Raw genomic sequence first — 115,329 nt, forward strand, 5'->3', positions numbered from 1 at the left:
AACTGGTATGAGATAAATATAATCCTGGCTGAATTATATGCATTTTTACTTATGATTTTTAAAGAAACTAAAGCATTTTTGTGGACCCTTAAAAGTATGGTGGGCTGTGCCTGCTATGCCCAATGGGAAAGTCACTCTGTGTACAGGAAGGGAAGGAGGGTGGGTCTGGAGGAGCTCTGGACATCAGGAGAGCCAGGCCCTCATCCTGATTTCTGGACAATGAGCTTCAAGAGCCCTGATCAGCCCCTCAACCTCTCAAGGCCTCTGTCTTCCCAACTTTTGGAGGGCTGGAATTTGACTATTTCTAGGCTGTCTACTGGGCTTCCTCAGTGGCTCAGCAGTAAAGAATCCAGCTGTAAGGCAGAAGACCTGTGTTTGATTCCTGAGTCGGGAAGGCACCTTGGAGGAGGGCATGGCAACCCAATTCAGTATTCTTGCCTGATAAATCTCATCAACAGAGGAGCCTGGTGGGCTCCATAGGGTTGCAACAGTCCACGGGGCTGCAAAAAGTTGGACACAACTGGAGTGACTGAGCATGGCACAGCTGCCTACTAAGCAGTAACTTTCCAAGATTCTAACTAACGTGCACAGACCTCAAGCTACAATTTTAACTTTCTGACCCCAAGGGAAGGCTCTTCCCCTCAACTACAATATTAAACTTGTTTTTCTTTTCTGGATCTCCTTCTCTCATCAAATCATGTGCTGGTATGTACAGCCACTGATTTCCAAAAAGCGGTCATAAAACCATAATGAGTATGGAGATACCAATGTGAAAATGACACAGAGAAAGCCATAAACATTCAAATAAATATATAAATATAAACAAGTCTATAAACCAAACCCTGGAGGTATTTTAAACACATAATGTAGCATTTATATCTCTTACTTTGTGCAGCAGAACTTTCAAAGGAAATTCATTTAATTCTATTGCTCACACCCCTAACCCCCATCCAGGAGTAATCGCTAATAACCAGTGCAATTACCGCCTCCCTCCTGATCGAGAGTTCATTTCAAAAGCTCGTTCTTGAATTCATTATCGTGATGGAAATGAGCTGAATCACAGTGGATGTGACCATATGATGATCCCCTTGCTCTCCTTCCAGTTGGATTCAGTGAGATGCCTGCCACAGCCCTGGCCCTGACCTGCCCGGTCTGTTGCAAACGTAGCTAGTTACCTGTCAATACCTAGCCCAATTTAAAGAAGCACATCTGGAATTAGGAAGAGAGCAGACAATTCTCTATTTTGTTGTGAGCTCGATTGGTGGAGGGACACACCTGGGGAACTTGACATTCGGTCAGCACCTCCAGCTGGAAATGGACAAGATCACACTGAGCACGCCCCGCTGGCCCCCACTGGCCCAGCACTTTCAGGTGCTTGCTCATCCAAAACCCTCCCCACAACCCCAAGGCGATGCAGGGTCAGATACAGAGCCTGTGGGGCTTCGTGCAAAATAAAACTATGGCACCCTTGTCCAAAAAGCAGGAGAAATCTAAAATGAAAGTTCAGTTCAGTTCAGTCGCTCAGTCGTGTCCGACTCTTTGCAACCCCATGAATCACAGCACGCCAGGCCTCCCTGTCCATCACCAACTCCCGGAGGTCACTCAAACTCATGTCCATCGAGTCGGTGATGCCATCCAGCCATCTCATTCTCTGTCGTCCCTGATATAAAAGTTTTTCCACTCTTCCTTGGAGTGGTTTTCTCGTTCTCTCACCTTCTTGGCCTGTCATGGTGTTTTTATCTGATACTATAATATTGCACCAGTCAGGTGAGTGCAGACTCTCCCAGACACCAGGGGTCCCACCCTGCCACTCAGCACACAAATAAAGTCCCACTGACTACCAGATTCCCATCCCCCAACCCTCAGATGCACACACCTGCCCCAGAGTTGAGCCAAGCTCTCAACCCCAGCCTTCTGTGAACAGCGACCCCTCAAGGAAACAGGCACCTCTGGGCCAGGATGCACTTGGTACTGGGAATGGCCAAGATGCCTCGGGGGCACCACCCACCTCTGACCTCCCACACCTGGACCTGGGCACCTAGACACACTTATGCAGAGAAGGCAGTAGCCGTCCCCGGATGTGGGGTGAAGAGGGAGAAGCTGGGCAGGGCCATGGGCACCCAGAGACAGGGGAGCAGTGAGGAGAGAACATGGGGGCAGCGGGAGGTAGGACCGAGTGTGAGCTGAGGATCCAAACCTCCCCGTCTCGTGACCCACTCTCCTATCAGACTTCACTCACAAAGCACGAATTTAAGATTTTTAATAACTTAAGGTATGTGAGTTATGAAGAGTTTCAAGATGGCAATTATAGAGCAACAAACCTCAAGCCCAGGCCCTCTTAAGTTCAAAAGCACATACCCTCCCATTGGTCGTGTGCCCATGAAGCTGACTCGGGGCCAATATTAACCACAATCCTCATTTTGCACTTTGCACTCGTGGCCAAAGTCACGGTGCTGGGAAGTGGCGGAACACTGAAACTCAAACGCAGTCATCTGGCTCCAGAGCCTCATTCTTCACCTCATCACTATGCTGTCCTTTATTCCAACAAATTTGGCTGGCCCTGCCCAGGGGATCAGCACCTTGCTACGTCATCTTGTGGAATAGGCAAAAGAGAGAGCGCACCCCAGCACACACCATCTGACAGAACCGGGCACGCACTGGCTGTGTGACAGTGGACAGACCCTTAGCCTCTGTCAGCCTAACCTGCCACATGCGGGTTTGTGGGAAAAAACACGGAGTCATCAAAGTCCATCATATCGAAGCCCTGGGGTCACCTAAAATAGAGAACAGTTTAGAGAAACTGACCAGACCAATCGCCTCCTTTACGGGACTTGCCCCAACCCCTTGCCAGGCAAGTGACCCCAACCTTGAATCTCCAGAGAGGACAGTGTACATGTTTTGTAATGTAACTGCTCAGTGGCCACACAGAAAGGGACAAGGTTGGACCGATTCATCACTCAGATCACTTTAGTAATGTTTCCTGAGTCTGGGTACAAATGCTTTGATTTCATTGGCTAATTCCAGCAGAGTTTTCTCCTCTTTTTAGAGCGATGGGCTAGTGATCTAGAGGACAACCCCAGCCCAGCTGACATCTGTGCCACTGAGCAGATGTTTGCTGAATGAATGCCATTGGAGGAAAAGTCTGCATGATGTTTTTCCTCAAATGCATTGATCAGACTGACCCATTAGTAAGCACTGCTTGAGGAACGAACACCAAATCTGTACTATTGATATCAGCCAGGGTTTTTGGCCTTCCCCAATCAGTAGAATTTGACTAGAGGTCACACAAGAAATCCAGGCAAAGCTTCATTTGGGCCCCTGCTGCAGCAGAGGGGAGCAAGAACAAGTAACAGATTCCCTTGTTTGCCGACTCCCCGAGGGGGTGGGCAAGCTTCTTTATATGGGGTGAGGGTAAGGGTGTATCCACATGTCACTCTACAAGAGTGGCTTGGGTGGTTTGTCCACACCTTTGCAGTGTTGAGTGCAGGGGGCGTGCTGAGTACCTGTTTTTGTTCCTGACACCCAATTTTTGCTCCCAGCTCTTCAGAAGAAGAGGGATTTTTTTGGGGGGGGGGGTCTTTTTGTATCTTTTGGTCCAGAATTTTCCCCAACTGCACAGGCATGCAGTTATTTTTAGTCCCACATAGTTTCTTTGCATTTTGTTGCTCAAGGAGACATTTGTCCAGGTGCAAGAATTACAGCACTGCCACAAAGGGTCCAGGCTGTCTCAATTCAATGAGACACAGCCTTGGTGACACTCAAGCTCTTGAGTCTTTCCTGCTGAACTGAGGCACGTGACATGGGCTTCCTCGGACAAGGTCGGGGCATTTCATTTGGTCTTATTAAAGAAGCTGCTACTTTGGCAGGATTGTCTGAAGGATCTGAATGGTCAGAGCTTTGTCACTGGCCACTGCAGCAACTTCTGTAGGTGAGGGTGTGCATGGCCGTACAAGATGCCCAAGGGTCTCTGTCATTCTGGGATCCGGGGGCCTGTTCCAGGAGTGTCAGTTCACTGCCTAGAGCAAGCCAAACATATCCAGAAAATTGCCAGAATTTCAGCTCTGAACTTCAGCCAAGGACGTTTAATTCAAAAACTCTGCAAAGCTGTGGATGAGGCCTGTGACGGTCAGGGGTTGTTGGGATCGTGAAACAAGGCAGCACGTGTGAAGTGCTTAGCACAGGCCTGGCTCACAGTACCTACTGAAGTGCCAGTCTCTGAAGGGAATGTCATCTGTCTCGGGGAGGGTTAGTGAGCGGAGTGATTTGCCACTCCTTCCTGGGGGGTATTAGAGGCTATTTGCCCTCAAGAGGGAGAAGGCAATGGCACCCCACTCCAGTACTCTTGCCTGGGAAATCCCATGGACGGAGGAGCCTGGTGGGCTGCGGTCCATGCAGTCACTAGGAGTTGGACACAACTGAGCGACTTCACTTTCACTTTTCACTTTCATGCATTGGAGAAGGAAATGGCAACCCACTCCAGTGTTCTTGCCTGGAGAATCCCAGGGACAGGGGAGCCTGGTAGGCTGCTGTCTATGGGGTCGCACAGAGTCGGACACGATTGAAGCGACTTAGCAGCAGCAGCAGCAGCCCTCAAGAGGGACAGTATGAGGGCATTAGACACTCAGATGAAGGAAGTAGGAGGGTGAAAAAACAAGTTTGAGGCAGGCTGAGGAGCGCAGATCATGGAAACTGACACTCATTTTAGCAGTTAGACATGCTTCTCCACGGTCTGGCTCTGGACACCCTAAGGACAGAGTTAGTGTGAGGTCTTTGCTGTAACATAGAAAACATCTACCCTCAGATTCATTTCTGCTGCCACCAGCCTCCCCAGAGACTTAAAACATGGAACTCTAATGGGGCACATAGGTTGCTGTTCCCTGGAGAAACTCAGGTCCTTACAGAGATCAGAAGACATTAAAAAAAAAAAAAAATCACTCAGGGTCTTTCAAAGAGTTCTCCTCTCAATTTTTTGTTTCTTGAGGCTAAACAGCCTGTACTTCCTCCATGTAAAAGGCAGACTCTGAGTGCTTTCTCCAGAGCAAAAATCAGTTGACACTCCCCGCTGATGGATTCAAACATTTTGACTGAACTCATTCAAATTCACGTCAGTTGAGTCAATTGAAGTCATATCAAATAACTGTCAGCACAACCAGCCAAGTCGATTAGACACCTGGTCTTTTTAGTTAGCTGAACTTGTTATGTCTAAAAACAAAAACAAAAAAAAAATCAAGATAAAAATAACTGATCGATTTACTTAGCAAATGACTAATAAATTCTATCAAAAGAGGACATTTTTGTCAACTATTTCGATTTTTTTCACTACTAAAATCCATCAGTTGTGTGTGTTGCGGGGAGGGGGTGCAGTATTGAACAGATATGTCAGCATGCTGAACAAGCAGGCAAGCGAACATCAGAAATGAAATCTTCTGAAAGATGCCATCAGAATGGCCACAATATCATGCTCAATCATCCACAATAACGATGAGAAATGGGATCCTGCAAGAGGTTCGACAGATAACCCCTAATCACACAACAATTTTGTGTTGAAGACCATTTTTCCATTCTCCCTAGAAATTCCCCTTCCTGTCTCTCATTTGTCCATAATTGATAAGAAAATGGGGTGATTGCCTAGAGTCTGAATGTTCCTGGATTGCCCATCAACAAACAAGCCAATGGCAAGTGCACTGAAAACTGGAAGTTAGAATTTACTTAGCCTCCTTGAATGTTCTATTACACTGAATTAATTCTGAAAGATGTGATTCCTACCCAAGTCCAGAGGATTATGATAAACTCAGTGTTGGAAACAGTCAATTTTTGACCTGAAAAGTGAAAAGTAAAACTGTTAATCACTCAGTCGTGTCCAACTCTTGGCGAGTCTATGGACTGTAGCCCACCTGCCTCGCCTATCCATGGAATTCTCCAGGCAAGAATACTAAAAGGTTAAAATCAGGTTCTTTCTTGGTTATAAACAAAACCTTTAAAGCTGGCCTTTGGCACTCTGCTTATCTGCCTTTACTCCCCTCTCTCCCTAGCAGCTCCCCACCTCCTCCTAGATCCCCTTCCAGGATCCTTGGGGCCCTAATACTGTCTGAGAGCTCTCCCCAGAGGGGGAACCGTTTACTAGACCAATTCACACTGAGGGATGTTTGACTCACTGTGCTCTTTCCAGAGATGCCTGTTTTTCAACAGAAGGTACCCAAAGAGGTCTATGTTTAGCTCAGAAGAGTAAATCACTAATGACATACAGTGGTCCCTCCATACTAGCAGGGGATTGGTTTTTGGACCCCAGTGGATACCAAAATCTGCAGATGCTCAAGTCCTTATGTAAAATGGCATAGTACAGCCTGCTCTCTGGATCCGTGGACGCAGATGCCATGGTATGGAGAACCAACTGTAATTGCAGAGTCAAAGTGTCAGCAGACATGGTTTTAACAAAACCAGGTATTGTGGAGAGACATCTTGCTTAGAGAATCAGAGCATATTCACTCTCAAAGATATTCATACAGAATTAAATGACCCACTTTGGTCTGATTCAGATTTTCCACTAGTCAGATTTTTCTCCTGGTCGTAGACATTGCTGCAATGGGAATAAGCTGATTATTTATTGCTGGTCACATACCACCTACAATTCACTTTTCCAATTTTCCTGTGTTGCCTACACAGTGCCACTTTGTCAGTCCCTGCAGTTTATTGACTGTTTTCTGATGGCTGGGGTAAACAAATTACTTCAACAATGGCTGTGGTTCAAAAAGGGCTTTGCTTGCTGGGTTCTAAATGATGGACAGGTGTGAGATCCAATTGGTCCTAATGTCAGGAAGCAATTCACCATCACAGGGGGCAGGGTGTCATAACCCATCCTATCACGTACATAATTTTGAATGGTATATAATATCTACCTTTTTAAAAAATTTGGGTATCAGACAATAACCAGATCAAATGATTTCGCAGATAAAATATTCCAAATTTTCAAGTCTACTCTTTTAGCATACACTGAGAATATACTGCACAGTAACAACTCCACTTTATAAATGCAATAAAATCACCAATAACCAAGAAGTTCACATTATTTCATTAAGCCAGAGTTCATTTATTGGATCTAGGGCAGATTCTTGGAGAATCTAGACCTAAGTCTATGTGTAACTTAGTGGTCTCTGAATTTCTTTACTATGCAATTATACCAGAAAATATTTTTGAGCAGGCACCCCAATATGGTTGTTTAAATATAATTTATATTCATTCATCTATAGCAGCCAATATGTCAAGGCACCATACACACTTAGGTAAGGGTCATTTTTAATGACAGTGAATGTAAATCCTTTATAAAGTCAACTTCATAATTTTGACCCTTGTTTGGCCTAATTCTCATCTTGGCTAATTAGGTTGCCATTGCCTTTACTTCCTAATGTGGCTGATAATGAGTTTATAATCAGAACTGAGGAAGCAACAGTCCCATCTCTTTCTTGGAATTTATGTGGACTTATCTTATTCGATCTTTCTTTATAAACTGAAGTCTCTGTGCAGGTATCATTAATTAACTGTCCATTTTGTGTAAATCCTAAAAAAGACACATGGAAGTTCTAGAATTTTCTAGCCACATCCCAATGGCCTGTCTTATGTACCCCTCAGTATGAATACCCCCCTTTAAGAACCACTGGCTCTAGTTCACCTTAAAATGCAGCCTTTTCTGGAGAGAAGGGCAAGGAGGGTCACTGAGACCAAACCAGACTTAAGGTTCTGCCAGGAGTTTCGGCAACCTGGGGGCACTGGGAAGCACGGAAGAGTCAGAGGAGGATATGACCCTATTTGCATTCTTACAAGATTATCCTGGATGCCTCTAGGAGAATGGGTCATGGAGCATGCGCAGATATCAGGAGGTGTAACAGGAGAAGTGATAAGGTTGCAGCCTTTTAAATGGAGTGAAGTGGGCAGATTCACAAGGTAGTAAAGATCTGGTTATTAATTAAACCCGCCCAAGGTTAAACAGCCAGTAGGCAGCAGAGCTAAATTTAGATCCCAGGTCTCCTCACTCCCAGTACAGTGATTTTTCTTCTGATTTGCCATGTCAGAGAACACCTGGCCCCTCCGTTTTATCCTCCCTGGGGGAAGCTGGTGATCGGGAGCTGAGCCCGGACAGCAGCCTGCAGTTTCCAGGGGGGTGATTAAGGAAGGCAGCAGGGAAGGAAAAGCATTACCTTCTCCAGATGTATTTGTCTTTACAGGATCCATGAGGGGGCTCCATGAGAGTCTGTTTTCTGGGAATTAAATCCCATATTGAAACAACACACTTTCCAGTGACAGCAAACAGAAACTCCAAGAAACTGTTCATTCAAACCTGCTGCTGCAGCTGCTAAGTCGCGTCAGTTGTGTCCGACTCTGTGCGACCCCGTGGACAGCAGCCCTCCAGGCTCCTCCATCCACAGGCTTCTCCAGGCAAGAATACTGGAGTGGGTTGCCATTTCCTTCTCCCATTCAAACCTAGGCCTTACTGAAAAAATAACCCACCCTGCTGAAGGGTGGAAAGTGACAGGTACGAGCTTGGGAGAAGGAGAAATGGGCTCTTTCACTCACTTCCACCCAGGTGCCCTCATCTCTCCTCTGGGCTGTCTGAAATCCTTATTTCTTTATGCTAAAAAAGTTACCTCTTCCAAGAATTCCTTTCTTATTTCCCCTTCCCTTCTATCCCCTGCTCTAACTCTGAACACTGAGTTTTTTCTTACAACATTTATCAGTCAGGGTTCACGACATGAAGCAAAAAACCCTATAGGCATTGTAAGCAAAAAGGGATTTAATACATGTATTTATTTAGGGCTTACAAAATTTGAGGCAGAGTTATATGAGGGAGCTGTCTAGGTTGGGCCAGAAATTACTCCTGGACACTACAAAACTGATTTACCTCTGAGACCACCACTGAAACCTGAATTCAAGAACCCACCACTGTATTCCAAAAATCAGGATGCCAGAATCACAGAGTCACTACACCTACTGCTTCTCAAACCCCACAAAGCTGGCGGCTGAACCCCCTGAGTGGCAGAAAACATCATTTGTTCATGACCTGACTTTCATCAGAAAACAGTTAAAGACTGCTACACTCCTACCTTCTAAATTTTTCCTAAATACCTCTATTTGAAAAAAACCCTGGTTTTCTTCTAAAGCCTAGCTGCAAGGGAAGCTGAAAAATTTGCTTTTAACTTTTCAGGCTATTGGGTAAAGTAAGGTACCCTAGAAGGAAGACTGGGCAAGCCAAGCTACAGGTTCCACCCCACCATGGGAGTTTTCCAAATATTGCAACCTACATCATTTTTGCATGTCTAACCATCCCTTAGTTCCCAGAGAACAGAAATCATATATTTCATGTTCTTCTTGGGTTCAGTTCAGTTCAGTTCAGTTGCTCAGTCGTGTCCAACTCTCTGTGACCCCATGAATCACAGCACGCCAGGCCTCCTGACAAATGAGAGGCTCTTGTTAAGGAAAGCCAAATAAACAAATAATGGAGCACTTAACCTGTGTCAGTACTTTCTCACTTTGCTTTCTGACTCTACTCCTGGACTTAAGTGTTGTCTCTGCCTCCTTGAAGGTAATACTGGTTAGTACTTCTCAGGTATGTCCCTACAGAATGAGCCACAGGGCTGGATATATACATTTCTCAGTTAGTGGGTTGATTGTATTTCACAGCTGATTCCCAGTCAATATTTTTTCCCAGAAGAAATTTCTGCCCCATGAGGCTCAACTGATAGGAAACAAATTTCCTACAAAAGTGTGAGGCAAATGGATCTTTTTTATAGGTCCTGTCATTACATTTTTGCAGCAGACTACCTCCGAGCTGGTAAGCAAGTACCCTCTGCACAATCTACAGGGTTGTTATAAGGGTTAAATAAAATAACATAGGGTAACAATACCTACCACGTTGTAGGTATTCAGTAAATATCGGTTCCTTCCTTCTCCCCAAGCATCTTTTCCTCTATTAAAAAAATATGCCTTTCTATATCTGGTCCCATCACTTCATGGGAAATAGGAAAAACAGTGGAAACAGTGTCAGACTTTATTTTTTGGGGCTCCAAAATCACTGCAGATGCTGATTGCAGCCATGAAATTAAAAGACGCTTGCTCCTTGGAAGGAAAGTTATGACCAACCTTGATAGTATATTAAAAAGCAGAGACATTACTTTGCCAACAAAGGTCCGTCTAGTCAAGGCTATGGTTTTTCCCGTGGTCATGTATGGATGTGAGAGTTGGACTGTGAAGAAAGCTGATCGCCGAAGAATCGATGCTTTTGAACTGTGGTGTTGGAGAAGACTCTTGAGAGTCCCTTATTCTGCAAGGAGATCCAACCAGTCCATTCTAAAGGAGATCAGTCCTGGGTGTTCATTGGAAGGACTGATGCTAAAGCTGAAACTGCAATTCTTTGGCCACCTCATGCGACGAGTTGACTCACTGGAAAAGACTCTGATGCTGGGAAAGGTTGGGGGCGAGAGGAGAAGGGGACGACAGAGAATGAGATGGCTGGATGGCATCACCAACTCTGTGGACATGAGTTTGAGTGTACTCCGGGAGTTGGTGATGGACAGGGAGGCCTGGCATGCTGTGATTCATGGGGTCGCGGAGAGTCGGACACAACTGAGCGACTGAACTGAACTGAACTGACTGATATTCCTGCTAATAGGCTGGCTAATCAGATCCTTGAAGAGGTATAAATGGCTGGTGTATTCATTATCTACTGATGTGGAACAAATTCCCCAAAACTTAGCAGCTTAAAACAACAATCAGTTCAGTTCAGTTCAGTCGCTCAGTCGTGTCCGACTCTCCGCGACCCCATGAATTACAGCACGCCAGGCCTCCCTGTCCATCACCAACTCCCGGAGTACACTCAAACTCATGTCCACAGTGTCGGTGATGCAACAATAAACATTTATTATTCCCTGAATGTCTTATCCAGGAATCCAGGAGCAGCACAACTGGGTCACTCTGACTTAAGGTCTCTCTCTAATGAGACAGCAGTCAGGGTGTCAGCAGGGCTTATCTGAAGGCTTGGCCAGGGCTGGAGGACCCACTCTCAAGGTGACTTAGCTGGTGACCTGATGCTGGTTGTTGGCAAGAGATCTCAGTTCCTCTCCATGAGAAATTCCTAAAGTTGCTTGAGTGTCCTCATGACGTGGCAGCAGTTTCCCCTAGAGCAATGAGACAGAAGTGCGAGGCTGTCTTTCATAACACAGCCTCATAGGTCATAGACCATCATTTCTATCATGTCCCACTGGTTATGGATAAGCTCCGAGATATGAGGAGGTGAAGAGCGTTGAGGCCCACCTTGGAGGCTGAGCCAATTTGATAAGAGCCAATTCTATTAGCTCTTTTTTCTCTGGATAGATAAATAAAGATAGATGATGAGTTTGAGTTACAATTAAAGAATAAAATGAAATGGTATAAACCTTAACAAGGCAGAAAGAATAATGGTAATAAAATTAGTAAACACTGATAAAAGTATAAGAAAACCAATTTCCTCATTTTTCTTAGTAAAGACAAAATCAATATTACCTAAGTATGAAACCTGGAATTTTTTTAACAATACTGAATTCATGATTTTTTTCCACATAATTTTTCTGTTTTTTTAGCTTTAAAGATTATAAAAAACAAAAGTATTTCCCATGATAAATAAATATTTATCTGAAGTTTAACAGTTTCTTTAATCCATTTTTCTTTTGTTGATGCCACAAAAAAATTAAATATAATACTTTTAACTTTAAAAAATAACTTGTAAGGCATGATCCTATTTTTAGAAAATTATTCTTGTCTGTCCATTTCTCTGGCTACTTGTGAATATAAAAGTTGTTTAGAAGGATAGTTCTCCAATGTTTATGGTGACCTTTTCTGCATCTGCACAATGGAATAAGTATTTGCTCTCTTCTTGTACTCATCAATAGTTGACGTTTTCACAATGAGTATATATGATTTCGTGGACGTGATAAAGAGGGGCTGAAATTAAAAGAATGATTATTGGGTGGGCTATATTGTCAACTCATTTGTAATGTGTGTTCCCAAAAATGTGCATGTCTTAAAACTTCAGAATCCCCTGAAGATGTTACAGATGGGTCATCAGTTTTACAGGCACTTTCCTAACTCTCAGCCTGGTGACAGTGTAGACGCAATGCTGCCAAAGGCAGTGGATTCAGATCCGCAGTGAGCCATCTGTCTTCTCCCAAATCAGCGATCCTCACGTGCACCGCTAAGCAGAGCTAGACCCCTTGCAGAGGCAGATCAAGGGGGTCTGTGGAAGCTTAGAATCCTGAGTAAAGCCCACTTCTTAATTCACAGTTGGTTGCATGAGCTTTGTGCATGAAGGCATTAGGAACGTTACCAAAAATGAACACAATCATCGTGTAGAAGGAAAAGCCCGAGGAGAAAAGAGAAGTGCCTAGAAAACCTGAAAAACAAAAGAAAACAGGCTATGAGATCCCTTAACACCCAGTTCAAAGGTCTCTTAAAAGTTGATGTTAGGGAAATGATGATTGTGCTTTTTTAATAAAATTCTTTTTTAGAAATAAAAAAAAAAATAAAAATAAAAATATTTCTATTGACCGGCAAGTTTCCGGCTTCCAGGACTTTTTTCACCCTTGTTTTACGATGGTTTCTCACTGAGCATTTGACTGGGACAACCCCTTGTCATATACGCTTGTCCTGAATATTGAAGGACTTTTAGCCTCCCCAGTTTTTCTCCAAAACATTCTAATGATGCCCCTAATCACTGAGACCACCTCCATAACCTACCCTGCCCTCATGGCAACCAGACAGTCCCATCCCTGGTCCTTTACAGGTTATCTTCTGGTTTCCATTAAGACAAGAAGGGCTCTTTCACACTCACTGTTGAATCTCCAGTTCCATAGTAAGGTGCTCAACAAACACTTTCAAATGAAAGAACGGTATTCAATATAAGACTTGCTACAGAGAAAGTTTGAAGGATCAACATTTCGAAATATTTACATTATCCAATCCACTCTCTTAAAATCCCTGGTGGCTGGAGTCTGTAGAATCTGTGGACAACCCCAGAACATGAGGGTGAAGGGAGGCAGGAGCTGACAATGGTTGACACCTACCAAGTGCCGGGCAGTGCACTAGGCTCTCTGCACGTGGCCTTGCAAGGCAGTCACCACACCCTGCTTCACAGTGACGGCAGACCGGGTCAACGTGGCACCATGGTGAGTGGCAGTTGGAGTCTGGCTGAGTTCCAGATTCCATGCACTTTTTGTTCCATCCCAGTGGAACTTGCTCATCAACCCTCACCCCTCCTCTCAGAAACTCAAGAGAAAACACATCTTCGGAGATTTCACAACACTCTCAGTTTACTTTCCAGTGATGTCCAGACAAATTCCATCTCTTCAGATTTTTTGGCTGTTTAAATATAGCCAACTTAGCTCTCCCATTACCTCAGTCAAGCCTCAGGGGGTCAGAGGACAAGTATCTTGGCAAATGAGTTCAGCCACTTCCAAATGCACACATTCCTTGTCATTCAACTGATGCAACCGCAAGTGACTTCCTTGGGCATCTGAAGAAAGCTCATTTTGTCAGTCTTATTACTCACGAGGGGGGAGCAAGGGCAGAATGAAGCTGGAATTGTTAAGCTCTGGTTCTCCTTCTTAGATAGCTGGCCCAGGGGCCATTTCTGGGTTCAGATGATATGCCGGGAGCCACGCATAGGCCAGTGAAGAGAAGTGCTCAGTTCCTCTCCTCCATCCCTCACTCAATTCATGGAAGTGGGAGGAGGAAGGAAGCCATGCCAGGGGCGTGACAGTGTGAAGGTCGTTGCCCCTTCAGGCAGAGAGAGCTGGCTCCGGGTCGTCTATCGGCCTCGCCCCTACCTGCCTCCTCAGCCTTTCCTTTATGACCAGCGTGTCAGCGTCTATTGAACTGTGACTTCGCTTTCTCTTCTGCCCTCTCGTCAGTCACACTTTTTCTCCCTCTTCATCTTCTTCCCTGTGTCTGGAATTCTCCAGTCCTTCCACTCTTGCTTCCCCTCTGCCCATCCCAAAAGTATTTCTCTCCTCAATCTCTCCATGAAATGTCCCTTCCCACATCAGGTGGGGTCTCTCTGTCCTCTCCTCCCTGAGAGTCCCACTAATCACTTGATCCCCCAAGGGTCTTCCCTGGTGCCTCCTGCTGCCTTCAGCCCCCACTGAAGCTTCTGGAAGGCTGCATGAGGACACCCCCGCCAAAGCCCCCTAACTTCCGCTCACCCCCGTGTGGGACCACGCTTCTGTTCTCTTTAGGGCTGGTCAAATCAACAGCCCCTCTGTGCCTCCCCTCTTTGTGGCCCTCATATAGATTTACAAGGCAAGGTGAGCATTGGATTTCAATATTCCAACAACTGAATGAGCCTCTGTTTCCATAGGCAGTACATGTTTATTTCTGAAATCGTGCCGCCCCATAACTTGCTTCCTCAGGAGTAGGCTGTTGCTATGACCCGTGCAGGTTGAATTTGCGAAGCAGGGACTTAGCTCCTCGGGTCAAGACACACACACTAGAAAAGACTGGTGTGTTTGACATGTCCTTTCATCTGGAGACAGAGGACATAGATTACGTTTAACTCTAAATGACCTCTGTTTCGATTTGATTTTGCTGTTCCTATATCTATCTGGTTTTGCTTGTTTGCTGAATGCTTGGACCACTAAACAGAGGTTCTGAAATGAATGAAGATCTTTTCCAGGCCCTCTGCAACCATGCCCAGGTGACACCCCTTTCACCTGTGCCTTTCAGACCTGAAAGAGCAGACCTGGGGCTCTTGCTCAAATGCAGATTCTGCTTCCGCAGGTGGGGATGATCTCCTGTATTTAGAACTGGAGCTGATGTTCATCACTTACTTTGACCAGACAGCAAGGACAGACACAGAGACCTAGGTCAATGCATCTCCATCTGTGCTACAAGTCAGTAACCCTGGGGAGTTTTGAAGCATCTCACGCTGCACCTCCAGACCACTCAAGTCAGAATCTCTGGAGAAGGAGCCCAGGCAGCAGCATTTTTAAAGCTCCCTAGAGGAAGATGATAACCATGTGCTGTCAAGATTGAGGATCTCGGCTCTCAGGGTTTAAAGAAGGAGAATTCACATCTGGCTGAAGGGAAAGGGGAGGTGCTTTGAAAACAACTCTTCCCTACTTCGGTTCGGTTCAGTTCAGTTCAGTTCAGTCGCTCAGTCATGTCCGACTCTGCGACCCCATGGATCACAGCACACCAGGCCTCCCTGTCCATCACCGACTCCCGGAGTTCATTCAAACTCATGTCCATTGAGTTGGTGATGCCGTCCAGCCATCTCATTCTCTGTCGTCCCCGTCTCCTCCCACCCCCAATCCTTCCCAGCATCAAAGTCTTTTCCTGTGAGTCAACTCGTCACATGAGGTGGCCAAAGTATTGCAGTTTCAGCTTTAGCATCAGTCCTTCCAATGAACACCCAGGATTGAGCTCCTTTAGAATGGACTGGTTGGATCTCCTTGCAGTCCAAGGGACTCTCAAGAGTCTTCTCCAGCACCACAATTCAAAAGCATCAATTCTTCGGCGCTCAGCTTTCTTCACAGTCCAACTCTCACATCCATATATGATCACTGGAAAAACCATAGCCTTGACTAGACGGATCTTTGTTGGCAAAGAAATGCCTCTGCTTTTTAATATACTATGTAGGTTGGTCATAACTTTCCTTCCAAGGAGTAAGCATCTTTTAATTTCATGGCAGCAATCAGCATCCGCAGTGATTTTGGAGGCCCAAAAAATAAAGTCTGACACTGTTTCCACTGTTTTCCCATCTATTTCCCATGAAGTGATGGGACCAGATGCCATGATCTTTGTTTTCTGAATGTTGAGCTTCAAGCCAACCTTTTCACTCTCCTCTTTCACTTTCCTCAAGAAGCTTTTTAGTTCCTCTTCACTTTCTGCCATAAGGGTGGTGTCATCTGCATATATGAGGTTACTTCCCTACTTAGTTCCCACCAAACCAGCTGAAAACAGTGGCTTGGGTTCATCATGTGCAGAAAATGGCTTATGTGAAGCTAACTGTGAAGACTGGGAGCCTGAGGGAAAGCCAACTCCTAAGCACATTCCTGAGAAGCACTGCCTGAAGCCACAGAGGATGGGCAGGCAGGAGGCTGCCCTGGGAGAATCCAGCCCAGTTGGTCCTTCAGCTGATGCTTAAGAATGAACCATTAACTGACTCCCCATCCCCTCTTATCAGCACCCCTCACCCCTTTCTAAACACCTCCACTCTGTCCCCAGAGGCCTTCAATATTCACCTTACTCTGTTTTACCTGAGTTACGAGGCTCCAAGGACAGCACCTGACGGGATCTGTCCTAGTTTCTGCAGCCTCCCAGGAACAGCCTGACTCCCCACTCTAATCGGTGTTGCTTTTAGAAAACAAACATCTGTGCAGGAAAGAAAATTATTAAGGTTTTGTTGAAAAGAAAGGGGGTAGCTCAGAGGCCCTTTGGAGAGCTCAAGTACAGAACTCCCTCCCTGCCACAGGGCTGGACCAGGCTACATGCCACTCTGGTTACACAGAGTGCCAGCTCACACGGTGGTCCAGCCTGAAAGGAAGCGTGTGTTTGTACACACTGCATTCAAAAACCTAAACCATGTACAGCCAGGCCCTTGGTCTCCGCCTGGGGGCACAGGGCCATCCTTAGAGAAGAGTCCAAGAGTTGTCAGTCCAGGGTTGTCAGTGATGCAGAAAGAACCCAGGTCCAGGCATTAGGAGGCAGGGTCAGTCCCAGCTCCTGTGTCCACCCCACGTGACTTCAGCCAGCGACCATCACTGCTCTGGACCTGTAGAGAGAGGAGTACACCACTCTACCACTCTCCCCAGGCTGTGGGACCTTTTGAGGAAACAAATGCAGTGATCAGCAGGAAAGTGCTCTGTCAAGGATGAAATTCTGTGTGCGTGAAGGTTCACAGCAGTGCAGAATTGGTAGGGTTCGTAGTGTGGATGCTAACATGTATGTGTGTGTATGAAAGAGACGTGTGTAATTCTTGTGCTGTGAAACAGATCCCAATCCCCACACAGGTCAGAGTGCCTCCGGATGGTCAGGAAGATACCATGGTGATGACACAGCCAAGCTCAGGACAGAATTGGGGCGGATAATGGAGAATAACACACTTGCCATAGAACCAAGCCTGATGGGGCCGTGGGGCCGGTGGAGACTTCCCCCAGGGCAGGAGAATGTGCTCAGGTCCAGCTCGGAGGCTTAGCCGTGGGGAGTAAGGACAGGTGCCACCTTCAGTGCTCCTTAACATTTCCCCCAAGAAGCCCCAAGTGATGGGGCACACGATACCTCCTCCCAGGTGGACACACCTAAAGCAGCCTTTAGGTTGCTACAGACTTAGAAAAAAAAATTTTTAGGTAAAAATTTTGCACTGTACTCTTTTATAAACCATGGTTGCTTAAATATATAGCTATTTCCTACCCAGACATCCAGAGCAGCGTGCTGTCCTATACTCTGGGCCCCCATCACTCCCAGGCCCAGAGTGTCACATCCAGAAGTAATGAGACACCCAGACCTGGAGCAACTTGGAAGCTTTTTGAGCCGCGGCATGACCTAGGGTTTTAAGATCCTTTGTCCATCACCAGTGGGGATCTGGCCTGGCCCAGAGGGAGAGAACAGACTGACATAGATAGAGGCCTTGAAGGAAACAATGCTGGCCTGGTAATCACTGTTGTTGGCACAGTGAGGTAGGAGTTCCGTACCTGGCACATGGAAGGGTCATCCCACTTGAAAAATGTCAGCTGAGAAGGGTGTGGTGAGCCCCTCTGAATGTCCTTCCAAACACAATCCCTTCCCTTTTCTAAGGAAGGGATCAAAAGTCTGGTCTCTTACGTCTGCCCCACGTAGAGTCTTGAGACTTCCAGCGGAGGGCCCTGGTTAAATTCCCAGCTGCAGGCTCCAGGCTTGGCCCTGCAGAAGAGCCTAGAAAGATGCATCCCCCCAGCATGCTGGCCAACAGCCATCTAATCCCAGACAGTCTGCAGAGGACCCAGAGAAGTTGTGTCTCCTGACTCCCGTCCACCCGGCCTGACCTTCTGACCCCAGTGAGTCAGGCTCCTCTAAGCCCACATCAGACTCACTGGGCTGGAGCTTCCAAGAAAAGCTTTGGGCCATCCCTAACAAGAGGGAGGGTTCAGCCAATGTCTTACACAATCGGCCGTGAGAGCAGACCTCTCACCTTGGCCCCGCAGCTAGCCAGGCCCCTTGCCTCCTTCCCTAGCTTATCTGTCTAGAGACCAGGCCTCTTCTGGCCTTATCCCCTCCCTGGTCTCCCTGGGGGTGATACACCAGCCCATGGGCCTATTCTGTCCCCATTCCCATGTCCACTGAGCCCCTCACAGCTGATTTCTTCCTTTTAGCACCTATCCACCGGTTCAGGGATCACCCTGGAGCCCCTGGCCCAGGAACCAGCCTGACTCAGCAAGGATGAGTGACATCCCTGCCTTTGGTCCCTCTGACACTGAATCAGGACAGCAGAGACTCTGGGGCCTTGACTGGTGAACCAAACCGAAGGAAGCTCCAGAGGTCCATCCCAGAGAAAGGAAGGCTTGGAATCAACATCTGAAGTGCACTCATGTGAGACAGGAAGGGCATGTGTCCATGCCCACAGATGGACAAAACTGGAACCCACGACAGGTAAAACCCAGGGGCTTGATGTCAGCTCCATGGGTCCAAGGGTTCCCAGTAATCAGAGCTGTTCACAGTCAGAACAGCCCACCTCACAGGGCCATGGGACCCCTGCCAAGAGTCAGAGGCACTCAGCTTCTTCATTGTTTGAGAGAATGAAGTTCAGTTCAGTTCATCAGTTCAGTTCAGTCACTCAGTCATGTCCGACTCTTTGTGATCCCATGAACCACAGCACGCCAGGCCTCCCTGTCCATCACCAACTCCCAGAGTCTACCCAAACCCATGTCCATCGAGTTGGTGATGCCATCCAACCATCTTATCCTCTCTTGTCCCCTTCTCCTCCTGCCCTCAATCCCTCCCAGCATCAGGGTCTTTTCAAATGAGTCAGCTCTTCGCATCAGGTGGCCAAAGTATTGGAGTTTCAGCTTCAACATCAGTCCTTCCAATGAACACCCAGGACTGATTTCCTTTAGAATGGACTGGTTGGATCTCCTTGCAGTCCAAGGGACTCTCAAGAGTCTTCTCCAACACCACACTTCAAAAGCATCCATTCTTCAATGCTCAGCTTTCTTTATAGTCCAACTCTCACATCCATACATGACTACTGGAAAAACCATAGCCTTGACTAGACGGACCTTTGTTGGCCAAGTAACGTCTCTGCTTTTTAATATGCTGTCTAGGTTGGTCATAACTTTCCTTCCAAGGAGTAAGCATCTTTTAATTTCATGGCTGCAATCACCATCTGCAGTGATTTTGGAGCCCAGAAAAATAAAGTCAGCCACTGTTTCCACTGTTTCCCTATTTGCCATGAAGTGATGGGACTGAATGCCATGATATTAGTTTTCTGAATGTTGAGCTTTAAGCCAAATTTTTCACTCTCCTCTTTCACTTTCATCAAGAGACTGTTTAGTTCTTCTTCATTTCTGCCATAAGGGTGGTATCATCTGCATATCTGAGGTTATTGCTATTTCTCCAGGCAATCTTGATTCCAGCTTGTGCTTCCTCCAGCCCAGCGTTTCTCATGAGTACTCTGCATATAATTTAAATAAGCATAGGGTATGCCTCTTGCTCCTAAGGTTCTAGAACTTATGGAAACTCTCCTTTTCCATAATTATATCAATTGCAAAGCCTTAGGAAAAATTACGGAGAAGGCAATGGCAAGCCACTCCAGTACTCTTGCCTAGAAAATCCCATGGACGGAGGAGGCTGGTAGGCTGCAGTCCATGGGGTCGCTACGAGTCAGACATGACTGAGCGACTTCACTTTCACATTTCACTTTCACACATTGGAGAAGGAAATGGCAACCCACTCCAGTGTTCTTGCCTGGAGAATCCCAGGGACGGGGGAGCCTGGTGGCCTGCCGTCTATGGGGTCACACAGAGTCGGACACGACTGAAGTGACTTAGCAGCAGCAGCAGGAAAAATTAATCAAGTCAGTAAATAAAACCTACTAATCATTTCTCCTTCTCCAGAACTCTGCAACCTCTGTAACTCAGTTGGGTGAAAGACGATGTACTACCATTTGATGTTCACCACCCCACGACAAAGTCACCGGCAGATTTAAACCCAACAGGTCTCAGGGAGGCAGCTCTTCAACAGTGCACTGATTCACACCAAAAACTCAAGAAGCCCCCCACCCCCTGCTAGCTGCAGGCTCTTCTCCTAACTGCAGGAATGTGCCAGGGAGGGTGCAGCTTCGTCCCTGTGAGCAGGGGTGTGTTCTTGCATTGCTACCAGAAACCGTCTTTTAGAGAAAAGAGCCAGGAGAATTTCAAACTCAGTATAAGAGAGTGGGAGCCATGTTTTCTATGTTGAGAAGGGAACTTGGGTCCAAATATATGGACTGAGGACTCTTCACAGTCGAGCTTCTAACACCCAGCTTCGCCTTTCTTTGCGGGCTGCCCCCTGCTCCAACAGGGCCCACAACTGGGATTTCCTGGCACAAACCAAGTGTGCATTTTTTTCAGGCATTTCCTTGGCTGGAGTGTTCACCTCCCTCTTGTCCGGTTCAACCAATCCCTGACATGAAAGCCTGAGCCAGTCTCCACCAGCTGTAGGAGGTTAGGGGACTGCCCTGCCCACTGACAGCAGCCTCTCTGCCCACACCACCCCCCACCCCGCCACTTTGCCCCCACACGGGCAGTCTGCTCCCTCTCTGCCTGTCTCTGCAGCTCTATGCCCGCTCTGGGAAGCCCAAGGGCACACAGTAGGTATTCAACAGGGAGCATCTTCACAAAGAGGAGTGATGGCCCAGTCTGCCGGGGGAGCCCCCTTGCGGGAACACGTGGAGAGTCCGGCTTTTGGGAGAAATAGGAGGCCAATGCAAACAGCCCTTTGTGTCCACACTTCTGAGGGAGAGGAGGAGGTACAGGCAGCCAAGGAGAGCATTCTCACGCCAAGCAGATAATTATGTGTTCTTGGAAGCAGGTTTAATGGACTGGCTCAGAGCGGAGCTGGGAATGGGCTCTGAGGCCTGCCGCCTTCAGACGGGACGTGGCTCGGGCAGCCATTTCCCCATCCAGTTTTAACAAGTGGCCGACGCCTTATGGAAACTTTTGAAAGGCGCTCTGTTTCAGACCAGCCAGCTTGCACTTCATCGGGTTGCTTTAGCCATCTTTCCCTTCAGCTTGGGAGCACAGGAAGAGAGGAAACTGAAAAATCACTGAGTGCCTACTATGTGCCAAGAACCAAGTCAGCAGTTTCACTGTCCTAAGAACCCTTTAAAGGGGGAGAAGCAGAGGCCCACAGAGCACCTCGTGGCGGAGAAGAGAGTGAAGCTGGGCATCTCAGCTTCTGCAGCCTGTGCTCTTTCCAAACACTAACCTTCTCTTTACAAGACTTTTTTTTTGCTGCATGTCTCGCCCCTACCCCAAAGCCAAAATTCCCCCATTTGAGTAGGATAAACATTCCCATGGCAAAGGAACGCTGTGTTCCCCAGAGGAGATGCAATCACGTTGTTCCTGCTGAGGTTATGTGGGCTTATGAAATAGGACACTGGGCTGAGGGCCTGGCCCTCCTTCTCTGCCTCCCCCAGCTGTGCCCTGCAAGGCAGTTGGAGTAACAGAAGGAGCCCAGGGTGGGAAACTGGGTCTAATCTTGACTCAGTAGCAAGCTGCTGGTTTCCCTGGGTCTCTGCTCTCTGCAGTCATCCCAAGGCAGCAAGCTTGCTTCAGAAAGTGCAGAGAGAGCTACATCCATGTGAGAAACAACTCTTGGTCTGCTATTCCCTTGACTTCTCCGTCTATAAATGGGAATATTAACTGTGCTTGAGATATTCAAGAGAAGATAGAGCCTTTTTGGAAAGACTCTGGAGTCCTTCCATTGTGCAATCATTCATTCTTTCCATAATTGTTAAACATATATTGAGGGTTTATTATGTGCCAGGCTTTCTGCTGAGCAATGCATATACAGAAATCAACAGTAACAGGCCCTTCTTAAAGGTCTCGTGATGTATACACACATTCTTCATCAAAAAATATTTAAATGTTTGACGTCCCATAGTTGGGAAATAATTCCTACTCCAGTCTACTTGAGTTGCATCACTATGACTTCTGTCATATGTCCTTGATTATAAAACATACATCTTTCTCATAATTTAACATTTATTAAATCAGAGTGCATCTTGCAATTTTAATTGGCAGCATTTTCTTCTTTCATGGTAAGATACAAAATAATAACACAATGTTCAGTTGATAACATCTTCAGTTCAGTTCAGTTCAGTCGCTCAGTCGTGTCCGACTCTCCGCGACCCCATGAATCACAGCACACCAGGCCCCCCTGTCCATCACCAACTCCCGGAGTTCACTCAAACTCATGTCCATCGAGTCGGTGATGCCATCCAGCCATCTCATTCTCTGTCGTCCCTGTCTCCTCCCACCCCCAATCCCTCCTAGCATCAGACTCTTTTCCAGTGAGTCAACTGGTCGCATGAGGTGGCCAAAGTATTGGAGTTTCAGCTTTAGCATCAGTCCTTCCAGTGAATACCCAGGAGTGATCTCCTTTAGAATGGACTGGTTGGATTCAGTGAAATATGTTTGGTAAAGAAAATTATTTTCAACTGGATTTTCAATGTAATTCACAGACACTGAATTTAACACAAGGTCTTTCCAGAACATTTCTAGTAAATCCAGATATATAGTGTCATGAAGATCATGTGTCTAAATATCGCCCCTCACTTACCTGATGACTTGGGATTCATACCATGCTGTGTCACCTCTTGGCCACCAGAGGGAGAGAGTGCATTGGGAAGGGACAGATTCCCAGGCTTGCTGGCTTCCAGTCTGCTAAACCTCTCCAGCGTGCCCCCTCCAGGGCCTTCTGAAACTCACTGAAATTTCACCTGCAGTCAGGAAGGAAAGGCCTCTTCCAGAGCCATGGAAGCACCAGAAAGAAGAGTTGATCGTATATGAATGACATTGCAGACCTATGCTAAAAACCAGCCACGGTTTAAATGAGCTATTCCTGGGAATGAGGACAGGCCTTAGACAGGGCAGAGTTTGGCAGTTGAAGTACAGGTGGCCCCTCAAGTTCTCAAGACCTGAGACCCACAGTGATTTATAAAGTTACCCCACCTGTAGCCTTCCACCCTTTCTTCCTCCTTTTCTTCCTTCCCTCTTTCTTCTTCACTGAACTATTTATTGGATACCTACTACTTTATTTTTCTGGGCTCCAAAATCACTGCAGATGGTGGTTGCAGCCATGAAATTAAAAGATGCTTACTCCTTGGAAGGAAAGTTATGACCAACCTAGACAGCATATTAAAAAGCAGAGACATTACTTGGCCAACAAAGGTCCATCTAGTCAAGGCTATGGTTTTTCCAGTGGTCATGTATGGATGTGAGAGTTGGACTATAAAGAAAGCTGAGCATTGAAGAATGGATGTTTTTGAACTGTGGTGTTGGAGAAGACTCTTGAGAGTCCCTTGGACTGCAAGGAGATCCAACCAGTCCATCCTAAAGGAGATCAGTCCTGGGTGTTCACTGGAAGGATTGATGCTAAAGATGAAACTCCATTACTTTGGCCACCTGATGCGAAGAGCTGACTCATTTGAAAAGACCCTGATGCTGGGAGGAATTGAGAGCAGGAGGAGAAGGGGACAAGAGAGGATGAGATGGTTGGATGGCATCACCAACTCGATGGACATGGGTTTGGGTAGACTCTGGGAGTTGGTGATGGACAGGGAGGCTTGGCGTGCTGCAGCTCATGGGGTTGCAAAAAGTCAGACACAACTGAGCAACTGAACTGAACTGAACTACATGCCAGGCTCTGTGCTAGGAGTTAGGAGATACAGCAGTATAAGGAAAAATACTGGGTCCCCTGAGAGCATGTGACAGCAGACCATCAGAGAAGGCTTGTCCAACAGGTGATAATTAAGACAAAGACTGAGGGAAGAGCAGGAGTCATCCAGGTAAAGGGCTAGGGAGAAGCCTTCCAGGCAAATGGACCAGCACTTGCAGAGACTCTGAGGTAAAAACTGCTAAATGGAGGCCAGTGTGGGGCCCAGAAATGAGGAGCAGGAGAAGCACAAGACAGGCTAAAGCACAGTGGAAGTCAGTGATGTAAAGATTGAGCACCATGTTAAAGATGTGGCTTTCCACCTGTAGCCATTGGAGGGATTTAAGCAGGAAACAAGAGTGGACTTAAATGTTAATATGACGAATTTGACTGCTGTGGGTCACAGCTTGGAGGAGAAATCTGAGAAGAAGTGGGAGTAAGCAATTGGCAGTTATTTGGAGAAGTGGCAAGAGGTAATGGTAACTAAGTGGTATACTGGACATCAAGGTGCATTTTAGAGATTGTTTTGGGTTGGAGAGTGGAGGAGAAGGGAGTGTGGAGTTTGACTCCTGAGTTGTCTAAAGAAGAAACTTGGAAGGGGGACAGGAATTTTACTGGGATGGGCCCCTTGGAGAGAGGAAGACAGGACTCAGGAAGGAACATTACGAGTTGTCTCAGTGTATTAAGTCTAAGCTTCTGTGAAGTAAAGAATTAAATCTGCGAATCCATTTCTCAAAGCTAGAATGCAAATGTTAGATTTGGGGGCCATAGGTATGTAGATGGGAGATAAAGCCATGGCAGCAGGGACCAATGAGGAAAACTTCAGATCATACTGAGATACAACTCCATGCAGACCCAAAACCACCTCCCAAAGAAACAATAAATTCAAATAAGACATAACTGAGCTGGAGGAGACCAAAAAAGAATGGCAGAAGCAAGAAGGAAAGAAGTATAACTACCATGACACAGCCAGACTAAAGTGGAAACTGAAAACATTGTGAAGAGGTTGTTCCAAAACCTAGCCCAGGCTTAAGCCCTGGCCCAGTGATGAAAGGAAAAGGTGTCTTACATGGAGGAATAAGTGCACAATGGGTCACACAAGAGCTGCTTACTGCTCCTGGGGAGGGGAAGGAAATAGAAGCTGGAAAGGACATTGAGGGCAGAGGGGAGAGAAGGCCACTGCAGGCAAACAGACAGCAATATAGGCTGCATAGCAACTAAGAAAATGAACTTCTCCTAGAGCCCTCCTCAGTTGGAAACCCAGATCTACATGTACGTTTCAAGGGGAAAATGCATGTGCAACTAATTACTGCAATAAAACAGTACCATCGGCAGTATGAAAGATAGAGAAAAGATATTTTAGTGACCAGAAAAAAAAAGAGATATTCTCACTGAGTGGTCAGGGAACTCTGCACAGCAGAAATGGACTTTCTTCTGGACCTGAAAGAATGGGTGGGTTTTGAACAATGCAGGTCATGTTGGTGGAGGAATGGCTCCAGGCCCCTCTGGTAGCACAAGTGATGGGAACAGTAGCTCCCTCGTGTCAGACCTCAGGCCTCCTGTGGCCCCATCCAGCATCAGCCAAGTCTCTGGGGCTCCATCCTGACTCACCTGTTCTTTCCCTTTCCTTTTACCAGTTGCATCACCAATGAGCAGCCAAAGCCTGAAAGAGATGTCTGATGCTCACACTAACAGCAGCCCTCTCCTGGCAGAGCCTCTTTCCAGAAGATACAAACTCTACGAGTTGGAGTTTCCCAGCCCAAGCTGTCCCCCCAACTCCCAGGATGCACACCCAGCCCTGCCTCTTCTAGAAATGCCTGAAGAAAAGGTGAGGAATGTCCCTCCCAGGATGTTTCCCAGGTAGGGGTGGGAGGAAGGGTGAAGCATGTGTGATCTAATGCCTATAACTGTCACACCGAGGGAGATTCTGCCCACCCCCCAATACAGCTCACATCCACAATCAATCCTTCCTGACCTTAAGTGGAAAATGTGACTCTGTGTGTGACATGATTTTAAGGACAAGCAGAGAATGCATACTCTATACACACTTACAAGTCTTCCAAACAATCCCCCAAATCTGTCTCCTTGTATCTGCTCCATGAATTACCCTATTGTCTCCAAAAGGAAGCCCTCTTTCAAAGCAGGCCTTTAGTATTCCTTGGACCCAGCATCATCAAGGCAGCATGGCTAGCTACCAACTCAGTGGCCAAGGACCCAAGACTGTTAAGGTTATTAATGAGCTGTAATTCAGGTACCATAAAATTCATCTCTTTAAAGTATACAATTTACTGGTTTTTCACATATTTACACACATATGATGTGTGCACATAATAGTGTGCACACATCACTATTATCTAATTCCAGAATATTTTTATCACCCAAAAAGAAAGCCCATACTCCTTAACCGTCAGTCCTCCTTCCATCTTCCCCACCTCCCAGCCCCCGGCAAAACCACCAATCTACTTTCTGGATTTATAGATTTGCCCATTCTATATATTTCCTATAAATGGAATCATGTAATATATGCCTTTCATGATTGGTTCATTTAGCATAATATTTTGGGTTCTTTCAGTAAACATTCCTTTTATGGCCAAATAATATTTCATTGTATTTGCCATTGTCGTTCAGTCATTAAGTCATGTCCAGCTCTTTGCAACCCCATGGACTGTAGCACGCCAGGTTCCTCTGTCCTTCACTGACTCCTGGAGTTTGCTCAAATTCGTAAGCACTGAGTCAATGATGCTATCTAACCATCTCATCTGCTACCACCCCTTTCTCCTTTTGCCTTCAATCTTTCCCAGAATCGGGGTCTTTTCCAAAGGGTCAGTTCTTCACATCAGATGAACTGACTTATCTCAAAGTACTGGAGCTTCAGCATCAGTCTTTCCCACGAATATTCATAGTTGGTTTCCTTTGGGATTGACGGGTTTGATCTCCTTGCAGTCCAAAGGACTCTCAAGAGTCTTCTCAAGCACATTTCAAAAGCATCAGTTCTTCAGCATCAGTCTTCTTTGTGGTCCAGCTGTCACATCCTTATATGACTACAGGAAAAACCACAGCTTTGACTGTACACATCTTGGTCAGCAAAGTGATGTCTCTGCTTTTCAATATGCCTCCTAGGTTTGTCATAGCTTTCCTTCCAAGGAACAAGCATCTTTTAATTTCATGGCTGCAGTGACCACCTGCAGTGATTTTGGAGCCCAAGAAAATGAAATCAGTCACTGTTTCCACTTTTCCACCTTCTATTTGCCATGAAGTGATGGGACCAGATGCCATGATCTTAGCTTTTTTAATGTCATTTAAATCCAGCTTTTTCACTCTCTTTTTTCACTCTCATCAAGAGGTTCTTTAGTTCTTCATTTTCTGCCATTAGAGTAGTATCATCTGCATATCTGAGGTTGTTGATAATTCTCCTGGCAATCTCGATTCCAGTTTGTGATTCATCCAGCCTAGCATTTTACATGATATAATCTGCATATAAGTTAAATAATCAGGGTGACAGCATACAACTGTGTCATACTCCTTTCCCAATTTTGAACCAGTCAGTTTTCCATGTCTGATTCTAACTGTTCCTTCTTGACACACGTACAGGATTCTCAAGAGACAGGTAAGGTGGTCTCGTACTCTCATCACTTTAAGAATCTTCCACAGTTTGTTGTGATCCATACAGTCAAAGGCTTTTGTGTAGTCAACAAAGCACAAGTAGATGTTTTTCTGGAACTCCCTTGCTTTCTCCATGATCCACCGAATGTTGGCAGTTTGATACCTGGTTCCTCTGCCTTTTCTAAAACCAGCTTATACATCTGGAAATTCTCAGTTCACATACTGCTGAAGCCTAGTTTGAAAGATTTTGAGTATAACCATGCTAGCAAATGAAATGAGCACAATTGTACAGTAGTTTGAACATTCTTTGGCATTGCCCTTCTTTGGGATTGGAATGAAAACTGACCTTTTCCAGTCCTATAGCCACCACTGAGTTTTCCAAATTTGCTGACACACAGAGTGCAGCACTTTCACAGCATTATCTTTTAGCATTTAAAAAGCTCAGATGGAATTCTGTCACCTCCACTAGCCTTGTTCTTAGTGATGCTTCCTAAGGCCCACTTGACTTCATACTCCAGGTTGTCTGGCTCTAGGTGAGTGACCACACCATCATGGTTGTCCAGGTCATTAAGACCTTTTTTGTATAGTTTTCTGTGTATTTCACTACCTGTTCTCAGTGTCTTCTGCTTCTGTCCTTACCAAATAGGTCCTTACCATTTTTGTCCTTTATGGTGCCCATCCTTCCATGAACTATTTCCTTGATATCTCCAATTTTCTTGAAGAAATCTCTAGTCGTTCCCATTCTATTGTTTTCCGCTATTTTTTTTGCATTGTTCCTTTAAGAAGGCTTCCTTATCTCTCCTTGCTACTCTCTGGAATTCTGCATTCAACTAGGTGTATCTTTCCCTATCTCCCTTGCCGTTTGCTTCTCTTCTTTCCTCAGCTATTTGTAAAGCCTCCTCGGATAATCACTTTGCCTTCTTGCATTTCTTTTTCTTTGGACGGTTTTGGTCACTGCCTCTTGTACAATGTTATGAATCTCTGTCCATAGTTCTTCAGGCATTCTGTCTACCAAATCTAGTTCTTTGAATCTATTTTTCATCTCCACTGATTTAAGTCATATCTGAATGGCCTAGTGGTTTTCCCTTCTTCCTTCAATTTAAGCCTGAATTTTGCAATAACGAGCTCATGATCTGAGCCACAGTCAGCCACAGATCTTGTTTTTGCTGACTCTATAGAGCTTCTCTGTCTTTGGCTGCAAAGGATGTAATCAACCTGATTTTTATATTGACCATCTGATGATTTCCATGTGTAAAGTCATCTCTTAGACTGTTGGAAAAGTGTATTTGCTATGGCCAGCATGTTCTCTTGACGAGGCTCTGTTAGCCTTTGCCCTGCTTCATTTTGTACTCTAAGGCCAAACTTGCCTGTTTTTCTGGGTATCTCTTGACTTCTACTTTTTCATTCAACCCCTACTGATGAAAAGGACATCTATTTTTGGTTTAGTTCTAGAAGATATTGTAAGTCTTCATAGAACCAGTCAAATTCAGCTTCTTTGGCATCAGTGGTTGGGGCATAGACTTGAATTACTGTGATATTGAATGGTTTGCCTTGGAAATGGACTGAGGTCATTCTTTCATTTTGAGGTTGAACCTATTTTGGGCTCTTTTGTTTATGATGAAGGCTACTCCATTTCTTCTAAGGGATTCTTGCCCACAGTAGTAGATATAGTGGGCATCTGAACTAAATTCACCCATTCCCCTTCTTTAATTCACTGATTCCTAAGATGTCAATATTCACTCTTGCCATCTTTTGCTTGATCACGTCCAGTGTATCTTGATTCATGGACCTAACGTTCTAGGTTTTTACAGCATCAGCCTTCACTTTCACCACCAGACACATCCACAGCTGAGTGTTGTTTCTTCTTTGGCCCAACCACTTCATTCTTCTGGAGTTATTACTAATTGTCCTCTGCTCCTCCCCAGTAGTATATTGGACACCTTCCAACTTGAGGGGTTCATCTTCTGGTGTCATATCTTTTTGCCTTTTCATACTGTTTATGAGGTTCTCGAGGCAAGAGTACCTAGAAGTGGTATTTCTGGGTCACATGGTAAATCTACATTCAACATTTTAAGAAACTAATAAATTGTTTTCCAAAGTGGCTGCATTAGTGTTTATTCTCACCAGCAATGTACACATTGTGCCATTCCACCTCCTCAACAAACTGTGTTGTCTTTTTATTATAGTCTAGGTAAATGTGAAGGGACAGCTCACTGTGATTTTGATTAGCATTTCCCAAATGGCAAATGGGGCTTCCCCGGTGGCTCAGTCGGTAAAGAATCTGCCTGCAATGCAGGAGACTGCTTGCAATGGAGGAAACATGAGTTCAATCACTGGGTTGAGAAGATTGCCTGGAGAAGAAAATGGCAACCCACTCCAGTATTCTTGCCTGGGAAATACCATAGAGAAGCCTGGTGGGCTACTGTCCATAGGGTCACCAAGAGTAGGACTTAGCGACTAAACCACCACCAATGGTAAATGATTTTGGAACATCTTTTCATATGCTTACTGGCCACTTGTATATCTTCTTTGGAAAAATGTTTTTTCAAGTCCTTTGCTCATTTTTAAATTATGTTACTTGTCTTTTTCTGGTGGAGTTGTAGTCATTCTTTTTATATTCTGGATATTAGACCATTTCCAGATATATAATCTATGAATTATTTCTCCCTCTCTGTAGGTCATCTTTTCACTTTCTTGATACTGTCCTTAGAAGCACAGAGCTTTTAATTCTGATTCAGTCCAATTTATCTATTTTTTTCTTTGATTGCTTATACTTTGGTGTCATATCCAAGAAACCATTTTCTTATCCAAGGTCAAAAGATGTACACCAATGTTTTAATCGAACGGTTTTATAGTTTTAGCACTTACATATAAGTCTTTTATTCATTTTAAGTTACTTTCTGTATATGATTTTAAGTAGGGATACAATTTCAGTCTTTTAACTAGTGAGTATCCACTTGTCCCAGCACCATTGTTAAAAAGATTATCCTTCCTCCATTGAATTGTCTTGATATTCCTATCAGCAATCAATTGACCATAAATATATGGGTTTGTTTCTGGGCTCTCGGAGAAGGCAATGGCAAGCCACTCCAGTACTCTTGCCTAGAAAATCCCATGGCTGGAAAAGCCTGGTAGGCTGCAGTCCATGGGGTCGCTAAGGGTCGGACACGACTGAGTGACTTCACTTTCACTCTCACTTTCTGGGCTCTAATTTCTATGGGTCCGATTTATGTTTATTCTTCAGGCAATACCATACCACCTTGCGCGCTAGAGCTTCATAGTAAGCTTTGAAATCAGGAAATATGAGTTCCCCAACTGTGTTCTTTTTCAAGATCGTTTTATCTAATCTGAGATCCTTGAATTTCAGGATCCTAATCACCACAAAAAAATAAATAAATAAAAAGGCAACTGACATTTTGGTAGGGATTGTGTAAAATCTATAGACCAATTTGGAGAATATTGTATCTTAACAAAATTAAGTCATCCAGTCAGTGAGCATAAGCTTTCTTTTTATTTAAGTCTTTAATTTCTTTCAGTGATGTTTTGTAATTTTGAGTGCACAGTCTTACACCTCTTTTGTTACATTCAATCCAAAATATTTTATTCTTTTTCATGCTACATAGATAGAATTGTCTTCTTAATTTTACTTTTGGATTGTTCATTGCCAATGTATAGAAATAAAATCTGTTTTTGTATGTATATTGATTATGTATCCTGCAAACTTGCTGAACTAATTCATTACCTCTAACAGGTTTTGTTTGTTTGTTTGTTTGTTTTTGTAGATTTCTTAAGGTTTTCTGTATAAAAGGATGTCTTCAAATAGAGATAGTTTAAATTCCTTCTTTCCAATTTGGTTCCCTTTGGTCTTTAATAGATTTTCTGTGTTGTTGAAATAACCATGTGAGTATTTTTCTTTATTAAACAATCTATTGATAGTCTTTATAGGATGAAACAGTCTCAAATTCTTAGAATTCTCTTTGGTCATAATCTTTTTTATATCCTACTGGATTTGTTTTGCTAGTATTTGTTAAGGATTTTTGCGTCTATATTCATAAAGCATATTGATCTATATTTTCTTTCTTGTCATGTCTTTATCTGGCTTTGATATCAGGATAATACTAGCCTCATAGATTATCTTAAGAAGTGTTCCCTTCTCTTATGCTTTTTGGAAGGTATTAGAATTAATTCCTTAAACATTTGGTGCAATTCACAGATGAAGCCACCTGGACATGGGTTTTTCTTTGTGGGAAATTTTAGTTTGGTTTGACTTAGTTTTTAACTGATTTAGTTGCTTTACTTTTTTAGGGATCAATACAAGTTTTCTATTTCTTCCTGTCTCCCTTTTGGTAGTTTTTGTCTTTCTAAGAATTTATACAGTTCATCTAGGTTATCTGATTTGTTAGAATACCATTATTCATTTCTTTATAACCCACTCTTTGTAATCCTTTTTATTTCTTTAAGGTTGGTAGTAATGTCTCCTCTTCCATTTCTGATTCTAGTAACTTCAATCTTCTCTTAGTTTTCTTTGTCAAACTAGTTAAAATTTAAAAGGTCAACTCTGACCTTTCCAAGGACCTGACTTTTAGTTTCATTGATTTTTTTTGTTTGTTTTTCTATTCTCTATTTCATTTATTTTCATTATAATCTGTTACTTCCTTCCTGCCACTCACTTTGGGCTTAATTCACTGTTATTTTCTAATTTCTTAAAGTGAGAGGTTAGTTTGTTGAGATATTTCTTCTTTTAACATAGGTATTTACGTTTATAAATTTCACTCTATGCACTGATTTAGCTTCATCCCATAAGTTTTGGTGTGTTGTGGTTTTGTTTTCATTCATCTCAAAATATTTTCTAATTTTTCCTCTGATTTCCTCTTTGATCCATGGATTATTTAGGAGTGTGTTCTTCAATTTTCACATATTTTACAAATATCCTTCTATGTTTGATTTTCTTTTTTCTTTTCTTCATTTTTAGCTTTAATCCTTTCCCAGTGGATCTTTTTTTTACTCTTTTTAATTTAAATTTATTTATTCTTAATTGAAGGATAATTGCTTTATAATATTGCATTGGTTTATGCAACCTATCAATATGAATCAGCCTTAGGTATGTGTATGGCCCCTCCCTCTTGCGCTTCCCTCCCACCTCCTGCCCCATCCTACCTCTCTAGGTTGTCACGGAGCCCCAGATTTGAGCTTTCTGCATCATACAGCAAACTTCCACTGCCTATCTGATTTTACACATGGTGACGTATGTGTTTCAACGTTATTCTCTCAATTTGTCCACCCTCTCCCCCTCTCGCTGTGTCCTCAAGTCTGTTCTCTGTCTGCCTCTCCTTGCTACTCTGCAGATGGCTTCATCAGTACTATCTAATTTCACTCCACTGTGGCCAGAAAACATTGTGTATGATTTCAATCCCTTTACTAATGTTTTTAACCATAAACATGTTTTACTTATTTTATGGCCCAGCATGTTCTGTGGGCTTCCCAAGTGGTGTTGTTCAGTCACTCAGTCATGTCCGATTCTTTGTGAACCCATGGACTGCAGCACACCAGGCTTCTCTGTCCTTCACAAATACCCGGAGCTTGCTCAAACTCATGTCCACTGAGTCAGTGATGCCATCCAACCATATCATCCTCTGTCATCCGCTTCTCCTCCTGCCTTTAATCTTTCCCAGCATCAGTGTCTTTTTCAATAAGTCAGCTCTTCACATCAGGCGGCCAAAGTATTGTTGCTTCAGCTTCAGCATCAGACCCTCCCAGTGGCACCGTGGTAAAGAACCCACCTGCCAATGCAAGAGACGCGAGTTCGATCCCTGCATTCCCCGGAGAAGGAAATGGCAACCATTCTTGCCTGGGAAATCCCATGAACAGAGGAGCCTGGTGGGCTACGGTCTCTGGGGTCGCATAGAGTCAGTCACAACGAATCACACATGCACACAGCATGATCTATATTGGAGAAGGTTCCATGTGCACTAGAAATGGTATATTCTGCTGCTGTTGGGTGAAGTGTTCTACAGATGTCTATTTGGTCTAGTTTATTAGAGTTGTTCAAGTCTTCTATTTCCTTGATCTTCTATCTAGATAGTCTATCATTTTTTTCAAATGCAGTATGGAAGGCTTCAATTATTGTTATTGAATCAACTTTTCCTCAAGTCAATTCTAAAAACTACTGCTTCATAAATTTGGGGGCTTTTTTGTTAAGCATGTAGTGTTTATAATTATTATATTTTCTTGGTAGATTGATCATTTTATTATTAAACTTTTCTTTCTTACTCTCTAGTAACAATTTATGTCTCAGCTAAAGGTCTATTTTGCTAATGTTAGTATAGTCACTCCAGCTTTTGTTGTTTTTTTTTTAAGTAACTGTTTGCACAATACATCTTTTTCCATCCTTACAATCAATTTATATTTTTTAATATAAAGTATGTCTCTTTTAGAGAAGACATAGCTGTATAACTTTTTAAATTCTGTTCTGCAAATTTCTGTCTTTGAAGTGTGTAATCCATTTACATTTAATGTAGTTACTGGTAAGTTAGGCTTTATGCCTGCCATTTTGCTATTTGCTTTCTATATATGATATATCTTTTCTGTTCATGTATTATTTCACTACTGCCATCCTTTATCTTAAACAGGTATTTTCTAGTGTATCATTTTAATTCTTCTGTCATTGTTATGTATATGTTTTAGTTTTTTCTCTGAGTAGTTGTCCTGGATATTATAATTAAATGTCTTAATATAGTTTGGGTTAAATTCAACTTAATTACAATATTATACAAAGCTATGTTACTGTAACTCTACCCCTACCACCTTTCTGCTATTATTATCATACAAATGACGTCTTTGTATATTGTATGACCATCAACAATGGAGCTGACTGGCTCAGAACATGAGTTTTTTGTTGAAAAATTCAGACATATTGAAGAAAGTAGGAAAAACCACTAGGCCATTCAGATATGACTTAAATCAGTGGAGGTAACAAATAGATTCGAGGAATTAGATTTGGTAGACAGAGTGCCTGAAGAGCTATGGACAGAGGTTCATAACATTATACAGGAGGCAGTGACCAAAACCATCCAAAGGAAAAGAAATGCAAGAAGGCAAAGTGGTTATCCGAGGAGGCTTTACAAATAGGAAAGAAGAGAAGTGCTGCTGCTGCTGCTGCTGCCAAGTCGCTTCAGTCGTGTCCGACTCTGTGTGACCCTATAGACGTCAGCCCACCAGCCTCCCCCGCCCCTGGGATTCTCCAGGCAAGAACACTGGAGTGGGTTGCCATTGCCTTCTCCAATGAAAAGTGCAAGACAAGGGAGATAGGGAAAGATAGACCCAACTGAATGCAGAGTTCCAGAGACTAGCAAGGCATATGCCCAAGCCTCTTAAAGCCCCCTTTGGACATCCTGGTTTTTCCTTTTAAGGTTTTGATTAGCTTCTTGTTTCCCTCAATTGTTATCCACCACCTCAGGCACATTTTTTCCCAGTGTCCTCATTGCCTTAATGGAGGAGAGAATTTGAGGGGGCCTCACTTCACCATTTCTACTGACATCCTCAAGATATTTAAGTTTTGATGCAGTGACGAAGTTAGAGAAATCTGTAGACCGTTAAAGTACAATAGAAACATAATGTGAGCCACACATATAAGTTTAAATCTATATTACTATATTTTAAAAGTAAAAAGAAAAGAAATAGATGAAATTATTTTATTTTTTATAGATGTATAGCTGATTTACAATGTATTAGTTTCAGGTGTACAGCAAAGTGATTCAGTTACATATATGTGTGTGTGTGTGTGTGTGTGTTCTTTTCCAATTCTTTTCCCTGATAAGTTATTGCAATATTTTGTAAAATATTGAGTATGGTTCCCTGTGTTATATAGTGGGTCCTTGTTGCTTATCTATTTAATATATGGTAGTGTATATATGTTCGGAGAAGGCAATGGCAAACCACTCCAGTACTCTTGCCTAGAAAATCCCATGGATGGAGGAGCCTGGTAGGCTGTAGTCCGTGGGGTCGCTAAGGGTCGGACACGACTGAGTGACTTCACTTTCACTTTTCACTTTCATGCATTGGAGAAGGAAATGGCAACCCACTCCAGTGTTCTTGCTTGGAGAATCCCAGGGACAGCGGAGCCTGGTGGGCTTCCATCTATGGGGTCGCACAGAGTCGGACACGACTGAAGCGAGTTAGCAGCAGCAGCAGCAGTGTATATATGTTAATCCCAAACTAATAATCCCTCCCTCCTCTTCCCCCTTGGTAACCACGTTTGTTTTCTAGGTCTGTGTGTCTGTTTCTGTTTTGCATATAAGTTTCTTTGTACCGTTTTTCCAGATTCCACATTTAAGTGACATCATATGATATTTGTCTTTCTCTGACTGGCTTACTTCATTTAGTATGATAATCTCTGGGTCCACATGTTGCTGAAAATGGCATGATTTCATTCTTTTTATGGCTGAGTATAAATATACCATATTTTCTTTATCCATCCATTTGTCCAATTGATGGACTCTTAGGTTGTTTCCATAGTTTGGCTATTGTAAATAGTGCTGCAATGAACTTTGGGATGCGTGTATCTTTTCAAATTGTGTTTTTCCCCATATGTATGCCTAGGAGCAGGAATGCTGGATCATATGGTAGCCCTGTCTTTAGTTTTTCTACATAGTGTACTGTACCAATTTACATTCCCTCCAAGAGTGTAGGAGGGCTCCTTTTTCTTTACACCTTCTCCAGCATTTATTGTTCATAGACTTTTTGATAATGGACATTCTGATGGTGTGAGGTGATACCTCATTGTAGTCTTGATTTGAATTTCTCTAATAATTAGTGATGCTGAGCATCTTTTATGTGCCTTTTAGCCATCTGTATGCCTTCTGTGGAAAAATGTCTGTTTAGATCTTCTGCCCATTTTTTCATTGAATTGTTTTTGTGATGTTGAACTGCGGCTAGTCTAAATTGAGATGTGCTCTAAAATGTATTAATCTCTAAAATATGAAAACAGCTTATACAGGTGAAATTATTTGAATAATATGTTTTATTTAACTTAATATGTATGAATATATTATTATTTTAATAGATAATCAATAGAAAGTATCATTGAGGTGTTTTATACATTCTTTTTTCATACTAAGGCTTTAAAACCTACTTAAGCACATCTCAGTTCAGATTAGCCTCATTTTAAGTGCCAAGAGCCACATGTCCTACTGGCTACCATATTGGAAGACATAGTTTTAGAGCAAGGAGTCCTGACCCAAGGGTTCATAAATGGATGGAACTTAGATGGAGAAAAGAATTTATCTTTATTTTCACTAACCTCCAGTGAACTTTAGCATTTACTTCAATGATAAATATAAGCAATAAACAGCAGCCACATTAGTAGTACCTGGGATTTTTGTCATTGCCACAGATTGGGTTCTCCCAGGAAGCTGACTCCGAGATGGAGATATGGATCTAAGAAGTTTACTGGGGTCTGTCCTTGGGTCAATACTTGTAGAGAAGTGAAAGGACTGGGCCGAAGTTGGACTGTGATGTAGTCACCATAAAGGTCGTGGGTGATCCTACAGTGAGTTCTGGAGCTAGAATGGCCCTAGAGAGTTGTCCTGAGTTGACATCCCACATATTCACTCATCTCTACCTTGGAATTATAATCGGTATTGGTATTGGATCTACTGCCACTATATGCACATCGGGTTTTTAAAATATTATGATAACCGCATTTCAATATAATTGGTTTTCATTGCAATCTCATTTTATGCATTTACAAACATTCTGGAAAGAAGTCCACAGGCTTGCCAAACTACCAAAAGGGATCCATGGACACACAAAGTTAAGAACCCTGCTATGAGGAATGTGTCGGAGAAGGCAATGGCAGCCCACTCCAGTACTCTTGCCTAGAAAATCCCATGGATGGAGCAGCCTGGTGGGCTGCAGTCCGTGGGGTCGCTAAGGGTCGGACACGACTGAGCGACTTCACTTTCCCTTTTCACTTTCACACGCTGGAGAAGGCAATGGCAACCCACTCCAGTGTCCTTGCCTGGAGAATCCCAGGGACGGGGGAGCCTGGTGGGCTGCCGTCTATGGGGCCACACGGAGTCGGACAGGACGGAAGCGAGAGCATCAGCAGCGGCAGCATGAGCAATGCGTAGTGGTCCTGGAAGGAGCAGGCCTGCGTGAAGCTCTCTAGACAGCACTGCACAATGGACGTTTATCTGATAATCCCCTGTCTCTATAAAAAAAGAAAATCTCATAATCTTCCCTAGCCCCAAATGCCCCTGCTCTCAAAAAGTTCTGTTATTTAATGTTTTATCATGGCTCTTCCTGAAAGGATCTCCGGTCATCCAACGAAGAAAGCCACATTGTGAAGATTAAAAAACCCAATGAAAAGGATCCAAGAAGAGAAAGTGGGGCAGCCCCTCAAGGCTCTGCAGGCCAAGGGGGCGTCGGTTTCTTCCAAGCAATGGGCTACCTCACAGGCGAGATGAAGGAGTACAGGAGCTGGCTGAAAGGTAGGCAGATGTCCAAGGGTGACGCAGCCAGGCCAGGCCAGGGAGCCGGCGCTCCCCCTGGCTTGGACTGGGGAAGCAGCTTCCTCACTTACCCACGGCAGATCCCCACATTCGAGGTGTTCCAGCCCCAAGCTGGCTCCGGTGAGCGTAATATATGCTACCATCTGAATTTCCATGATTTCAGAATTCAGTGCATTTCACTGATTTTAGCTCTTTGCCAGTGCTTCACTCCTACCTGGGCTAGATAGGCAACCATAGTAGCAACATGTAAGCCATTTTCTAACAAACTAAATGGTCATTCCTTCACTTATTCCACTGTCATTTTTTATGTGCCAAGAAAATATTGGCCTCACCCTCCCCAGTGTTCCAGGTTCTTTCTTTTTAACATCATTCATCTCCCAGTTTCCCTTAACTAATGTTGCAACAAATAGCCCTCACCCTCCTCTCCCTCACCTGCCCCCCACTTATATAGGTTGTCCTGGAAACCAAACCAGAGAATGAGACAGAACATATGTCACTCTTCAGTGTCAATGCATAACTCAATGCTAATTTCACAGCTGGGCTAAAATCGTTCCTTTCCCAGGTTTTTTTTTTTTCCCTCCAGACCAGTTTCTTTCCTGCTCAGATACCAGCCCTCAACTGAGCCATAGAGTTCTACACAAAAAGAGTTTCCTTCCCTCCCCACCTCTTCCTTTGGACCAATAAATTTCCCTTGGAATGTTCCTTGGGCTTCCTTGCCAACCAAGCTGATGGCTGGAACAGCATTAAATTGGTCTCAGCATGGCGTTCAGTCTGTACAGCAAAACTGACACCCACTGTGGACTGACTGCCAGGCCACTCAGAGGCTCAGGCTGGCCGCCAGGGGGAATGAGAGGAAATGTCCCCACTAGTGCATCCCTGTCTGCTTTGGTTGCCACGCCAACCAGCGGTCCAGCAGGGAAGCACAGGCTCAACCCTGCTGATGACTCTGCCTATCTCTTTCAGATAAGCCCCTGGCCTTCCAGTTCACAGACTGGATTCTGAGGGGGGCCGCTCAGGTGATGTTTGCCAACAACCCTCTCAGCGGGCTCATCATCTTCATAGGGCTCCTGATCCAGAATCCCTGGTGGACAATTACGGGAGGTCTGGGGACTATGGTGTCAACTTTAACTGCCCTCATCTTGAGCCAGGACAGGTGAGTTCCTCTCTATTGGGGTCTTGGTTTCTCAGAATAGAAAAGTAGAGAAGTAATTATTTGAGTGAACAGCCAACTGTATCCTAGTATCAGCCAACCAGTTTCCTGAGAATCACCTTTGAACATGTCACTGGAGTTCTTCACACAGTGTGCTCACAGCAAGTGACAGCACCAGGCTCCATTTGACTGTAGAGCCTTCTGGAAATGTTCCCTCAAAGGCAGGTGCAGCTGTTCTTCCTTCATGGAGCCTACAATGCAATTGAGGGAGATAGAACTAACAGACAAGAAATGTCTCTGAATAATACTAGGCAGTATGCATACTGGAAAGTTCAGAGCAGGCAGACATCTCTACATGTTGGGAAGGTTAGAGAGGGCAGCCTTGAACTAGTAGCGCTGATGTGGGAGAGTGGAAGGCCAGCAGGCAAGAGGGTAGTGCCGGGGTGGTTTGGAGAAGAGAACAAACAGGAGCCGGGAAGCATGTGACAGGCCGGGGAAGCGTCCAGCTCTGCACCAGGGGCCACAAATTCCAGTAATGATAAGTAGCATTTTATTGAACTGAACTTTGCCATAAGTTATGGTTCCCAAACTTTCCTGATGCCCGGAATCACCTGGAGAGATTGTTAAGAAATGTAGCTTCTCACCTACCCCCCATTCTCCCTCCTTCCCAGAGATGTTCCCTTTCAGCGGATCTGGATATGGGGGTGGTGTTTTAAATAAGATTCTCCTGGGTGCTCCTGATGACCAGAGAGGTTTAGAAATACCCATGTCCTCAATTTTTTTTTTAATTTGAGGTCACAAATCCATTCACATATCATGAATAGTCAGCAGCATTAAAAAATTTTTTAATTAAAATAACAGAATAAAATAAAACAGATTAGAGTGATCCATACGTAGGTAAAGTATTATTTTGTGAAATTTTTGTTTCAATCATGTTGTGTGTGTGAGAGAGAGAGAGAGAGAAACTGGGTCATTCTATGAAGTACATTCCTTCCTTACTGTGGAGTACTGTCAAAAAGATTGAAAGCCACCTTCTTGCTTGTTACCTGTGGTTCTTCCTGCCACTTCACAAAGCAGACAGTGAAGGTAAAAGCGTTCACATTTTGCAAGTGAGAGGAAAGAGGCTGGGAGTTGCCCACGGACGGTGCCATGGCCAATAGGTGGCAGGGCTCAGATTTAGACACGTGGCTGCTCTCCCTGGCACGTGGACAGAGTGGACAGCAGAGCCAGAGGCCCCTGGTGACCCCAGAGCCTGGGGAATGATCCAAGCTGCTTGGGTTGTAACCAGTGCCACACTCCTCCAGCCACCCGACATTCCAGCTCCACCAAGACACACGCCAGCTCTAGCTGGGAGGCCATTCCAGGTCAGATGGATGAGAGGCTGAATTCTTTGGGGTGTAGTTCTGGCGAGTGACAGGAGAAATGCACTCCAGCCAGGATCTGTGTCTCGGCTTCTAGCACTGGGTTCCCTATTCCTTGCTGCCACTTACCTAAAGCTTCACAGCAGCTGACATATAACAGCCTCTGACAGGATCAGCTCTTGTCCTTTCTGCTCCATCGTTGTTTGCCAAAAATCCCCTGAGATGAATTCCGTCTAGCCAACCTACAGGTCATCTTCAAGAAGCCCAGGTTCCTTCCTGATCTGACAGTTTGATTGTCCCCCTTCCCTGCTGACCATAATCCACTGGAAAACTTGCCAAGTCATTCAAAGAGTTGCTCCATGGATTTTTTTGCTCCCAATTTTACAAGGGAAACACACACCTTGCCTTCCTAATCTTCCCAGATGTCCTGATTAAGAATCTAAGACAAGAGTGTATTAGGTAAAAACTCAATCCCTCAGCCGGATTTCAAAGCCTACTCTGACAAGCCTCGCCCAGCCTACCACACAACATCACACTCTTCCCAGCTGAGAACTTTTGCTTCTGCCTATCTAATCCTGTTGTCGTCAGTCACTAAAGTCATTTCTGACTCTCTGTGACCCCACAGACTGTAGCACACCAGGTGCCTCTGTCCTTCACTGTCTCCCAGAGTTTGCTCAAATTCATGTCCCCTGAGTTGGTGATGCTATCTAACCATCGCATCCTCTGTCACCCCCTTCCCCTTTTGCCCTCAGTCTTTCCCAGCATCAGGTTCTTTTTCCAATGAGTCAGCTCTTCGAATCAGATGGCCAAAGCATTGGATCTTCAGATTCAACACGAGTCCTTCCAATGAATATTCAGGGTTGATTTCCTTTAGGATTGACTGGTTTGATCTCTTTGCAGTCCAAGGGTCTTTGGTGCTTTGTCTTCTTTATGGTCCAACTCTCACATCCGTACATCACTACTGGAAAAACCACAGTTTTGACTATATGGACCTTTGCTGCAAGCTGACTTCTCTGTTCTTTAATATGCTGCCTAGATTTGTCATATCTTTCCTTCTAGCAAGCAAGCTTCTTTTCATTTCACGGCTGCAGTCATGAAAGTGATTGGAAAGGGCAGTCCACAGTGATTTTGGCGCCCAAGAAAATAAAATCTTACACTGCTTCTACGTTTTCCCCTTCTATTTGCTACAAAGTGATGGAACCAGATGCCATGATCTTAGTTTTTTGAATGCTGAGTTCTAAGCCAGGCTTTTCACTCTCCTCTTTCACCCTCATCAAGAGGCTCTTTATTTCCTCTTTACCTTCTGCCATTTGAGTGGTATCATCTGCGTATCTGAGGTTGTTGATATTTCTCCCAGCAGTCTTGATTCCAGCTTGTGATTCATCCAGCCCAGCATTTCACATGATGTACTCTGCATATGTTAAATAAGCAAGGTGACAATATACATACTTGTCATTCTCCTTTCCCAATTTTGAACCAGTTTTCCATATCCAGTTCTAACTGTTTCTTCTTGACCCTCATACAGGTTTCTCAGGAGACAAGTAAGGTGGTCTAGAACTCCCATCTCTTTAAGAATTCTTCATATTTTGTTGTGATCCATAGTCAAAGTCTTCACCATAATCAGTGAGGCAGAAGCAGATGTTTTTCTGGAACTCCCTTGCTTTCTTCATGATCCACCGAATGTTGGCAATTTGATCTCTGATTCCTCTGCCTTTTCTAAATCCAGCTAGTACATCTGAAAGTTCTCAGTCAACATACTGCTGAAGCCTAGCTTGGAGGGTTTTGAGGAGAACCATCCTAGCACGTGAAATGGGCACAATAGTACAGTAGTGTGAACATTCTTTGGTGTTGCCCTTCTTTGGGTTTGGAATGAAAACTGACCTCTTCCAGTCCCGTGGTCTCAGCTGAGTTTTCCAAATTTGCTGGCATATTTAGTGCAGCACTTTAATAGCATCATCTTTTAGTATTTAAAATAGCTCAGCTAGAATTCCATCATTTCCATTAGCTTTCTTCTTAGTAATGCTTCCTAAGGCCCACTTGACTTCATACTCAAGAATGTTTGGCTCTAGGTGAGTGGCCACACCGTCATGGTTATCCAGATCATTAAGACCTTTCTTCTGTAGTTCTGTGTATTCTTGCAACCTATTCTTAACTCTTCTACTTCTGTTAGGTCCTTACCATTTCTGTCCTTTATGGTGTCCATCCTTATATTAAATATTTCCTTGGTATCTCCAATTCTCTTGAAGAGATCTCTAGTCTTTCCCATTCTATTGCTTTCCTCTATTTCTTTATATTGTTCATTTAAGAAGCCCTTCTGTTTTCTCCTTGCTATTCTCCAGCTCTCTGCATCCAGTTGGGTTTATCTTTCCCTGTCTCCCTTGTCACGGTCCCCAGAAAACCACTGATGTAGCTGCATATCCTAGTCATGACCTCCACCACTCCCCTTCAGCATGCCTACCGGCCTATCCCCACTCCCCCCTACACCCTTCTCCCTGTCCACCACTCCTTCTTCCCCCCATGCCCACTCCCCAATCCTGACGTCTCCTACCCCACCCCCACTAGTCCAAGAAGCCACTTTACCACTGCAGCCTCAAGTTCAGCAGCACTGATGCCGCAGTGTCCTGGAGGAACGTGGTCCTAACGAAGGTCTTTGGGGGCATTGAGATTGAACCTAATTTTATATTTTTGACGGTCAGGGCAGGGATGTAAGGTGATGGGTTTCCTTTTCACAATCAAACAAGAAGCCACCAAAGTTTTGGTACAGAAGGGTTCAGGGAGAGAACTTGCCATAGGGAAGGGCAACTGTGGAGGCAGCCCTTAGACACCCCCCTAATTTTGTCTCCCCTGAGTTCCTTCATTTGATTCCCGCTGTTCCCATACACCCTCCTGCCAATATGGGTCAGTGGTCTCTGCTCAGTTTTCCCAAGTCAGCTGATATTAAAACTAAAAGAGTACTAAATTCTAACATGGAACAAAAATGAGAAAACACAGAGAAAATGCAAACAACCTTAAAGATAATGATTTTTTTCCCTGAAAAACATCGGTTTCTCAGGTAGTTATTCTAGTCCTGAGAAGATTCTGAACACCAATGGTCTTTCCTCCTTCCCTGTTATTTCTCAGCCCCCTGCCTGCTCCCACGAGCAGCTAAAGACCCAGCTGTCCTGAATCCCATACAAGTGTCCCCACACAAGTGCCCCATGCTCAGCTTCTCTTGTTGGAAACTAGACACGCTTTCCCACCCTCTCCCCTGCCTCCACTCCTCTAATCTAGCTGAGCTGATCTCCTGCTCGCTCCACAACTGGAGGTCCCCCTGTTCTAGACCTAAGCGATGGCCTCTGCCAGGCAGGAGCCTCCTCTGGTCAGAGCACCCTTCCTCCATCACAGGACATGACGCTTCCAGATGCCTCCACCTATGAAACAGTCAGTCCCTGGTAGGATTTAACATGCACTCACATCCATTCACCAACTCCTTGTACAGACACTATTGACTGCTGTTGACACTCATGTCAGATGAGCGTTGGCCCCATGAAGCTTTCAGTGGAGGGCAGGGCAGACCACAGCACACAAATCTCATTCTCTGTGGGGGCTTTGCGATGCAATTTGCCCAGTCTCATCCCTTGCCCAGCAGAGCAATGGGAAGGGTCAAGGGCAGAGTTCACTTGGATCAGGGAGAGTGTGGGTGCACACGGGCATCTCTGATGAAGCAGAAGGAGGCAAAGTTTGGGTTCTATGGCACCTCTGGTCCTCCTGCCATGCCGGTGTGGGGTGGCGCATGGGCCTCACGGCGGACACCCCCCTTCAACTCTGGGGACGACCTCAAACAAGAGAAGACATTCTATGTCAGAAAGCCACAGTGTCACACAGCACAGTCAGAACACACATTCTCCTCCCTCCCTCCTTCCTTCTGGCCTGTCTCTTTCACACACACGTGTGCGCGCACACACACATACACCTTCCTGGTGTCAGGTTTCTATTAGATCTCCCTCTATATCAAGGAGCCTAGATTGCCCTGACTTGCAAAGGCAATCTTAGACACAAAGTGCATCATTTAATTCCAGATCAATGAGAGTAATCACGGGGTGTGTGTGTGTGTGTGTGTGTGATCTAGAAAGATACCGGCAGCAGGGTGACTACCCAATACTCATTAAGTGAGCTGATTTTTTTCTGTGAACACCAGGAATGGGCCCAGTGAGTGCCCCCAAATTTACATGGTAACTGTGTTTTCACCCCCAGGGCCGCCATCGCCTCGGGTCTGCACGGGTACAACGGGATGCTGGTGGGAATGCTGATAGCTGTGTTCTCTGAGAAGTTAGACTATTACTGGTGGCTTCTGCTTCCTGTGACCCTCACAGCCATGTCCTGGTGAGGCACCTCCTTCCTTCTGCTTCCACACCTACAGGGACCCAAGGTGTTGTGTCTGACACTGGCATGGGGCCCAGTGTCTTCAAAGGCTGGCTTGTCTCCCAAGAGTCCATGAGTTCAGTTGTAACACAAGGGGGTCATTTAGCGTTGGGAATAATAGGGACCTTTCAAAGGCCAAATGCCACATTTTTTTTAATATTGGCTATTTCTTTATTACTTATGGCTGTCCTGGGTCTTTGTTGCTGCACACAGGTGTCTACAGATGGGGCGAGTGGGGGCCACTCTTCATTGCCATATGTGGGCTTCCATTGTGGTGGCTTTTCCTGTCATAGAAAGTAGGCTCCCGAGTACGTGGGCATCAGTAGTTGTAGCACAGGCTCAGTTGTCCCACAGCACGTGGAATCTTCCCAGACCCGGGATCGAACCCATGTCCCCTGCATTGTCAGGTGAATTCTTAACCACTGGACCACCAGGGAAGTCCCTGGTTTTACTGTGCTGATAAACTCCTCTTTATGATAGGCTTACTAATGAGGGCTAACACTTACCAAGTGATTTCTAAGTGCCTGGCACAGTGCTACACAAGGGAGGACTATTACTGTCCCCAGTTTACAGAAGAGAAGGGAAGGCATGCAGAGGCTGCATAACCTACCCCAGATGATAAACCCAGAGTCCGCACTATTCAGCTCCAGGCTACATGAGAATCATCTATCCAGTGGCTTAACCAAGACCCAAAAGCTGAAATCTCACTTTTAACAGAATCAGAGAGCTTGCTTGGAACAAAATATCTCTGTTTAAAGCGTAGAATCTTTGAACAAGAAGCATCAGTTGAGGTCTTGCTGTACGATTGCCTCATTTTTCAAAATAAAAAAAGTCAAATGAAGGGTGTTAGGAATAAATAGGCCTTTTACACATGTGATGCCCAGTTCACTTGAACCTGAAGTGGGTCTGTAGAGTCACACCCACTGCCGCTGGCCACACCCACTGCCACGCAGTGACTGAGAGCCTCAGGGGAGCCTGTGTCCCCTAGTCCCGACTCTCCGACATGCCGTCTGATTTTTAACATCTTTCTCTGGTTCAAAGTCGGGAGTTACTAAAACTAGTTAGTTTAATTTAGTTTAAGTGCTGTTCCGGTACTTTTTAGTAGTGTTTGCAAATAAATTACAACATTAAGCATTCTTGGCAATTTACATTTCTTCTAAGCATTTCCTCCTTAATGTATCAAGACAAAATGCTAAGGCAGTCATTTCTGTGGTGATTTCCTTAATGCCCCCCACATGCCATGTCGCAGAGGAGGAGGGCCTGTCTTCATTTGCATCCATTTGGTTTATAACTACATAGATTCAGCCCCTAAGCCATGGTGCACTGGGTGGCAGTGTGTCTATAGTGCCTTCCCCCTACCCTCAATTCCCAATTTAAAATGGGAAAAAAAAAAATTGAGCACCTGCTGTGGCTGAGCTTTCTGTTACCATCCTGGCATTCACTAATCCATTCATGCAGTCCTAGAACCCAGTCCACAGGGCAGGGACTAGTAGTGCCAGAGTTACCCAACAAACTACAATTTGCTGAGGGCCTTCATTGTCCAGGGACTGTTCTAGATGGTGGGGACAGCTGTGAGCAAGAAGTCTCCATCCTCTGGGAGCTTATATTCTTCTTGGCAAAGAAAGAAAGAAATTCATAAATTGTTCATTAAAAAGATCCTGTCAAGATGTGATAATGCTTTAAGGAAAGCAAAACAGGGCAAATGGGAAAGAGTGGTCCAGACTTACATGGTCAGGGAAGGCCACTTTGCAGAGGGGATATTTAAACAGTCGCCTAAATGACAAGAGTGTACCTGCCATTTGAAGTCACAGGCAGAACCAGCAGCATGTGAAAAACTTACAACTAAAAAAGCATGATGTGTTCAAGAAACAAGACCAGTGGGGCTGAAGCCCAGTGAATGAAGCAGGGGTGGCAGGAGGTAAGGGCAGAAGTAATGAGAGCCATGGCCCATGCACCACGTGACTCCAGGGAGCCTTTTTATTAATTGAAATATTGTTGCTGTACAATGTTATATAAGTTACAAGTGTGCAATACAGTGATTCACAACTTTTTAAAGATTATATTCCATTTATAAATATAAGATATTGGTTGTATTCCCTGTGTTGCAAATATATCCTTGTAGCTTAGTTTGTGCCTAGTAGTTTGTACCTCTCCAGTAAGCCTTTCGGTTTTTACTACTGCTGTGGTGAGAAGCAGTTAAAGGGCTTTAAGCAGAGGAGTGAAAGGATGTGGATTAATTTAAACAAATCTCTCTCCTTGCAGTGTAGAGTGGATTTGAGCTGGAACAGGCATGGATGCTGGAAGCGTAGTTAGGAGTCTGCTGCAATAACCCACAGAGGACAGGAATGTTTTTACTAGAGCCATGTCCATGAAGGCAATGAGAAGTGGCTAGGCTTGGGGTATATTTTAAGGAAGGTGAAGGCAACAGGACGTTCTGAGAGGCTGTGGAGTGTAACGAGGCAGGAGGAAAGAAGATGCAGTGTGCTCCTATAATCTGCCTGAGAACTCAAGCTGATGGAAAAGGCAGGGAAGAAAAGCAAGCTGGTGGTGGGAGACAGGACACAAATCAGTCTTCTGAGTAGAGATGCTGAGAAAGAAACTGGATGTGCAAATCTGGAACTTAGTGATCTGGTCAAGATTAGAAACTAGTAGCATATAGAAGATACTTCATCCTGGAGACTAAAGACAGTCACACAGAAAGAGAGGATTCAAACAGAGAAGACCCGAGACAGAGCTGTAGGATCCTCCAACATTTAGATGTCTGGCAGAAGAAGGGAAACCACCAAAGGGGAGTGCCTGCAGAAGCAACTAAGGGCAGTGTCGTGGTAGCCCTGACAGAAGGGTCTCAATCCCTTATGAAGGGTGGAGGATCCAACTGTCAAATGAAAGGGGCAGAGACTGACCATGGATTCAGCAAGAGAGATGGCATCTGTGAGCTGGACAAGGGCCACTTCCACGGCGTGGGGAAGTGATATACCTGATAGGAGTGGGTTCAGTAAAGAACAGGAAGGGAAAGACTGGGGACAGCAAAGACAGACTAGTCTTGAGTATTTGCTGTGCAGGAGGCAGAGAAATGGGGCAACAGCTGGAGCAGAAATCTGGTTAAAGCGGGAAGATCTTTACATTAGAAGGTGCTGGAGCACGTCGGCCTTCCCAGGTGGCTCAGTGGTAAAGAATTCAGCTGCAATGCAGGAGCCACAGGAAACCTGGGTTGGATCCCTGGGGAAGGAAGATCCCCTGGAATAGGAAGTGGCAACCCACGCCAGTACTCTTGCCTGGAAAATCCCATGGACAGAGGACCCTGGGGCGGGCTACAGTCCACGGGGTTGCAAAGAGTTGGACACGACTGAGCGACTGAGCGTGCATGCACTAGAGCACATTATGTATTTAGGAGAGCGACCTGGAGAAAAAGGAGACATTGAAGCTGCAGAAGAGAAAGGACAGAATCGCAGGAACCAGGACTTGGAGACAGGCTGGATCCCAAGCACAAGAAAAAGAATTAGCCTGAGAAGAGAGTGGGAACACTCCATTAGATGAAAAGGCAGAGAGGCAGCGTGTGTAGGAACAAAGCAGTTGGAATATGAATCTTATGGTCAGGAAGATGAGACAGTTCTCATCATGTCATTTCTGTTCTCTTAATGAAGGAAAGCAAGGTGGTTAGAGAAACTAAAGGGAGACAGAAAGCAAAGATTTGAGGAGAAAGGAGAAAATGTGAAACAGTTGTCTCAGCAAATTGGAACGTTAATTTGCTAGGGATCTATAGTAGGGATTAGGGCAGGCTTAAATGCCTGTTTGAGACTGAGCATCCTTAATTAAAAGTTAACCAATCAACTGTGTCACATGAGTTCAAGTTTGGCCCTGCAGCTGTACACCTGTGCGCAGGGCATTGGATGCCGGGTGATGGTCCTTTCAGAGGAAACTGAGATGAGGCCAGGTAAATCTCCTAGTGCTACTCACTCAGCCTTTAAGTGTAGGAGTTAGGATCTGCACCTCACTCCCTCTTTCTCCAAAATCCGTGCTCTCTGCAAAGAAGATGAAAAGAAAACAGAGGACACAATCAACTGAAGGTTTCATTTTCACGTGCTGGTTCCCAGAATAGCTCTAAGCGCTTCAGCTGAATTCAAGTCTGCGACTTTCCTATGTCCATAGCAGCCTCCCCCTAGAAGGTTATTTAAAGCATATATTCTAAATGTTATCACAGCCCAGGATACATCATGATTTACCTTGTAATGAGCCAAAGGCAACACATGCCATTTTGTAAGGATTAGATTTTGTTTTCTTGGTTTAAGAAACAAAGAAATATGTAAATTATTTTATAAAATTTCCTACTGAAAACAAGTTATAAGACTTTTAAATTTTGTTTCCCAAAGGTGTAGACTTATATTTAACACTGGCTTATATCCAGTCCCAGGTCAGTGGACCTCTAGATTCTCAAGAGAGACAGGAAGGACTGTGCCAAGGAAAGGGGAACAGTGAGTGGCCCGTGACCAGAGCAGACTAGACAGTGTGGACTGAAGATTGATCACAGCAATCCGTCTTTTCTCTCTTTCCTCTCCAGCCCCATCCTCACTAGTGCCTTGAGTTCCATCTTCAGCAAGTGGGACCTCCCGGTCTTCACGCTGCCCTTCAACTTCGCCGTGACCCTGTACCTGGCAGCCACCGGCCACTACAACCTCTTCTTCCCCACGACGCTGGTGGGGCCTGTGTCTTCAGTGCCCAACATCACCTGGTCGGAAATTGAGATGCCCTTGGTAAGTCACCAACGGCAGGTGTGTGGGGGCCTGTTTCCACTGCAGCCATCTCACTCGCCACTTTGTGGATTACTCAGGCTCTCAGCTTCTTGGCACCTCCGGTAGAAGATGCATCTTAACAGAGAGGAGCACGCAAAGGGCCACTGCCACCTCCATACCTTCTTTCCATAACTCCCTACTGGAAACCTTACGTGTGCCAGGCTTGTCATCAGACACTGAGCATACACGGAAAATAAGACAACATCCCTGCCCTCAGGACACCTACAATCTGCCCAGGGCAACAGGTGGCGAACAAGGGTACAGATAAGGGTTGGGCTGGCAATACAGAATGGTGGCTTTGAGGGAAAATATTAAATAAGATGAATAGGTGAGTGAAGGTCAAGGCACTGAAATAATATTTAAAATTAAGATTTTAAAGATATTAGCAATAGGAGAATTTCCTGGATGTTCAGTGGTTAAGACTCCAAGCTTTCACTGCCAAGAGCCCAGGTTTGATCCCTGGTTAGGGAACTAAGATCCCACAAGCCACAAGGCATGCCCCCTGCCCCCGCCAAAAAAAAAGATATTATCAATAGAAGATGGGGGTAAATTTTTGTGTATTTTCCGTATCAGTGGCTCTCAAGCAGGAGTGATTTTTTTTTTCCCCTCTTAGGGAGGGTGTATGTCTGCAGAAATGTTTTAAAGGTCAAAACTAGACAGAATGTACCACTGGCCTCTAGTGAGTAGAGGCCAGGGATGCTACGGGACCTCCTACGATGCACGGCCTTCTCCCCACAGCAAAGAATTAACCAGCCCAAAATGTCAATAATGTCAAAGCTAAGAAACCTTGCTTATGTCCTAATATCCACACATATACAAATGCATTTATTCTACTGATCTCTAGAAATCAGAGATAAAGGGATATAATAAAAATCTCACACAAGATTAAATATATAGAATTATAAAATTTTGACCTTGTTAATGCATGTTAATGGACAGCCCCAGGGACTGTAGCCCACCAGGCTCCACTGTCCATGGGGATTCTCCAGGCAAGAATACTGGAGTGGGTTGCCATGCCCTCCTCCAGGGGGATCTTCCCAACCCAGGGATCAAATCCAGGTCTCCTTCATGGAAGGCAGATTCTTTACCATCTGAGCCACCAGGGAAGCCCTGTTAATGAATATGGGGATAGCTAACAGCTTACCTTGTACTGCAAGGAGATCCAACCAGTCCATTCTAAAGGAGATCAATCCTGGGTGTTCATTGGAAGGACTGATGCTAAAGCTGAAACTGCAATACTTTGGCCACCTCATGCGATGAGTTGACTCCCTGGAAAAGACTCTGATGCTGGGAAAGGTTGGGGGCGGGAGGAGAAGGGGACGACAGAGAATGAGATGGCTGGATGGCATCGCCGACTCTGTGGACATGAGTTTGAGTGAACTCCGGGAGTTGGTGATGGACAGGGAGGCCTGGTGTGCTGTGATTCATGGGGTCGCGGAGAGACGGACACGACTGAGCGACTGAACTGAACTGAACTGAATACCTTACCCTGAAGCAAATTTATTATGTACCACACACTGTTCGAAGCCCTTAGCTTACTAACTCATTTAAACCTCACCATAACCCAATGCTAACTACCATCATCCTCTTTTACAGATGGGAAAACTAAGGCACATGGAGGGTTAGTTGCCCAAGATCAAGCTGTAGCTGGTGCTTCAAATATTGTTCATAAAATCTGATTTCTGAGCCCTCTCCACCCAGCCTGGCCCTGCATCTAGATGTGCTTAGTGTGGGGCTCCGTGCGGCCCCGGTGCCGGGCAGACACCAGGTGGGATGCACAGCGCAGGCCCTGCAGGCTCGGCCACACCCTGAGCCTGAAACTGTCAGGAAAGGAAGGCCTCCCCCATCCCTCATGGCAGACTGCCAACAATGCCAAAATTTTTTTAAGTTTTTGTCTTGTTAGGAGTTTTTTCTGGGGCTGGGGCTGGGGCTGAGGCTGGAATAGGATCAGAGGCAGGGTTAGGGCCTAAATCCAAAGCAATGGAAAAGACAGAGCCCTGTGTTTAAGTGAAAGCCCGCTTTCTCAAATGGAAAATTACTGGGGTCGGAACAGGAACGAAACGAACTAAATCGTCAGTGATCAGCCATCTGCTGACTGGACACACTGCCTCAGGGCACAACCTGCTGTCCCTGAGCCCTGCGGGTGAAGCTGGTCTGAGTGACAGGCATTGCAGGAGAAAAGAGCCCACCAAGCCCCCTGCCCGCCCTGCATGGTGAGGCTGTCCCGTCCTGAGAGACCAGAGTAGAGACAGCCGCATGGAAGAGATGCTTCTTGTTCACCTTCAAACAGTAAAATGTACCAGGAGCCAAATCCAGGCACCCTGAGGCCCAAGCTCACCCTCTGAGCTCCCCTACACCACCTCTCTGACCACTGACTCCTTTCCTTCTACACCATCCAGATCTGAGTTTTGACCAATCAGTGCCATTTCTCTCTTTCTCTTTAAAACAATAAGGGGAGTGATTTCTGTTTTGTTTAGCCGGCTTGTTGTTATTACACAAGGATTATCCAGAGTACAGAGAAGGCTGGTCCTTAGTAAATTTCCACCACACACCTGACTGCCCTTTGCACCAGGGTGCTGGCTGTAGCTTAGAGAGTACCATGGAGGGGTCCGGGCCCTGGTTCACCAGGCTGAACTTTGGATCCCAGCAGAGCTTCATTCTAAACTCAGACTTCCCTCCAAGGCAGCTTGCCCCTTCATTTCTCTCATTCTTGCCTGCTTGGACTTTAAACCTGGCTTCCCAGATGGAACTGAGGTCCCTGGATTGAAACAAAGGATTTTCAGGGTTCCTTTAAATAAGACAGGGCTTCCACTCTGTGATTCCTTGCTCAAGTCTCTAGGCTCTGGACCAAACACTAGTTGGTGTTTAAAAGGCCACCCATTCGGAGACAAGAATGAACAGAGTTTAAAAACTATCTGGGACACCTCAAATTCTCTAAAGAAATCAGACTGACTCTAGAATTAAATCAAGTTGTTAAAAAGAACAAAATATCATCAAAGGGAGAAATGCAATGAACTCCCAACGTCTACAGTAGATGATGACTAATCCATTGGTCCCCAAATTCTGTTGTACATTAGCAATACCTGGTGCTCTGGCCATGCCCCCTCACACCACTTAGGATGTCTAGGGAGGTGCCAGGCATTAATATTTTTAAAAAAAGATCTTTAGGTGATTTCAATGATCACAAAATTTGGAAACCACTGAAATAATCCACACATATTTATTAAGCACCTATTGTGACCCCAGCTAAAGGAGCCTTGCCCCAAAGAGGTCACATGAGCTGGTAATGGAGGAAGGAGTTGGCAGAATTTTGAAGCTGGAAGATTGTCTGTTGGGCAGCCTCCTTGTGTTACAGAGATGGTCACACACACAAACTTCTGCAGAAACCCCTAAAAGCTGAGGCTCATGACTCGGCCAGTACTCTCCCTGCCCTGTCAATCTCCCTCTTGTCCTTTGTGCCCTTAAAGAACTTTTTGCCAAAATGTGGATGATTTGGGTATTTAAAAAAAAAGCTATCTTGACATCACTGCCAAATCAATCGTCTCCAGTGCCAACGTCTCTCAGTGATTCTCAAGCCCAGGGATCTGGTGCTTCGTGCTGTTCTCCAGATAATCCTCACGCTACCTGCCTGCCAAGTGCTCCTGGAGAGCAGGGGAAGTGCTCCTCTTCCTTCCCGGGCTCCCCCATCCCCAGGGTAACACCAAATGTGAGCAACCAAGAGACTCGGGGTCAGGCTCAGAGGCTGTAGCCTGGGATCAGCCACCATGAGCTCGGTGATCTTTGGTCAATTCATTCATCAAAATGACCTAGACAGAAACCAACACAATTTTCTGTAAAGCAATTTTCCTTCCATTAAAAAAATTAATTAAAAAATTTTAATGGCCTAGAATATTTCCAGAATTCCTGGAATATTCCTAGCATTTCAGAAGGTCTAGAGGAAGCCTCCTGGTGCCCTGAAACCTCCCAATGGCAGTCCAGGGAGGCACCTTCTATACCCCCAAAGCAAAAGCCACGTGTCCCTCAGAAACACCTCTGTGCTGGGGACCTGCTCGGTTTTGCATGAGGGATGCTCAGATGCCTGCCAGGTGGTGGAGTGAGGAGCAATTTGTTCCAGCTCGTGCCTTCCCTTCCACATTTTCCCACAAGCTGGCAGGCACAGCAATCCTCCCGTTCCACGCCGTGACCCCCCTGGGAAAGGCTCAGTCCTCACCCTGAGGCTTGGTCCTTGCATTATCAGCCCACACTCCACTGACCTGGATTTTGTTGACTTTGCAGCTGCTACAAGCCATCCCTGTCGGGGTCGGGCAGGTGTACGGCTGCGACAACCCCTGGACAGGTGGCGTGTTCCTGGTGGCCCTGTTCATCTGCTCACCACTCATTTGCTTGCATGCAGCCATTGGCTCAATCGTGGGGCTGCTGGCAGGTAGGCCAGAGCGTCCCCTCTCAACAGGGGTCATTTTCCTGAGGTCATTTCTCCCAGCACACAGTAAACAGTCTAGGCTTACTATCTTCCCTGAAGTTTTTAAACAGTCAGGGCTTGAGACTTTTCCTTTCTTGAGTCTCCAGGGTGTACGGGGAGATGCAAAAGGGCTGAGACCTATTGGCCTGTAGCCCCTGGGAGCTGAGGGGTGGGAGGCAGAGGGGAATCTGGTGTGGGTAGGGAGCACTAGCAGACCCAGTGGGGGTATAAACGACCTAGCACTTTGAAATTTTGACTAAGCTAACAGGAAAAATTTTCCCAAGAATTGAATTGCTATTTGAAAAATGTGATTTAATTTCTACGTATGTGTCTATACACACATTCATATATGTAAATGAAGAGAATAGAGTCATAAATGGACCTTGGGTGCTTAGGGAATAGGAGCCTGTTGATTTATCCCAATATTTTTCAAAAATTTCTTGGAAGCACGACTTAAAAAAAAATGTTATTTGGAAATAATTTCAAACTTATGAAAACTTAAAAAATTAAAAATAGTCTGAGAAACACCCACAAATTCTTCACCCAGATTCACCTGCTGTTCACATCCAACACCTCTACCATCTCATTTCTCTGTCTGCATGTATCCATGTTTGTCTAGACATAATTTTTCTCAATCAGCTGAAATCTTCCTTGCTAAGAATGCAGCTGCTCTGGCCAAAGGAGTGGGGAGGGCCTTCAGCCCCACCTCCCTGGCCCACCCTCAGCCTAGAAGTAGTTATACCTCTGAATGAACTCTTTGAAAACCAGTGGAAACCACTGCTCTCCCCACACTGTTGCTTTCCTAAGACCAGGCGCCCTTTGTAGAGGCTCCTCTGATGAGCAGGTATTGTGGGGGGAGGGGGGTCAGCAATGGGAGGAAGGGCACCTGAGAACTGGCATCAGCCGTGGGGTAGCCTTCACGCTGTGACCTCGAATCAGCTAGAAATGCAATACCTTGTCCAACAGCCCTGACAGTGGCCACGCCCTTCAAGACCATCTACCTGGGCCTCTGGAGCTACAACTCTGTCCTCTCCTGCATCGCCATTGGGGGCATGTTCTATGCCCTTACCTGGCAGACCCACCTGCTGGCCCTCATCTGCGGTAGGTATCACAGAAGCTGGCAGCCAAGTCACTCTGCTGTTCCTTGCCCTTGTCCACTCCCCTGCTTGTATGATACCCATGGTGGACCCTCATCAGTACTGAGCAGTAGTGATGGAAGGACTGTGGCTGGGAATCTTATCACTAAGGGATTTAATGGGGGTACCCTAAGAGCTGGGGGATCTGAGGTTCTTCCTCTGTCAGATGGAGTCACCACCACTATTCCTCGTGAACCACTAAAGTTCATGAGGAAATCACACACGCATTTCCTCGCGTGCTTGTGGCAGCATTCCTGACCGCAACAACTGTTCTCACTCAACCACTTTTGACAGGGCACCACTAAAAGTGCTAGGCCCTCAGCTAGACCTGGAAGATACAGACCACATCCTCATGAAGCCATGGTCTAGCAGAGAAGATGTAATTCCCCCATATTCAGGGCAATTATCTGTGATATCTAAAAAGACTGTGGGAAAGAGCCAGTGAGATGACATACCTGGGAGGACTGAGGTCCCAGAAAATAGTAACATAGCACTAAAGGAGCCTGATTTCCATCGAGTAAACAAAGAACACGCTGTGTAAAGAGAAATGGACCACAATCATTATACTGCGCCCCAGCACCGTGCTCTGTGCTGGATAAACAGTACTCATTTCATCCTGCCCAGGTCACTGCCAGGCATGGATTTTAGCCCCATTTTACAGGTGAGGAAATGAGACTCAGAGGGGCTGACAAACTTGTCCAAACACAACTACTGATGGCAGGAGTGAGATTCAACTCCAGTCCCATCAGCCCCCCTATCCTGGAGTTGCCTGTATCCTCTGGAACTAACAGGACACTAATACGCAAAACTAGAGACAAGTGAAGGGCATAATATCACCCAGAAGGGCTTTTTTGTTTGGAAACTGTAAATGCCTTCTGTGTCTCTTGTACCCTCCTCAGTATCCAGCTGGAGGCTGGACTTGGAGTCAGTGGGCTCAGCAAATATTCACCAAGTCAAAACTGCCAGGTATTTTCAGGTTGAGACTGTAACTGTCTATGGTGGCCGATTCCTGTCGCTGGAACCACCTGGGAAGGCTTTGGGAGGAGGCTGGGGCTTATCTCAACCCTTTCAGGGTGGGATTTAAATAAGCAAAGACAGGGGAAAGGTGTTCTGGACAGGGAAACAGAGCAAACAGAGGCAGAAGGAGCTTGTCCAGAGGAACCAAGGCTGTGGATGAGTTCCCCTCACTGTCCTGGGGGTCCTCATCTGTGGGTGAAGCCAGGTGCCTGGCTCAGGGACCCAACATAGTCCAGCTGTGAGGGGACTTGGTGAGGGTCCAACAGCATCACAGCAGCTCAGAATCTTGGACAAGAGGGACTTTATTCAGAACCCACATAGTCTGACAACTCATCCCTCCAGACAGACAATCACCCAGCCATCCAGTCTGTGCTAGAGCATCATCAAGGGCAGTGTGGAGTAGTAAAAGATGCTTGTTGACCCCTGACTCTATGCAAGGCTACCAAGGAAGTGGGGAAGGGATAAAGGGATATGCAAGCTTTCGTCTCTACCCTCAGAGAGCACACAGCCCGGTGAGAGATGGGTCATAAGCAAACAGGCCCGATGTCAGGGTGTGGGGCCAACACGGTGGCCATGGGGCCGGGGTGGAGCCCGCTCTTAGGGAAGGCTGGGGGCGGGCCCTGGGAAGCTGACTCCTGATGGCCCTTCTGTCTCCACAGCCCTGTTCTGTGCATACATGGGAGCAGCCCTCACCAACATAATGTCAGTGGTAAGTCTGGGGTCTCCTGACACTACCCTAAAGTGTCCCAACCCAACCAGGGCTTCAGGGCATTTGAAGTCTTGTGAGTGGGTTCTGGTCACTAGCATACAACAGCCTGGTCAAGGTTTATTCAGGGTTTGCCCAGAGAAGGACTGGCCATGGCATATTTTATGTGCCTCTGAGGTGGGTGTTTGTGTGGATATGTGTGTAAAAGAGAGAGTGTTGTAACCAGCAGTGGAGAATATGGGTGGACAGATGGGGGTACTCATGTTTAGCTGGAATTGAGAGATTGCCTCTAGGGGATCTTCAGCTCCATCATTGGAAGAGTCTGATTGTCCCCAAAGGGACCAACACCTCAAATTCAAACCAACCATTCTGACATGATCAATCCAGAAGCCAAGGCTGTCACTAGGGGAGGGTCGCCATTCTCAGCCCCTACCGCATCCTTCTCCTTCAAGGTCCCAGGAACCCAGGAATATTTTCAGATCCCAGTGTTTTTGCTTTCAGGTTGGTGTGCCACCAGGCACCTGGCCCTTCTGCCTCTCCACACTCACCTTTCTGCTCCTGACGACCAACAGCCCCACCATCTACAAGCTCCCACTCAGCAGGGTCACCTACCCAGAGGCCAACCGCATCTACTACCTGACAGTGAAAAGCCAGGAAGAAGAGAAGTCCTCCAGTGGTGATTAGCCAACTTATAGGCAGAAATGCTCTTTGCCTGGACCGGGGTCTGCCCTCTGTAATCTCAGCTCTGGGTCAATCAGCTGCAGCACTCTTTCTTCGCCTCTCCTCACACCTGTGCGGAACCAAACACACCTCTGCCTCCCTCTCCCTGACACTGATTTTCTCTCTCTGCCCAAATCGCCTTAACTCCCCACTGTGCACTGTTAGAAGAAGCTGGTGACAAGTTCCCGGTGTTAGTAGGAAGGCATGTATTTTCAACGTCAGTGACTTAAAACAAAACCATTCTTTGTATTTAGTCTTTGGTAAAGGTGATTCAGAGATGATCTTCTTAGCACTTTTAACTAAATAATAGAAGCTATGAAATGAAACGTGCTGAGTGGTTCCTGCGTGGGTGAAAATTTAGGGAATGCAGATGCCAGAGTGCACAGAGCTAATGTCTGGTGGGCACATACAGCTTTACATAAAAGAGAGAAATTTCAGATAGAGAAACACAGTTTGAAAGTCAAAATGGGGACAGTTAGGGCACTGAAAGTGTCTAAATAGGGACTCAGACTTTCAGGGGTCAGAGTAAAGGGCAAGAGGATATTCTGTAGCAGGAAGTAATCAGTAAGTTAGGCTCCTCCATGACTCATGATGAAAGACTGGCATTTCTCACTGCAGGTCAAGCCAGCGACTTTGATCAGGGAGTTCAGCTGAGGAAATCACCTGAGCTCAGTATGTGAGAGGCTGGGGAGATCTATTTCATTTCCCAGTTTGCCTGTGGGTGTTGGAAGCTCTATGAGATGTATGATACTTAAAACAAATGGTTAACCTTGAGTAGAAGAACAAACAATTATCAATGAATTTTATAATTTGTCTTCCCAATTATAGGCATTAACTTCCTTTCAATCTTTATTTAGATACAGACCAGAGGTTGTCAACCTTGTCCTGGAAAGTGTCAAGTTTCAGCTCTGGAGGCTACACAGTCTCTTACAAATACTCAACCCTGTCATCATAGAGCAAAGTAGCCTTAAGCAACATGTGAATGAAAGAGGGTGGCTGTGTTCCGATAAGACTTCATTAAGCGAGCAGCTAGATTTGGTCCACAAGCTGTAGTTGGCTGGGCCCTGCTATAGACGATCAATACAACAACGCTCAGGGTCCGGAGATCCATGTGTGACTTAGGAGCTGGTGGGAAGTGGGAAGACTCAAAGGACACCACCAGGTTCTTTACATCAGACAAAGCCACAAGGCATCATTTACATGCTGGGAGATAGTGTGAAGAGTCTTAGGAAATCCAGGGCACCGGAGAAACGGAGATCAGGGTGGCAGGAAGCAGGAAGATCTGCCCTGAGGCTCTTTCAGAGACTGACAAACCCAGAGATGAGCACTAGCGGGTGCAGTTTTACACCAGCCCCTCCCTCCACACGCGAGTCTAGGAACCACCCCTCAGGCTCACCCTCTCTTGGTTCCTCGCTGTTTTGCCTCTGCCAGTAGGTTTACCACCATGGGAGGAAGAAGAAAACTGGAGCCCTTCAGTGCAGGGTTTCTAGGCAAGAGGAGCAGGGAGGCGCTGGAATCTCAGGGCTGGAGGGAGCACACAGGCCAGGTTGTGCCACCATACTGTGACCCATGACCTCCATTTGGAGGAAGAGGACTTTTTGTTTCCTGACAGGCTTCCAAAGGGGACTCCGTCACCCTCTGGAAGGAGACCCTCCCCGCAAGTATCCTAGCAGGAGACAGAACCAGAAACCCTATTCATTCATTATGGGCAAATTGTCGGAGGAAATCCCCTGTTCTCTCCAGTAAGTCCTAAGAATCTCCACCCAAAGCACTGGATCTGATGGGAACAGTCCTTTCGCCACGCTTTTTATTGGATTCTCAGGAGAGGAAAACTATCTGGATATGAAAAATGCTTTCATCTCAGTTGGACAAGATTTTCTCTCCCCTTCCTTCTCTTCCTACACCACATCTTGGTTTGTCATTTACAAGGTAACACGTGGGTCACAGTTATCCGGGATGTTTTTCCCTCTCAAGTTCCTGCTTTAATTTCCCCACAAGAATTAAAAGTTAATTGTGTTGCAAGCTGCCAGACTCGTTTGGAGAAAAATGGATAAGTTGTTCTGAAAAAGGAAAAAGTATGTCCAGCAAATCTGGAAAAGCCACATGGCCCCAGAAACTCTATAATGCACTGTGATCAAGATGGCCAGGTATTTATGTACAAACAAATGTTTTTACACGTGTTTTTACACATTATCTGTTAGTATGATGTAAGAAAAAAAATGGACAAAGTGTATTATTAACCAGTGAATTACCTTGCCAAGAGAAGTTGTACAGGAATGATAAAATATATTTTTTTAAAATCCTTTGAGGCTAAGATGCTGAAAGTTGACGACATTTTCCAAATGTGGTCAAACAATCTCTTGAAAGCAGAACAAGTATCAGTCATTAAGCCAGGCTGGTGGACAGAAGCGGCATCTCTCTCTCGGGCGTGGATGAGGGTGGGCAGAAGTGAAAACCCTCTAAGAAAACTCTGCCCAGTGCAGGTCAATGTCCACAGCCATGGACAGATGTCCAGATGTCCTCTTCAGTAATCCAAATAGCCCCCAGGGCCAGAGAGCTAACTCCCTGGTGTTATCTTGCCCCACCTTAACCAGAGCTTCCCCCTCTCCTGCCCCTGAATGAACATGTCAAGAGCCCTAACCTTGCAGATTCTCCCCACCAGCATGGTGCACTCGGGAGTAGGCCTCCAGGAGGGAAGAAGGGCTTCTGGGAACATGTCAAAGCTGTTTTCCTACTATCATCTCAAACCACCAGCAGCAGCTTTTGGATGTACAAATGATAGTTGAACATAAATATTTATGGTTGAACAGAAACAAACTACTACTCTCTGAAATTCAAGAAAGTAAGAATGTATGTGTGGAGTTGGGGAGGGCGGGGCTTTATCAGATGTGCTGTCTTAAACTCTTTTTTCCCTAACAAACCCCTTTTCCCCTCTCTCCACTGTCTCCTCCCTCTGACCTGGCCATCTCTTCCACCCATTTTCATCTTGTGTCGTACAACACTGACAAGTTCTACTATCATTGTGAAACAGTGTTGCTCTGTTGCATTTTTAAATAGTCGGTTTTAATTATCTCTCCAGTCTCTTCTGTGATAACTGACATAATCAAAATCTCTACTTCAAACTGGGAGCTTGCTAGGAAATAATCCATTTTCTTTAGTTTTAAAATTTTATTGCCAGAATATTATTCATAATGTTCTCGTGGTAATTTGTATCTCTCCAGTTATCTGCGGCTTTGTCTCCTTGAATGAAACATTTCTAATCTTGTGTAATTTTCTCTTTCCCTTAGGCTTGTGAGGGGTTCATTCATTTTATTGATTTTTTTCCAAAGAAGCAGTTTAGAATTTATTTGTCCTTTTCTACTCATTTCGATTTGTTTTTATTTTTTCTTTTTCCTGTTTTCTTGTGGTTTATTTAAATGTTCTCTTCTCCTAATGTTTCTAAAATTCATATAAAATTCCCTTATTTTAGATCTTTGCCCTTTAACAACAAAGGCATTTAAGTCTATTAATTTCCCTTGGTTACAGCTTTGGCTGTGTACTGTAGGTTTGGGAATAAAAAGTGTTCTGCTTTCATCGGTTTTAAAAGTTTGTTATTTTACTTTTTATTTCTCTTTGAGGCAAGAATTTTTTGAAGAATGTATTTCTTGATTTCCAGCACTTTAAACTTTTTGATGCTTTTCAGCTTTCCAAATCTACTTTTATAGGATTATGAGCAAAGAATATAACTGGTACAATCTATTTTTAAATGTTATGCATTTTTCTTTGTAGCCAAGTATATGATTGATTCTGAACATACAAAATGCAGATTTTTTTATCTGAAGGAAATGTATATTAAATTGATTTATTAACTGCATCATTCAACTCTTCTATGCACTTATTTATTTTTAGTCTATAAACCTTAATTCTGAAAAGGGTTTCATCACCGACTCGATGGACATGAGTTTGAGTGAACTCCAGGAGTTGGTGATGGACAGGGAGGCCTGGTGTGCTGTGATTCATGGAGTCGCAAAGAGTCGGACACGACTGAACGACTGAACTGAACTGAACTGAACTGATAATTGTACAGTTTTATTAAACTTTTTTTGTGTTTCTGAAATATCTGTCTCATATATTTAGCAGCTACATTGTTTGCCACCTATGGACTGCGAAAAACATTGATTCTTCTTTAATGTTACCTTTTACTACTACAGACTGCCCATTTTTATTCTCATTAGTGCCTTTCACCAAATTCCGATTCAGCTGACATTGACATTGCTGACTCCACTTTCTTTCTGGTATTTCCTTATCCTTTTATCTTAAACTTTATCATTTCCTTTTAACTTTATCCCTTTCTTTTAACTGTATTTCTGACCTCATTCACTCATTCATCCAGAAGACATTGTATGAGGAACTATTTTACTACGTCACTCAGGCCCCCTTGACAACAAACCAGGAAAGAATCAGACTATTTCCTGCCTTCAAGGAATTCACTTTGTGGGGATTTGCCTGGCCACGTGAGTAATCTTACCTGAGAGGATGTCACCACAGGCTGCCTGAGCCACATAAGGTCACAGCACCTGTTTCATGATTTTGAGTGGTGAATGAAATATCTTGTTGGGTTAATCTTCTGTTTAGGAAAAGTATTAATCATGATGTTAAGGGTTTCAGGAAAATTTCTATGCCTCTTCTCCTCTTGTTATCTTGTCATTCCCTGCCTGCCCAAACACTCCCAGCTGTCCCTTCAGGTCAAGTCTTTGAACCTGTTAAAATGTAAACAGTCCTGGGAAGGTGACATAGTAAGCATGATCAATCACTTGCATCTTAGGATGAAGGAGTCATTTCTGAGAATTGGTTAGATGAAAAAGGAGAGGAGAGTACAAAGGAAAAAATGGGTAGCACGTTTTGAGAGTGTCTTTGGCAAGGGAGGGCATGCTGAGACAGGGCCAGGCTGGAGGAATGAGATATGGAGGCCCTTTTTTTCCATCATGGGTGATGACGAACTGTTGTATTTGGCTTAGAGAAGAAAAGAAATGCCTGGGGCCATGACTGTGGAAGAAGTTGTCATTTTACTAAACAGCACTTCAGAGCATAGAATAAGGACCACTAGATGGGAGTGATAAGCAAACAGACATTGAACCAATGGAAAGGGATGCTTTTTTACAATGGAAGTTGCCTGAGAAATGGTTGTCCTGTGAAACTCTGATTTCAGGAGAAGGGCAGGAGACCTATTAGAGATGCTTGCTTTTTAGTAGGGGTAGACCAGATGACCATGGCAGCTTCTCTTCCAATTCCAAGTTTCAGTGATACTATGGTCCTGGATTCCAACAGAGAAATAAGGAGGAGATATCATTAAGGTGGTAAAAATATGAACATAGAGACAAATGTATCACAAATATACCATTGCTGCATTTGTAGGTTTTCCTAGAGTTTGATTGGTTAGCCATTTGAGCAGTCTATCAAAATGCTCAACGTGGCTACTTGTGTGGATACAGCCTGAGGGACCAGCATCATTATCATTTAACTGTGCCTTTTCTCATCTTTATCGCTTTCCTCTCTCCAGGGATTCCTCTTCCGGTCAACCTTATAAGATATGCCCATCAAGAAACTCAATCTTCTTACATCTATGGCCTACATCTGTAGCTACATCAAATCTGTGTGTTCCGGTTTGTTTGTACTTCCTGTAGGAGTCTTGAGCTTTGTCTCCTTGAGTGATAAATGTTGTAAGGGCCTGGGGGCAACTATTAATATAATCTAAAACCAGCTAAGAGTTGGCAGTTTCAGTGTGGTTTACTGATTTCCACTCAATAAACCACAGTCTCATCTGGAAACTTTAAAATATATCACTTTTTAATATGAGATTTTTCAACTTACTTGGCTTTTCTTGCCTCTTGTGATATTCAATGAAAAGAGAAGAATCCATAGGAAACACTTCTATTCCTAGCGGAATTAGAATTCCAAGGCCCTGAGGAGGGAAGTAGGGGACCTTGCTAGAAAAGTCCTCTTGTTCTCTGTGAACTGGTAACTAGGCGCCGCCCCTCCTCCACAGGCTGCTGAAGCTGATTGAATAAAGGAACTAGCTCTCCAGGGAGCTTCCAGCTCAGCTTTCATTCATTCCACAGGAACTCCAGCCATTTCGCTGGAGGAATCTGACCTCCCCAAGTCTGGCTCCTAGAGGTCAGTACAGGCTCCTGCCCCTACAAACTTGGGAATGCAGCGTTGAAGCCAGGAGCATTATGAAGAAGATAGTTCTGAAGTAAATTCTGATTGACCAGGCCCACCAGGAGAAAATTAGCTGTACCCATAAATTATCCTGGGGATCCCCCAGTATCTGAGTTGTGGCCTTTGGTAAGACCTTTTGGCGACAAGCATCCACCTCAGTCTTCTGCTTTCCAGGAGCACTCGATTGCCCCTCCCTAACCTAGTGTGTGTGACAGACACCACTCATCTGAGGACACAGCTCCATTTGGCTCCTGAGATGTGGGTGAATTTCCTGGATGGCTCCTCCCTCCTGGGTAATCATTTCCTGCCTTTTCTAATTGGTCACATGTTGTTCCTGGGTAGCATCTCCCTGTTACTTTCTGATGCGTAGGGGGCTGAAGTGAAGAACACACCACTGGAAGTTCAGGAGTCTTCAGGAGAGGCCAGAGCAAGAGAGGGCACAAGGTGGGCCTCCAGAGCTGAGAGACCAGCAGACTGGGGGACAAGGAGCGTGTCATCAGCAGATGGCCACAAGCCCTGAACTTCCAACACCAGAGGAAGGCCCCTGTGTGGGAGCTGAACTCCAGTCATTTCCCCACCCGTCCCTGGAATGCGGGGCTCACTCGTCTGTTTGCTTTCCTTCCTCAGAAGGGCCCCCTCACCCTGTGATCAGGATCCCTCTCTGGCAGTTCCAGAACACCTGGCCTGGTGGAAAGGGAGCCTTTGACGTCAGCGGGGAGTTTGTCTACTCAGGTGTAGCTAATATCCTCAGTGTGAGTTCTGTTTCTGAACTTGGGCAGCCACCTCACACCCTGTCACTTGAGGGGGTGGGGGTGGTACGCAGTTGATGCTTGACCCTTCAGACTCACAAAGCCAAACAGAACATGTTTGGATTGGGTCTCCTCCCCAGACTCCAGCCCACCAGAACCCTCCCCGCCTCCGCCGCCCCACCACAGCTGTCTGGGACCCGGGAGGGCGGCTTCCCTCATATATAGAGCTCAGAGTCCTTTCTAGAGACAGGGGTTAGGTCATGCCCTCCTTGCTCTGAGAGAGCCCACCAGGACCTGGTCAGCAGAGTCAGAAGGAGGAAAGGTCTAGAAATTTCCACAAAACCAGAAAGAAGGCATCTAGTATTAATTAGGCTGTGCAGAAATATCCATCAAGACACAGATGGTAATAACATTCTTCAGCCTGTGCCCTGCCTGTGTGGGGGATTAAGGGAGTTCATTGAGGTGGGAAGGCAAATTGGCCCCTGAGGAGACAACACTTAGGTAATTGCCTTAAAGGCATATACTGGAGCAAGAATTCTAAGGAAAGGGGTGATTGAAGGCGATGCCTGAGGAAGGACGGAGAAACTACCTCCAGGCAGTCCAGGCTCTGCCCCTTTAAAGGAAACCTGCCTGATGGGGGAACCATGGTGGCCAAGGCCAGTCTTCCCCAGGGAGTTTAGGAAAGTCAAAGAGTGAGCACGCTGCTGGAAGAGCACTCCTTTTCTCTTCCTCTTCTGCCATTTGGTGCCCTGCCTCAAGTGGAAGCCAAGCACCAGGCATAAGGTTAGGAAAACGCGAGGGGAATTTACAGAAAGTCAGCCAGAGGATGAGCTGGCGGGCTGTGGGAACTGAAGAGGTTCAGTTTTAGGGAGAAGTCCAGCGCCTGAGTTGAGGACCAGAGACACCACCCAATTGGAAAGAAGTTTCTTCCCAAATCCCAGTGGTCTGGATTCCTCCAGGCCTGTTCAGGAAATCCAAAGGAACTCAGGTAAGAGGTCTGGGGAAAGAAATGAATCAGGTAGACCCTCTAGCTGGGCTTCCCAGCTGGCTCAGTGGTGAAGAATCCACCTGCCAATGCAGGAGACTCTGGTTCGATCCCCGGGTCAGGAAGATCCCCTCGAGAAGGAAATGGCAACCCACTCTAGTATTCTTGCCTGGGAAATCCCATGGACAGAGGATTCTGATGGGTTACAGTCCATGGAGTCTCAAAGAGTCAGGCATGACTGAGCGACTGAACAACAGACCCCCTAGCCAACAGGGCCATCTATCTGACTTTTCAAAGGAACAGAAAAAAGAAAGGTCAACCTCTTTCTGTTCCTTCTTCTGCTGAGCTGCAGAAAGACAGTCCTGGGAATGGGGGACCTTATTAAGAACTCCAGAGAGAGTTCAGATCCTGGAAGCTTCAAACTGGAAGAGCTCTTAAATAATTCTATTAATAGTTCAAACCCCATGAGGAACCCATGGTTTATCCAGGAAACTGTCCAGGTGATAGATGAGCCTGGACAAAAACCCCAGGTGTCCTAACTCACAATACTGAGATCTTCTTGCACATCTGGTGATGGATCTAAGTTAACCCATCAGCCTCAAATCCCCTTACCAACTACCTGTCTGCTGGATGAGCCTTCATATTATTTATCATCCTTTCCTCAACTCTGCAACACACAGCTCTGACATCAGTGTGATTCCCAGGACAGCCCCATGTTGAGCTGACTGTGAGATGCTAATGAGGTAGATTTTAAAACCTTGTTCCCAGGAGCCCTTACCTGCTGCTTCCAGGGTGGAGGTACCTGGTCCAGAGGCACCTTAGCCTCTCGCCTCAGGTCCTATACCCCTTCCACAGACATGCCAATAGAACTAGAGCATCTCAGTATCCACAAACATCTTCACACAGCCCATCTCCTCAGTGGCCCTCTCTTTCATGGCCATCTGAGATTACCTTAGACATGTTCTGTGTAGCTACAGAGCGATATTTCTGGAAGATAGGTAGCCATGCCACAAGGAACAATGTCTCAGGACACTGACATTATCTGATCAGAGAATGAACAATCTGGTATGGTGTGTAATCTCAAAACAAGTGCTGAAGGATAGGAGCCTCAGTGAACTTGCTGAGATTAGGCAATCCTGTGAGACTTGGAGAGCCCATGGCCAGTCCTCTGTCTGTTTTCATGTATCCTTTCTCTCAGACTTGTGCAGCATCCACACTTTCCTTTAAAAGGGGAGGGGAAAAATGGGTTTACTCTAAAGTGCCAACTGTATCTAACTGGTATTGGTTGTCTGGAGATTTGTGTTAAGAAGGATTCTGAGGCTGTGTTGAAACTTACTGGGAAAGAGGTCTATGATCAGTTAGCTGTGTTTGCCACAGACAATGCAGGGAAGAAGCAGCAGAGAAGGGAAACGTTGCCATAAGAGAAGAAGCAGGTACACAGCAGCCCAGAATTTCCTTGGCCTGTCACTGGATGACACAAATGTAATGGCACACAGGTGGATTCTTTCTGTTTGTTTTTGGTAACTTTTAGTACTCCTTTTAGGATATGAAATACTTCATAATTTTTTAAAATAAAAAGATCACAAGTCCATTGATATCATTTGCGAAAGCTCCAACCGTCTGTAAAACATCTATATTGCTGGAGTAAAGAATCAAAACCAAGAGGTTAAAACATAGCTCTGTAACTAATCAGCTATTTGGCCTCAGGAAAGCTGCTTTTCTCTGGGCCTCAGTTTTGTTTTGTTTTGTTTGCTAATACCTAGATCCAAATTCTAGAGAAGAAAATGGCAACCCACTCCAGTGTTCTTGCCTGGAGAATCCCATGGACAGAGGAGCCTGGTGGGCCACAGTCCACGGGGTCGCAGAGTCGAACACGACTACGTGACTAACACACAGACCCAAATTCACTTGGTTATTAAAGACTGATAGTTCCAAGTAGTTTCATTGGATTGGAAATTTTTCATGTACATTGTGACTATCAGTATAAAACTCCCCTGTGGCCCTAACTTCAAAAGATGGATCTAGAGTACATTCTGCAAAGAAATAGAATGATCCATGTGGCCATATAAATCAAGGATGGCTTCATGGAGGAAGTGGAACATAAACCAGATGAAGGCTGAATAGAAACTAGGCAAGAAGCAGTAGAGAGGGCCATAGGCAAGGCCAGAATACCAAGGTAGGATGTGTGTTGGGCAGCAAGGGATGAGTGGGACGATGAAATCAGCCATATTGTAGAACAGCTGGAAAGCTTGGCCGAGCAGTTTAGGCATTAATACACCCTTGGCAATAGGGAGCCATGGAGATTGAGTGAGAGTCACGTAATGATACGCCTAATAACTGAAGCACAGAATAGATTGAAAGCAGGGAAATTAACAGCACAGACACAATTCTGAGGTGTGGCCTGGGGGGAAGGAGAGTGAAATCTCACTCAGAGGAAGGTCAGTCAGATGTTACCCCAGTTACAGACGGGGCGCTCTGACCTTCGCACTCTCCTCAACCTCATTCATGAGGTTGTTATGAGGTTAAATGAGGTTGAAAGAGGCACCAACTCATTTATGCTAGTTAATGTCTTCATGGAGTGAGACAGAGGCTCCAAAGTTCCCCCGTTCCTCTAAGCCTTCCTCTCCGCCTCTATGAGGAGGTGGCTACCAGAGAAAGGACCGGATCAGAGGGCTGGACTGGATACGCTCAAAAGCCTTTTCCAGTTAACGTTCACTGCCTCTGATAGTTAATAGAATGATCTTTGAAAATGTCAACTAAACACAACTCCACAGAAAAAGATAACACCTCATTTACCACCCACAGATGTCTGCATCACACATACACACACAGTAGCCTTGAAAATTACACATCACAGTACAAAGCTCAACTTCTGCATGGGGAAACGTGTGCCCAAATCGGGGCCGAAGTATTATCCTGTAGGACTGGATGTAGGAAAAAAATCAAATTATGTCACTTCAAAAAATATCCTTCTGGTGTAGCAACTAGGAAATTGCCTCATGAAGTTGTGGGAGTCTCTGCCACAGTAAGCTGGAGAAATAAGAGACCTCAGGATCTGTGGAGAGATGACGAAAGCATCTTGACAGTAGGTTCCAGATCCTCTATATGTTGGCCATTGCTAGTGATAGATGGACAGCATTGGCCCACCTCCAGGAGGCAGGGAAACCTGTCCAAAACCTGAGAAAGAAAGCTTATAGAAAGTATACAGGTAGAGACTCGAGTAAAGGTTGATTATTAGCAAAAGAGACTAGATCATTTTTCCTCTTCTGAAAGATGTCATATATGATTTGGGTTTGGTTTTTACCCCTCAAAGGAACTTTAGTAAGCTTCAAAATTGTATCTGACAGGTGGGGTCTTCTGTAAAATGACTTTTACCCCTGATATTTGAACAGATGGCATTTTCTGTATGTTAGCAAGCAGTCGAGGCATAGATACTATGGATACTACTCTCCAGAAAAAAAAAAAAAAGTTCTTTTAAGCAAATCATTGTGGCTCATGACTGTTCTTTCCTTCTCTGAATCAATGAGAGGATAGCATCGCTGGACTCTTGCCTCTTAAGACACAAGATGCTGGCACTCCTTGAGGGCAGGGACTGTGCCCCTGAATTGGACAACCCCAGTATGATGCTACCTACACTGGGACACTTAAAAGTCTTGTTAGAGAAGGAGGTAACAGCAGTCCCTATGCCAGGTGGGCACGCCGAGGAGTTACTCAGCTGCTAAGGTTTGCCTGCAGATTCTTGAAGACAGAGCTTCCCAGCACATGCGTAGTTGGGCCGAGAGAGCAAAGCCCCTAGTCCTCGAAGAAAACAGAGGGGGTCTGGCATGGCCCGAGGCCCCAGGATCAGCCCATAAGCATCACCATCTGTTTGCTGAACTATGCCACACAGTCCTATTTTTGGGGTGCCATGATGTTAGGGGGAAAGCCGGAAATAAACCCCCAAAGCGAGTCATTGTTAAAAAATTTTGTTCTTGAGCTTTAGAACACCCAGTCCCCCACCTTCCAAGCAGCTTGGCGGTTTTCAGCCACGGGGTATAACCTCTTGCTAACCAAAACAAATCACATGGAGCAAGATCTCTGTCTTCAGAGGCCCGTTTCATTCACTCATTAACTGTGTTCTTCCATCCACTCATGAAGGATTTCTGGGCCTCTGATTGGTTGGTCACAGGCGGCCCATCACTTTATCATGTTATAAACTCCCTTTCTTTTCTCCAGGCAGTGCTGGAAACAGTCAGCTCTTGCGCATCAGTTTCCGAATCCCTACACAGCTCAGCCATCACCATCGTGAACCTGTGGAAGACTCTCACTTGCAATATTTACCAAGCATTTAACATCTGCAGTGAGATTTATTATTTCTTTAATAGTTCATACCCTGAAATGGTGGTTCATACCCAGCCAATGGTGGTTCATTATAACAGTCAGAAATTAAAATGTCTAGGGTAATTATCCCTCATTAACATAGTCAACAAATACTTCAGAGTGCCTACAATATGCCAGGATCATGCTGGGAGCTGGGGGTGCCAAGGAAAACCACTGTAAGGGAAGAAAATGGGCTGTCAAGGATCCTATGAGGGTGCCAGACAGGAACACGAGGTAAGAGTGGGTGCTGGTATGTGTAAGCTGCCAGGCCTGGCCTGACATAAGGACCCACTCTGCCCAGAGCACAGGCTGTTTCAGGGGCATGGCCTCCCCGAGGAGCTGGCTCCCTGATGTCAGCATTGCAAATTTATTCTCCCCAGCATTTTGCAAGCATTAGTCTCATCTTTGTAACAATCTGAGAATGCACTAGCAGGTACCCTCCAAAATACCTGTCATCATTCTGTTTTAGCTGGGTTTGCAAGGCCAGTCCTATAGGGTCTGTAGATCTTCTGAGTACCACCATGCTTGCAGTGGGGGAAACTGTCAATGAAATTTGATGACTTGCAAAATGCAGTGCAGAAATGAGTGATGCTGGTTCCCCGCCACACCAATGGAACATTTCTTTCTAGAGCATTTGATAGATGTGTTCATGATATCCTTGAAATTGCCTTTATCTGTTATGAAAGTCCAGAGAATCTGTCCCAAAGGTAGCGGTAAACTGCTATCACCTCAGCTTTAAGTATTTTCACAGCCTCGGAAAATTTGTTATTTTATCTCCAATCTTCTTTGTGGCATTTGTTCCCACCTGCCACCCTCATCTCTTGGCCAGCACATCTGGAAGAGCTGTCACCCTCCCTGGGTGGTCAGTCTGCGGCCTGCACTCCCATCCTGCCCACAGGAGACCAGAAGCAACACTGTATCAGCCCACATTTGGGGCCACCTCCCCAGTCACCCCAGATAAGAATGAGACCTGGGTTCAAGGAAGAGAAAGATAGTCTCTGTTTCTGTTTCTGTGGCTGGGACATCGGTTCTAGGAATGCATGTTAATATGGACCCCGACCTGCTTTCCTGGATTCTGAGCAGGCAGCACAGTCTATTGATAAGAACTGAACGCAAAGGGCCAGGGCAGGAAAGGGGAGACAGTTCTTCTATAGATCAGCCAACTGGGAGCCAGGAGACCTGGGTGCAACACCCGGCTGTGCCATAATTAATAACTACGTGATTTGGGAGGGGTGGGGGGAGTAATGCAATTTCTCTGGACTTGGGAAGTAGACTGTGACTTTGAAGATCCATGCAATTCTGAGTCTAAATTCTGATGCTAAGTAAGGTCAATATATTTCTCTGTGCAGAGGGTGACTGGGGTGGCTGACACTTGACATATGAGGGATGAAAAGCATTGGACAGGCAGAGGTGCCCTTCCAGGCTGGCAGATGTGCCCTACAGACTGGCTATGGAAGAATGCCCTGCGTTGTTAGATGATGCAATGATACCCTCTGGGTCCCCACCCCCCTGCACAGAACCTACCTGCAGAGGTGCCTTATTCACTTGTGTCTGACATACTAGAGCTTCTCCAGCCTCTGGAGTTAAGGCTCCATGGTGACCCACAGGCAGGATGCTGAGTGAAATAGATTTTTCCCATCCCGAGCCTAGAGGGGAGAGGCGTGTTTGCAGCTTCATGTTTGAACTTTCTGTCTGAGACTGTAGACAAACCCCTGTCCTTGCTCATACATGTGCACCGTACTCTGGTTGCAGATGCTATATTCTCAGCTTTGCTAAAGCTGTTTCTACATGAGCAATGCGATCTAGACCAGTTTTCTCAAACTTTAATGTGCACGCAAGTCAGTTGGAGATCTTGTTTAAAAAAACAAATTTGTTCCAGTTCAATGAGTCTGAGATGGGACCTGAGAGTCTGTATTTCTAACAAGCACCCTTGGATGTTGGTGAAGCTAGTCCACAAACCAGATGCTGAGCAGCAAAGATGCAGAGAAAAGAGCTGAGGGCTGAGGGCCATGTGACTCACTTCAGAAATCACATGAGCCTAAGGCTTCCATCTTTCAGAGATAACAATGCCCCAAAAGTAGCCAAATGTAAAAACAGTGCAAGAGCTCTCCACTATTCCAGGTAGCCATTTGATCCTCTAACTCCAGAGCTCACTGGAACCACAAGCAGAAAGTGTCAAAACTGCGTACCCTGGGGACCACCAAGCACCCAAATTAATCAGCGTGGGGCACGCTTCATAACAAGCCATCGGGTGATCTGATGCTGTCGATTCTCAGACCCCACTTTGAGAAACGCTGCCCAGGTGATAAGCTACTCTATTTTCACCGCGGGTTTCTGGTAGCTGATCACAGCCTCAGGATTCTTACCTCCCACAGAGCAAACCAATGTGCCCAGAAAGCACCCAGAGAATCTTGTTGGACTGTAGATTCTGATTCCATCAGTCTGGGTGGAAGCTCAGGTTCTGCATTTCTAACAAGCTCCCAGAGAAGACTGATGGTGCTGGTCTGGGGACCACACTTTGAGTAGCAAGACTCTAGATGAGAGGTTCTCAGCGCCAACTGTACCTTAGGGTCATCTCTTAAACACCATTGACATTAAAATTCTGACTTTTAAAATTGGTCTGGGATGGGAGTCAGACATTTTTTAAGCACTCAGGTGGCTCTGATGTGCAGGGAGCACTGAGGATCCTGCCCCCACACACACTCTCTCTGCAGCAGATGGAGACCAGGGCACTGGCTGAAGGATGGGAATGGGCAGAGGGCTAAGGCCCATCATTCACACCAGTCCGAAGCCCAGAGAGGGAGGCTTAGAATGGTGCTTTGCTGGGGGAACAAGGCAGGCCGGCCCATCCGTATCTTGACACTGTATCTCTGATGTTGTTTCTGTGAGGAAAGGAAGTGGAAGTTTTAGCAGAAAGAATGGGAAAGAGGGCTTTTTCCGTGGACACCGATGCAATCACTACTGCAGCTCGGACTGCACTGCTCCTCCAGCTCTGCATGAATTTCCCAGCACTCTCTGCTTGCCTCTGGGGGTGGACCAGGGTGGGACACTGACCTGTCTCGTTTCACCCCTGACCAGGCAACACTGAGGCAGAGCCACCCTCGACGAGCCCCAAGGTGGATGAGGGTTCAGAGGCCGTGCTCCCCAAGCCCAGGAACGTGTTCCATATCGAGTGGTCATCCATCCACAGGAGGAGCAAAGGTGTGTGCTTCCTCCCCATGGCTCCCAGGGGGCCTTGACCTTTTCACCTCTAAAATGGGGTCCCTGGCAGCACCTCTATCACAGGCAGTGGGGAAATCCATGAGGGTGAGGTTCATTCTCATCATTCCCCAACCTCTGATTCAGCCAAGGGTCTCAGAGTCTCCGCCAGGGATGGGGAGACTGGAGCTTTGTCAACAGGCCTTGTCGGTGTTGGCCAGGAGGGTTGCAAACTTGACAGCACATTGGAACCACCCGCATCCCATGCCCAGAAACGCTGCTCTAGTTCATCTGGGAGGCAGCCTAGATGGCAGAAGAAGCTTGAACAGCTCTCCGTAAGGCAGTTGCCTGGTGGCCTGGTGGCTAGGATTTGGTGCTTCCACTGCAGTGGCCTGGGTTCAGTCCATGATTGGAGAACTGGTCTGCAGGCCACCAGCAGGTATAGCCAAAATACAAAAAAATTAAATTAAATAAAACATCACATTTAAAGTGACCCCAAAAAAACTGCAAATCACAACCACGATGTGGTCACAATGGTCACGCTGCTAGAGATAAAAAGTTCTCTCCTACAGCTGTGAGGGGAGGGGCTCCCAAAGGCCAACAGGAGGTCCAGAAGGCAGCCAAACAGTCAGGGAAGCCAGCAACCTGGATGCTGGGGGCAGGTTGGGGCAAACAAGGAGGAGGCAAGGGAGGGATAGGAGGGTCTCAAATCAGATGCAAGTTGGGAGCAGTCTCATGAAAGCTTAAGTGTGCCCCCCAGAGAGGACCCCTTTGGGCCAGAAGTTTGACAGAGCCCCCAGGGCTTCCCGAGGAAGAGAGCAGAGTTTGCTTCCAAAAGTTAACACTCTCCCTACAAACATCTTCTTAGGACGGTGTTGGAAGGCTGGGGTAAAGGAGGGCCTGGCAGAGAACCTTGCACTAAGGAGACTGGAAAAGGGTTAGCAGGAGCTGCTGGAGAGCTGGCATTTCAGACAGAGGCAGAGAATCTCTCCGGATGTCACACACACTGGCCTCCGAGGCTAGAGTATCCTCTTTGCTTCCTACTCTTCCTTTCAAACTTCCTTAATTTGTTTCTCCCACATAGTGTAATTCCCAACCACCACACTGGTATTTTCAGTCCCTGCTCCTTCAAACGAGGGGTCACAGGGCCATTGATGCATCTCTTCTAGTGTCTAAGTGCTCTGAGATCTCATAAATGCAGACTGAACGGCCAATTGTCTAAAAGATTCTCGGCATCTAGAGCTCAGACTGCCATTCTCACACTTGACCACAAGAGGACACCAGAGCATCAACAGCAAAATTTCCAAAGGCCTTCTTTCATGATACCTAACTCCAGTACTATTGCCTAGAAAATCCCATGGATGGAGGAGCCTGGTAGGCTGCAGTCCGTGGGGTCGCTAAGGGTCAGACACGACTGAGCGACTTCACTTTCACTTTTCACTTTCACACACTGGAGAAAGAAATGGCAACCCACTCCAGTGTTCTTGCCTGGAGAATCCCAGGGACGGGGGACCCTGGTGGGCTTCTGTCTATGGGGTCACACAGAGTCGGACACGACTGAAGTGATGCAGCAGCAGCAGCAAACACTTCTGAAATTCCTCATCTTTACAAATAAATTATCTCATAATAATGAAAACACTTACAATGAGTTTTCTAGAATTACAAGGATATGCCAAAATCTGTTTTGAGTTAACAACATGGGTATCCCTTGTCTTAATCCAAGCAGCCACTGCTGCTTATATATCTAAAATTCCGAGGCATAATCCTAAAAAGACCAAAACAGCTTAGGTCATCCAGCTGGGAAGAGTTGTAGTGAAATTTGAACACAGATCTTGGATGGTTCGGGCAGCTTAATGCCTTACGAGCAACAACACCTGATTATACCAGTCTTCGTGTCATGTAGGGAAAGAACCCTGGGTTCAGGGCTCACGAGTAGCTCTGTTTGCTCATCTACAAAATGCAGGAGTTGAGTAAAATCAGAGCCTCTTTACTAAAAGTCAGCTGAGCCTCTGAATTCCCTAAATTCCTGCAAAATGTCCTGTTTACATCAAGATGTGCATTTTTTTCCCAAAGAGCTTGCCCGTGGGTGTTTGCAGTAGCAGAGGAGGGGGCCTTCCTGTACAAGGAGACATGCCCAGGGCACCCTCAGTGGGCCAGGAAGTGCGGAGCATTCCAACTCAAACCTAGCAGGAAACTTGCTGCAAAGGTGCCAGGATAGAGGTCCTAACTGATGGTGCTCTCTCCTTCCGACTCCAGTGTTTGGTAAAGGTGAGCAGCAGGAGAGGCACCCCAAAGACCCTTCTCCCCACCAATACCGGAAGCCCACGGTCGAGTTGCTGGTGAGTAAAGAGTGGTCTGAATCAGGGGTGGCGCCCGCATCCCAGAGCCTGCCGCAGAGTAGAAAAACCGGGTTCGGAAAAGACGTCCTCTGGATTAGGCAAACATTTCTTGAATTCATATTTCTAGAAACATAATTATGGGGGATAAAGATGTCTATTTTTCAGTTTACTTTATAAAATTTGCTGCTTCTTTTATTTGATTATGTTGTGTTTGTCCTTCTGAATCCATCATTCAAGTATTTAGAAAATAAGCTGGTGTTAATTTTCAAAACAGACTCTTTACTTGTTTAATTTTGTAGATAGTTAAATTTTAAAGACTAGACATACTGGAGTTTGGGGGAGTACTATCTTCTGGAAAGAGTGTGGTATACTAGAAGTTATATTTTTTTAAAAAAAAGAATCTAAAAATTTGTGGGTAAATCTAAATTCTATCATTTGACCTTGACCTTTAAAAGTGAGAACCTGACCTCTCCATCCAAGCCTGAGACCTCATCCACAGAATGAAGCTGTGTTACACTGTGTTACACTACAGTCGTGGGGGATTGGTTCCAGGATCCCTGAAGGCTAACAAAATCTGTGGATGTTCAAGTCCTTTACATAAAATATAAAATGGCGTAGTATTAATATTTGCATAAAACCTATGCACATCCTCTGAGACATTTTAATTCATCTCTAGATTACTTAAAATATTTAATACAGTGAAAGTGCTGTGTAAATAGCTGTAAATGCAATGTAAATTATACATATTAATAAAAAGTTGCCAGTGTGCAGCAAATTCAAGTTTTCCTTTTTGGAACTTTCTGGAAATTTTTTTCAAATATTTTTAATCCACAGTTAATTGAATCTGTAAATGATACAGATGCCAACAGTACAAGGTTGTTGCCTATATTAAATGAAATAACATGTCAAACAAAACGAAAGATATTCTAATCTACAGAAACAAAGAGGCTTAAATAGCAATTTCACTAAATATCAAATGAAAAGCTTAGCTTGCCCCCTGGCAAGCAGGTCACTCCTCTGTGAGAGAAGCTCAGAATGTGGGGCTTCTTGCCCTGTCTCTTGTCCCTGGACAGGATCCAGACACCATGGAGGACAGCTCCGAGATAAAGGTGGAAACAGGCATCTCCAAGACTTCCTGGATTCGGAGTTCCCTGGCCACCATCGGGAAGAGGGTCCACAAAGCCCTGGGGTACATCACCGGAGAGATGAAGGAGTGTGGAGAGGGTCTTAAAGGTAAACGCTCCACAAGAGCAACCCCTGCTCCCACCCTTAGAAAGGTCCCCTCTGGCCGTCCTCTAGGAAACACGCTGCTCGGATCTCTATAGACGAGATGGAGTCCTGTTTCCATGGATGGGAGTTTCCCTGTCACAACAGGCATATGGACTGTCAGAATGTGAATGCCAATACCCGTAGATGTGTGAGCTCTCACCTCTGAACATAACAGTCACGCTCTTGCCAATAGCCCCTCAGAATGTCACTTTTTAGTACTGGGATTCTAGAGCCAGCTTTCTAGGAAAATGCCCACCTAGAAATGGCTTGTGGGAGATCTGTGTCTACTGCTCTGACAGGTTCCCATTAGCAGTCTCCCAGAGCTCAGGCCAGGGGATTGGCGCCTGGATCCGTCCTCCTGAAAATTCAGGCCATTCTCCTGGGTGCACAGGTTGTGCAGGGTACCCACTGCTTGAGCAACAACCTACAGACCAGAGCCAGCTCGCAATGGGGTGAAGGGTTTTCTGGGCAGTCAGATGCCCTCTTGGGTTCTTTCCTTACCCCGCTCTGCGGCAGGTGACAAAGGGGGCTGAACCCACCTTGGACGCCAGCTTCCCTCACCCTCTCACCCGCTGGGGCCTAGCCTGGCACAACTGAGCCTTGATTGACTCCCTGACCCATTCCATTTTCAGACAAATCCCCGGTGTTCCAGTTCCTCGACTGGGTGCTCCGGGGCATGTCCCAGGTGATGTTTGTGAACAACCCCCTCAGCGGCATCCTCATCGTCCTCGGCCTCTTCATCCAGAACCCCTGGTGGGCCATCTCGGGCTGCCTGGGCACCGTGGTGTCCACCCTGACAGCCCTCATCCTGAGTCAGGACAAGTGAGTCCCAGGAAACCTGGGGTCCCGGCCCAAGACCAGAGGTAGCTCCCTGAGGGGACCCTTCACCAGCTTCCCATCCTCACTGCTTGGCTCATGGCTCAGAAACTCCTCAAATAAGGTCACTCATAACTAAATGAACCATCTCCTGGTTACAAAACTGCACGTTGTCGAGGGGACAGTGAAGTGTTGATGATCGGAAAGTGTGTGTGGTGAGGCTCCAGCTGAGGAAAGCCTGGCTCAGAAGGACAATCAGGGGGGCCGTGCCCTGCTTTAGGCTGCAGGGGACCCCCCTTCAGTAACCCTCCCCCCCAGGTCCGCCATCGCAGCTGGACTTCACGGCTATAACGGGGTGCTGGTGGGGCTGCTGCTGGCCGTGTTCTCAGACAAAGGCGACTATTTCTGGTGGCTTCTACTCCCCGTCATCGTGATGTCCATGTCTTGGTAAGTTTGCTTCTGAGGCTGTGGGTGCAGATGAAAGGCTGCCCACCTTTCTCCCCTAACTCTGTGACCGTCTAAACAAGAATTCAAAGCAGCATTTCCTTAGAAATTTCATCACATCAGAAATACCATCTAAAAATAATTACTGACATTGTACAGTGATAGCACCTCTGTGCTAGGGGTTCCACACGCAGTATTTCATTACCTACGCTCCTTTACTCTTCTTTTTTGAGAACTAAAAGAGCCCCTGGCCCTACCCCACCAGAGCACAGGGAAGGGAACTGAGGTCCACAGAGGGTTTAGAGCCATGGGGTCCTGTCCCTCTCTGGAGAACTTCTCATCCCTCCTCCCCAGCGCTGCCCTGTCCTCGGACCCCATGCCCCGACCAGGACAACCTCTCAGGGTGGACTGCAGGCCCAGTCACTGCCCAGAGCCCTCAGGGGGCCAGACCGCAGCTCCTCCCTCCCCTGAAGAAACCACGGGGCACTCCAGCCAGGATCGCCCTCAGCTCCTCCGCAAACATTTGTTGAATGAATGAATGGGTTTCCCCTTTGCTGTTCTGTCCTTTCTGCTCACGCCTGCAGAGGGACCCCTAAGGCCCTTCAAAGAAGTTCTGTGACTCCCTTGCCTTAGGACTTTTCCCAAAAGACCTGTTTCTGAAGCTGAGTCGGGGCACCCGCCCTGTTGCTGTGTGAGGTGGAGGAAAGAGGCCCAGGAAGGGGGCTGCCCAGCACCAGTCAGGCTGGAAGAGGGAGCCAGTCAGCCGTTTTTCCCCTGAGAAGGCTCAGGGAGCCCCCTTGTCCCACTCAGTCTAGCGCCAGGGCCAGAGGGCATCATGGACAGCATCTCCTGTGCTTCTGCCATCAGCCCCATCCTCTCCAGTGCCCTGGGCACCGTCTTCAGCAAGTGGGACCTCCCGGTCTTCACACTGCCCTTCAACATCGCCGTGACCCTGTACCTGGCAGCCACCGGCCACTACAATCTCTTCTTCCCCACGACGCTGCTGCAGCCGGTCTCCTCCGTGCCCAACATCACCTGGTCAGAGATCCAAGTGCCCTTGGTAGGTATCGTGGGAGGTGGAAGGGCAGCGCCTGCCCACACTCAGTGTTAAAGTGCCATTTAGTTATTTTGCACTTTAGAAACATCCAGTTATATCAACACCTGTTACCAATTATTCAGTGCAAGGCACTCTACCTACAACATCACATTAGCCACCAGCTTTTCCTTTTCTCTTTTTAAGAGCTAAAAAGGCCATTTCTGGCCCCACTCTGTCCTGTCATAGCCCGAGAGAGACCAAGGCCAGGTTAAGAGACTGCCTGAGGTCATGCAGCTGAGTGAGGGATAAAGTCAAAAGAAGCCTCCTGACTTCTAGATTTGGGTTCTTTCATCTTTTTTTGTTGTTTTGTTTTTGAGCCTTTTTGATCCCTTACTCCAATTCAATCCAAGCTACATCATGTTTTTCTTCTCATTCAATGTCTTTGAATCATTGACGACATGGACACCACACTGCCGTCTGTTGGCTGGAGCAGTCTCTGCTGCAGGCTGGGGAGTGGGTTCCCCTCGCTCTCTGGGGCATCGCCCACTTTAAAGCACAGGTGTTCCTCCACTAAGAAACATAACAGAGCTTTTTAAGCTTTTGGTAAGCGTTCTGTAAGGCAATGGCAAGCCACTCCAGTACTCTTGCCTAGAAAATCCCATGGATGGAGGAGCCTGGTAGGCTGCAGTCCGTGGGGTCGCTAAGGGTCGGACACGACTGAGCGACTTCACTTTCACTTTTCACTTTCACACATTGGAGAAGGAAATGGCAACCCACTCCAGTGTTCTTGCCTGGAGAATTCCAGGGACGGGGGAGCCTGGTGGGCTTCTGTCTATGGGGTCACACAGAGTCGGACACGACTGAAGTGACTTAGCAGCAGCAAGCGTTTTGTATATAATGCTGGCCTCTGGAAGTCTGCCAAGATAGATAGAAAAAAAAAAAACTACGCTAAAAGCTTTAAGTCAGCCTGGAGAAACATGCCCATCAGCCTTCCTTCTTAAACTGGGCACGTTTTCTCTGAGGTCCTCTACCCTGTTACACTAAATGACTCTGCGGACTAGCGCTCACTCTGAAAATTGTTATTAGCAGTCTATCATCTAACCACAAAGCCACCTGGGCTCATTGAAGGGACTTTGTGTCAGAAATAACTGTGCCAAGTTTCTCTGACAGTTCATGGAGACAGCAGGATGGCATGGAAGAGAGAGCCCTGCATTTGCCCAAGATGTATTATCTAGGAAGAGACATGTTCACGTTAGCCCCATGCTTGTTGATGTTCATGTGTGTGCATGTGTGTGTGTGTGTACCTTCATGAGCCAAAGGTGAGAAACGTGCCACGTTGGCAGTTCAGACCCTCACGCTTCCCTTTCACAATATTCACCCAATCAGTATCTTTTCAAGTCAAAACAGCTCTGACTGGCATGGCTAAGGGGGAATGATTGTAGAAAGGGTAAGTCTGAGATACTTTGCATTCTCCAAACCACAGTTTCCATAGAAAAGATAACTAGAAATTTTGTAAAAAAAAAAAAAATTAAATGGAAAATACTGTACAAATACTTTGGAACCCCCAAATTTCCAGGAAAGACAAATTCAGTGCTTGGTGATTATTCTTTGAGAAGTACTCTTCTGGCTAATTTTGAATATATTATGATGATGGCGAGACTGTCTTGTCATTTTGACAGTCATAATTAGAGCCTTGAGTTTGGGGAAACAGCGGTAGATGTTAGAGAGAAGGTCTAGGCCTCCCAAGGATTTTGAGGCTCTGCAAGTTCCCCTGCTCTTTGGTGATGGGAGAGCCTGCTGGAGGCTGCAGCTGGCTGGGGACCAGATAGCCCAGCCACTGCCTCTGTCCAGAACTCTGTCTGTCCCGCTTTCCCCCACATAGCAATGTCCGAGTCCTGTCCTGTTCTCTGTCCTAGGATAAGGGGGCACTGAGCCCAGAGGGTTGCCCGTTAGACCACTGCAATCCTGTCTGGATGTGGGGTGAGGGCCCTACAGCCACAAGACCTCCCTCCTCAGCACCCCAGGAGGAGGCCTCGGAGGACGTGAGCTGAGGGAAGATCTGCTTCACCGTGAACTATAAACAAGGGGAGGATGAACCCAGTGCCCCCCCGCAGGCCCAGAGCCCCTCCCCGCATTTTCCTAGCTCAAGTCCCTCTGGCCAACCTTCAGAACACAGACCCAATCTCAGCCACTGGGGAAGCCTATGGGCCCAGGATCTTTTCCCAAACTTCAGGTCACGTGTGCAAGTGTCCACAAGGCACTGGACTCTGGACTTCCTTTCTCGTTCATAGACACTTACTACCTGAAACACACGGAGGCTTGGCACATCAGGGCACTCCCCCATCAGCCACCACGTGATGGCTTTACCACTAAAACCTGCACATGCCAGAGTACCACCTGCCCAGGGGCTCCTCTGTGGATACAAGTCTAGCTGCTCATCCAGACAACCGCACCAATATGACCATGGCCCAGATATGCTGTTCTTGAAAACACAAAGAACCATCTTCCCATCTAATATTTGGCCTTCTAGGCATGTTTTTAGCTTCAAAAAAAAAAAAAAAAACCAAGATGTTACAAGAGTTTTTCAGTCCCAACTCTGATCAGCCATCTAGTAATTTTCTAATGAACAACACCCTGATGTTTTACTAAACCCAAGTCCAGTTGCTCATCACTCAAAAGCCAATTCTCAAGAGACAATCATTGGTAGAAAAGGAAAATTTGCTTTATTTTGGAGGCCAGCAGCCAGGGTGGAAGGTGGACTCCTGTCTAAGGACCAACTCCCCATTGCTGCTCAGGAGCTTTTAAAGGAGAGTTTCAGGGTTGTAGGGCTTCCCAGGTAGTGCAGCAATAAAGAATCTGCCTGCCAGTGAAGGAGACCCAAGAGACACGGGTTTGATCCTTAGGTTTGGGAAGATCCCCTGGTGTAGGAAATGGCAGCTCACTCCAGTATTCTTGCCCAGAAAATTCCATGGACAGAGGAGCCTGGGAGTTTACTGCCTTACACTCATGTTTCTAAATAAAGGAAACAACATTTTAACCCTTTACTGTTTTTAGAACTCAAGATTATAACAATAAATCTTGTATTCCTTGTCTAGTGAAATTATTTGAAAATATCTTGGAAAACTGTTGCAAAATGTTAGTATGGAGGGTTTGGCACCAAATATTTTCCTGTTCAAGTTGTCTCTTTTGCCTCCGTAACTGCATGTGATCCTGTTGGACCTGCAGCTTTTGAGAGCCATCCCAGTTGGAATCGGCCAAGTGTACGGCTGCGATAACCCCTGGACTGGAGGCCTTTTCCTCATAGCTTTGTTCATATCATCGCCTCTTATTTGCTTGCATGCTGCGATTGGATCCACCATTGGGATGTTAGCAGGTTAGTGTCATCATTAATTAACTTAATTAATGGGCCTTATGAATGGGTCCCTTATTAATGGGCTGCAAGAATGTTGTGCCTGGGGCCAGCTCCAAAGAAAATGCTGACGTGTGTCTTCAACGCTCCACCTGCTTATTCCTGTAAACTCTTCTTCCTTCCACGTCACCTGGTCTTAGCATTTTGGGTGCTGTGCCAAACCCCTTCCTCGAGAAAGGCTCTGGTAACTTACACTTCTGGATAAACTAAAAGCTTGGGAGGAGCTTGTTCCAGGCATGTTTATATTATGAGCCTTATCTCTAATCATGATAAGAAGCTGTTCTCCATTCAGAACATTCAGGTTGATACCTTAACCCTCCTTCTTCTGGCACTGCTCAATAAAACTTCAGATCATTACTCAAAAGAGTCTCATAGCCATACCAGCTGAACCACTGATATGCATGTGACTCTAAAGCCATTTGTCTCCTTTAGATGTTTTCCCACTGAATAGTCAGGAGTCCTTTTCATAAATACTTTGGGGGTACTGATAACTGTCTGAGTTGAGGATGGTGGGGGACTTCAGGGCTAGTGGGCCTACTCGACCCCACACAGTACTCAGCCTGTCTTCTCCCCCAGCTCTCACTCTCGCGACGCCCTTTGACTCCATCTACTTCGGACTGTGTGGCTTCAACAGCTCGCTGGCCTGCATCGCCATAGGAGGCATGTTCTACGTCATCACCTGGCAGACGCACCTCCTCGCCATCGCCTGCGGTGGGTACTGCCAGCAGAGTTCCCTATCCACCTCAAATGATGCCAGTGTCTATGCCCACAGGGAAACCACCCTGCAAAACTTTTGCTGAGCCTCCAGAGATAAATGGGAGGATTTGTTTGCTTTATAAAGGGATTTTTATTTTAAACTATTTTGAATAGTCCTTGAGTGATTTGTATATTAAAAACTGTTTTCACTGAATGCAAAGTGTTCAGCCACACAAAGATGGAGTTTTTGATGGAGGTTGTTCTTTTGTTGTCTGTGATTGCTGCTTTCTAGGCTGGTGATTGAAGCAACTCTTGTGTAAATTAATCTTTATATGGAGAATTGGGTGATTTATATCAGATACAGCAGTTAACCTTAAACACCCAAACATTGACCATAGGACCTTCAAATAGTGCTTGTAGGTGTGTGGTCGAGGTACTCAGTGACTCTTTAATAAAGGTTTGCTGTTGTTAATATCCTAGGAATCATTGGGATGTTTTTAGTGGAGAAATTGAGGGTTCAATTACTGTGAACAAATCCCAATTACTGTGGCCCATTTTCACAGACCCTGACCTCCCACCAGCTCTTGGGTCTCCCCAGTGGCTAGCCTGGCGATGCCCTCAACACGCAAAGCCCAGATGACGAGGCAGCAAGCGTATTTGGTCTTCCTCAAGCTTACAGAATGCTGTTCCTCCCTGGAAACCCATATTATGTTAATAACTTGTGATGAAATATCCCAGCAGGGAGTTCTGGGATTCACACGCCTTGGCTGTATAGTAAAACGTTCATTTATGGTTTATGCTGCTAAATGTTCCTTTGCTAGAATGCAAGGTGGTAGGACCCAGGAGAACTGTAACAGCTAAATTCTGGTCCTTTTTAACAAAGTTCATCTGCTGTCTTCGCTATGCCGGCATTTGCGTGGAATTTAACACTTTTCAAAGCTGCCAAGCAATGGAAATGTAACTCAATTTTTTTTTTAACCCGAGAGATAGCATTTGTGGTATAAAATGTATGGGGAGAGAATGTATAAACTTGAGGCACTGCTGGTTTCCTGACTATTTCTTTGTTCTCTTGCAGCACTGTTTACAGCCTACCTGGGTACCGCACTGGCTAACATGTTGTCTGTGGTGAGTCCACAGGGCTAAGGTCATGGCTCACACCCTCCCCCATGTTATGTTGGCTCCCCAAGCCCATCTTCCAAGAACCCCTCCCCAATCCATCTCTCTTGCCTCAAATCATTTTGCATTGTGTAGATCCTCCACCGTGGGTTGCTAGGATGATTATGCAGATCTGTCAGATACAGGGGAAAAAATTAAGCCACCTCACCCAGATTCTGCAATCCCTGCAAGACTACATCTGAAATACTGAAAAGGTAGATTCTTTATCCACTGAGTCATCAGGGAAGATCTTCATTTGTTTTACATACGTGATCTTAAGGAGCAGTGACACCACAAGAGACTGACCCAGACTTGCCCGTGAGTGTCCAGGAGTCCCTGGCAGAGGGGGGTGGGCAGTGGCTGCTGCAGGGTTCGGGGCACTGAGTACAGCATTGCATGCACGGGATCGTTTGACGGAGGTCGCCATTATCTTCATCACCTCCACCAGAGTCTGGTCTCAGGTCAAACAACTGGGAGGAACACAGCCCCGCCCATCAACAGAAAATTGGATTAAAAATTTACTGAACATGGCCCCTCCCATTAGAACAAGACCCAGTTTCCCCTCAGTCAGTCTTCCCCATAGTTCAGTTCAGTTCAGTTCAGTCGCTCAGTCATGTCCGACTCTCTGCGACCCCATGAATCACAGCACGCCAGGCCTCCCTGTTCATCACCAACTCCCAGAGTTCACTCAAACTCATGTGCATCGAGTCGGTGATGCCATCCAGCCATCTCATTCTCTGTCGTCCCCTTCTCCTCCTGCCCCCAATCCCTACCAGCATCAGAGTCTTTTCCAGTGAGTCAACTCGTCGCATGAGGTGGCCAAAGTATTGCAGTTTCAGCTTTAGCATCAGTCCTTCCAATGAACACCCAGGACTGATCTCCTTTAGGATGGACTGGTTGGATCTCCTTGCAGTCCAAGGGACTCTCAAGAGTCTTTTCCAACACCACAGTTCAAAAGCATCAATTCTTCAGCGCTCAGCTTTCTTCACAGTCCAACTCTCACATCCATACATGACCACGGGAAAAACCATAGCCTTGACTAGATGGCCCTTTGTTGGCAAAGTAACGTCTCTGCTTTTTAATATACTATCTAGGTTGGTCACAACTTTTCTTCCAAGGAGTAAGCGTCTTTTAATTTCATGGCTGCAATCACCATCTGCAGTGATTTTGGAGCCCAAAAAAATAAAGTCTGACACTGTTTCCACTGTTTCCCCATCTATTTCCCATGAAATGATGGGACCAGATGCCATGATCTTAGTTTTCTGAATGTTGAGCTTTAAGTCAACTTTTTCACCTCTTATCCTTCTCCATCAGAGGGCAGACAATAGAAAACAAAATCTCAGAAAACTAACCAATCTGATCACAGTGGACCACAGCTTTGTCTAACTCAATGAAACTATAAGCCATGTACGGCCACCCAAGAAGAACAGGTCATGGTGGAAAGTTCTGACAAAATGTGGTCCACTGGAAAAGGGAATGGCAAACCACTTCAGAATTCTTGCCTTGAGAACCCCATGAACAGTATGAAAAGGCAAAAAGATAGGATACTGAAAGATGAACTCCCCAGGTTGGTAGATGCCCAATATGCTACTGGAGAAGAGTGGAGAAATAAATCCAGAAAGAATGAAGAAATGGAGCCAAAGCAAAAACAACACCCAGTTGTGGATGTGACTGGTGATAGAAGCAAGGTCCGACGCTGTAAAGAGCAATATTGCATAAGAACCTGGAATGTTAGGTCCATGAATCAAGCAAATTGGAAGTGGTCAAACAGGAGATGGCAAGAGTGAACATCGATGTTTTAGGAATCAGTGAACTAAAATGGACTGGAATGGGTGAGTTTAACTCAGATGACCATTATATCTACAACTGTGGGCAAGAATCCCTTAGAAAAAATGGAGTAGCCATCATAGTCAGCAAAAGAGTCTGAAATGCAGTTCTTGGGTACAGTCTCAAAAACAACAAAATGATCTCTGTTCATTTCCATTCAACTGAATGGTTTGAAGGCAAACCATTCAATTTCACAGTAATCCAAGCCTATACCGTAACCAGTAATGCTGAAGAAGCTGAAGTTGAATGGTTCTATAAAGACCTACAAGACCTTCTAGAACTAACACCCAAAAAAGATGTCCTTTTCATTATAGGGGACTAGAATATAAAAGTAGGAAGTCAAGAGATCCCTGGAGTAACAGGCAAATTTGGCCTTGGAGTACAAAATGAAGCAGGTCAAAGGCTAACAGAATTTTGCCAAGAGAACGCACTGGTCATAGCAAGCACCATCTTCCAACAACACAAGAGAAGACTCTACACATGAACATCACCAGATGGTCACTACTGAAATCAGATTGATTATATTCTTTGCAGCCAAGAAACACTGTACAGCCAGCAAAAATAAGACCAGGAGTTGACTGTGGCTCAGATCATGAACTCCCTATTGCCAAATTCAGAATGAAATTGAAGAAAATAGGGAAAACCACTAGACCATTCAGGTATGACCTAAATCAAATCCCTTATGATTATACAGTGGAAGTGACAAATAGATTCAAGGGATTAGATCTGATAGAGTGCCTGAAGAACTATAGATGGAAGTTCATAACATTGTACGGGAGGCAGGGATCAAGACCATCCCCAAGAAAAAGAAATGCAAAAAGGCAAAATGGTTGTCTGACGAGCCCTTACAAATAGCTGAGAAAAGAAAGATACAAAAGGCAAAGGAGGGAAAGAAAGATATACCCATTTGAATGTAGAGTTCCAAAGAATAGCAAGAAGAGATAAGAAAGCCTTCCTCAGTGATCAATGCAAAGAAATAGAGGAAAACAACAGAATGGAATAGACTAGAGATCTCTTCAAGAAAATTAGAGATACCAAGGGAACATTTCATGCAAAGATGGGCACAATAAAGGACAGAAATGGTATGGACCTAACAGAAGCAGAAGACACTAAGAAAAGGTGGCAAGAATACACAGAAGAACTGTACAAAAAAGATCTTCATGACCCAGATAACCATGATAGTGTGACCACTCACCTAGAACCAGACATCCTGGAATGAGAAGTCAAGTGTGTCTTAGGAAGCATCACTAAGAACACAGCTAGTGGAGGTGACGGAATTCCAGTTGAGCTATTTCAAATCCTAAAAGATAATGCTGTGAAAGTGCTGCACTCAGTATTCCAGCAAATTTGGAAAACTCAGCAGTGGCCGCAGGACTGGAAAAGGTCAGTTTTCATTCCAATCCCAAAGAAAGGCAATGCCAAAGAATGTTCAAACTACTGCACAATTGCACTCATCTCACACACTAGCAAAGTAATGCTCAAAATTCTCCAAGCCAGGCTTCAACAGTACATGAACCATGAACTTCCAGATGTTCAAGCTGAATTTAGAAAAGGCAGCGGCACCAGAGATCAAATAGCCAACATCCGCTGGATCATGGAGAAAGCAAGAGAGTTCCAGAAAAACATCTATTTCTGCTTTATTGACTATGCCAAAGCCTTTGACTGTGTGGATCTCAACAAACTGTGCAAAATTCTTAAAAAGATGGGAATACCAGGAACCTGACCTGCCTCTTGAGGCATCTGTATGCAGGTCAGGAAGTAACAGAACTGGACACAGAACAATAGACTGGTTCTGAATCAGGAAAGGAGCACATCAAGGCTGTATATTGTCACCCTGCTTATTTAACTTACACGCAGAGTACATCATGAGAAATGCTGGGCTGGAAGAAGCACAAGGTAGAATCAAGATTGCCGGGAGAATATCAACAACCTCAGATATGCAGATGACACCACGCTTATGGCAGAAAGTGAAGAGGAGCTAAAGAGCCTCTTGATGAAAGTGAATGAGGAGAGTGAAAAAGTTGTCTTAAAGCTCAGCATTCCGAAACCTAAGATCATGGCATCTGGTCCCATCACTTATAGATACGGAAACAGTGGAAACAGTGACAGACTTTATTGTTTCGGGCTCCAAAATCACTGCAGATGGTGACTGCAGCCAAGAAATTAAAAGATCCTTGCTCCTTGGAAGAAAAGTTATGACCAACCTAAACAGCTTATTAAAAAGCAGAGACATTACTTTGCTGACAAAGGTCCATCTAGTCAAAGTTATGGTTTTTCCAGTAGTCATGTATGGGTGTGAGAGTTGGACTATAAAGAAAGCTGAGCGCTGAAGAATTGATGCTTTTGAACTGTGGTGTTGGAGAAGACTCTTGAGAGTCCGTTGGACTGCAAGGAGATCCAACCAGTCCATCCTAAAGGAGATCAGTCCTGGGTGTTCATTGGAAGGACTAATGCTCAAGCTGAAACTCCAATACTTTGGTCACCTGATGCAAAGAACTGACTCATTGGAAAAGACCCTGATGCTGGGAAAGATTGAAGGCGGGAGGAGAAGGGGACGACAGAGGATGAGATGGTTGGATGGCATCATCGACTCTGTGGACATGAGTTTGAGTAAGCTCCAGGAGTTGGATGGACAGGGAAGCCTGGTGCGCTCACACAGGCAATCAGAAAAAGTCCTGATGGTCCTACAGGTGAGGGTGGAGATGGGAATTTCACTAACACCTGTTTGAATCTCTCCTCCACCCTCAGTGATGCTGGGTGGTTTGGACATAGCATAGGAAGGAAATTTTCAAGCAATAGAACTGAGCTTCCCTGATACCACCCTGTGTCCCCTGCTGGATTAAGTCCCTTCTCTGGGCCCATCACATTTTGTGTGCATATCTGCTATGACACTTAACATATGACATATAATATTTGACATATGACAAAGTGCATATGACAAATGACACTGTGACAAGCCTAGTACACACGCCAGTCCTCTTCCACCTTCAGCCCTCGTGCCCCTTCAGAACAGGGGCCTTCAGAACAGGGGCCTTCAGAACAGGGCCTTCAGAACAGGGGCCTTCAGAACAGGGGCCTTCAGAACAGGAGCCTTCAGAACAAGGCCTTCAGAACAGGGCCTTCAGAACAGGGGCCTTCAGAACAGTGGCCTTCAGAACAGGGCCTTCAGAAAAGGGGCCTTCAGAACAGGGGCCTTCAGAACAGGAGCCTTCAGAACAGGGGCCTTCAGAACAGGGCCTTCAGAACAGGAGCCTTCAGAATAGGGGCCTTCAGAACAAGGCCTTCAGAACAGGGGCCTTCAGAACAGGGCCCTGCTCGGACTCTTGTCTTTTCCTCTCGTGCCTGTGACAGTGCTCAGCACATAGTAGGTGCTCAAGAAATGTGGAATGAATGAAACTCGAAGGTAGCGAGCCCTGCCGTGGGGTACATTAGAGCAGGGGCTGACTAGCCAGTCACCAGAAACAGGAAGAAGCCTGGTGCCTGAGGCTCCTGTCTGCTCCAGGCTTTCTCATCTCTTCTTGCCCCCATCCTTTCACCTAACTGTCCATCCAATAGCTATGTGTCCTTCCTCAGACCAGATACTGGAAAGGATGCAAACAGCAGGCTTCGGCTCCTGATTGCTTGTGGTCAATGGCCCCTTCCTCTGTGTGCAAAGAAGCTACAGGTTACACCACTCAATCTAGACATTTTTCGAAACAAAATCATGTTTACTTTCTGTGTGAGTACTATGTTTAAGACACTGTGGTTGCCCACTCTCAGGGATACAAAGAAGTGCAGGCTACTAATTCACTCTGAAGGAATCCCCAGTCTCCTTGAGGAACAGGGTATAAAATTGTTGAATGACATTTATGAGACTGTTCACGCCTCCACAGAAGAGGGCACCGAGGAGCTGCACAATTTTTCTTTCGCCGTCCCCGGCATGTGCAGCCCCATCACTTCACAGGGCTGCCCTCTGCTGGATGACAGTGACCACAAATGAAGACCATGGATTGAGCGCTTCGTATGCAGGAGGCACCAACTCTTTGAGTAGATAGCTTTATGCCTATTTTCTTACTGAGGAGACAGTTTTCAGAAAGAGGAAATGGCTCCCACAAAGGTGACTGGAGCTGAGATTTGGATCTGGGTCTGTGGAACTCCCAGCCCACATCCTTCCCACTGTAGGACTTGAAACACCCCACACAGTCTTAGCAGGGCTTTGGAAAGACTCACAGAGGTGAAATCATGAGTCATGGGTCTTCCTTAAGGCTACAGTTCTGGTGTGAGGCTGTCATTGCTCCTTAAGTTCCACCCAATAGGGCCATCTTTGAACATGCACACACACCTGGCCTCATTCCTCCAATGGCATTCCCTGAGGTTTTTACTGCTTATGATAAAAGGATGTGTGGAGGAGAAGGGGCATTGGTTTGATTTGCTTCATAGTTGGATTTTCAGGCTCTTTGCTAAAAAGCTATTGAGGTTATCCCAAATGAAGAATGAGGAGGGGTATTTAAAAGCCTCAGAGCATTTTAAAGAATAAAAAGCAGAGGAACATCAGGAGAGAGGCTGTTGGGGCTGGGAGTGCCCTTGAGGAGAGGCTCAGTCCCTCTCGCTCTTAGCTCCCTGGGACCCGGATGTGACAACTCTGCCTCTCTCCATATGTCTGCTCTGCCCTTGTGTCTCTTTGGAACGGGTTTCTTCTGCTGCACACAGGCCCCCAAATACCCACCCAGCACTGGCTGGCTCTCGAGTTTTTCCTGATCGAGAGCCTTTGAACACAGTGTCTGTGGCTCTTAGTTCAAACTCTCAAGAGGGAGATTCTATTCCCAGGTTGTCTGCCTAAGGGAAGCTGTATTTGGACTATGTGTTTATCTCTAGTCCAAGCAGATATGAACAAAGAGAAAAAGGTTTTGAACAAACAACAAAATAAAAATGGCTGCTAATGCTGTTCCTTCAACGGTGGCTTGAGGAAAAGGTGAGGAATGGCCACAAGTCCTATAGTGAGGAGGCAGAGCCTGGCCAGACACCCAAGGAAAAATGTGTCTTCTACATAGAGGAATGTTATAAGAGGGTTCTGGTAGGGTTCTGCTTGTCAGTGCAGACTGACACACCCTCCCTCAGCACAATTCAATTCATGCTGATCATGAATTAAGTACTATTGCAATCAGTGCCCACAAAGCCTCTCCTTCTCCACCCAGGACTGTAGGCCGTTGAGAAAGGCTGACGAAATGAGCATGGGCATCTGATATAACCAAGATTCCTCTTGTGTTCCCCTCCCCGCAGTTTGGATTGCCACCCTGCACCTGGCCCTTCTGCTTCTCTGCACTCACCTTCCTGCTTCTGACAACCAACAACCCCGCCATCTACAAGCTCCCACTCAGCAGAGTCACCTACCCAGAGGCCAACCGCATCTACTACCTTTCCCAGGAGAAAAACAGAAGAGCATCAACCATCACAAAGTACCAGGCCTATGATGTCTCCTAAATTGCCCTTTCCGATACATGTCACTGTAAATTCAGCCTTTGGCAGGGTGTCCAGTTTCCCAGGCTGAAGGCCACTTAAACTCTCCTTCTGTCTGCTCTGTGATTCTGCCCCCAAGAAAGCCTACACCCTGGTTATTCCCAAGAACAGGGAAATATGCATGCAATCACTATTTAGGAAGCTCTCTGTTCCAAGATGCACAATATTTGTCAATAATATGGTTACTTTCAACTTTATACTTACAATTCACGCCATAAGAGCTCCCTTTGAGGAGAAGCTTCCCTCTTCTGCAAAATAAACCACATCCCTAAGGAGAACTCACCAGGAAGGGGACAGAGATAGGTGACTTTGTCATCAATCATTTAGTGCAGTGATGTCCAGTATCAGGCAATTAGCCAACAAGGCAAAGGGCAGATCTGCCTCCAGCTCTGCCACAAGTGAACTCCAACCACTCGGGTGGGTCCATCCCCCTTCTCAGCTCCAATTTTTTGCTGCTTTCACGACAGAGAGGGGCCCTGCAGTCCCTTCCACCTCAGAAGTATTGATTCTTCTCTTTCCTTTAAACTGACAAATCAATATAGCCAATAAATAGTTACTTTCAGTAAAAGATGAAAGGGCTACCAGGAGAAGAGGCAGGACAATTTTAATGTTTGTGGAGATTTATTCTCGAGTCATGTGATGTTCTGGGGTAGGAAATGGCAACCCATTCCAGTATTCTTGCCTGGAGAATCCCATGGACAGGGAAGCCTGGCGGGCTACAGTCCATGGGGTCACAAAGAGCCGGACACGACTGAGCGACTGAGCACACATGAACACATGTGATGTTCTCTGACTTGGGGTTAAACCTAAATTCACTGGAAATGACAACATGCCAACCTTTACATCACAAATGTCACTAGAAATGTCATCAAATGAAAAGTGATCTTTCTCAACATTTAAATCATATTTTAAACAAATGTGTTTCTTTTTATAATATTCATAAGAATACTCATTAAATGATTAAGCTTGCAAGTTGGTGTGGATCTTCTTAAAAATGGGGCTCACCTATATTGTCCACACAGTGCTCATTTGAGGGGTTTTCTATGATCAAGTGTATATTTGAAAAGCATATATCCTGAGGATATACAGATAAAATACACCCTTACCTTTTTCCACAGGATCACTTGCCACACATTCTGTCTTAACAATGAGAAAGAAACAGCTATGTATTCATTGTAATGACTGTATTATATAAAGTGCAAAACAATAAAAGTCCTCCCCTCTAGAAAAAGAGATGAGGATAGGTTGAAAGTTATCAGAAGATTTGATTTGCTTATAAAGGGAAGTATACAGAAATGACCATAGTCATTGTTTGTTATTTGAGTTGAAATGCTGGTTATTACAACTTATCCCATTTTTTAGGGTATAGCCTTGCACCCTAAAATGACGAATCCAGCACCGCTCGAACAACTCTGCTATTCAGTTGCTCTGGCTGTAACATTGAGCTCGTAAAACACAGGACCGCTCTGTGGAAAGGCATATGGCTCAGCCTTCCCACCCATCCCCTCCAAGAAAAGGGATGAGCTTACAGGGATGAGCCTCAATGCCCATGCCCTCCATCCTTCCAGGACAGCATTATGGGGTGAGGATCTAAGGCCGAAGATGAAGGAAGGAAGGTGTAGGGGACAAACTCTTCATAAATCTAATATTTAGCAAAAGCAGGTGTCTGTGTTTATTTTTCTGCATTTATCTTTCCTGTGTCAGCCCTAGGATCCCAGTCCTCTTCCACCAGCCCAAGAATCCTGGGCTGCCTACCTCTCTTCCAGGTTATATCTAACCAATTATAACTTCTCCAGGAAAATGGTGCACCTCTGGAAACAAATGCCCACATAAGAAATGGGAGCAAGTCACACTCCAGAGGCTACCTCTGAGTTTGTGATCACACCTGGAGGCCAAAAAGGTCTCAGGCTCTATTTTCATGACCAGGGAGTTATGACTCTCTGAGGATCCAGCATCCGGGAATTTCACCAGAAGGCTGTTTATGTTCACAGCTCTCTCAGCTGCCCTAGAACCTCCAAGTGATGACATAGAACTATTAAAATACCACTTTTTGTGCATTTTCCACTAAAGTGTTATAATCTGGTTTTATTAAGAGCAGAAAACCCTCTACATGCATGCCATTCTGATTACTGACCACTAACAAATCCATTCAGCTGTTCTAAATATTTCAATATCCTCCACTGTAAAGCAAGCTGGGTCAGCCCAGGATACCAAGCAAGGTAGAAATAGATGGGATTTAAAAAAAGAATTGAGTTACGAAACGTACGACATCTAGAGGTTACCCAAATAGTTCTCCTACTTGTTGTTATTTAGTCACTAAGGCGTATCCAATTCTTTGAGACCCTATGGACTGCAACCTGCCAGGGTCCTCTGTCCATGGGATTTCCCAGGCAAGAATACTGGAGTGGGTCACCATTTCCTTCTCCAGGGGATCTTTCTGTCCCACGGATGGAATCCACATCTCTTGCATTGGCAGGGGGATTCTTTACTGCTGAGCCCCAGGGAAGCCCATGCAATACAGCCTTTCACTTCTCTGTCAACAGTGGAGAGAGGAGCCAGCTCCAAGCAGCTTCTGAGCTCTGGTTATACAGATCCGTCTGTGAACACATCCTTCCAGGGTCTCACTTGGTGGCATTGCCTAGATAGCTGGAAATCGGTCAGGATGGGAGTATTTACACTCCATAAATCAACAGACCACAAATCTGAGTTTTCCCAGATGGCCAGCTCACCAATACTCCACTGACAAGTCAGTCTGGTGAGAAAAGAGAAATACTGTAGACTTCCTAACCAGAGACTCCAAGACTAGGGCCAAAATATCCAATCCAACGAAGCTGCCTAGATACTACTCTACACACAGGAGGCATTAAAGAGAATAACAAAAGTGTCCTCAGGCATAAGATTCACCCACAGACGCCTGTGCTGAAAACAACCTGAGTGGAAGCATCCAAACAAGGGAGAAAAATGAAACCAGGAAATGCTGCAAAAGAAACAAGAAATGTGAGGTGACCAAATGTGTTTATGGATCATTAGGACCAAAGGGGAAACGTGGGAGAAATATACCTAGAACTGGAATACTAAATGATGGCAGGTGGAGGGGTAGAGAGAGAGGCATGAGAACCTATTAAAGTACTTAGCTTGTGCAAGAATTGGTAAGTTTACAAAGTCCACAAGGAGGAATAAACACGGGTGATAAGGGCAACCACCATGAGAACAAAATCAGAATTACAAATTTTGAACCAGAAGAAAATTATCTTTACAATGGAAAGCAGAAAAGGAGGAAAATATTATAGAAAGTCTCCCTTCCTCCCCCCAAAAAAAGAAATAGTAAGCACAACAAAATAAACAGAAGGACAGAAGATAGAAATTAGATATAATATGACAGCACCTAATTGACCAAAAAAAAGTTAACTATTAAATTCGCTACTGGAATACAGAGACTCTTAGGTTGCACTTTTTTGAGACTTAACCATTTGCTATTTACAGTAAACACATTTAAAGCAGAAAGGCATAAATGTTTGCGTGTGAGAGGATGAAATAAGATAAACAAATCCAGATCTAAAAAAAAAAAAGCTAGGATATCAATCATAACACCTTGAAAAGTGAAATTTAAAGCAAAAAAGTATAAAGAATGATGTAAAAAGAACAACAAGGCAAAAGTACACGGTCATCATCAACCCTTGTATGCCGAACAATCAGCCTGAAAATACATCAAGCAAGTGACTGAACTGAAGAGGAAAACAAACAAATTAATAACCGTAGCTACGATTTTACCGAAACCTCAGAAACTGATATATCAGGAGAACAATTAAAAAAAAATGAGCAGAGATGTCAAGGTTATGAACAACTGAGTTAATAAGTATGAGTTCTTAAATACATGAAGGATGTCAAACCCTCCCACTCAACACCTCCCCCAAAGTGTGTTCTCAAATAGAGACCAGGTTCTTCTCAAGGACTCATGGAGCAAGCTCTGGGTCCTCGTTGCTGGTGGGAAATTGCTCACTGCTGCCATGTGGGGCGCAAAGGCCCTCAGAATTCACTCACGTTGAGTATTAAGACCCTTTGTGACCAAGAAGTTCGATTCCAGAGTATGAAGGGTTCCCAGCAGGGCTGTTCACCACAGCCTTGGTTGCACCAGAGAGACTGGAGGGAAAGCAGAGGCCAAGATGGCTGCTACACACCCGGGAGCCAGCACAGCAGGCTGAAGGCCAGGGCCGCACGTTTAGCTGTGGATAGATCCTAAAAACCTAGTAATGGCACAAACAGGAAAATGACATAAAATCAATACCCATTTCATAAATTAAAAATGCATGCACACAAACCAGCAACACATATTTTTCAAGAATGCAAACAAACAAACAAAAATGGCACGTGGGATATAAGAGGGAAAAGAGGAGTGGGGTACAATAATGAAAAGACAGACGTACAGACCCTCATACATTCAAAAGAAGCGCCTGCGCAGAACAGGAAGATAATATGCAGGGACTAACCACACGATAGGCTCAGTTCTCAGTCAGAAAAATTATAAAATGGGCAATTCATAGTGTATGCTTTGCTCAGCCCTGTCAGAGCTCAGAGTGACCCTAGAATTGGGGCAGGACCAACCCATAAAGCCTGAGAGCATTCCATCTGCCTCCACTAGTGTTTGGAAGCATTCTGGCCACATTACAAAGTGAGATAGATAACAGAGAGGTAGAAGATGGATAGATAGATCGAGACAGACTTGAAGATTTTGAACCTTGCCTGCAAGTTAGTTGAACATATTTTAATTCCCAGAAGAACAACAATAATGAACATAGGTTTTATTTCTGCTTTTAAGATGTTTTTAGAATCTCTGGTGAAATGCAGAAATGCAAGGAAATTTTTGTTGCGGTTGAGATTGCAGAAAGTTGGGAAAGAACATTTCCAAAAATGAAACGTGTAGGAATTGAGGACATGAATTGAGTTCAGAAAGACCACAAGCCTACAAGAAACATAATAAATCCACGTAGCCTCCTGCAGTCATCAAACCTTGTTGGCAAGCCAGGAGGTCGGTATGGAAAGGTCTCAGCTTTGAATTCAGATGAGCCTGGTTTTGAATCCAGCCCCTCTGTATTACTTACTGGCTGGGGGGTTGTCTTGGAGCCTGCAGTTCATCGTCTACAAAATGAGGACTGTACCCACCTCAGAGCAGTGTTCATGTGAACGCTACTTAAGAAGCCCTGGAAACAGATCAGTCCATGCAGGGACCGTGGGCACTTGGAGATGAAGGAGCCAGGCAGAGTCACAGTAACTGGACACATCCAGCAGAGCCTGGGCATCATCACAGGGGTCTTCTTTAAAATGTGGTGTCTGGGGCCAGCGGGGCCAGCTCAGAACCCCTCCGTGGCTTTACGATGCTGAGGAAGGGACTGACTGGGAACCCAGGGGGGTGCACTAAAGGTGCCCCCTCACTTCTCCATTTGAACTACCCCATCCTTCCTCTTCCTACCTCACCAGAGAAGAGGACCACCTGTTTTAGGACAATTTCTTCAAGAAGTTTAAACGATGGCTTCTTTAAAGTCAATACCGTGGAGCTCAGGGCACAACTGTACTCTGTTTCAATTAACGGTATTTTTCCTCTCCACTTAGATTATAAGTCCTGTGAGGATCGTGGTTGTAACACACACACAACCACACAACACTCACACACACACATATAAACACACATAGACGTATACACGTATGCTAAACACAGAAGTATGTACGTATTCACATGTACATACAGATACGCAATACATGCACACACACACACGTGTGCATTCATACACACATGTGAGAGCAATCTGCACGTACACACACGGGTGTCATTGCTTCTGTCTCTCCTATTCACAGGTGGGCACACAGCAGCCCTGGGAAGTAACTGACACTCTGTGTCCTCTCTCTCTCTCCAGAGCCCGTGCACTCCTTCTGGGGGAACTTGAAACCTGTTACACGCCCACAGGCATACGCATATAACACACACACAGGTGCTCGGGGAGGGGTGGGCCGCCGGCGGAATCCTGCCTCCAAAACTTCCTGCCAGTAGCCTCCCCCAACAGACATTCCCTGAAGAGTGATTAAGGAAAGAACTCGTCAGGACAGACGCACCACCTCACCCTAAGCATGTCATCATTTTATGGGTACTAACTTCGAGCCTCTACAATTGTCCTTGGCTGCCATCCTTTCCCTACAGAGCCACTGCAGTGCGGACACAAATCATGTAATGGTCTCAAATGAGGCAAGTAGATGGGAGACCAGTGACTCTCACTCAAGTATGCATCCCAACCACTGAGAAAGCATGTCCAACATGCCCAGAGTTTCTGATTCAGTAGGTCTGGCGAAGGGCCTGTGAGTTTGCGTATCTAACAAGTGCCCAGGTGATGTTGATGCTGTTGGTCCAGGGACCACACTTTGAGAACCACTGGTGTAGACTTAGAAACGGAATGCTCTCTGCAATCATCCCTTCCCCTTTGTTTGCATACTCCAATACATCCCCATTTGCAAAACCTTGTGTCTTAAAGAATCATCTACGGTGCTTATCAAAACCCAGATCCCTGGGCCTCAACTCCAGGATTTTGATTTAGTAGATTGGGGTAGAGCCAAGAATCTGAGCTTCTAACACACTCTTGGATTATATGGATGCTGCTGGATCAAGATCCAGACTTTGAAATCACTGCTAGCACGTTTAATCCGGCATGCCCAGCCCCTTCCCCAGAATAATTAAAGTCAGCAGTGGGTCTGGGAACAGGTATTTCTCAAAGCTCCTGGTGTGGTTCCAATGGGCAGCCCAAGTTGAAGACAGCTGGGTGTCCATTTCCTGGGCCCTATTTTTCTGACTCCCAGTAGAGTCACTCCAACACACTACAAGGCCCTGCAGCCCTCAGTCCCCCAGTGGATTCTGATGAGAGGCAGTGGGCCTGATTTGGCTACAGTGAAAAGCCTGAGGCACCTGGAGGCAGGAGGGGCACATACAGGAGGCACAGAGTATCCTTGAAAAGGTTTGCCTCATTCTCAGAGTTGTTGGGTCCCAGCCCTGTGCCCTCAAGAAGACTAGATAAAGAAAAATGAAGCCACTTAACAGGAAATAGCTGGCAGACAAGCAAGGTTTTGCACTGGCCCCGGAAGCCTGCCGAGTGGGCGGCCTTGGCCCTGGGGAGGAGGCGTGAGGCAGCAGATGGTGGCCAGCACCTCCGCCCCCACTGCCCTGGGCCCAGAGCCCAGCTCCCCGGCTCCGTGGGCAAAGGCAGCGCTGGTCCGGCCGAGAAGAGTGATGAGAGGTGAGGAGCTGCAGGGGTGCCACACCAGCAGGTACAGGATGAGGTCGAAGGCTGCCGGGTGCGGGGTGGCCAGGGCATGGAGGGCTGGGAGGGCAGTGATGGTTGCAGCTGCTGCCGCAGGCAGACAGAAAAATGGGCAGGAAGGGAAGCTCCATCAAGACCCACGTGCAGAAGTCCTGACCACGTAGACGGCTGCAATAAGAAATAAAGAAGACAGAGAAAAGCCCAACACAGAGAAACGCAGGGAGCACACGCAGAGGAGCCAGGTGGTTCTCTAACTCAGTTCAGGTCAGTCGCTCAGCCGCGTCCGACTCTTTGCGACCCCATGGACTGCAGCATGCCAGCCTCCCTGTCCATCACGAACTCCTGGAGTTTACTCACACTCACATCCATTGAGTCGGTGAGAGCCAACAGCAGGTGGGTTTTGGTGCTGAGGTGAGGTTCCCCCCTTCATGGCAGAGCCAGGAATGGGGTGAGGACAGGGTGGTTCTCACTCCTGTCCCCACTACTTGCTGGCCCACCAGAATGCTAGGGAGAGACTGTCCTCTATGGTGTGGCTTCGGCAGACATGATAAGGAGAGTCATGGGGGCAGGAAGAGAGCAAATCAGGCAGCAGAGCAGTTTTTTCTTCCAGTTTAGCGGGATACAAGTAACCCACCACTCTGTGTAAGTTTAAGGGGTGCAGCGTAATGACCTGGCGTGCACACTTCATGAAATGATGATCATAAGTTTAGTGAGCATCCATCACCTCATATAAATACAGCATTAAAAAAATAGAAAAAATAAAATGTTTTCCTCATGATGAGAACTTGGAGAGTTTGCTCCCTTAACTTTCATGTATAATGTGGAGCAGTGTTAACTATATTTATTGTGTTGAACATCACATCCCAAGTACTTATTTATCTTATAATTGGGAGTTTGCACCTTTTAACCACCTTTGTCCAGCCACCCACCTGCTCCCCATCTCTGGCAACCACAAATCTGGTCTCTTTTTCTATGAGTATTTGTTTGTTTTTGAAGTATAATTGTTTTGAAGTTCCTGGTACACAGCACAGTGATTTGATGTTTCCATACATTTCAAAATGATTGCAAGTCTAGTTACCATGGCAGCAGAGCATTTAAAAACCCCAGTGGCCACAGGCCACAGTCCAGAGCAGCTCCATCAGAACCTCTAAGTTGGGCCAAGGAAGGAGCAGTTTTCTTAGTGTTTCACAGAGTTGGACATGACTGAAGTGACTTAGCATCATGTGGGAGGAACCAATGCAGCGTTATTTTGTCAAGGGACAGTTGTCCTGGCTCTGGGGTCCAATTCTTAACCTCTGAACCTAGACATATTTTAGTTGTGCTCCTGGCCCCACCAAAGACCTGTTCAGCTCATCATCTGATGACTCTTTTGTTTTTAAACTCCCCAAGAGACATGGGTGCTCAACCAGTCTGTGGCTACCCTGGCACAGGGCAGGCAGAGAGCAGAGAAAGCAGGAGGAAAAGATTGATGTGAGGAGCAGGAGGGCAGAACAGAGAGCCTGGGGCGGGGGTCAGAGTGTCCACCACCATTCCTGAGCCTAAGCATCCTGTTCCCCCGTGACCCCAGCTTGGCTCCTTGGCCTTGGTCCCAGGTTCTCAACAGAAACAAGCTCCAAGGCCCCCATGGATAGGGACCGGGATTCATATGCCCCAGAGCACCCCACCCTTTTCCCCAGGAGCAGTGAGAGAGGGTTATACTCAAATCAACTTAGACACAGTTCTACTCAAGTAAATTCTCTAAGCCATGATGAGAAAAATAGGGCATCGCCTTCTTTATTTTCTTCTTCCCCCAGTTCTCTTACACAGACCACCTTATCCCCTAACAGGCAAGTCATTTGTAAGTTAAAGTGATGTACAGTCTTTCTCATTTCCTGGGCTGAGACTGGCCTCCTGGGCACGGGCCCTATGTAGTCACGTGGGCTACTAACTTGGTTTAATGCTATTCTATCACCGTCTCAAAAGTCTTAATTTTTGGCTAAGTAGACCCACATTTACATTTTGCCCTGGACCTGTGAATTACGTAGCCCAGTTCTGCACTGAGCTCTTGCCAGAGGCTGAGCTCTCTCCCATGGCAACACCTTCAAAGCTCCCCTCTGCTTTCCAAACTCCTTCCTCATTGGTGACAACCTGAGATAGCAACGTGATTCTCCAACATCCAGCAAGGGACCACACAGAGAGAAAGGCAGGTACCTAGGGAAGAGGGATATGCAAAGAGAGGTGGCACCTGCCACTCTGAAGGCCAGGAAACCCAGGAAATGTCCATGGCTTTGCCAACTAGAGTCAAGGCAAGACTCAGGAGACCCCACTCATGGTCACCAAGCAAAACCCTTCACAGTAGAAAGGAGAAAAGAGCAGCCAACCTTCCCCCTACCAGTCTCACACCCCTGGTATAGAGACGTTTAGCAGGATTTCACCCAAACACGAGCGCATGCGAGTGGAGAGCACCTCCATGACTTGGCTTCCTGTGATTCTATCACACCATGACTGTTCACTAAACCGTCTTCTCCATATGCTAAAAGTTCTCTGAGGGCCAGATCATGCATCTCTCGGGCCCCCCCAAATCCAGGCCCTGGCAGCGCTGTTTGGTAAATAATTTACCAACAAACCAACCCCTACTTTTGCAAATAATTCCAGAAGGCGTGTCCTTAAACAAGGCAGTTGTTTCAAAAGCAGATCCTGGGTCCCCACTGTCAGAGACTGGGACTCAGGTGAAGAGGACCAGGAAACTGCATTTCTACAAGCATCACCAAGGGACTTGGGAAGGCCGATCCTCCAGAGCATAGGAAGGACTGAGGGAGGGGCATAGGAGACGGGGCTCTGGTGGGATGAGAGCGGGGTTCACATAGAGGCCCAGGACAGTTACAGCAGAGGGTCCACATGGTGGCCTGAGCCACTGCAAGTTACAGGTTCCCATGTGGGACTGATGCTGCTGGTCTTCAGGTCAGACTTGAACAGAGACAGGTTGTAGTCCCCAGACCAGGAACATCAGAATCACCTAGGAACATGTTAGGAATACAAATTCCCAGGCACTGCCCCAGATCTGTTGAGTCAGAGACTCTGGGGGTGGGAACCAGCGATCCAGGTGATTCTGGTGCAGGTGGAGTTTGAGAACTAGCAAGCTAAGCACGGAATTGTCTCTTCAGTCACAGAAGTACTGATGTTAAGTCCTATTAGGTGCCTAAATCTGTGCTAAATAATGTGATAAGAACAAAGACCCTGTAACCTCTCCTGGCATCAAGAAGCTTAGAATTTATAGCTACTGTGTCCTGGGGGTGCAAGAGGGGGTGTGATAATGGCAGAGCTTATGAAAATGTTGTTTGTGCTTTTTTACCAGTACCACCCAAGGGGTGTGATTCAGAAGATCTGGATTATTAGGATAGAGCTACAGCTTTTTCTGACCTTTATTCCATGATTCAGTACCCTACTCTGACAGTGATTTTCAAGGTGAGAGATGACCAAAATTCACTGGAAAGTAGCGCAGCACCAAATAGTGTGATGTTGGCCCTTGTATGCTCTGTATGGCTTTTGGAAAGGGAAGAGTTTTCCAAAGGCCTTGCAAGCTAAGCAAAATACTTCAGATCTGATGCAAGGTCAGGGAGTAGGATCAGGTAGACAGACATGGCCATAAAGCGCTTTAAGTAAAATCTCAGTTAAATCTCATAGTTCTTATAGGGTTGATCATCTTATTCCCATTTTACAGATCAAATACCCAAGAATCTAGTAAGTTAAAAGTTGTATTCGCAAATACCCAGCTCATAAATCTCTTAGCCCGAATTCACACCCAAACTTTCACGGTTGCCCTTGGAGTCTCTTGAGCAAGGATGGAACTTGAGGACAGTGTGGGAATGTTTGTTAAGTCAGACACGATTGACTGGAAGCCAATAAAAGTAACCAGCCTGGACTAGGGACTCTGGCCAAGGAAATTAAACAAAGGAGGCTTTGAGCTATTGAACAGCAGTGACATGGAGATCTGTGGGGGGACAGTCATGACAACCGAAGGAAACCACACCGGTGTAACCAAAGCACTGGACGTGGAGTCCAAAGACCTCAGCCCATGTCCCATTTCTTCCTGTGACCTGGAACAAGGCATTTCCTGTCCTTGAACCTGGTTTCTCACTGATAAAATGGAGATGATAATCCCCACCCTGCCTTCCTTGGACAATCACACATATTAAAAGTTCCAGAAAGAGTAAAGTAAGATACTGCTAATCCTCTCAGCTAAGCTACCATGAATGTCATTGGGCACATTATTAGACTTAGTTCAAACAGAATGTTTTCCCAGTCTTTTCTCCAGGAACATTTATTTTTAAGTTTTTATTTTATATTGGAATATAGTTGGCTTACGATGTTGGGTTCGTTTCAGGTGTACAGCAAAATGATTCAGTTATACATGTACATACGTCCATTCATTTTCAAATCCTTTTCCCATTTATGTCATTATATGATATTGAGTAGACTTCCCTTTGCTATATAGTAGGTCCTCGTCCATTATCTGCTGTATATGTGGGAAGCCCATTGTATGTATATAGGGCTTCCCAGGTAACTGCGTGGTAAAGAATCTGCCTGCCAATGCAGGAGATGCAGGTTTGATCCCTAGGTTGGGAGGATCCCCTACAGAAGGGAATGGCCACCCACTCCAACATAGTAGTGTAAATACATCAACCCCAGACTCCTAATTTATCTGTCTCCCCCATGTTTCCCCTAAGAAATTTCTTTTCTAAGTCTGTGAGTCTATTCTAGTTTTGTAAATAAGTTCATTTGTATCATTTAGATTCTGCATATAATGATATCATATGATATTTGTCCTTCTCTGACTTACTTCACTTAATATGATAAGCTCCAGGCCCATCAGTGTTGCTGAAAATGACTTATTTCATTCTTTTTATAGCTGAGTAATATTCCTGTGCGTGTATCTATCACATCTTCTTTATCCATTCATCCGTTGATGGACATTTAGGTTGATTTCATATCTTGGCTATTGTAAACAGAGCTGCAGTGAATATGGGGGTGAATGCATCCTTTCAAATCATGATTTTCCCCAGTTATACACCCAGGAGTGGGATTTCTGAATCATATGGTAGTTCTATTTTTAGTTTTTTAAGGAACCTCCACACTGTTCTCCATAGTGGCTATACCAATTTACATTCCCACCAACAGTGTCGGAGGGTTCCTTTTCCTTCACATCCTCTCCAGCATAGATTGTTTGATGAAGGCCATTCTGACTAGTGTGAGGTGACACCTCATTGTAGTTTTGATTTGCATTTCTCCAACCTAGATAGCATATTGAAAAGCAAAGATATTACTTTGTCAACAAAGGTCCGTCTAGTCAAGGCTATGGTTTTTCCAGTGGTCACTTATGGATGTGAGAGTTGGAGTGTGAAGAAAGCTGATCGCCGAAGAATTGATGCTTTTGAACTGTGGTGCTGGAGAAGACTCTTGAGAGTCCCTTGGACTGTAAGGAGATCCAACCAGTTCATTCTAAAGGAGATCAGTCCTGGGAGTTCATTGGAAGGACTGATGCTAAAGCTGAAACTCCAATACTTTGGCCGCCTCGTGCAGAGTTGACTCATTGGAAAAGACCCTGATGCTGGGAAAGATTGGGGGCAGGAGGAGAAGGGGACGACAGAGGATGAGATGGTTGGATGGTATCACCAACTCGATGGACATGAGTTTGAGTGAACTTTGGGAGTTGTTGATGGACAGGGAGGCCTGGCGTGCTGTGATTCATGGGGTCACAAAGAGTCGGACATGACTGAGTGACGGAACTGAACTGAATGATCCCCTGGAGAAGGGAATGACTACCCCTCTCTAGTATTCTTGCCTGGAGAATTCCATGGACAGATGAGTCTGGTGGGCTACAGTGCATGGGGTTGCAAAGAATCAGACATGATTGAGCAACTAATACTTTTTTACTTTTCAATAATTAATGATGTTGAGCACTTTTTCATGTGACTCTTGGCCATATGTATATCTTCATTGAATAAATGTCTAGTTAGGCCTTCTGCCCATTTTTGGATTGGGTTGTTTGTTTGTTTCTATATTGAGCCATCAGCTGTTAGCCAAATTTTGGAGATTAATCCCCTGTCAGTCACATAGTTTGCAAATATTTTCTACCATTCTGTGGGTTGTCTTTCCATCTCGTTTATGGTTTCCTCTGCTGTGCAAAAGTTTTTGGGTTTAATTAGATCCCATTTGTTTATTTTTATTTCCATTACTCTAGGAGATGTATTGAAAAAGATATTGATGCAATTTATATCAAAGAGTGTTCCACCTATGTTTTTTTGAAGAGTTTTATAGTATTTAGTCTTACATATAGGTTTTTAATCCATTTTGAGTTTATTTTTGTCTGCAGTGTTAAAGAATGTTATGACTTCATTCTTTTACATGTAGCTGTCCAGTTTTCCCAGCACCATTGATTGAAGAGACTGTCTTTTCTCTATTGTGTATTCTTGTCTTCTTTATCATAGATTAATTGATGATAGATGTGCGGGTTTGTTTCTGGGTTCCCTATCTTGTTCCATTGACCTATATTTCTCTTTTTGTGCCATTACCATAATGGTTTGATGACCATAGTTTTGTCGTACACTCTGAAGCCAGGGCGCCTGATTCTTCCAGCTCTTCTTTTCTTTCTCAAGATTACTTTGGCTATTTGGGTTTTTTTCTGTTTCCATACAAATTATAAAATTTTTTGTTCTAATTCTGTAAAAAGTACCAGTAGTAATTTGATAGGGATTGCAATGAATCTGTAGACTGCTTTGGGTGATATAGTCATTTTAACAGTATTGATTCTTCCAGTCCAAGGACATGGTATATCTTTCCATCTGTCTGTATTGTCTTCAGTTTTTTTCATCAGCATCTTATAGTTTTCAGAGTATAGGTCTTTTGCTTCCTTAGGTAGGTTTATCCCTAGGTGTTTTATTCATTTTGATGCAGTTCAATAGTAAATGAATTAGTTTCTTCAATTTCTCTTTCTGATCTTTCATTGTTAATGTGTAAAAATGCAAGAGATTTCTGTGTACTAACTTTGTATCCTGCAACCTCACCAAATTCATTGACAAGCTCTAATAGTTTTCTAGTAGCATCTTTAGGATTTTCTGTGCATAGTATTATGTCATCTGCAAACAGTGACAGTTTTACTTCTTTTTCAACTTGGATTCCTTTTATTTCTTTTATTTCTCTGATTGCCATGGCTAGGACTTCCAAAACTATGTTGAATAAAAGTGGTGAGAGTGGACATCCTTCTCTTATTCCTGATCTAAAAGGAAATCTGTTTAGTATTTCACAGTTGAGTATGATGTTAGCTGTAGCTTTGTATATATGGCCTTTATTATGCTGAAATAGTCTGGCGTGCTGTGATTCATGGGGTCGCAAAGAGTCGGACATGACTGAGCAACTGAACTGAACTGAACTGAGTCTCCCTCTACACCCTCTTTCTGGAGAGTTTGTGTCATAAATGGGTATTGAATTTTGTCAAAAGTTTTTTCTCCATATTGAAATCATTATATGGTTTTTATTCTTCAATTTGTTAGTGTGCTGTATCACATTGATTGATTTGCAGATATTGAAGTATCCTTGCAACCCTAGGATAAATCCCACTGATAATGGTGTACAACCCTCTTAATGTATTGTTGGACTCAGTTTGCTAGTATCTTGTTGAGAATTTTTGCATCAGTAATATTGGCCTGTAAATTTCTTTTTTTGTGATATCTTTTTCTAGTTTCGGTGGCCTCATAGCGTGAGTTTGGGAGTGTTCCTTTCTCTGCAATTTTTTGAAAGCATTTCAGAAGAATAATGTTTGATAGGATTCACCTGTGAAGCCACCGGGTCCTGGACTTTTGTTTGTCAGAAATTTCACCATCATTTCAGTTACAGGATTTGTGATAGGTCTGTTTATATTTTCTGTATCTTTCTGGTTCAGTCTTTTACCTTCTAAGAATTTGTCCATTTCTTCTAGGTTGTCCATTTTATTGGCATATAATTGCTTGTAGTAATCCTCTGTATTTCTGTGGTGTCCACTGTAACTTCTCCTTCTTCGTTTTTAATTCTGTTAATGTGAGCCCTCTCCCTTTTTTTCTTGATGAGTTTGGCTAAAGTTTTACCCACTTTGTTTATCTTTACAGAGTGTGTGTGCATGTTACTGTGTCTGACTCTTTGAGATGTAGCCCACCAGGCTCCTCTGTCCATGGGATTCTCCAGGCAAGAATATTAAAGTGAGCTGCCATTCTTCACAGAATTGTATAAAAAGCATCACCATCATCAATTTTAGAACATTTTCATCACCTGCAAAGAAACTCTGTACTCATTGGCAGTCACTCCCCATTTTCCCCCAGCCTCTCCAAAGCCCTAGGTCAACATCAATCAGCTCTGTCTCTATAGATTTGCATATTCAGGACATTTCACACATATGGAAATGTAACTTTTACTTAGCAGAAGTAAGGCTTTCAAGATCATCACACTGCAGCAGGAATCAGTATTTCCTCTTTTATGGCGGAATGGATTCCATTGTGTTCTTATGCCACTTTTTGTTAATCCATTCATCAGGTAATGAATATTTGTATTGTTTCTACTTTTGGCTATTATGAATTATGCCACTATAAATGTTCATGTACAAATTTTTGTGTGATTTAATTTCATTTCAGTACACACATGGGAGAGGAATTACTTAGGTATATGGTAACTATTTGTTTAACCTTTTGAGGGGCTGTCAGACTGTTTTCTGAAATGGCTGCACCATTTTACCTTTTTGCCAGCAGGAACGTATTACAGTTCCAATTTCCTCCACTTCTCCACAGTTATTTTATCTGTCTTTAATTATAGCTCTCCTAGTGGGTGTGAAGTGATATCCCATTGTGGTTTTGATTTGCATTTTCTTGATGATTAACGATGTTGAGCATTTTTTCATGTCCTTAATGGACATTTGTGTTATCTTCTTTGGAGCTATATCTATTTATACCTTTTTCCCATTTTTAAAATTAGGTTGTCTTTTATTATTGAGTTGTAAGAGTTCCTTATATATTCTGAATACAAGTCCCTTATGAGATATATAACTTGCAAATATTTTTACCATTCTATGAGTTGTCCTTTCACTTTCTTGATGGTGTCCTTCAAAATCCAAAAGCTTTTAATTGTCATGAAGTCCAATTTATTTTTTCTTTTGTTACTTGTGCTTTTGGTGTCATATCTAAGAAATCATTGCCCAAGCCAAGGTCATGAAAACACTTCTTTTAAGAGTTTAACAGTTTTATCTCTTATATTTAGGTGTCTGATCTATTTTGAGTTAACTTTTATATGTGGTGTGAGGTAGAATTCTGTCTTTTACATATGAATAGTTAGCATCATTTATATAAGACTACTCTTTCCCAATTATTGGAGTTTTTTCCAGAACCCAGAAAAATCTTTAATTTACATTCTTATTATTCTAGGGTAGTATTTCCCAAGCTGGTCTAATGAGAACTTTAATATTAAACATGTTACAAAAAAAACAGGAAAAAAAAAGTCACATGACCCAACAAGTTCTAGGTATATTAAGCTAAATAAAATTAAGCATCTTTCCATACTGTAGTCTTCTCAAAGACTTTAGTATTGGCATGTTTGATGGATCTCTTACTTTATCAGTGAAAGCTTTTTATGTGGGCACATATTAACTTCTCTAGAAGTATGCTTCCGATAAACTCAAGTTTGGGATCCACTCTTTTATCAGACTTACTCGTTTAAATGCTCTTAAAATGTTTTAACTTTCCTCTTTGAGAATTAAGCCACCATTATGGTTGGAGGTTGTTTGTTTTTCATCTTTAGGGATTCTCTTGTAGCTCAGTTGGTAAAGAATCCACCTGCAATGCAGGAGACCCGGTTCAACTCCTGGGTCAGGAAGACCCCCTGGAGAAGGGATAGGCTACCCACTCCAGTGTTCTTGGGCTTCACTAGTGGCTCAGTTGGTAAAGAATCCACCGGCAATGAAGGAGACCCCGGTTCAATTCCTGGGTCAGGAAGATCCTCTGGCAAAGGGAATGGCTACCAACTCCAGTATTCTGGTCTGGAGAACTCCATGGACTGTATAGTCCATGGAGTTGCAAAGAGTCAGACACGACTGAGCAACTTTCACTTCATGTTTTCATCTTTAACCAGATGAGAGCAGAAATAAGACAGTAATCTGTGAGTTCCTCCGGATCACTTTGCTAACTGGTTTAGGATGCACAGTTTTGGTTTATAATAATCATTTTTTAAGGTAAATATTAAATTGCATTTTTTTTTTTTTAAGTGTGATCCAAGAACCATCTGCATCAGAATAACCTGGTTTTTAAGGGCAGATTGCTGGGGCCCTTTCGGACCTAATAATCAGAAACTCTCAAGCTGGAGCCCAGATGCTGCGCTGACAGGCTCTCTGTTGATCCCTGTTCACACCAAAGCTTAAGAACTGCTGCTCATCCTTGGATTAAGGGAGAGAGCAAAGTAGTCTGTAGCAAGAAGGGTGGGGAGGGGGAAGGGCAGACAGACGCTGACAGGTAAGTGGGACCAGAATGACCCCTCCCCTCCTGTACTTCTTTCTTTCCCGTCCCATCTCCACTGCCCACTTTGTGCCCTTTTTCGTGTGTATGTGCATGCATCCTGGGTACATACATAATCACTGAACTCAGGCACACCAAGCACTCCTTGGTTCGTGATACCTTTATGTTGCCACAAGAGGGCGCCAGAGCATCTCCGAAAGCCACGCGCGTCCTCTTCTCACTCTTTTCCACTACAGGCTCTCCACCCAGGGTATAATCCCCCAATCTCAGGCCTGTGCCCCAACTCACTGATTCCCAAAAGGAAGTCAGAGCACATGAGAGTGCACAGCTGTTTTTTAAAAACCTCTTGTGAGTGGTGAAGCCCTGGGGAACTTGTCTAATCCTCTGAGCACAAGTTTCCCATTTTAACAAGGAAAAATATGAACCTGTTGGTGTAGCTCTTTTAACAGTTAAATGAGATAGTAAAGGTAGTGCTCCTGGCTATTGTTTTCTACCATAGGCAGTGGTTTGCATTGCTTGAAATCCTGAAACCTTGAATTGCAAAAAAAAAAAAAAAACAGTTCTAAAAATTGTATTATCAACAAGTTATAAGCAAATCTAAGTTCCTTCTTGGCTGTCTTTCACGCCTATATTCAGAAGCCTCTCTCTCTCCTCGATAATTTTTGGTCTGGACCTTATCATTTTGCACAAAGCACAGTTCATGACACCAACGGTGAGCAGAAGAGTGCAGATTAGCAAAGGGGAGCCTCCATTCCCACCAAGGGGCTCGGCTCCAGGCTCCACACTCTCGGTGACCTTCCCCAGGGCTTGTTAGGTAGCAAAATATAAGTGTCATCTAAGTGTTGTTCCCTAATTAATTGTGCTATAATTATCATTGTGATAATTCACTCTGTAAGGCAGTTATTGCAGTGGATACTTTAGTGAAGGAGGTGGTGGTAGAAGGAAAGAAGTGAAGCTGCTCAGTCATGTCCGACTCTTTGCGACCCCATGGACTGTAGCCTACCGGGCTCCTCCGTCCTTGGGATTTTCCAGGCAAGAGTACTGGAGTGGGTTGCCATTTCCTTCTCCAGGGGATCTTCCCGACCCAGGGATAGAACACAGGTCTCCCACGTTGCAGGCAGGCGCTTAGTGGGGAAGGAAGTAGCAGAAATGGAGGTTTTGGTAAAGGTGGTGGTGGTGGAGGAGGTACAGGTGATGGTGAGGTTGGTGGCTGTAGGGCTGCTGAGGTTGGTGGTAGAGAGGGTAATGGTGGGGAAGCCACGCTGGGCTCTCCTACTTAGCATCCTTCAGAGATCCTACCACCTGAAGGATAAATCCCAACTCCTGAGCTCGACAAAGTGCTTCATGATCCAACTGCTGCTTCCCACTAACCACACACACACACTAACACACTAAGCTCTTCCACATTAGAATATTTTCTGAGCCTCAGACCCCTTAATTTCGCGCCTTAATTTCACTGTCTTTGTTCTTTCACTATTCTTGCATCTCTTTCTTCCCACCAGATACCTCTTCAGTCCTCAGCACCCAGTTCACGTGTCACTGGCATTATTTTAATGGGGAGCTTCCTGACCCTCAGGGAAGGTTAGTTTCCATTCTTGACTCTCTCATGGGAGTTTGTGCACACCTCGGCTCTACCGTTTCTGACCTGGCTGGTAACAAGCTGATGGGGTCTCCTTGCCCACAAGAGGGAGCCTTAAAGTGACCTCTTCAAGGTCCCCTTTAGACTCTGGTCCAAGACCTCCGACCCTCAGGCTGAGCCAGTGGTCACTCCATAACAGTCTGAATGCCTACTATGAATTCAAGTGACTGAGCTCAGGAAACCTTAGCAAATCCATATTTTTTTAACATATATCCAGAAGAGTGAACACTTCATAAATAAGTTTCTGGTAAATGAACACGCTTCATGTAACTGATACCTGGTCAAGAAACAATATCACTCTAGCATCCAGAAGCCCTCCAACAGTTGTATTTTCAAAATGCAATTAACTATTGAAACGTGCGACTTTTTAAGTGAGCTGTCAAATTCAAAGGTGCAAGTAGTCACTAGCTTTTCAAAGACATTTTAGAAATTACAAGAGTGACTTCACTCCGAAGATGTGGAGACACCATGTTCCTTTCCAGAGCAACACCCCAGCCCTCAGCTAAGCTGGGCCACACAGTGGGTGCTCCCAGGCCTGGGAGCTGAGCCAGAATCAGGAGAGGCAGGTACACTATCTAATTAGTGAAACCACTTGAAAAACCAGGTCCTGATGACTATCAGAACATTCCAGGCAGAGGGTAATGGAAGTGAGATGGAGAACTACTGTGGGTTGTCTCTCTGCCAGGGTCTCCATGCTACTGGGGCAACGCCACTGGGCGCGCCGTTCCCATCTTACAGATGAGAAGACTGAGGAGAGCACCCAGGACTTGCCCCACCTCTCCATATTATCATGCCCAGAAGCCCAGAGTCAGAAACCCCATCCCTCGGACTCTCAAGGGCATCTTTCTAGGGGGGAAAAACATAACAAAGGCTGTGGAGTGGAAATGAGAACCACTGGTCCTGGGACACTTCTACCCTGGGGACTGACACACCCATCCAAGATCCCACTGAGGAGGAATGCTAGTCGGTGATGGAGGAGGAGTAGCACCCCACTACAGAGGGAGGGTCCTGAAAATGAGTAGAGGTGCTTCCATGCAGGACTTCTCCCACTCAACCCAACCAGCTACTTTGCCACTCCTGCCCATTCCGTGTGTAATGGTTAAGAGTTCATGGTGAGGACACTGGGACATGTGTGTGAGAAAGAGAGGTATCTTGATAAGTATTTTCCTTCTGCATTTCTGCAGATGCCTCCATGTTTTATGTGTTTGGTAGTCCCTGCTGCCCTGGTATTTTCCATTAGAGGAAATGTACTGGCTCTGTTATGGACATATCACCTTGGCCGCCAGCATCACACAGGTGTTTGCGACAGCACCCTGACCTCCTGACCTGCCGTGCTTACAGAGAAAGCACCAGCCTAGCAGCCCACACGAGGCAGTGGGACAACAAGGCTGTGTCACCGCTGTGTGTGTGCATGGATTCCAGCACATTCCTCCTGTATCTCCAGAGGCCCCTGTGTTCCAAGGAGAGGAGCCAGGCAGTGCATCACCCCCTCCCCTTCTGGCTGACCTTCCGTGGGGCCTGCCCTCCTGCCCAGGGGCACACCTGCCCTGTTGGCAGCCGCATGGTCAAAGGCATCACATGCCTTGCAAGTGGACGACTGGGCTGGTGCCTCAGGCCACTCTCACCAGCCTGGACCATTCACCTCGCCAGCCCCTGTTTCTTGATGCCACCGAAAGGTATAGAGGAACACCTTTCCTCTACCCCACCAAAATATAAGTCCCAAAGGACAGAAATCAAGGCTCACAGAATAAAGCAGGGGGTCCCAGTGGAGGGAAGTGCTGAATAGGCTTCTGATAAGTGGCTCTGCTCATTTCTCATCTGCCTTCATCTAACAGGACCTACTGCTGCTCTGACTGCTCCTCTACCACCCCAAAGACACACCCACCCTCCCATCTTCCTGTCTCTTCAGGTTAAACAGCACCCCCCCCCAAATTAAATGTCTCCAGATCTGGATTCTTATGCAGACCAGAGTTCCCCATCTCCAAATGCATCCTGAGTATTTCCAGCTGCCTGTCCAAACATCTCAAACTCAATGTCATGGGCTTTCAATTGTCTTTACACTGTCATTAAACTTTTATTAAAGTGCGATGATGGACATTAAAGGGTACATATTGTAACTATATGATATGTACTTTTCACATACTAACACACCCAGGTAGCCAGCAGGAGAGTGTCAGCATTCCAGAAGCCCCCCGATCCCCCTTCCAGTGGTGACTGGTACCCTGACTTCTCTCAGTTTAGCCTTTTTTGAACTTCACATAAATGGAATCACACAGTCTGTACTGTTTTGTGCCTGGCTTCTTTTTGCTCAACATTATGAGATGTATTCATAGCACTGCGTGAAGTTGTAGGTCATTCCCTCACTTTCTCTGCAAAGGAATCATTATCCACTCTGCTGGTGATGGGCAACTGACTTGTTTCCCATTTTTGGCTGTTAGGAGTAGTGCTGCGTTGAACTTTGTGGCACTTGTCCTTCAGTGTGGCCGTGTGTACACATTTCTTTTGTGCAAGTTCCTCAGAAGGCATTTTTGGACACACACTTTCAGTAGGCAGTTATCCACTCCTGTAGATGCTGCCAGGAAGTACCCATGTGCGTCGCCCACCCACATCATGAGTTCTGGCTCCTCCACTCTCTAACGCTTAATGCCACTTTTGATTCATCCATCCTTCGCCCCAAGCCTATCTCTGTTTTCTTCCCCAATTATCTCACATTTGTGGCCTTTCTTCTTTGATGGTGTTCTGCGGCAGGCACTGTGAACTTACGCAGAGCCTTCCCAGGATCCGTACCTGCACAGTCTCCCTACAGTTCAGTTCAGTTCAGTTCAGTCTCTCAGTCGTGTCCGACTCTCTGCGACCCCATGAATCACAGCACGCCAGGCCTCCCTGTCCATCACCAACTCCCGGAGTTCACTCAGACTCATGTCCACAGAGTCGGTGATGCCATCCAGCCATCTCATTCTCTGTCGTCCCCGTCTCCTCCCGCCCCCAACCTTTCCCAGCATCAGAGTCTTTTCCAGTGAGTCAACTCGTCGCATGAGGTGGCCAAAGTATTGCAGTTTCAGCTTTAGCATCAGTCCCTCCAATGAACATCCAGGATTGATCTCCTTTAGAATGGACTGGTTGGATCTCCTTGCGGTACAAGGGACTCTCAAGAGTCTTCTCCAACACCACAGTTCAAAAGCATCGATTCTTCGGCGATCAGCTTTCTTCACAGTCCAACTCTCACATCCATACATGACCACGGGAAAAACCATTGCCTTGACTAGACGGACCTTGGTTGGCAAAGTAATGTCTCTGCTTTTTAATATACTATGTAGGTTGGTCATAACTTTCCTTCCAAGGAGCAAGCGTCTTTTAATTTCATGGCTGCAATCAGCATCCGCAGTGATTTTGGAGCCCAAAAAAATAAAGTCTGACACTCTTTCCACTGTTTTTCCATCTATTTCCCATGAAATGATAGGACCAGATGCCATGATCTTTGTTTTCTGAATGTTGAGCTTCAAGCCAACCTTTTCACTCTCCTCTTTCACTTTCATCAAGAGGCTTTTGAGTTCCTCTTCACTTTCTGCCATAAGGGTAGTGTCATCTGCATATCTGAGGTTATTGATATTTCTCCCAGCAATCTTGATTCCAGCTTGTGCTTCTTCCAGCCCAGCGTTCCTCATGATGTATTCTGCATATAAGTTAAATAAGCAAGGTGACAATATACAACCTTGACGTACACCTTTTCCTATTTGGAACCAATCTGTTGTTCCATGTCCAGTTCTAACTGTTGCTTCCTGACCTGCATACAGGTTTCTCAAGAGGCAGGTCAGGTGGTCTGGGATTCCCATCTCTTTCAGAATGTTCCACAGTTTATTGTGATCGACACAGTCTACAAGTCTGTCATTATCTTCACCTTGTGGTCTACAAAAGTACAGTCACTCCTGATCTCCAATTACTTTAGAGCTCATCTGTTTATTTATCTGGTTATTGACACCCTGCAGACCTCGCCAATGACCAAGCAGACCCCATCTTTCCTTCAGACCACACTGCTGCCTCCCTCATGTCATTCTCCAATGCTTCTGTCCTTAGCTTGTTTGGCAGGAAATCTATCTTCTCTGTTAGCAGTTCTACAACAAACTCCCAAGCTGTAGAGTTATTGCTG

At 45.4% G+C, this 115,329-nt stretch overlaps 1 protein-coding gene and 1 long non-coding RNA gene across 4 annotated transcripts; one reads left to right on the forward strand and one right to left on the reverse strand.

Annotated features, from left to right (window-relative positions):
* Positions 1 to 11,600: 11,600 nt before the first annotated feature.
* Positions 11,601 to 17,951, reverse strand: LOC129549819 (uncharacterized). Its single transcript, XR_008684699.2, has 3 exons — positions 17,842 to 17,951; positions 16,278 to 16,392; positions 11,601 to 12,415 (listed from the first exon to the last, which is right to left on the reverse strand). It is a non-coding gene; the product is annotated as an uncharacterized LOC129549819 (long non-coding RNA).
* A 7,607-nt stretch (positions 17,952 to 25,558) lies between these two features.
* On the forward strand, positions 25,559 to 91,704 carry SLC14A2 (solute carrier family 14 member 2). Of its 3 annotated transcripts, XM_088833349.1 has the most exons (22): positions 25,559 to 25,738; positions 37,823 to 38,003; positions 38,988 to 39,177; positions 44,769 to 44,897; positions 49,495 to 49,687; positions 54,002 to 54,149; positions 55,152 to 55,286; positions 56,998 to 57,047; positions 57,546 to 57,717; positions 64,766 to 64,784; positions 66,848 to 66,859; positions 71,706 to 71,718; positions 73,172 to 73,256; positions 75,510 to 75,592; positions 76,666 to 76,825; positions 77,494 to 77,683; positions 77,996 to 78,124; positions 78,989 to 79,181; positions 82,383 to 82,530; positions 83,143 to 83,277; positions 84,338 to 84,387; positions 91,504 to 91,704. In XM_088833349.1, exons 1-22 carry the CDS (start codon positions 25,559 to 25,561, stop codon positions 91,702 to 91,704), a joined length of 2,796 nt encoding a protein of 931 aa, XP_088689475.1. The 3 variants fall into 3 exon arrangements, with proteins under 3 accessions (XP_088689475.1, XP_055273256.2, XP_088689476.1); XM_088833350.1 differs by lacking the exons at positions 66,848 to 66,859; positions 71,706 to 71,718 and adding an exon at positions 64,823 to 64,827 and having other exon boundaries at positions 25,583 to 25,738; positions 57,546 to 57,720; positions 64,766 to 64,777; positions 73,151 to 73,256; XM_055417281.2 differs by lacking the exons at positions 64,766 to 64,784; positions 66,848 to 66,859; positions 71,706 to 71,718 and having other exon boundaries at positions 57,546 to 57,720; positions 73,134 to 73,256.
* The last annotated feature ends 23,625 nt before the right edge of the window (positions 91,705 to 115,329 follow it).

Source organism: Moschus berezovskii, chromosome 28 (genome assembly GCF_049115385.1).
Source record: "Moschus berezovskii isolate FMDL1 chromosome 28, NW_MosBer_1.0, whole genome shotgun sequence".
NCBI lineage: Eukaryota > Metazoa > Chordata > Mammalia > Artiodactyla > Moschidae > Moschus > Moschus berezovskii.

What these genes read in the sequence shown, in the direction of transcription:
- SLC14A2 (XM_088833349.1), top strand. Translation starts at nt 25,559, where the DNA reads ATGAGCAGCCAAAGCCTGAAAGAGATGTCTGATGCTCACACTAACAGC. An exon ending in ACCCTCACAGCCATGTCCTG is followed by an intron (nt 44,898 to 49,494) that starts GTGAGGCACCTC and finishes TTTCCTCTCCAG; the next exon opens with CCCCATCCTCACTAGTGCCT. An exon ending in CACCATTGGGATGTTAGCAG is followed by an intron (nt 82,531 to 83,142) that starts GTTAGTGTCATC and finishes CTTCTCCCCCAG; the next exon opens with CTCTCACTCTCGCGACGCCC.